The sequence below is a fragment of the Scyliorhinus torazame genome, chromosome 11, assembly GCF_047496885.1.
Source record: "Scyliorhinus torazame isolate Kashiwa2021f chromosome 11, sScyTor2.1, whole genome shotgun sequence".
Classification (NCBI taxonomy): Eukaryota; Metazoa; Chordata; class Chondrichthyes; order Carcharhiniformes; family Scyliorhinidae; genus Scyliorhinus; species Scyliorhinus torazame.
Genome location: NC_092717.1, coordinates 123,800,527 through 123,944,705, shown reverse-complemented (window position 1 = coordinate 123,944,705; position 144,179 = coordinate 123,800,527). Strand labels below are relative to the sequence as shown.

Below are 144,179 nucleotides of genomic sequence, written 5' to 3'. Positions count from 1 at the left end.
TGCGGCTCCCCAGTTGCCACACGTCATGATGTCATGGCATTCGTTGCGCCACCGCGCATGCGCAGTTCAGTCTTGCCTCGAGCGCGCCTGCGCATCACGTCCCTCTGTGTCGATGTCGTTTTGGGCGCGCACAAACACGGGAGGCCTCGAAAAGCGCGCAAAATGGCCTCCCTCGTCCGGGCCGCGGGCCGGGAAGAACTCGATCGCCTGGTCCCGTTTGGCCTCGTAGGACGCCAGCCTTGCCGATCCGGCCGCTTAGGGTAGGACACCTGCCGCGCCAATTTGGCCGCATGAAATTGGGAGTAGCGGCTAGTCGCGTTTTCATGCAGGACACAGGCTTCGATTGCGGAGGCTAGGGCGAGGCCTTTTATTTTTAAGAGCTGCCCGAGGTGACCCCAAAAACAATCTGGTCCCGAATCATTGAATCGGAGGTGGTGTAGTAACCGCAGGACTGCGCGAGGATACGGAGATGCGTAAGGAAGGATTGAAAGGGCTCATCCTTACCCTGCAGGCGCTGCTGGAAGAGATACCTCTCGAAACTCTCGTTGACCTCGACGTTGAAGTGTTGGTCGAGTTTGTGAAGGACCGTCTTGTACTTGGTCTTGTCCTCACCTTCCGCGAACACCAGGGAGTTGTAGACATGGATGGCGTGTTGACCTGCCGTGGAGAGGAGGATGGCGATCTTTCATCCGAAGCGCTCTCCTTTTCGTTGGCTTCCAGGAAGAGCTGGAAGTGCTGTTTGAACAGCTTCCAATTAACGCCGAGGTTTCCAGCGACTTGTAGCAGCTGCGGTGTGCTGACGGTGTCCATGGCGTAGGATGGCAGATTCCGGAGGATCCGTAGGTAGGTCCCACAGTTACTCCTGGTACTATGATGTGTTGGGTACTCTGCTACACAGACGAACCAACATGGTTGCGAATGGTACAACTCAGTTTTATTACTAACATTTATTTACAGTGGTAAACTGGTTACTGAGGTTCGATCATAACCCTAGAATCTGTGGACCTATTCCTAATACTATCTTGTAGTGGCACTCAGCACATGGTGGATGTCTGAGTGGCTTGCTATGAGCTCTGTGCCCTGAGCTGTCTCCTGCTGGAATGCGCAGGAAGTGTCGTGTTCCCTGTTTTGTACTGTGTATGCTCTTGCCTGTGATTGGCTGTGGTGTTGTGTGTGTGTTGATTGGTCCGTTGATCTGTCCATCAGTATGTATGTATGTTTGTACTATGATGTTTACCTGAATATCATGACACCTGGGATTCACAATTGAAGCTGTTGGAGAGAACTTCTCAGGAGAGACTACGGTAGGACAAAGCAGTGCTGGTGTGAGCTGTATCCCGAGCTCCAGCGCCTCTGGTGAACAAATAATTAAGAAACTGAAATCAGGAGCAGTGGAAAGATGATTTCTTGAGGTAAGGCATTAATTATGCCAATGCAAAACCGATATGTGTTACATGCAGGGAAGTACTGGCAAATGAAAGGTTATATCTCTAAAATCTTTAATGGCTTTTGAAGACGAAGTATGGCGGGTTTGAGGACAAGCCTCCTGATTTTTTCAAAGGATGCAGTGAGAACTTAAATCAGCAGCTGAAGTCCTTAGCAAAAATGTAACATTGAATGATGAAGCAAGTGAGATCGTGAGGACCAAGCAGGCCCACCTGCCACATTAAAGGTAAGCAATAATGGTGTGTTGTGAAGGTCGGCCGGCATGGGTCACAAACGTCGGCCAGTGGGGGTCCTGAAGGTCCGCCAGTTTGGTCCCAGGAAAAGAAGTTTGAAAACACAGCTTTAGTGCATGTTTGTTACTGTAAGAATGTTACCCATAGACTGTTACTTGTAAAACAAATTGTTTATTTACAGATTGTTATGCATCTTTCAGTTCTCTACACATGTTTGCACTTCTATTTCCCACCAAATCTCTCACTTAGTCATGCGACATAGCATCATAATCACTTCAGTATCCTGATGCTAACCCTTTAGTCGACATCTCCCCCAAGTCTTTGTCCCAACTATGCACATCTTCCTACACTTTTAGCCATGGGAGTTGGAAACCTCGTATAACTCAGTCTGCGGGAAACAATGTAAAGGATTGTAGTACACTTCAGGAGGGCATAGAGAGAATGGTTGCAATGCCAGACACATAGAAAGCAAAAATTAGTGTAGGGAAGTGTAAAACTTTACACATTGTTAAGAATAGTGAGGAGAGGCAATTGAATGGCTATCACCCTAAAAGCGTCAAAGGCATTTGAAGACAAAGTATGGCGGGTTCCAGGAGCAGAGACTCTTATGAAGATGGCAGGACAAGTTGTGAGGCTGTCAGAAAGCTTTATCAATAGAGACACAAAATACAAAAGCAAGGAAGAAATGTTAAAACTTTCTAAAACACCAGTTGGGCCTCTGTTGGAGTACTGTGTTTAGGGCACCACACTTTAGGAAGCATGTTAAGGCTTTAGCGAGATTGCGGAAGGGATCAATGGAGTGATGCCAGGAATGGAGAATTTCAGTTATGGCAAGACACTGGGGTTGTTCACCTACAAGCACAAAAGGTTAACAGGAGCTTTGATTCAGGAAGATCATGAATGGCTTTGTTATAGTAAATGTTTTAAATTCCCATGGCAGTAGGGTTGGTAACCAGAGAACACAGAGTTAAGGTGATTGACAAAGGTTTTAATTGGCATTAATTCTAATGAGGAAGAATTATTTTTGTAACAGAGTGGCTTGTTGTGATTTGGAATGCACTTTTAGAACTTTCAGAAGGGAATTGGTTATGTACTTGAATGTAAAACAAAATTACAGGACTGAGGGGAAAAGGCTAGCAGATACATGATGGGCGTAATGGCTTCCTCTGCTGTATTATTCTACGTTTCTACATTCCTCTGTTTTCGCTGGTGAGCAATTTCACATTTGCTTATCCAGCACAGGTTACCAATGCGAAAGGTATCTTTAGGTACCTGTCAAACCTCCTCAAGCAGTGTTTCTGCAGAGCTGTCAGTAAAACTATTCAAATCATCTCTTGGCTATTGTACATAAAATTGGACTAATATATACACAGACACGAAGACCAAAGTATTGGTTTGTGAAATGCTGTAGGCTTTTTAAATTAGCCTGTTGGATGGAGTTTCAAATTTCAGCTGTGTAATTAAACCCTTGGGTATTGCTCAATGCGCTCGCCTGCATTATAAAATTCTACATTAATTCAAAGATCACACATGTTCCTGCTGACAGCAAGATTAGTACCAATCTATGTTTTGTAAGGAGATAATTTAGAATCCAGAAACACTTTTCTATTGATCCATTTTTGTCTTTGCATGAAGATGAGCCTGTTTCTATCTGCAGACCACCAAGACTTTGGTGTGATGAACAGGGTATAGGACAAGTGTGATTGATGTAACCTTTAAATACATGGTTAGAATAGAGTACCAGGCTTTGTACACAGATATAATGTAATGGTGCAAAGGAATCTGTGTCAGCCAGATTCTTATTATATGCTACTTGCGTGCTGGCTGGACTGGGCCTGCAATGTAATGGCAATTATTCAATTCTCTAATCTGACAGGATCCTGTTACCAGCCAAACGTTTCAATTTTATTGCTGACTCATTGTATAAAAGAAAAGACATTCACAAACAGACACTAATACTGCTTTATTTCAATATAGTGCCATTAAAACAGATAAATAGTTTTAAATTGTTTTGTGCAATATGTGTGAGTAACATGAGCTAGTGAAGAATGGGACTCTATTGTTATAGTCTTTGGCATTAGTCCCTCTGGTGTTATATAACTATACAAGAAGTCTGTAGTTGCCCTTACACTGACTATCAGGTTTCTAACATCTGTTCTCCTTAGAAAAAACTCTGTCCAAACATTTCCAGTCTGTCAGTGACCCAGATGTGACCCATCTTCCTTCCCACTGTGGCAGGGTTCACTTGCTTTCCTGAACTCGCTTGGAAATATACTGAGAACTTCCCCAGTGACTCAGCTGGTAAAGGCAGTAAATAAATAAGCATTGCAAGTGTCAACTTTTGGCTCAGTTATATCACGTCTGCCTCTGAGTTAAAAAGCAATTCTTTCTTTCCTTCTTTCCTCCCTCTCTTTTGTGGTATATGCACATATGCATATCTGTATATAACTCTACATAGTTGCACCAATGTATATAACAGTACCAATGTATATAGATGATGATTAATACACGTAGTGACAGTTATGACCTCCTGCCAGTAGGTGGAACCAGACTCACATAGAGCCACATATATATAATCGGGGGACAGCCGAGATGCGGAGACTTGGTAGCAGGACAGACAACAAGCCACAACAACTCGCTGTGTACTTGAACAGGTCAAATCTATCTTTGCCTGTCATGGCATACCATCCATTGTCATGTCGGACAATGGTCCTTGCTTCAGCAATCATGAATGGACTGAGTTTGCTCGCCGATATGATTTTAAACACATTACAATGAACCCGCTCTATCCCCAGTTGAATGGGAAGGTGGAAACGGGCGTACACATAGTAAAACAGCTGCTCACGAAGACCCTGGACAGCTGGGAAGACATGTATCTCACCTTGCTCAGCAACCATTCAGCCCCACTGGTAAATGGCCAGACACCAGCACGACTGCTGATGAACAGGCAGCTGTGGACAACCGGGCCCTCCATGGTGGTCCCCACGAATGATCGAAGGCTCCAGACGAAGTTCCTTCTGCAGAAACAAAGAGATCTACGACAGGTCTGCAAGGGCACTCCAGCCTTTAAAAATAAGGAACACAGTCAGAATCGAGGACCCCAATGGTAAAGGGTGGACAAGGCTAGCAACGGTTGTTCAGCAAGCAGGTCCGCACTCATTTATGGTGTTTACTGAGGATGGCTCACTTCAGCGGTGAAACCGACAAGCCCTCCTCAAAGTACACAACCTTTTATCTTACTCCAGCAGACGAGCCTGGGTCTAATCCACAGACACAGGCATAGACTGTCCAGCACATCCTGGCATTGCCGATGCATCTGCAGTGGTGCCAGGGGAAAGCCAGCGATTGATGAAGGTGGGGCACGCTCACCAACCCAGCCGGTCCTCAGACGGTCGACCATAGTCAGGAACAAGCCTGAACCTGTGACTGAATGTTCAGAAAATGTGGTTGTAAATAGAATATCTAAGGCATGTGTTTGTAAACACACCTTTCTCCAAAGGAAGGGGGATGTGGTTTATATCTGTATATAACTGTACAGTTATATACTTGCACAAATGTATATAACTGTATATAACAGTACCAATGTATGTAGCTGACGATTAATACTACATAGTGACAGTTATGACCTCCTGCCAGTAGGTGGAAACTGACACACATGAAGCCATGTATATACATATATTGGGGGTCGGATAAGACACAGGCACTTGATAGCAGGGTGACCTTAGCTCTACAGTAACTTAGATATAATTGTCTGTACAATGGTTTGTTGGTTACCTCCGCACGTGTTCAGAATAAATACTTGTTACAACCATACACTCATGTTCTATGCGTGTCTTCATGATCAAGGGAGCCATAGAACACAACACCTTTATTACTTCCTTTTCCTTGCTGATCAATGCAATGAGCCAAAATCAACTGGGATAGCAGTCGAAGCATTAGATTCGATCCTGGCATCCTTAGATCAAAGAAGAAAAAAAATCAGAGGTCCTATTCCTGATTGGTACCCAGTTACCCTGCTGGAATAAAGTATGGAAATATTTATTGTCTAACAGCAGAATTAGGCTCTTAAATAATGCCTCGCCTCGTTGAATAGCCTGTCAACACCCAGATCTCGGCTGACACAATGAGGAAATTGTAACATTTTGTGATCGCATAAAATATGCGGTATCAGATTGTCTGCCTTTACATCTCTCCCCTTTCCAATGTATAAACCTGACCACCTGAAAGTGTCTAAGAACCAATGTAGCCATATTACTGCACAAGTCAGCGCTTTGGGAAGAAGGAGGTGGAAGGGCGGAACAAAAGAGATAACGTATTCAGGGTGAAAATACAGTTTTCATCACACACTAGGCAATGATTAATTTATGTAAATACCCCGACAGTCCAAGAGGACCATAGGCTGTTCTCCCCTTTGAGAGCTAACTGTTGGTGAGATAATCTGAGGGCCACCACACCTCAGGCATGGGGAAAGGTTGAGAAAGTGGGGCCTTGATGAATACCCTCAGCCTGTACAGGAATTGAACCCATTGGCGCACTCCGCATAATGAAGCAGCTGTCCAGCCAACTGCGATAACCGACTGCAGATTCTCACACATTTGAGGTTATGTAGTTTAGAAGTTTTTTCAAGTTCAGTTTGTGTGCTTTGAGGCTGAACAGCAGCACTGGCTAGATAACACCTCTGCTAACTCGGCCACATTCTGAAGTGTGAGAACCGTACACCCACAGACCATGCGCGGAGAAGGTGACCCAAATTATCTGATTTTCATTCCGGGGGTGGGGGAGCAGGAATTGGGGTGGAGTGGTGCAGAGCAAGTGCCAACTAGAATTAGACCACCAACCCACAGTCCCCCTGGAAAGAGTTTGGAGGCAGCCACAGGGGGCCGTGCAGGTGCCGAGTTCTCAGGTGGGTGAGCTAAAAGCTCTGCCTCAGTGCTCCTGGACTTTCTTCCAGTTGTAAAAAAACAATAAATGATAAACAGCCCTCACCCTTCACACTCCCTCACCCTCCAACCTCCCTCCATGACCCATCCATGCCAACTCATGCCACTTCAAGCCCCCCACCCATTCCCCATAGCCCCTTATCCATTATGTGCCACCTCATGACTGAAAAAGCAATAGAGAAAATGGAGGCCAGCAAATCCTGCACATTCTCAGACCACTGTCTTCCTCTGCAGAAAATGTGACAGAGACTGTCATGTCATAGTAAAGCCCCTGAACCAGGTGATGTTGAACACATAGTTGACCATTCAGCGGAAACCATCATCTCGTACGAACACAGGAATTAGGAACAGGAGTCGGCCACTCGGCCCCCTCGAGATTAAGATCAGGGCTGATCTGATTATAATTCGTTACCACAGGAAGCAGTTGAGTCCAAAACATTGTATGGTTTCAAGAAGCAGTTAGAGATAGCACTGAGGTCGAAGGGCGAAGGGGATCAAAGGATATGGTGGATAGTGCGATTAGGCTATTGAGTTGGATGATCAGCCATAATCATAATGAATGGCGGAGCGGGCTTGAAGGGCCGAATGGCCTCCTCCTGCTCCTATTTTTTTCTATGTTTCTAACCTCAACCCCACATTCCTGCCTACCCCGGTAATTTTTCACCTCCTTGTTAATCAAGAATCTATCTCGCTCTCGCTTAAAAAGATTTTGCTTTCAATGCCTTTTGAGGAAGGGAGTTCCAGAGACTCATGATCCTCTGAGAGAAAAGCTTTTTTCCTCATTTCCATTTTAAATAGGTGATCCCTTATTTTTAAACCGTGACCCCCAATTCTAGATTCTCCAATAAGTGAAAATATCCACATCCACCCTATCAATACCCCTCTGGATCTTAAAGGTTCCAATCAAGTCACCTCTTACTCTTCTAAACACTAGTCTATACAAACCTGACCTCTCCAACCTTTCCTCAGAAGACAACCTGCTAATTCCTGGTATTAGTCTAATAACCTTCTGTGAACCGTTTCAAATGCATTTACATCTTCCCTTACATCAGGCAACCGGTACTGAACATAATACTCCAGTCATGATGCTCTGTACAACTGAAGCATAACTTCCTTACTTTTGTAATCAATTCCCCTCACAATAAATGATAACATTCAATTGGATTTCCTGATTACTTGCTGCACCTGTATACTAGTCTTTTGTGATGCATGCAATAGGACACCCAGATCCCTCTGCACCTCAGAGCTCTGCAATCTCTCACCGTTTAGATAATAAGCTGTTTTTTTATTCAATTAACAATTTCACATTTCCCCACATTATACTTCACTTGTCAGATGTTTGCTCACTCACTTAACCTATCTATGTCACTTTGTAGACTACTTATGTCTTCACAATTTACTTTCCTACTGTCATTCCTTTGTCAGCAAATGTAACAACCATATCTTCAATCAGGTTTTGCTGCAACTTTATAAAACGCTGGTTAGACCACACTGGAATATTGTGTCCAGTTATGGTCGCCTCATTATAGGAAGGATGTGGATGCTTTGGAGAGGGTACAGAGGAGATTTACCAGGATGCTGCCTGGACTGGAGGGCATGTCTTATGAAGAAAGGTTGAGGGAGCTAGGGGTTTTCTCACTGGAGTGAAGAAGGAAGAGAGGTGACTTGATAGAGATGTACAAGGTGATGAGAGGCATGGATAGAGTGGATAGCCAGAGACTTTTCGCCAGGGCGGAAATGACTGTCACAAGGGGACATAATTTTAAGGTAATTGGTGGAAGGTATAGGGGAGATGTCACAGGTAGATTCTTTACACAGAGAGTGGTGGGTGTGTGGAATACACTGCCAGCAGAGGTGGTGGAGTCAGAGTCATTAGGGACATTTAAGCAACTCATGGACAGCAGTAAATTGAAGGCATGTAGGTTAGGTTGATCTTAGATTAGGGTAAATGGTCAGCACAATATCATGGGCCAAAGGGCCTGTACTGTTCTATGTTCTGTATTCTATATTCGAATCCCTTCATCCCAGTCATTTAAATAAATTGTAAAAGGTTGAGGCCCCAGCACTGATCCCTGGGCACACCACTTGTCACATCCTGTCAACCAGAAAAAGACCCAACACTCTGTATTCTGTTAGCTGGACAATCTTCAATCCATGCCAATATACTGCCCCCTACACCATGAGCTTTTATTTTCCACAATAGCCTTTGATGTGGCACCTTATCAAAAGCCTTCTGGAAATCAAAGTACAATAACTTACCGTTTCCCCTTCATCCACAGCATATGCGACCCTTCAAAGAACTCCAATAAATTGGTTACACATAATGAGCGGGATTCTCTGTCGGCTGACACCGGAACTGGGAAACGTGATTGGGCAGAGACTCCAAAATTATGGCGGGCGCCGGTTTCACACCAAATCACAATTCTCCGGTGCCAGGACAGCGGCGTCAATGCGTTCCAGTCCGCACTTACAGTAACCGCACGTACAGTATCAGGGATCTCACAGAGCTCAGTGCACAGGCACATTTGCATCATCACGGAGGCCCCATACGCTCAGTCAGCACAATACATCCATTTCAATGTGGACCGAGCCCACCAGACTGCCCGGGCAACGGGGTTCGCCGCCATCGCCGAGATGCCCCAGGTCCAGGGGGTGATTGACGGGTTGCATGTCATCCTACGAGCACCTGCAGATGACAGGCCGCTCTACACAAACCTAAAGACGTTCCACTCGCTGAACATGCAGCTAGTGTGTGACCATCAGATAGGCATCATGCATCACGCATGGAGGCCACAGACCGACGCGAAGGCTCGCTACAACGACACCACGAAGGCCTGCTACAACGACACCACGAAGGCCTGCTACAACGACACCATGAAGGCTCGCTACAACGACACCACGAAGGCCCGCGACAACGACACCACGAAGGCTCGCTACAACGACACCACGAAGGCTCGCGACAACGACACCACGAAGGCCCGCGACAACGACACCACGAAGGCCCGCGACAACGACACCACGAAGGCTCGCTACAACGACACCACGAAGGCCCGCGACAACGACACCACGAAGGCTCGCTACAACGACACCACGAAGGCCTGCTACAACGACACCACGAAGGCTCGCTACAACGACACCACGAAGGCCCGCGACAACGACACCACGAAGGCTCGCTACAACGACACCACGAAGGCCCGCTACAACGACACCACGAAGGCCCACGACAACGACACCACGAAGGCCCGCGACAACGACACCACGAAGGCCCGCGACAACGACACCACGAAGGCTCGCTACAACGACACCACGAAGGCCCGCGACAACGACACCACGAAGGCTCGCTACAACGACACCACGAAGGCTCACTACAACGACACCACGAAGGCTCGCTACAACGACACCACGAAGGCTCACTACAACGACACCACGAAGGCCCGCGACAACGACACCACGAAGGCCCGCGACAACGACACCACGAAGGCCTGCTACAACGACACCACGAAGGCTCGCTACAACGACACCACGAAGGCCCGTGACAACGACACCACGAAGGCCTGCTACAACGACACCACGAAGGCCCGCGACAACGACACCACGAAGGCTCGCTACAACGACACCACGAAGGCCCGCGACAACGACACCACGAAGGCTCGCTACAACAACACCACGAAGGCTCACTACAACGACACCACGAAGGCTCGCTACAACAACACCACGAAGGCTCACTACAACGACACCACGCAGAGACCAAGAGCATGGTCGAGTGGTGCTTCAGCATCCTGAAGATGCAGTTCAGGTGCCTGGGCCACTCTAGTGGGGGGACCTCCAGTATGGTGCTGGGAGGGTCGCCTGCATCATGGTGGCCTGCTGCGCCCTCCACAGCATGGCGCAGCAGAGGGGCGACGTGCTGGAGGAGGATGAACGCCAGTCCTCATCCGAGCAGGAGAATGCGGTGAGGGCGAGGATGGCCAGTTGGGGTTAAGGTTGTGGTTGGAGGACACCAGAAGGCCTGCCTCATTGCCAGGAGATCCTGCAAGACACAAGACATGAAGCATGATTGGATCGCGGGTTGGTGGTGGAGTGCCATGGGGAATCGCAACTCAGCGGGGTCTCAGTTGCTGCCCGATGTTGACCTCCGCTTCGGCGACTGCCCTCTCTTCCGGCCCACCAACCAGGTCCAGTACCCGCTGCTTCGCTGCGGTGGGAGGACGCAGGTATATGGCATTCCCCCTCCAGTTTTTTCCCTCATCCGGCGGATGTGGACTGCCTTCTCCTGGGATGGGGGAGGCAGAAAACACAGTGTTAGACAATCATAGAACATAGAACATTACAGTGCAGTACAGGCCCTTCGGCCCTGGACGCATGTAGCACAGGGGTAGGTAGCTGGTAGCCTTCGTGGCCAGGGCACTCGGCCATGGCAGCCAGTATGTTTGGATTGGGTTTGCGCACACTGCCGGTGGGTGGGGTCTGGTCGCCCTCCGGGTGGGGGAGGTTTGCAGGTACATGTGACGAGAGTTAGTGCCATGGGCAGACTGCTGCATACTCACTCTGGCCGCCCTGAGGAGGTTATACAGTATTTTACAGCACTGCTGTCCTGTCCCGGGGGTGGAGTCCATACGTTCACGGCATCTGCCACTTGTGCCCAGGCCCTGTGTATGGCAGCAGGTGGCAGCCTCCTTCCCACCACGGGGTACAGGGTAGCTGCCTCTCCTGCAGGGCATCCAGCAGCATCTCCAGCTTTGCATCCGTGAACCGGGGTGCCGATCTCTGTGCTGCCATTTGTTGGTTGGGATGAGTGTGTGTGCGGAGTAGAGTGGTAATATGCAGCTGCAACTTGTCAGCCTCTCGAGTGTCAATCCCGACTCTGACGTATCGGACACCGTTTCTCATTGGAATCGATCATGTTCCACGTGGTGCCGGTGCTAGCCCATTAACTGTTAATGAATTGCTCCAGGAGCATTGCCAATTTTGCTGTCGTAGAAATCCACCGATTCTGTCCCGGCATCAGTGTCTGAAATGGAGAATCCCGCCTAATGCGTTCGAGATTGGAAGACGGGAGCCCACCTTTGTCTCAGAGACTCAGAATAACTCCACAGCCAAGAACCTCTGCACCTCTGACTCTTAGATATTACTTGAACACAGTGCTGGGTCTAAAAACAGAGCAGAGAGAGAGAGAGAGACCAGGGGTGGCACACTGGTAATAAGAAGTATTATATGTTTGTGCACAATAAATCACTTTGTGATACAAAGTATGAAATAAGTCTGTTGATTGTTTTTTGTGTTTTAAAAGATGTTTTGCAGTTTGTACTGGGAGATAAAGTCCTGTTGATGTGTCCTCACCAAACTGTTATCTCCTTAAATTAACCGTTTCTGAGACATAATTGAGACTGCGTTGATTTCTGTGGATTTAGGTGGAGGAGTGCCACCTAGTGGTAGTCCTCCGTTAGTGTAACCGTATCCTCCATGCCTCTGTACTTTCCTCTCCCTTCTGCTGCCTGTACTGTCTGGTAGGGGTAGGGTAGCTAGTGACTGGGCCAGTAATCCAGAGGCCTGGATGAATGATGTGCAGATATGAATTCAAATACCACCATGGTCGCTGGAAACTTTAAATTCAGTCAATTAAACAAAAAGTCTGGACTAACAAAACTAATATCAGTAATGATAACCACGTATTTACTAGATTGTTTACTGGTGCACTAATAAGAAAATGAAAGGAATGGATGGGGGAAAAAAAATTATACGGGATAGACAGGATAACGCCATATGTAGAGATGACAGAAATATTAAATAAACATTTATGGGGGTCACGTCATGGGAGCGGCTGTGTTTTCGCAAGATCTGAAGCTGCTTTAACCCTTTTTCAATGTTTCTGGGGTATATATGTCTTGTGCTATGTCCCTGGAAGATCCGAGTTACATTTTGGTGATGAGGAGCCGAGTTAAGTTCAGAAATCCTCGTTTGATTGAGGCTGTCGGAGGTGACCGGGATGGGACCCAGCTGGCAGTGGTGGTTTTACTGGGGAGCGGGCCTACGCTTGGGCAGTGCTTTCACCATCGGGATGAATACTGCCATTGTGAATGATATTGTTGACAACGGTCTCAATTCCTTGCTGTTGGTTGAATTGCAAAATATCCCTGAGAAAATAGTTGAAGTCACTCGATAGGGCTGTCGCCTTGGTGGGGAATCGCCTTCAGCCCTTGGAAATCCTGTTGCATAACATGTCGTTTATCCTGGTTGATTCAGGGAGGTTGGACGTTTCATGGTTGATAGAGCACATTGTATCCAGTCTTTGAGGCCTGTGGTTAGTTGGAGATCTCACTCTAGTTGCACAGTGGTTAGTACTACTAGCCTCACAGCGCCAGGAACCTGGGTCAATTCCTTGGGTGACTGTCTGTGTGGAGTTTGCATGCTCTCCCATGTTTGAGTAGGTTTCCTTGGGTGCTCCGGTTTCCTCCCACAGTCCATAGATGTGCAGATTAGGTGGATTAGCCATGCAAAATTGCCCCTTAGTGTCTAAAGATGTGCAAGTGAGGTGGGTTGGTGGGGTTACGGGGATAGGGCGGGAGAGTGTACCTAGGTACAGATCTCTTTCGGGTGGTCGGTGCAGGCTCGATGGGCCTAGTGGCCTCCTTCTGCACTGTAGGAATTCTATGATCCTCACTCAGCTGGTATGAGATGCGTTGAGTCCTTTCAAAAGTATAAAGGGAGGAATTTCCTGGAGAGCCAAACATTCCCCTACTTGTGATGGGGTGAAGTGTGGTGGTGGCGTATGTGGGGAGGTGGGCAATGGGGAAGCAGTGGCAGGAAGCATTTTTCACAGAGATGCTCAACTGGAATTTAAATGTCAATGGAAAACAGAAACAAGTGGGCTATAACGTGTACAGCCGCTCCAGAACTGTACTGCTCATTTTCCTCCGCCACTGAAAGTGAAAATCAGGCCAAATATCTTTGTTCTTCTTCGAAACTGAAGCCTCCTTGTATCATATATATTTCTTATCCTCTTTCTGTTCAGTCTTTTACTGGTCAAATATTGAAACAGGTTTATTTTCATGGTGCACCTCAGTTCAAGATGGCGGAGGGCAAGTGCGCATCACTGCCTGCCCAGAGGTCAACAGAGCAACTGGTGGAGTTTTTAAATAATAAGCTCTAACAGCAGAGGAAGGGGGCTTCAGTGGACCTGGTTAAGGTGGTGGAGCCGCTTAGGGCGGTGATTGAGAAAGTGGGGCAGAGGTTGGAGGCTGAGGGCCTGGCGATACAGAAGGTGGAGGAGGCGATGGGGGAACATGAGGAGCGGATGGCCTCGCTGGCGGTGAGTTGGGGATGGTTGTAGGCAGCCCGAAGTGGCTGCGAGAGAAGTTGGAGGATCTGGAGAATCGCTCCAGGCAACAGAATCTGAGGAGAGTCGGGATGCTCGAGGGTATTGAGAGGCAAGTATGTGGCGAGGATGTTGGAGCAGTTGATGGGGAGAGGCCTTTGATTGGCCCCTCGAGCTGGATCGGATGCATAGGGTGCTGAGGAGGAGGTCGCAGGTGGGGGAGCCATCAAGGGCGATGGTGGTGCGGTTGCACCGTTTCTTGGACAAGGAGAAGATTTTGCAGTGGGTGAGACAGACCAGGAGGTGTACCTGGGCAGGGAGTGAGCTGTGGGTCTGCTAGGACCTGGGTGCAGAGCTGGCGAAGAGGAGAGCCGGGTTCAACCGGGTAAAAGCTGCCCAGTTCAAGAAAGGAATGACGTTTGGGGTTCTGTATCCTGCCCGTTTGTGGTGACTCATCAAAAGCAGGAGTTTTATTTTAACTCATCGGAGGAGGTGAAGGATTTTATGAGAGACCATGGACTGAGGGCTGTGAGCACACTGAACTTTGGAGAGGAACTTTGTGTTTATGGTAAAATGTCTGGAATGGGTATTTTGGGGTGGGTTTTGACAGGCAAGCAGCGATGGTGAGTGTGCCTTTTGTTCTTCTTTGTTTGTTGGTGGTTGGGAGGACGGGGGATGGATTAGAGTGGGATAGGGAGGTTACAGGCCTTCGGCAGGGGCCACCACGCTAGCTCAGCAGGCTAGTTAATGGAAGTGAAGTGGGAGGTTGCCAGGAGGAAGGCATTGGGGGGGGGGGTTCTTTGTTTGGGTGTGGGGAGGGAGGGTTGCTGACATGGGTGTGGTTGATGTAGCGCAGTTTGGAAGGGAGAGATGGCGGTGGACATCCGAGGGTGGGCCTGGAGGGGCGCATGCCATGGGTACGACTGATCGGCAGGGGAGAGGCTGGGAGCCCCCCGACCAGGCTGGTCACGTGGAATGTGTGAGGAATGAATGGGCCAGTTAAATGGCCGTGTTCACGCACCTCAGGTGTCTGAAGGCGGATGTGGTGTTGCTGCAGGAGACGCACCTGAAGTTGGGGGATCAGACAAGGCTGAGGAAGGGACGGATGGGGCAGGTGTTCCACTCAGGGCTGGAATGGCAATATTGGTCAATAAAAGGATGGTGTTTGAGGTGGGGAGCATTGTGGCAGATCCGGGGGTAGGTATGTGGTGGTTAGTGGGAAGCTGGTGGGGTACCGGGGTCCTGGTTAATGTTTATGCCCCGAATTGGGATGATGTGGATTTAATGATTTGGGTGTTGGGGAAGATTCTGGATTTAGAATCGCACTGGCTGATTATGGGGGGGCGGCATTTTATGGACCCGAGCCTGCACGGACCACCATTTCCGCAGCCCACAAGGCAGCTGTGCACGTTGCTGACTGCCCACTGTGAACCTAGCGCCGTTGGTCGTATGGGTGCCTCCCAGGCCATCCCCCCAGCCAACCCATCTTCTTGGTTGGAATGAGGGTGTGCGGGGAGTGGAGTGCCTATATGCAGCTCCTGCTTGTCAGGCTCTCCAGTGCCAATCCCGACCCCGGCAAATCACATGCCAGCATTTGTTAAAATTGCATTAGTTCCACATTGCACCTGTGCTGGCCCATTAGGACATCCTGAATCGCTTCAGGACCACCGCTGCTTTCGGGAGCATAAAACTCATACAATTCAGTCCTGACATCAGCACTTAGGGCTGGATTCTCCGATTTGTAGGCTATGTCCAGAGGATCTGTAGCGTTTTACGTGGGAAAAATCGGCGCGGCCAGCAACCCTCCGACCGGTGAGGGGCTAGCAGCCGTGCCACGTAAAATGCACGGCCTTCCCGATATAAACGCATGGAGAATTGCCGGGTCCGTGGCCGCGCATGCACAAGGCGATGACCTGCAGCAGTCGCGCCATACAACATGGCGCCGGCTTTCGCGGAGTCGACCTGCCAAATAGTGCCCCCCTGGACACCCCCTCGCCACTCCCGGGCCTCCCCCCACTAATCCCCGAAGCCCTCGCCGAAGCCCTCCGGCCAGCAGCACGGCTCCCGCCCAACTGTTGGTGGCACCGGACACAGTCCGCAGCCGCCACGCCGGATTCCCGACCGCTGAGACCACACGTCCCCCAAGCGGTTGGGAACTTGGCCCATCGGAGGCGGAGCATTGGGGGAGGGCCTTCAGGTAACATCCTGAGGCTGTCCCAACAGTGTGCAGCGTGCTCCTCGATAACGCGTTTTGGAGGGGGCGGAGCATCCAAAAACAGATGACACCCCCGATTCGGTCGTAAAAAGGGATTCTCCACCCAATCGCCAATTACAAAATTGGCATCAGGGAATGGAGAATCCCGCCCAATGTCTCTGGAATGGTGAGTCCAGCCCCTAATTCTTTGACCAAGCTTTTGGCCATCTGGTCTAATATCTCCTCATGTGTTCAGTGTCAAATTTTGTTTGATAACACTTGTAAAGCTCCATGGGATGTTTTACACATAAAAGGCACTATATAAATTCAAGATGTTAATGTTTGAGTTTTGGGTGATGGACTATTAGGTCAGCCACCATTTCAGTGTTGAATCAGCCCCTGAACTCAATTAAAATTTGGTAAGCAGAGATACAGGTCACTGAGGCAACCAGATTAAGGCTGGGTGCCCCCAGCAAGGCAAGCTGTAAATAGTGGACAGATTATTGGTGAAGGCCCAGCTGAGCACTGCTGCTCCTCCACAGGCCACAAGAATCATGTGGTGGGCCTAATTATTTCCACTGTGCATGGAAGGTCAGAAGATTGTGAACTGCGTGGTCTTGGACCGATTCCTACCTAAAATGACAATCAAAGTCATATTTACATTGTAGGACTCCAATTGCCATTTTAAATGGGGCCTATCATCTGAACGAGGCAGTCACGTTGGACCTCCAGTGGTGGGCCTTTTTGAAAATAAAGCCGGCCACATTGTGAGTGCCATGGGGCGGAGAGGCTACCTATCATGTACTGAAGATGTTACCATCAGGCAATGAAAGTTGACCTTAAATAGTTTCTCATTACCTGGGCAGCATGGTAGCATAGTGGTTAGCACAGTTGCTTCACAGCTCCAGGGTCCCAGGTTCAATTGCCGGATTGGGTCACTGTCCGTGTCGAATCTGCACGTTCTCACCGCATCGGCATGCGTTTCCTCCGGGTGCTCCGGTTTTCTCCCACAGTCCAAAGAATTGCAGGTTAGGTGGATTAGCCATTCTAAATTGCACTTAGTGTCCAAAAAGGTTGGGTTGGGTTACGGGGATAAAGTGGAGGCGTGGGACTTAAGTAGGGTACTTTTTCCAAGGGCTGGTGCAGACTCAATGGGCTGAATGGCCTCCTTCTGCACTGTAAATTCTATGATTATTATTCTTTGCATCTCCCGCTATGCAAAAGTCACTATAAAGTCATTAATCTGCAAAGATGGGGTTAAACCTAATTCTCAGAATCGAGTGAGTTGGGTTGGGTGAGATGTTAAAACATTAAGGGCTAAAATCAGCATTGCTATAGACTGCATAGGTTTCAATACTTGAATCAATGAATGAATGAAATGAAATGAAAATCGCTTATTGTCACAAGTAGGCTTCAAATTAAGTTACTGTGAAAAGCCCCTAGTCGCCACATTCCGGCGCCTGTTCGGGGAGGCAGGTTATATGAATTCCCAGTGACATACTCAAAGAACCGTATGCCAAGGTTTCACAGTTTAGCACTTTTACTGTAACAAACCAACTAAAATAAACTTTGACTAAATGTTAGTTGATAGGCAACTGATACAGAAAAGGTATTCCCCCTTTAACACCTTAACATAATGGTAAACCCCACTCTGCGGCTGGAATTCTCTCATCTGGGGTCTAGGTCCGGTGGCGGGGATGGGAATGTTGAGCATTTCCCACTGTGGAGGCCGGTGAGAAAATGCACTAAATCTTCCAGCCTCAACCTTATTAATTATTCAAATGAGTGTTGTGCACCATATTCCATGGCGGGGAAGGCCTGTTGGAGTGTAGTCGGCCATCCTATGCAGGTGTCATATTGAAAAAGGGGCCAAGATCACTGACCCACTATTAAAGGAGGAAAGTGAACAGTCTCATCCATACAGGCGTCTGGAGCCGTAACATATAAGAGCAGTCATCAGCATATAGAAACACCCTGTGCTCCCTTCTCCTATCGATTTATTCCCCTTCCATCTCCCTGAAGACCTCAGTGCCAGACGTTCTATTGCCAGGTCGAACAAGAGTGGTGACAATAGGCACCTCCATCTCGTACCCCTGCTCAATGGAAAATACTCCAAGCTCAATGCATTATTGTGTACACTAGCCGTTGGGGCCTTATACAAATGCTGCACCCTTGAGATAAACTTCTGCCCGAGTCCAAAACTTCTGAGCACTTCAAAAGGTACTCCCACTCCACCCTGTCGAATGTCCACATCCATAGATATACTCACCTCTGGCTCAGGGGCCGGAGAAGGAGTGTAGCCATCTGGGATGGCCACTTCCCGATTACAAAATGGACACTTTGTAAAGATTGCAGGGAAAATGGACAATACTGAGAAAACAAGTAGGTTCAGGGTTTGTCTGTTGATTCCCAGCTCCCAGACAAGACCAAAACTGTAGGCCCATTAGCATACTAATGGCCCGTCTCCGGGAACAAAAGAGTAGCATTTGAGTAACCGAAACTAAGGCAGACACCCCGGTGCTAGAGGAGACCAGAACAAAGCAGGCTAACGGCCACCTAGGACACGCCCACCCATCAGGGCACCCACCCCTTTATTGGATGAAATCGATAGGAACGATCGAGAAATGGCCCAATTGATTGGGGCCAAGTTCAAGACCCGCCCAAAAGCAGGCGAAGCCCCTTTGGGTATAAGAGGAACCCCCAAGAGAGAATCGTTCTCTTGGCTCCGGTTCTCACCGAGGATGGACCTGCCCAACAGCTGCACCAGAACAAGTAAGTCCAAGGTCAACACCTGCTACCAGACAGACGACCTTAGCTGTTCTCCTTCACCACTTCGACCCCAGCAGCCTCAGAATCGAACAATAGCCATTGTTCCTCTGACTGAGTGGGCGCCCGAAGCTAAGTATAGGCTTTAGCAATAGTGATAGTTAGTCTGTAGTATTTGTGCATGATTATATTTCACTGAGTGTGTAAAGAAATAAGCATTTGACTTTGAACTAACTAACTGGTGTATCAAGTCTTTGTTCAGTATTCGGTTTGAACCTTGTGGCGGTATCAAAAGATACCTGGCGACTCTAGAGCAAACGTAATTAGAATTAAGGAAGGCGACCATATTGACCGCCATATTCAGAGCCAATGAAAGAGCCAAACATTTAGCAACATTTACTGGCGACCACGAAGGGACTCGACCTAGAAGTGGCCTAGTCACTCCGAGAGAACACAATTATGAATTGGAATCCAATTGAAAACAGAAAAACCACAAGTATGAGAACGATACTGATCAAACCTCCGAGATTCAGAAGTGTGTTAATGCATGCGTACTAACAGGGATATAATGTAAACCTGAGAGATTTTGTTGCGTAAAACTGTCGGGAGTTTTGTAGGCCGGAAAATAGCGTAATCCGTACCCGTGTTTACGTCATCACTTTATCACCCTCTGTTCCAGATTCAGTAGAGAACCCAGAGAGAGAGAGAAAATGGCAATGAAGGCAAAGGAACGCCTTATGAACCCCCAGGAATTCGAGGTCGCAACGATCAGTAGAGTAGGACAGTGTCTCGTATGGGAAGAAGAGTTCAGGAAATGTCTCAAAGGGAAAGGATGGGGTTTCCAGAATTCTGCGCCAATGACGAAACAGGTCCCGGGAGTATAGGACATACTTGGTAGGAGAACCTGTCAGAGATCCACAAGAAGAGCTTAGGGAAAGCTCGCAAGTCGATGGCAATCGTGTCCTGCTTGGCACAATTGCGAGGCACAGAGGAGGTCGTTAGGACGCTCCGTAGAGAGATTGAGGAGAGAAACTGAAATAGCGAGGGAGATGTGAGTGAATTTGAGAAGGAGAATAAGGAGTTAAGAGAACAGTTAGCAGCGAGGGACAGAGAGGTGGATGATGCCAAATGGGCACACCAGTCTTGTCTCGCACATTTGAGTAGTTTTCAGACAGTACGATAAGGCCTACCGGGACACGCAATGCGCGGTCTTGGTAAGACAAGAAATTGAGCAACAGGTAGAGCAATTGCAGAAACAGTGCAATGATTTGAAAGCAGCCCTACGAGCACTCCATGCTTCCATGACGGAACAAAGGCAGAGCTCAGTAGATCACGCAAAGTGCCGGAAGCAAATTGCAGAATTGCAATCTCTGCTTTCTGTCCAGAATGGGTTTCAAAGTACGTTTGGACCCCAGTTAGACCAGGAAAATGGCCCCGATTAGCAGGAGTTAAATGAAACTGCCCATAGATACATGCATGGGATATGCACGCAAGAAAAACCCCAAAAGAGAAAAGCACCCCAATCCCTGACTGAACAGGCAGAACACACCCCCATGAACCCTGTAACCACACACCACAGGGCCGCAGCAGAAGGAAACGCAGATTTCCTATATACGACCCTGTTAACCATGATCCAATTACGGGACGCGTGTGGAAAAATTACACCGTTCCTTCCCACACCAGACCCCCACCAGTTTTTCACGAGAGTTAAACAGCAGGCTACCATGTATGGCCTGGACGAAAAGGAGCAAGTGAAGCCCACAGTTTTAAGCCTCAACCCTTCAGTCGTGGCAGCCCTTCCCGACCCACAAAATGTAGGAAGAGGCACACTCCAAGAAATGCACACAGCAATCCTGGATGCGATCGGCTATAACAGAGGAGACCCCGTAGAAGGCCTAAATAAGTGTAGGCAAAAGAAAACAGAGCACCCCACAGCGTTTGCTGGATGCTTGCGGATACATTTCACAGCAGGTTTTGGAGAGTTAGCTCGCGCCTATTTGTCCGCGGATATATGGCCAAATGGACTCAAATCCTAGTCTCTCATGTGACAGAGGCAGGACAGAGAGCTTACGCAAATTACAACAGACGAGGCCCACAACGGGAAATGAGTTTTGAAAAGATTGTCCCGCTATTGGGAACAATCCGTCCAAGGCAAAACCGCATTTGCAAAACCAGAGGAAGAGCAGGCAGACATGAATCCAGTTAGGACGCACCAGAACCCCGCATGGGTAAATGAGGGCAGGAAGAGCCCACTGCAACCCCAATCCCAGCTACAATTGTGGACAATTAGGTCACTATGCACGAGAGTGCAATGCGCCCCAAAAGCAGCGGAAAACCCAACAGGCACCCTAAATAAGAATAGGGTAAAGCCAATCCATAGCGTTAGCGCCCATTCAGAGAATGTAGACATGAACGGCACCGACTGACGGTGTTCGGGCTCCCCAACTTGGGTCTGCGACACCCTTTGGGACAAGTCCGGTAGACTGGTCGTAGCAGGCAAAGTCCGGGGACACCCGGAATTTCTTTGAGACACAGGAGGGTCCCACACCACACTCAATTCCTCCACGATGTTTCAGCGAGACACGTGGCCCACAACAGACACCATCACACTCAGCGGCTTTACAGGTAATTTACAACAAGGACACATCACAGGCCCTGTAGCGATACAAATAGGGAACATTATGACTAAACACCCCGTGGTTTTGGTCGATCTGCTCCAGACAGCTAAACACATCCTAAGAATCAATTTTATGAGCTCCCACAACCTCTCTTTTGATCCGGTAAATAAATGTGTTTGGAGAATGGCAAAGGCAGCACGAGCCCCCGCCACGCTCACAGTTGGAGAGTATGCAAATAGAATCAGCGCAGTAGGAGACTTCTGGTTCGACCCTCGAGCCATTAGTCAGGACAAACAGGTGAGGGAAGTCCTGCAGCAACACAAAGCAGCATTTGCACAGCACAAGCATGACTGTGGCAAGATCGCTGGCTTAGTGAATATTACAGGTCCCGACCCCAGACCCCAAAAGCAGTACGGTTTTCCCCAAGAAGCAGAGGGAGAAATCTCCAAAGTAATAGAGTTTGTTGGATCAAGGCGTACTCAGATCAGTAGCCTCCGCGAACAATGCACCAATTTGGCCCGTCAGGAAACCCAATGGATCATGGCGACTGACCATTGATTACCGGGAATTGAACAAAGTAACCCCAGTAGCAGCCCTTACCGTAGCCACGAATCCCGAGGCCATGCTCAAATGGGGACCACAGTCAAAACATTTTTTCGGTTCTGGTAATTAGCAACGGCTTTTGGTCCATTCCATTGGATAAAGCGTGCCAGTACAAATTCGCCTTTACATTCCAGGGACAATAATATATGGGGATGTGCCGTCCACAAGGCTTCCACAACTCCTCCTCCATTTTCCACCGACAGCTGGCAAATGGACTGGCAAAATTTTCCCGACCCGATTGTCTGGTCCAGTATGTAGATGACTACAGACACAAAGGGAGAGCAAATTTCGCTTCTCGCCGAACTCCTAGGACTCCTAAAACAGATTAGATGTAAAGTCAACCCCAAAAAGGCCCAGATTTTAAAGGAAAAAGTGATTTACTTGGGTACAGTAATCATTCATGGGAAACGTGAGATCGAGCAAAAGAGAATTGACTCGATCGTCAAATTGCCCCTTCCCCATAATGTCTCAGCCCTCTGGTCATTTCTAGGACTGGTTGGCTGCTGCCAAAACCATATCGACGGTTTCGCCACAAAAGCAGCGCCCCTATCCGACCTTCTCAAGAAGCAGGTACCTTGGGAATGGCTTCCACAGCACACAGATGTCGTGGATGCTTGATAGAGAGCCCTCAGCACATTACAGCCCGCATTACAGGTCCCAGATCCACTTTCCCCGTACGCAATTGAAGTTGCAAGCACCGACCGAACCCTTTCGGCCGTGCTCCTCCAGGAACGCCATGACCAAACACGCCTCACGCATGTTAGATCCTGTCGAGCAAAGATTTTCTGCCTGCGAAAGGCACCTGCTCGCAGTTTTCTGGGCAGTACAGTACTTCGCCTACATTACAGGACTCAACCCCATCACCATTCCCACTGAACACACCCCAACACAGCTATTATTAGACCATAAGACATAGGAGCGGAAGTAAGGCCATTCGGCCCATCGACTCCACTCCACCATTCAATCATGGCTGATTTCAACTCCATTTACCGCTCTCTCTCCATAGCCCTTAATTCCTTGAGAAATCAAGAATTTATCAACTTCTGTCTTAAAGACACTCAACGTCCCCGGCCTCCACCGCCCTCTGTGGCAATGAATTCCACAGACCCACCACTCTCTGGCTGAAGAAATTTCTCCTCATCTCTGTTCTAAAGTGACTCCCTTTTATTCTAAGGCTGTGCCCCCGGGTCCTAGTCTCCCCTGCTAATGGAAACAACTTCCCTACGTCCACCCGATCTAAGCCATTCATTATCTTGTAAGTTTCTATTAGATCTCCCCTCAACCTCCTAAACTCCAATGAATATAATCCCAGGATCCTCAGACGTTCATCGTATGTTAGGCCTACCATTCCTGGGATCATCCGTGTGAATCTCCGCTGGACCCGCTCCAGTGCCAGTATGTCCTTCCTGAGGTGTGGGGCCCAAAATTGCTCACAGTATTCTAAATGGGGCCTAACTAGTGCTTTAGAAAGCTTCAGAAGTACATCCATGCTTTTATATTCCAAGCCTCTTGAGATAAATGACAACATTGCATTTGCTTTCTTAATTACGGACTCAACCTGCAAGTTTACCTTTAGAGAATCCTGGACTAGGACTCCCAAGTCCCTTTGCATTTCAGCATTATGAATTTTGTCACCGTTTAGAAAATAGTCCATGCCTCTATTCTTTTTTCCAAAGTGCAAGACCTCGCACTTGCCCACGTTGAATTTCATCAGCCATTTCTTGGACCACTCTCCTAAACTGTCTAAATCTTTCTGCAGCCTCCCCACCTCCTCCATACTACCTGCCCCTCCACCTATCTTTGTATCATCGGCAAACTTAGCCAGAATGCCCCCAGTCCCGTAATCTAGATCGTTAATATATAAAGAGAACAGCTGTGGCCCCAACACTGAACCCTGCGGGACACCACTCGTCACCGGGACACCACTCGTCACCGGTTGCCATTCCAAAAAAGAACCTTTTATCCCAACTCTCTGCCTTCTGCCTGACAGCCAATCGTCAATCCATGTTAGTGCCTTGCCTCGAATACCATGGGCCCCTATTTTACTCAGCAGTCTCCCGTGAGGCACCTTATCAAAGGCCTTTTGGAAGTCAAGATAGATAACATCCATAGGCTCTCCTTGGTCTAACCTATTTGTTATCTCTTCAAAGAACTCTAACAGGTTTGTCAGGCATGACCTCCCCTTACTAAATCCATGCTGACTTTTCCTAATCCGACCCTGCACTTCCAAGAATTTAGAAATCTCATCCTTAACAATGGATTCTAGAATCTTGCCAACAACCGAGGTTAGGCTAATTGGCCTATAATTTTCCATCTTTTTCCTTGTTCCTTTCTTGAACAGGGGGGTTACAACAGTGATTTTCCAATCCTCTGGGACTTTCCCTGACTCCAGTGACTTTTTAAAGATCATAACTAACGCCTCCACTATTTCTTCAGCTATCTCCTTTAGAACTCTAGGATGTAGCCCATCTGGGCCCGGAGATTTATCAATTTTTAGACCTCTTAGTTTCTCTAGCACGTTCTCCTTTGTGATGGCTACCATATTCAACTCTGCCCCCTGACTCTCCGGAATTGTTGGGATATTACTCATGTCTTCTACTGTGAAGACTGACGCAAAGTACTTATTTAGTTCCTCAGCTATTTCCTTGTCTCCCATCACTAGATTACCAGCGTCATTTTAGAGCAGCCCAATGTCTACTTTTGCCTCCCGTTTGTTTTTAATGTATTTAAAGAAACTTTTACTATCATTCCTAATGTTACTGGCTAACCTACCTTCATATTTGATCCTCTCTTTCCTTATTTCTCTCTTTGTTATCCTCTGTTTGTTTTTGTAGCCTTCCAAATCTTCTAACTTCCCACTACTCTTTGCCACATTGTAGGCTTTCTCTTTTGCTTTGATGCATTCCCTAACTTCCTTTGTCAGCCATGGCTGCCTAATCCCCCCTCTGATAACCTTTCTTTTCTTTGGGATGAACCTCTGTACTGTGTCCTCAATTACTCCCAGAAACTCCTGCCATTGCTGTTCTACTGTCTTTCCCACTAGGCTCTGCTCCCAGTCGATTTTCGTCAGTTCCTCCCTCATGCCCCTGTAGTTACCTTTATTTAACTGTAACACCTTTACATCTGATTCTACCTTCTTTCCCTTACTTTAAGATCTTTAATCAAGTCTGGCTCATTACATAACACTAAGTCCAGAATGGCCTGTTCCCTCGTGGGCTCCATCACAAGCTGTTCCAAAAAGCCCTCCTGTAAACATTCAATGAATTCCCTTTCCTTGGGTCCACTGGCAGCATTATTTACCCAGTTCACCCGCATATTGAAGTCCCCCATGATCACTGTGACCTTGCCTTTCTGACATGCACTTTCTATTTCGTGGTGCATTTTGTGCCCCTGGTCCTGACCACTGTTAGGAGGCCTGTACATAACTCCCATTATGGTTTTTTTGCCTTTGTGGTTCTTCAACTCTATCCACACAGACTCCACATCATCTGACTCTATGTCGTTTAGTGCTATTGATTTAATTTCATTCCTAATTAACAAGGCAACCCCGCCACCTCTGCCCATCTCTCTGTCTTTTCAATAGGTTGTGAATCCCTAGATGTTTAAATGCCAGTCCTGAACCCCCTGCAACCACGTCTCTGTGATGCCTACCACATCATACCTGCCAGTCACAATCTGGGCCACAAGCGCATCTACCTTGTTCCGACAGTCGACTTAAAGATGGCTCAGTCAGCCAAATCCGCGTAGCCCATTGGACCCTTCTTTTACAGGGACGGGACATTACAGTAAAAAGAACCAAGACCCACACTTAACTAGCCGACAATTTGCAATATGCAGGTACCCCACATGAGTGTGAGATCATCACCACAAAACACAACACAGGCCCATTTATACCTAAGTCAGCTCCCAGGAAAGCAGGTAATACACCCAAGAGACCCCAGCCCACAGACACGTGCGCACCCCTGAAAATTTATGTGGATGGTTCCTCCACTGTTTTGAATGGAAAGAGAATCACCAGTTGCGGCATTTATGTAGAGGACGCGCAGGGACGCGCCCTAGATGAGATTTCATTAAAGTTGCCAGGACATCTAGGCTCACAGGCAGCAGAACTGGCAGCTATAGCGCATATTGTTGATCACCCTGACCTCGTTTCCGACCCCAGCAGACATATATTCGGACAGTTTGTATGCCTGTCATAGTTTAAAGAAATTCCTACCACTGTGGGAAACTGGAGGATTCGTTTCCGTAGACAGAAAGCCCGTACCCTCAGCCCCATTACTACGACATATCCTAGAGACAGCTAAAGATAGGAAATACGGCATAATTAAGGTTCGCTGTCATCACCGTTCTTCCCCCCCTGGTAACGTTAAAGCAGACACCCTAGCGAAGGCAGGCTCCAGACATGGCTACTTTTGGAACCCCCGGAGAGCACCCCAGTACACGCGGTTCAGGTCTCACAGACCAACATTCAGGATCTAGCGAAAGCCCAAAAGGAAGATGAAAAACTCAGGGAAGTTTTAAAAGGAACCTTCCCAGCCCCGTACGCTAAGTTAAAGAACTCAATCATCGCACATGATGGTGTGATTTTGAAAGAAGGCATTTATGTAGTTCCCAGCCAGGACAGGAACCAGATTATTTGTCAGTTCCATGACAATCATGGACACCAAGGCATTGAACCCACCCTAACCCACCTCAGACCTCTCTGCTGGTGGCCTGATTTAAAAGCTGATGAAACCCATTACATTGAAAATTGCTTGATCTGTGCCCAGAACAATCCGGACAGATATGCAAGACAGGCTCAGCTTAGTCACACCCGCCCCATTAATGGCCCCTGGATGAATTTACAAATAGACTATATAGGACCCCTACCCCCCTGCAGAAATGGTTTGACGTATGTGTTGGTGGTCATCGACACCTTCACAAAATGGGTGCAAGCTTTTCCATCGAGAACGAATATGGCCAAGACAACAGCTAAAATACTAACACAGCACATCTTTACAAGATGGGGCCTCCCACGCAGTATAGAGTCCGATCAAGGCTCCCATTTTACAGGACGAGTAATGAAGAACGTCCTCACAATTTTCGGAATTAGGCAGAAATTTCACATAGCATACCACCTCCAGTCAAGCAGCATTGTAGAGAGGATGAACAGAACTCTAAAAGCCACTCTCAGGAAAATGGTGCAACAGAACAACAGCACCTGGGACTCAGTTTTCCCATTTGCTTTAATGTTCCTACGAAACATGGTATCCAGGTCCACAGGATACACCCCCCACACCCTCATGACCAGACGCCCCATGAAAGGGACAGAGTATTTATTAGGACTGGATTTGGCCAGCCCCGCAGTCACCGCCCTCACGCATGAAAATGCTGTACAGCAGCTTATTAAGAACATAAAGGCAGCCCAGCTCGCAGCAGTGTGAGACTTGGGACCAGGAGGAAAAAAAGCAATTCCTGTTTCGATAAAACAGTACACGCCACCGAGTTTGTAGTAGTGCAGCAAGTGATGCTTTCCCTATACAACCCCAGTTCATTCCTTTCCCCCAAATTTTCCAGACCGTACTACATTTCAGACAAAGTCAGCCCCTCTGTATACAAGATCACATATCCCAAAGGTAAGTCTGCATGGTTTCACATAAACCAGCTTAAGGCTTATGGCTCGCAGAACAACCATGCATACATCTCGCTCGCAGCAGCAGACGAGCACGTCCCGCCCACAGATGATGCATTCCTACCCTCCCCCAGCCAGTCCAGCCCGTCCTCATACACATCTTCATACACCCAGAGGCACGACTCTGCCTCTCCCTTCCTTCAACCAGCAGCGACAGCGACAGCGAAAGCAATGCCAGCAGCACACCACGTTATGATTACAACCCTGCACCAGGCACCACTCCCAACGAATCTGAGCATGATTCCAGTGACCCCTTCAAAATTACGTGCATCAAAGCCCCTGACCCAGACCCACCGCCCGACGATTACGGATTAAAACCTAGCAGCTCCAACCTCAACACACAATTCTGGCACCGAGACAATTCGTTCAGGCTCATCCGGAATGATGAGATGGACCCCAATTCGCCCCAAGCAGCTTTAACCAAACTACGCCAGTCAAGAGTATGGCAGCCGGGAGAAGATGATGACATAGAGTCTGACTCCCACCAAATGAATCCCTTTGCGACCCTGTTCGCTACTGAGCAATGAGGTGTCCACATGATGGTAAAAGGGAACCGATGGAGAGATATGGTGTCCTTTCTGATGGAACCTGCACCATGTTTGTTGTATGTTTGTTCGTTTAATGTACATGTCAAATGTTGTTTGCGAAATTGAAAGTTTTCATGGCCCACGCCACTACCCTTTTGATGCCCAATAGCTGTTAATGGAACAAGTTTGTCGACAGACAACCGTTCAGAGGAACTAGTTTGTCGACAGACACCACTCATAGCTACTCTGCTGATTTGATCATGAGATGCAGCCCCCACGACGACCACATTCTTACCCGTTCTTGCCGGTCGCTCAGGCGGTGGAGAAACGGCACTGGTCCCCGCCCTGCCTGAGGAACCCCCCTCCGGTCAGCTACGCTTGGGTAGAGCACAAACGGCACTGTTCACAGTCCTACCCAGGGATTCCACCCATTTCTTACCCGCCGCGGCCCATACGCACCCCATTTTGGCTCGTTAAGTTTGAAATTCTTTTGTTTGTTTCTGCCAATCCTTAGGTTGCTTCCATATGCTATTTACATCCTCAAACACTAGGATGGTAGATCTCACAGGCTGCGAGACGGCTCGCACTGTGTCAGTATTTTTCTCGGATGTCTTGTCCAAATATTCAACTTTTTTTTAAATGAGGGAGTCACAGATGGTGACCAATTATAATGGATAATTGGCAACAAAGGACAGACAGACAGACATACGAGATCTTAAGCAAGATAATAACAGATATTATGCTTGTGTCCATAGAACTCCGGAACCTCAGGAACCCCAGAGGAAGAAAAAGAAGACCGACAAAAGGAAAGATGAAGACGACTTTCATGCTTTTCACCTGGATCTTAGCGGGATCCCTTCAGTTGCGCACGGACGCTACCCCCCCTGACCCCTACCACACAGGCCATGAACGCTCCCCACCCTGCCATACACTGTACCCGAGATAGTTAACCCCAAGATAGTTAACCCCGAGACAGTTACCGACACCCCGACCTGGTGTGACAAGTTCATAACCTGGTATTCACTATCTTACATAGCAGAATCACTCTTAGTGCTGGCGATACTCTGCAGTGTCGTTCAGACACTTAGACTCAGAAAATGGTGAAGGAGAGCCTCCCGCTCTCGCACCAGGGTATACACGTTTAGGTCCCCTATTTCGGACTTCACCAAACCCCCCAACCCCTTGAGTGAATTAAAGTGCATCCGTTTTTCTTTGTGTGTGTTTTGTTCAATAAAGAAATGTAAACCTCTGTGCTTGACTGCCAAACCAGAGAAACTTGTGTTGCTGCTATTTGTACAGTTTAAAATGTTGTAGATTATTTTTGATTGTTTGAGTGAGGATAGTTTATTGAGGATAGTTAGGGGTTCCAGTTTTTTATTTTGTAATGCATGCCTGAATGTCATAGCGCCCCGTAGAGTTTTATAATGATGTATGTATGTAAAATGATTTTAGGTAAAAATATTGCGATTCATAGGATATGGCAGCGTAGAGCCCGTGAAGTGCTTATAGGGTGCCCCGCTGGGTCAGAGAACAAAGACGACGCGGTAATGTGATCCTTCACGCTTCACATTGAGGATCACAAGGAGGATGTGTAGCCATCTGGGATGGCCACTTCTCGATTACAAAATGGACACTTTGCAAAGATTTCAGGGAAAATGGACAATACTGAGAAAACAAGCAGGCTCAGAGTTTGTCTGTTGATTGGAGCCGCAGCTCCCAGACAAGACCAAAACTGTAGGCCCATTAGCATACTAATGGCCCATCACTGGGAACAAAAGAGTAACATTTAAGTAACCGATACTAAGGCAGACACCCCGGTGCCAGAGGAGACCAGAACAAAGCAGGCCAATGGCCACCTAGGACACGCCCAGCCATCAGGGCACCCACCCCTTTATTGGATGAAATCAATAGGAACAATCGAGAAATGGCCCGATTGATTGGGGCCAAGTTCAAGGCCCACCCAAAGGCGCGCGAAGCCCCTTTGGGTATAAGAAGGAACCCCCAAGAAAGAATCGTTCTCTTGGCTCCGGCTCTCACCGAGGAGAGACCTGCCCAACAGCTGCACCAGAACAAGTAAGTCCAAGGTCAATGCACGCTACCAGACAGATGACCTTAGCCGTTCACCTGTACCAGTTCGACCCCAGCAGCCTCAGAACCGAACAACGGCCATTGTTCCTCTGACTGAGTGGGCGCCCGAAGCTAAATATAGGCTTTAGCAATTGTGATAGTTTAGTATGTGGTATTTGTGCATGAGTATATTTAACTGTGTGTGTAAATAAATAAGCATTTGACTTTGAACTAACTAACTGGTGTATCGAGTCTTTGATCAGTATTCGGTTTAAATCTTGTGGCGGTATCCAAACATACCTGGCGACTCTAGTGCAAACGTAATTAGAATTAAGGAAGGCTACCATATTGACTGCCATATTCAGAGCCAACAAAAGAACCAAACATTTAGCAACAGGAGAAAGGACAACGTCCGGAACTGACAGTTAACCGACAATTGCCGCCTATTTACAAAGCTTGTCTGGTCCTCTGCAACTATATCCGGGACACATGACTCTAATCGCAGAGTCAGCACCTCAGCCAATGACGTAGCATCCACATCCAGCAACGAGATGGGCCTGTATGAACCACGCTCCCTGGGGTCTTTATATTTTTTCAAAATGAGGGAGATGGTGGCCTGTGAAAGTGTGTCAGGCAAGGTACCCCCCGCAAGAGCGTCATTAAACATATCTACCATCAATGGCACCAGCTGGTCTGCAAACATCTCTGAAAACTCAACGGGGTACCCATCGGGACCTGGAGCCTTACCCGATTGCATCAGCCCAATCGCCCTCTGTAGCTCCTCCGAGCCTAATGGGGCATCCTACTCTTCCCTACTCTCCCCCGCTGGCGGCTCTGACTTATAAAGATCTCTTTAGAAAGCTTTAAATGCACAAACGCATTTTTAACCCTTGAAATTTCAAGCCCAACCCTGATCTGCCTATTTACAGGTTTAGCAGGGGCAGAACAGGAGACAGACAACACATTTTTGCATGTTAACCCTGGTCTAGCAGACTTCTCAGGCCCTGCTCCACCAACCATCACTAAGTTAAGCCCGTGATCAGACACTTCCTTTCCTTTCCTAGCCGCTCCACCTCAGAACAACCCCATCCATTCCTGGGATCTGCAATCTGCTCTGGATTCTTCCCAATTTCTAGGCCTATATTCTTGCTGAATTTTTCGAAAACAGGGAATGGACATATCAAAAAAAATGCAACAGCACAACTGCTCCTTATTAATATTATAAATTAAACATGAAACAAAAGTTTTATATAAACGTTAGTGAGGCTTATGAGAGAACCTGATCTGATTCACATCATTTCGTTTTTATGAATTGTTCTCAATTTCACATATAAATTGGAAGTGGATTTAGCCTCAGGATGTGAAGGATGTTTCAGTTTGAGAACTCTATTTTGTTCAGCAATTATACATGTAAGTTATTTGGTTCTTGTCTGCCATCTAGTGTTAGATTCTAATAGCAATTTCACATCCTCCTTCATGATTTCAGAATTCCATGATTTTGACTTTCATACATGAACGTTAAGCATTTGGAAGCAGTTCATTAAGCATTTGGAAACTTTATAAATTTGTACTCTTCTTTCCATTTGTGCAGTAAGTTTTAATGCAAAATCCAATCCATGCTTCTCTTAAGTGGCCAACCTTCATGTGGCAGGCTATAAGTGTTAACAGACAAGTTGACAAGTTGGCCCTGTGGTGTGTGTGTGTAAGGGATGACGGGGTTGGGGGAGCATGGTTTGATGGGCCTTTACATCAGTCAATTTCTGAAATAAATGATATATATCTTCCAAAACTGGAAGTAGACACTATCAAATAAGATGCCCAAATAAATGTATTTTGGCTGGTTTAGCTAGGGGCTGGTTTAGCTCACTGGGCTAAATCGCTGGCTTTTAAAGCAGACCAAGGCAGGCCAGCAGCACAATTCAATTCCCGTACCAGCCTCCCCGAACAGGTGCCAGAATGTGGCGACTAGGGGCTTTTCACAGTAACTTCATTGAAGCCTACTTATGGCAATAAGCAATTTTCATTTCATTTCATTTTATTTTTTCTAATTAACAGGCAATTTAACGTAGCCAATGCACCTACCCTGCACATCTTTGGTTGTGGGGGTGAAACCCACACATACACGGGGAGAATGTGCAAACTGCACACAGACAAACATACATAGAAGGTAGGAGCAGGAGGAGGCCTTTTGGCCCTTCTAGCCTTCTACGCCATTCATCACGATCATGGCTGATCATCCAACAGTGACCCAGAGACGGGATCGAAACTGGGACCTCGACGACATGAGGCAGCAATGCTAACCAATGCGTCACCATGCTGCCCTCCAAATAAATATTTTAAAGTGTGCTCTCTCTATTAATGTTTGTTGGACATTGGGCAGCACGGTGGCGCAGTGCTTAGCACTGCTGCCTCACGGCGCCGAGGACCCGGGTTTGATCCCGGCCCCAGGCCGCTGTCCGTGTGGAGTTTGCACATTCTCCCCATGTCTGTGTGGGTCTCACTCCCACAACCCAGGGTAGATGGATTGGCCATGCTAAATTGCCTTATTTGGGAAACAAATTGGGTACTTTAAATTTATTTTTTAAAAGTTTGTCGCACATATCCTGTGCTTTATTTACCACAGTGTCTCATAAACCTCTTCATGGAGACAATTTTACCAGTTCATACTGCTGGTGGGATCCTCGTCGAACAGTCGCACATTTGATGAATTTGGTTAGAAAATCATGGCAAAGCCAAATTTCATGGCAAAGCCAAATTTTGCAAAATTCATTGATAGAAGCATAGATTTTGTAAAATTGGTTCTATTGGACTGTATTTGATCCGATGAAGTTCAACAACAGGAGCAATGTTCCAGGTTCAGCAAGAAGACCAAGACTGACAATGGAGACAGATGAGATTTGAGGAAAGAGAAAGGGTCAAGTTGTAAATTACATCAAGATCATCACTAACAAAAGCATGCATAGTGCTTTGAATAATGTGTATTATTGAGACCTGAACATCAACTTACCCTCAGTTTGAAAGTTAATGGCAATAGTAGCCTCCTTCCCACCTCCTCCTCGGAGTGTTGGATTGCTGGCTCTCCATCCTCACTGGTGTTACGTTCTTGTCGGATGGCCTTATTTATTACAAGAATGCTTTTAGTTAATGCTATAAACGATTTTTTAATAAACATTTTATTGAGATATTTATGGATTATAAACGATTTATTAACATTCAGTGTGGGTAAACTATATACAAGAGAATAGATGAGAAAACTGTTAAATCATGCACAAGAAGCCTCTCTCTTTGACTTCCTCTAGCCAGTCTGAGGGGTCAGCTGCCTTTAACAGTCACTTATATACTAGTGAGACTCCTAGTGGTCAGTCAGTGAATTACATCACAACCATGATATCACTACGACCCCTTTCCTTTGAAAGAATAAATTAATACATTATCATCAGTATATTTACATGTGATATCATGAGCTTATCAGCATTTATTGCCCATCCCTAATTTCCCTTGGGGAGGCAGTTAAGAGTCAACCACATTGCTGTGGGTCTGGAGTCACATGTAGGCCAGACCGGGTCAGGACAGCAGATTTCCTTCCCGGAAGGACATTAGTGAACCAGATGGGTTTTCACAACAATCGACAATGGTTTCATGGTCATCATTAGACATTTAATTCCAGATTTTTATTGAATTAAAATTTGCAGTGGCGGGATTCGAACCTGGATCCCTGGAGCATTAATCTGGGTCGCTGGTTTACTAGTCCAGTGACAATACGACTCCCCAATGACTTACCTGTCATTCCTCCATGATCCTTCGTCCTTCTTCCTAATATATCGGGAAAATCTGAGTGGCAGTGATGATGATGGAAACAAAAGTAGAATGAACAAATGGTTCAGTAGGACGACTTATGTGTCAGCAGAAAAGGAATATGGTGCAGAAATGATGGAAGTGCATTATTGTGCCTTTAAAGAAATGATAACATCTTGACACATACAAGGGCATAATTAAGATTCAATATCCTGCACATCAAACTGCTGTAAAATGATGTGCAGGGTGTCCCCACCCACAAATTAATGTTGAAATGAAAGACATCCCTGTTAAAGACAGGCATGTCACTCAGCCTTTCCCATTCCTTAGCTGTCAGAAATGATGGAGAAAACAGAACGGGCATTAAAGGAAGCAGAGCTTTGGTGCAGTGGAACTCCAGCCCATTTTCCAACTTGATAGCTTAAACTACAGTGGCAAACTGAGCAGCCCTAATGGAAAAATTGAGATGCTTAGTGCTCAAGAAATGTAATGTATTTATACATCTAAAGCATCCAGTTATCCTGGTGAGCTGGGAGCAGTTATCTGTGATGTGATGTGTTGGGTGCTCTGGATCCGTGGAACACATACAGGACACCAACACTTAAAATAGTTCAACACTATTTTATTAAGTTAGAAACTGTTGAACTGTGGGTTAACACAATGTTAGATTAAACTAAAGACCTATGCCTGCCCTAACCAGTGAATGCACTCAGCACATGGTGAAGATCTGTGCTGCAAGCTGTAAGCTCTGTCCTTTTGAGAGGCTGCATCTCGAATGAGCGTGAACTCTGATGCCCCCTGTCTTTATAGTGAGTGTGCTCTAACTGGTGATTGGCTGCGGTGTTGTGTGTGTTGATTGGTCTTACTGTGTGTCCATCAGTGTGTGTGTCTGCACCATGATATACTGGTGTATATTATGACATCCCCCTTTTATTTAAAAAAATGCATGTGTGTGGCAATAAATAATGTATGGTGAGAATGTTCCTAACTATGTGTGGGGTGCGAAGACATATTTACAGGACTACGTACATGAGAAGTAAGCTATTTACATGGGAAGGTGCCTAGTGCAGAGAAGCAGTATGCAACAAGAGTAACGAGATCAACACTATATACGAATCAGGGAAACGATCAAACAAAGCAACGAAAGTATTCAGAGAGTCCATAAGTTCGAAAAGTTCATAAATTTAGTCTCTGAGGTGGGCGACAAATTCTGGTTGACCGCCTCAAGGGTGGGTCGAGAGCCGCCGGTTCAGGAGCAGGCTGGACTGCGTCAAAGTCAGGGGGAGGCAGAGTGACAGGGAGCTCTGCATAGTCCGTGGCAGGGTCAGCAGGAGGGCGAGGCAACACTGGAGGACCACGTGGCGAGCGTGGAACGAGACGAAGGGCGCGTCGATTGCGGTGTCGAATAGAGCCATCCGGTAGACGAACCAGGAACGAGCGGGGGACCACCTGCCAAAGGACAACAGCGTTTGCAGACCAGCCACCATCCGGAAGATGGCCGCGGACGTTGTCATCTGGAGCCAGAGCAGGGAGATCAGCTGCACGGGAGTCATGAGCCGCCTTGTGCTGTGAACGAGACAGCTGCATCCGGCGAAGGACCGGAACGTGGTCGAGGTCTGGGACATGGATGGACAGCACCGTCGTCCTCAGGGTGTGACTCATGGGTAACTGGGCTGGCGACAGGCCAGTGGACAGTGTGGGGGAGCGATAGGCCAGCAAGGCAAGGTAGAAATCAGACCCAGCATCGGCAGCCTTGCATAGAAGCCGTTTGACGATATGTACTCCCTTCTCCGCTTTGCCGTTGGATTGGGGGTACAGGGGACTGGACGTCACATGGGCACAATTGTACCACCTGGCAAAGTTGGACCATTCTTGGGTGGCGAAGCAGGGGCCATTGTCCGACACAACCGTGAGCGGGATGCCGTGTCGAGCAAAGGTTTCTTTACATGCACGAATTACTGCCGACAAGGTGAGGTTGTGCAACCGTATCACCTCCGGGTAATTCGAAAAGTAGTCCACGATCAGGACATATTTTCTACCCAGCGTGTGGAACAGGTCGATGCCCACCTTGGTCCATGGTGACGTGACCAACTCATGGGGCTGCAAGGTCTCACGTGGTTGGGCCGGCTGGAAGCGCTGACAAGTGGGGCAGTTGAGCACTGTGTTGGCTATGTCCTCATTAATGCCAGGCCAGTACACTGCCTCTCAGGCCCATCGGTGGCACTTTTCCACGCCAAGGTGGCCCTCGTGTAGTTGTTCCAGGACAAGCTGGCGCATGCTATGCGGGATGACAATGCGGTCCAGTTTTAGAAGAACCCCATCTACTACCGCCAGATCATCTCTGACATTATAGAATTGAGGGCATTTGCCCTTGAGCCACCCGTCCGTTAGGTGGCACATGACACGCCATAGCAAGGGGTCAGCCGCCATCTCGCGGCGAATTTGGACGAGGCGTTCATCCGAGGCAAGTAGATTGGAGGCCGCGAATACCACATGGGCGTCAACCTGGCAGACAAATCCCGCTGGGTCACATGGAGTGTTGACTGCCCTGGAGAGAGCGTCAGCAATGAAGAGGTCCTTGACTGGGGTGTATACCAGCTGGAAGCCGTATCGCTGGAGCTTGAGAAGAATACGCTGGAGGCCAGGCGTCATGCCTTTCAAGTCTTTCTGTATTATATTGACCAGCGGGCAATGGTCGGTCTCGACCGTGAATTGAGGAAGTCCGTAGACATAATCGTGAAACTTAACAACACCGGTCAGAAGGCCCAGGCACTCCTTTTCTATCTGCACGTAGCGCTGCTCCGTGGGGGTCATCGCACATGACACATATGCAACGGGGGGCCATGATGAGGCCTCATCACGTTGAAGGAGCACTGCCCCAATGCCGGATTGACTGGCATCGGTCGAAATTTTGGTCTCCTTTGCTGGATCAAAGAAAGCTAAGACCGGGGCCGTGGTCAGTTTTGCCTTGAGTTCCCTCCATTCGCGCTCGTGGGCAGGGAGCCAATGGAAGTCTGTTGTCTTCCTGACTAGGTTCCTGAGAGCCGTGGTATGAGAGGCGAGGTTAGGGATGAATTTCCCTAAAAAATTGACCATGCCCAGAAATCGGAGGACCGCCTTCTTGTCCTCTGGTGTTTTCATAGCTGTGATGGCAGCTACCTTGTCCGCATCCGGCTGCACACCTAATTGGGAGATGTGGTCCCCGAGGAACTTAAGTTCTGTCTGACCAAAAGAGCATTTAGCCCTGTTGAGGCCGAGGCCATGCTCATGTATACGTCTGAATATGCGCTGGAACACATACAGGCCACTAACACTTAAAATAGTACAACACTATTTTATTAAGTTAGATGAACATACTTTCACTGTGGGTTAACACGATGTTAGATTAAACTAAAGACCTATGCCTGTCCTAACCAGTCTATGCACTCAGCACATGGTGAAGATCTGTGTTGTAAGCTGTAAGCTCTGTCCTTCTGAGAGGCTGCATCCCGAATCAGCGGGAACTCTGATGCCCTCTGTCTATATAGTGAGTGTGCTCTAACTGGTGATTGGCTGCGGTGTTGTGTGTGTTGATTGGTCTTGCTGTGTGTCCATCAGTGTGTGTGTCTGCACCATGATATACTGGTGTATATTATGACATGATGTTCAATTAGGGCAGTCTCTCTCATTGATATTCAATTTCCCAGTGCTTGATGGGCTAATCCTCTATACAGATTTATTACAAAGTTCCCAACCTTGATGTTTTACTTCTCTGCTGGTGTAAGGAGTTCAGTGCCTGTAGTTCCTGATTGAGAAACGATCTAGCCATGGCATCCATTTTTTCTGATTCAGGAAGATGAACATTAGGTTACTTCATCCATTACTAAACTAGAAAGATGCATATTTGTATTATCTACATGGGTGTTTTCATTCTAACCATTCATTTTTCCAACAGTCGGAGGAGGCATCCCCACATACCAATGATTTAATTTTAAAAGACGATGGGTGCGATTTTCCTGAAGGTTTCTAAGTGTGGTAGCGAACGGGAACTGTCGTGAGCTTCCCGACGCTCGGACCGGCGAGGCCATCAATGGTATAAAACATTCATTGGTCCACTTAATGAGGCCCCACAGGCTTCACACCGCAAATGATGGTCCCGCCGGTTGATTGGCCGGGACCGCGCTCGCCAGATGCCTGCTAACAAGGGAGAGCAGCACTTAAACCGCTCCTGCACAGCCAACACATGGGGGGGTGGGGGTATGGCCTGGATGACCACATGGGCCTCCTTTTATCGGGTATCCACATCAGTCACCGGCCTCCATACTGGCGTCATTAGCCAGGTCCTCTTATACCCCCCAAGAGCCAACCGGCCAACCTTGGTGGTCCTCGAAGAGGCCATGATTGTCCGACTGCCCAGGATGTAGCTATCGTGCTGAATCCTGGGAACCATGCACACTCATGCATGATCTGCATGTGGTGGTCGCACACGAGCTGAATGTTCAGCGAGTGGAACCTCTTCCTGTTGATGTAGGGCATTCCCAGATGGCCTGGTGAGTGCAAGGCGACATGCGTGCCATCAATTTAGCCCCTGGACCTGGGACATCACGTCGATGGCAGACAATCCTGCTGCCCAGGCATCTTGTTGGGCCTGGTCCATGTCAACGTTTATATAGTTCACTGCCTGGGCACATGGGGCATCTATTATTTCATGGATCATTTGTTGGCTGTAGCTTGTGAGGTGCCACACATGTGCCCGCTTGAACCCTGGAACGATCCAGAGGCATAGACGTTCAGGGCTGCGGTGACCTTGATGTCCACCAGGAGCAGGTATCCGCCTCCTCCATGTGGTGCCAAGTCACAGAATCACAGAATAATACAGTGCAGAAGAGGCCCCTCATCCCATCGAGTCTGCATTGATGCATGAAAGACACCTGACCTGCCTACCTAACCCCATTTGCCAGCACTTGGCCCATAGCCTTGAATGTTATGACTTGTAAAGTGCTCATCCAGGTACTTTTAAAGGATGTGAGGCAACCTGCCTCTACCACCGTCCCAGGCATTGCATTATAGACTGTCATCACCTGCTGGGTAAAAAGATTTTTCCTCTAATCCTCTCTAAACCTCCTGCCCCTCATCTGTAACTTGTGTCCCCTCGTAACTGACCCGTCCACTTAAAGGGAACAGCTGCTCCCTATCCACCCTGTCCATGCCCCTCATAACCTTGTACACCTCGATCAGGCGCCTCTCAGTCTTCCCTGCTCCAGTGAAAACAACCCAAGCCTATCCAACCTCTCTTCATAACTTAAATGTTCCATCCCAGGCCACATCCTGGTGAATCACCTCTGCACACCCGCCAGTGCAATTACATACTTCCTATAATGTGGTGACCAGAACCACATATAATACTCCAGCTGTGGCCTCACCAAAGTTCTATACAACTCCAACATGACCTCCTCGCTTTTGTAACCTATGCCTCAATTGATAAAGACAATCACATATGCCTTTTTCACTACCCTATTAACCTGCCCTTCTGCCTTCAAAGATCTATTGGCAAACACGCCAAGGTCCTCAGAACTTCTCAATGTCATGCCGTTCGTTGAATACCTCCTTATCAAATTACTCCTTCCGAAGTGTATCACCTCACACATTTTAGGGTTAAATTCCATCTGGCTCTTCTCTGCCCATTTAACCATCCCTCTATATCCTCCTGTAACCCAAGGCACTCAACCTCACTGTTAACCACCCAACCAATTGTCATCTGTGTAATGTCACATTGGTCCCTTAGAAGCAGGGCAAACTTACTGATCCTACCCCCCAGCATGGTCCTCTATGTCATTTATATAAATGGCAAACAATAGGGAACCCAGCACAGATCCCTGTGGTGCACCATTGGACACTGGCTCCCAGTCACTGAAGCAACCATCTGTCAGCACCCTCTGTCTCCTACAGCTAAGCCAATGTTGAATCCATCTTATCAAGTTACCTTGCATCCCATGTGCATTTGCCTTCTTTATAAGCCTCCCATGTGGGGACCTTGTCAAAGGATTTGCTAAAATCCATGTAAGCTACATCTACTGCACTACCTCATCTATGCACCTGGTCACTTGCTCAAAAAATTCAATCAAATTTGTTAGGAATAGGGCAGCAAGGTGGTGCAATGGGTAGCACTGCTGTCTCACAGCGCCGTGGTCCCAGGTTCGATCCAGGCTCTGGGTCACTGTCCTTGTGGAGTTTGCACATTCTCCCCGTGTTTGCGTGGGTTTTCACCCCCACAACCCAAGGATGTGCAGGGTAGGTGGATTGGCCATGCTAAATTGCCCATTAATTGGAAAACAAAATGAATTGGGTACTCTTAAAAAAAAGCTTTTTATAAATTTGTTATGCATGACCTCCCTCTGACCTCCATGTTGACTATTTCTAATCATACCTCGCCTCTCCAAGTGGAGATAGATTCTCTCCTTCAGAATTTTCTCCAACAGTTTCCCTACCAATGATGTGAGACTCACTGGCCTATAGTTCCCTGGCTTATCTCTACAACCTTTCTTAAATACTGGAACCACATTCTCCAGTCCTCTGGCATCTTGTCTGTGACCAGAGAGGAATTAAAAATTTGGGTCAGAGCCTTTGCAATATCCTTGCCTGCCTCCCACAGCACCTGAGATGCAATTCATTTGGACCTGGAGACTTGTCCACTTTTAAGCCTGCCAATACATTGTCACTCCCTATGACAATTTGCTCAAGAATCTCACAGTCTCTCTCTCTGAGTTCCATATCTACCTCCTCATTCTCTTGGGTGAAGAGAGAGATGAAGTATTTGTTCAACACCCTACCTATGTCCTCTAGTTCCATCCACATCTCATTTTTGAATGCCCCCCCACTACTCTTCTGTAGAATGCCCCACAAGTAAATCTTTCTAGTCTACCTTAGCCAGATCCTGACCTATTTTACTAAAATCTGCTAAAATCAATTCCAAAACCTTTTTTGTAACTTGTCCTTTTCTATGTCCATAACAACTTAAATTGTACCATGTTGTGGTCGCTATCACCAAAATGCTCCCCCACCAACACATCAACCACCTGTCTGGCTTAATTCGCCAGAATTAGGTCCAGCACTGCACCACCCCTTGTTGGATCCTTTACATATTAATCTAAAACATTCTCCTGCTTACATTTTAAGACCTCCACTCCATCTAAGCCCTTAACACGATGACTATCCCAATTAATGTTGGGAAAGTTGAAATCACCTAATATAATGGATCCAGTAAGGCTAAGAGAAATAAAACACAGTGAGAGTGTACAAAACATGACCAGGCAGATGGTCTGAGAAAGCAGATCAGAGAGCAAGGAAAGTCTAGATTAAACTGCATTTATTTCAATGCAAGAGGCCTGACAGGCAAGGCAGATGAACTCAGGGCATGGATGGGTACATGGGACTGGGATATTATAGCTATTACTGAAACATGGCTAAGGGAGGGGCAGGACTGGAAGCTCAATGTTCCAGGGTACAGAAGCCATAGGGAAGGTAGAATGGGAGATAAGAGAGGAGCGGGAGTTGCGTTTTTGATTACGGAGAATATCACGGCAGTACTGAGATGGGATATATCCAAGGGTTTGCTCACTGAGTCTATATCGGTAGAACTGAAAAATAAGAAGGGAGAGATCACTTTGATAGGATTATACTACAGGTCCCCAAATAGTCACAAACAGATCGGCGCCCAGCATGGTTCTCGATTTTGATCTCTACCTCTAACGCTCTCGACACGCTCTCACTTAAGCACATCACGGCAATTAAATCATGCCCTGTATTTTATTAAAATAAATTTAGTGTACCCAATTAATTTTTTCCAATTAAGGGGCAATTTAGTGTGGCCAATCCACCTACCCTGCACATCTTTGGGTTGTGTGGGGTAACCCACGCAAACATGGGAAGAATGTGCAAACTCCATAAGGATAGTGACCCAGAGCCGGGATCAAATTTGGGACCTCGGCATCGTGAGGCAGCAGTGCTAGCCATTGCGCCACCATGCTGCCATCATCATGCCCTATATTTGCAGGTGCAAATCTGAATTTCACAGGATCCTAATCCAAAATATTAGTGAATTCAAAAGCCCATTTATATCAATATTTCTTCCACTTATATCCTTTAGCTTTAATCATCAATGTTGACATATGTTGTGGCATTTGATAGGAAAGAATATTCTGCAAAGAAGTGCATTCAACTGAGTTTTGCCACCTATGTCAACATGACCACCAGAAGAGCAAAGCCAGCAGGCGGCTTCCATTGTCGCTTGGGGGTCACGAAGATGCAGCACCTGCTGACGTATGTTGAAGGCACCTTAAACATAATAGGGGATTGGCATGGTTGCCAATATTTGAGCTTATTATTTTGAAATTTGTGTTCTATTTGGCAACTTTATATGTTCTTTGTTTGTTTATTTACAATGACATAAACTTAAGGGGCTGAGTTGGCTGAATGGTTGCAATAGGTGCGAGATGCTGCGCAGGTCTGTATCTTTATAGTAACACAGCAACAAAGTCACAATGACAGTGAGAGTGCTTGTGCTCTGGGGGCTTTTTATCTCTGCCTTAGATGAGGATTTAATTAAAAACTTGTTTTTCACTCACCCTTTTCGTCTGTGGGACGAGCTGAAAGTCATATGGGCAGAGTAAAATGAAATGAAATGAAAATGAAAATCGCTTATTGTCACAATTGGGCTTCAAATGAAGTTACTATGAAAAGCCCCTCGTCGCCACATTCCGCCGCCTGTTCGGGGAGGCCGGTATGGGAATTGAACCGTGCTGCTGGCCTTGGTCTGCTTTAAAAGCCACAACATTCTAGTGTTACACCGATGCCACGAGTCGGGCGGGCGGTCTGGTCGTCCTTGTCGATCGCCTCAGCCCCGGTGGTGGTGGTGCTTGTTCCAGTGTTGTCGCCTCTGGGAGCTTTACGGTTTCTGCTTCAGCTTCACTTCTGGTCGGACCAGGGAGGAGGACCGATCCTCCCGGGAAGGGGGCTGTCGCGGGGTGCGCCGGTGGCAGGGAGGGGGTGATTGGTGTCGAGGGGGTGTGTGTGTTGCCGGCGGGCGCCAGATCTCGCAGGGAGACCGTGTCCTTTCGGCCGTCGGGGTACTCCACGTAGGCGTACTGCGGGTTCGCGTGGAGGAGGTGAACCCTCTCGACCAACGGGTCCGACTTGTGCGCCCGCAGATGTTTCCGGAGCAAGATGGGTCCTGGGACCGCCAGCCAGGTCGGCAGCGACGTTCCAGAGGAGGACTTCCTGGGGAAGACCAGGAGGCGCTCATGAGGCGTTTGGTTAGTGGTGGTACACAGTAGCGACCGGATGGAGTGGAGGGCGTCCGGGAGGACCTCCTGCCACCGTGAAACTGGGAGATCCCTGGACTGTAGGGCCAGTAGGACGGTCTTCCAGACCGTCCCGTTCTCCCTCTCTACTTGCCCGTTCCCCCGGGGGTTGTAGCTGGTCGTCCTGCTAGAGGCTATACCCTTGCTGAGCAGGAACTGGCGCAGCTCGTCACTCATGAAGGAGGACCCCCTGTCGCTATGGACGTATGCGGGGCAAGTGAACAGTGTGAATATGGTGCTAAGGGCTTTAATGACTGTGGCCGCTGTCATGTCAGGGCAGGGGATGGCGAAGGGGAAACGGGAGTACTCGTCCACCACGTTCAGGAAGTATGTGTTGCGGTCGGTGGAGGGGAGGGGCCCTTTGAAATCCAGACTGAGGCGTTCAAAGGGACGGGAAGCCTTGATCAGGTGCGCACTATCCGGCCTGTAAAAATGCGGTTTGCACTCTCCGCAGATGTGGCAGTTCCTGGTGACTGTACGGACCTCCTCCACGGAGTAGGGGAGGTTGCGGGACTTTATAAAATGGTAGAACCGAGTGACCCCCGGGTGGCAGAGGTCCTCGTGGAGGGTTTGGAGACGGTTAATTTGTGCGTTGGCACATGTGCCGCGGGATAGGGCATCGGACGGCTGTTCAGCTTTCCGGGACGGTACAAGATCTCATAGTTGAAGGTGGAGAGCTCGATCCTCCACCTTAAGATCTTGTCATTTTTAATTTTGCCCCGCTGTGCATTATCGAACATGAAAGCTACCGACCGTTGGTCAGTGAGGAGAGTGAATCTCCTGCCGGCCAGGTAATGCCTCCAATGTCGCACAGCTTCCACTATGGCTTGGGCTTCCTTTTCCACTGAGGAGTGGCGGATTTCTGAGGCATGGAGGGTTCGGGAGAAAAAGGCCACGGGTCTGCCCGCTTGGTTAAGGGTGGCCGCTAGAGCTACATCGGAGGCGTCGCACTCGACCTGGAGGGGAGGGACTCGTCGATGGCGCGCATCGTGGCCTTTGCGATATCCGCTTTGTTGCGGCTGAAGGCCTGGCAAGCCTCTGTCAACAGAGGGAAGGTCGTGGTCTGTATTAGGGGGCGGGCCTTGTCTGCGTACTGGGGGACCCACTGGGCGTAATATGAAAAGAACCCCAGGCAGCGTTTTAGGGCTTTTGAGCAGTGAGGGAGGGGAAATTCCATGAGGGGGCGCATACGTTCGGGGTCGGGGTCTATTATCCCATTGCGCACTACATATCCCAAGATGGCTAGCCGGTTTGTGCTAAAAACGCACTTGTCCTCGTTGTATGTGAGGTTCAAGGCTTTAGCGGTCTGGAGGAATTTTTGGAGATTGGCGTCGTGGTCCTGCTGATCGTGGCCGCAGATGGTTACGTTGTCGAGATACGGGAACGTGGCCTGCAACCCGTGTTGATCAACCATTCGGTCCATCTCCCGTTGGAAGACCGAGACCCCGTTTGTGATGCCAAATGGGACCCTTAGGAAGTGGTATAATCGCCCGTCTGCCTCGAAGGCTGTGTACTTGCGGTCACTTGGGCGGATGGGGAGCTGATGGGAGGCGGACTTGAGGTCCACGGTGGAGAAGACCTTATATTGGGCAATCCGATTGACCATGTCGGATATGCGGGGGAGAGGGTACGCATCTAGCTGTGTGTACCTGTTGATGGTCTGGCTATAGTCTATGACCATCCTTTGCTTCTCCCCTGTCTTTACTACTACCACCTGTGCTCTCCAGGGGCTATTGCTGGCCTGGATTATGCCTTCCTTCAGGAGCCGCTGGACTTCGGACCGAATAAATGTCCGGTCCTGGGCGCTGTACCGTCTGCTCCTAGTGGCGACGGGTTTGCAATCCGGGGTGAGGTTTGCAAACAAGGATGGGGGCTCAACCTTGAGGGTTGCGAGGCCGCAGATAGTGAGTGGGGGTATTGGGCCGCCGAATTGGAAAGTTAGGCTCTGCAGATTGCACTGGAAGTCTAATCCCAGTAATGTGGGCGCGCAGAGTTGGGGAAGGACGTAGAGCCTGTAGTTTTTAAACTCCCTCCCTTGCACCGTTAGGGTCACTATGCAGAAGCCTTTGATCTGTACGGAGTGGGATCCTGCAGCTAGGGAAATCTTTTGCGCACTGGGACGGATGGTCAAAAAACAGCGTCTTACCGTGTCGGGGTGGATGAAGCTTTCTGTGCTCCTGGAGTCGACCAGGCATGGTGTCTCGTGTCCGTTGATCAGCACCGTTGTTGTCGTCGTCTGGAGCGTCCGGGGCCGTGCTTGGTCCAGCGTCATTGAGGCCAGACGTGGTCGTAGTGCTTCAGCGTCTTCCTCGAACCCCGTGGAGCCGTCGATGCTGGGGTCCATTGTTGCCGTCCAAGATGGCGGCGGGGTGAACAAAATGGCCACCCCATGCATCGCACATGGCTGGGGGGGTCACAAGATGGCGGCGGGGGTGTACCAAATGGCCACCCCCATGCGTCGCGCAGGGCTGGGGGGTCCCAAGATGGCGGCGCCCCTCCTCCCCTCGTGGTGGCCGGGACCCAAAATGGCGGCGCCTGCGGGTCGCACATGGGGCGCTGGGGGGGTTGGGGAGCGTTTGGAACGCGCAGGACTCCTTCTTCTCCAGGGACAGCGGCGACCCCCCGGGACCGGCACACAGCCGCGAAATGGCCCTTTTTCCCGCAGCTCTTGCAAATCGCTGCGCGGGCCGGGCAGCGCTGCCGGGGGTGTTTCGCCTGGCCGCAGAAATAGCAGCGGGCTCCCCCGGGACGACTTGGCGTCTGAATCGCGCAAGCCTGTGGAGGGGGGTTTGTCGCGATGGGGGTCCACGGAGCCCAAGGGGCTGCCGCGCGGTCGAGGCCGTAGGCGCGGGCGTTTCGCGCGGCCACATTTAGTGAGGCTGCAAGGGCCCGTGCCTCTGAGAGTCCTAGCGACTCTTTTTCTAAAAGTCTTTGGCGGATTTGGGGAGAGTTCATACCAGCCACAAACGCATCGCGAATTAACATGTCCGTGTGTTCAATCGCGTTTACCGGCGGGCAGCTGCAGGCCCGTCCCAAAATTAGCAGCGCGGCGTAGAATTCGTCTAGCGATTCTCCGGGACTTTGCCGTCTCGTTGCGAGTTGGTAGCGTGCGTAGATCTGGTTCACTGGGTGAACATAGATGCTCTTTAGTGCTGCGAACGCCGTCTGGAAATCCTCTGCGTCTTCTATGAGAGGGAAAATTTCTGGGCTTACCCTCGAGTGCAGGACCTGTAGTTTCTGGTCTTCTGTGACCCGGCCGGGGGCCGTTCGGAGGTAGGCTTCGAAACAAGTCTGCCAGTGTTTAAAAACTGCTGCTGAGTTCACTGCGTGGGGGCTGATCCTCAGGCATTCCGGGACGATCCTGAGCTCCATAGTCCTTTAAGCACGCTTAATAAATTGTAGCGCACAAAGACTCCCGAGAGACGAATAGAGGTGAAGTCGATGAGGCTTTATTAAGCGTGACTCGTTCCCCGCAGTTCAGCAACAGACTGGAGCTGCGGGGAGAATTCCTGGTTCTTATACTCCGCCTTCAGGGCGGAGCTAGAGATCAACAGCCAACCAGGACCTGGGATCTGTTAGCCAATGACATCACGGCTTCGCAGTCCCACATGACCCCTAATGCATACTACCACAGTGCGTCACTTCGAGTTGGCATGAACCGGTAGCAGGAATGACGTTGCCATTGTAGTCCACTAGTTGGCAGGTCGACGGAAGAATGGTTGGTTTAACCCCAAGGGTCTGAAAGTCTGACCACGCTAGGAGATTAGCCGAAGCACCAGTGTCCAGGTGGAATCGTATCTGGGATCGGTTGACCGTCAGGGTGGCACACCACTCGTCGTCCGGATCAATGCTGTGCACCGACAGCGGCTGGTGGTTTTGATTCGGGGACAGCCTGTTCTTTGTTATAACAGCGACTCAAAAAGGCTCCCTCGGGTCCTCGGTGTCACTGATCTGCGGGAAGTCGGAATCGGACTCGGTGAACGTGGGTTGAATTGCCCGAACGCTCCTGCGAGGCTGGCTGAAGCGATGCGAATTGGCAGGCTGAGCTGCTCGACAGCAGGCAGCATAGTGGCCAAGTCTGCCACATCATAGGCATTGTCGCGATTTTGCAAGACATTGCCGCTTTAAATGGGCGGAGCCACAGTTGCCACACGTCGTGACGTCAGTACGCTCGTTGCGCCACCGCGCATGCGCGGTGCGGTCCTGCGTGGTGCGTGCCTGTGCATCACGTTCCTCCACGTCACCGTCCCCTCGTTTGGCACGTACAAGCGCGGGAGGCCGCGAAAAGCGCGCAAAATGGCCGCCCTCATCCAGGCTGCAGCCTTGGAGGTGTTCAATTGTTTGGACCCGTTCCGCCTCGTGGGGTCCTTGCCGCGCCATTTCAGCCGCCTGTATGTGGGAGTACCGGCTGGTGGCATTTTCATGCAGGACACAGGTCTCGATGGCAGTCGCTAGGGTGAGTTGCTTAATTTTGAGGAGCTGCTGGCGCAGAGGGTCCGACAGAACACTAAATACGATTTGGTCGCGTATCAAGGAGTCGGAGGTGGGCCCGTAGCCGCAGGACTGCGCAACGATGTGGAGGTGTGTTAAAAAGGATTGGAAAGGCTCGTCCTCACCCTGCAAGCGCTGCTGGAACAGGTATCTTTCGAAGCTTTCATTGACCTCTATGCTGAAGTGGGTATCGAATTTGAGGAGAACCGTCTTGTACTTTGTCTTGTCCTCGTCGTCTGCGAATGTGAGTGAGTTGAAGATGTGGATGACGTGTTGCCCGGCCGTGGCGAGGAGCAGAGCAATCTTCCTAGTGTCCGAGGTGTTCTCCCTGTCCGTGGCTTCGAGCAAGAGCTGGAAGCGCTGTTTAAAAATCTTCCAATTGACCCCGAGATTGCCGGCGATGCAGAGCGGCGGCGGCGGGTTGATGTTCTCCATACTTCAGGACACCGGAATGCTGATTTGTTGCAGGTGGGTCTCAGAAGTGCGAGTATGCAACCACTCCTTGTACCATGATGTGTTGGGTGTTCTGGATCACAAACAGGTCACCAACACTGGAAGTGGTGCAACTCTATTTTATTATAAGGTTAACTATATTAACATACTTGAACTGTGGGTAAATGCAATACAGCTTTAACTGTTGACCCTTGTCTAGTCCTAACCAGGTGATGCACTCAGCACATGGTGAATGTCTGTGTTGCAGGCTGTGAGCTCTGTGCTCCGAGCTGGCTGCTACTAGAATGAGCGGGAACTCTCCTGTCCCCTGTCTTTATAGTGCGTGTGCTCTCACTGGTGATTGGCTGCGGTGTTGTGTATGCTGATTGGTCCCACTGCATGTCCATCAGTGCACGTGTGTGGTGTATATTATGACAGGGAGCAGGAGGAAAGTTTAGGTAATCATCAATTTAGGAAGAATGGAGGTTATGGGAGCAGAAGGTAAGTTTCAAGCACATGAGATCAGAGAGGGTAAGAGGGGAGATAAGAGAGAAACTAGAGATTCCTGGACTCATGGACCTTGCATTTAGGCACTACTGGGGCTGGAGCATCGGTTGGGGGGCACTAAAGCAGCACACTTCCTGGTTCCCCAGCTCTATGCTGCCTCCGGGCCATTTTTGCAGAGCCAAGGCTACCTGGCCACAGGCAGTGTGTGATGGATCCAGGTAATGAATGGCTATTTAAGGCCAATTAAAGGAGACCAAACGGGATGTTACAATCAAGCTCGAGGTCGCTGCAAGAGACAGCGACAAGTTTAACTGCTTAGAGGTGTCCTCCCGGCAGCAGGCCAGGCCGGGGATGCAGTGCCTCTAAGCCCTCCCTGCCCGTGTGTCACAGGCTGTCCTGTAGATAAGTCCCCTCCTCATGCACCTTCTATCATCTTCACCAACCCTCCCGCCCCACCTCCCCTCCCCCCCCTCGCAATGGTGTCCTGGCTGAAAAATACATATTTGAGTTTAAGTTTAGAATGCCGGAGGTCGCCTCCATTTTGAAGTGCTCTCTTCCGCACTTACCTTACAATGTAGCCTGCGGATTCTTTCAAATTAGAAAGCTTCTGAATGGCCAGCTTCAAGATCCCACCACTGTCTTTAATTGGATGGCCATCCCACTCTCTGGCCATTAATTGGCTGCTTCAGGGAAAATCACAATGAGTGACTGTTTCTCATGCATGAAAGCTATATTTCAGCATATTGGCAGAGTTCAGAAGCCCCTGAGGAAAGTTCTGCTCCTTCACTCTTTTGTACTAAGATTAAGACCATCACATCACCTGCCTCTGCTGTGTTCCTTCCTTCATTCCATCAGGCCACCAGGTCAAACATCCTCTAACATTCTCCTTTGCCCTAGCTCAGGATTTGCATTTTTTTCCCTACTTTCTCTCCTATTTCCCTCATGCCATTTATGAGTTGATCTTGTCCATGACACCAACCACCTGTTTCCATGATCTTATTCCCACCAAGCTGATGACCATTCAACTTCCCCTCTTGGTCCTTGTGTTAATCGATTTGTGATTTGCATTAGTGATTTGTGCACTGTTGATCAATCTACACAAAGTATGCATAACATACTTCATCAGCTGGGGCTTAGAAAAATCTAAATCACAAACTTGATGCTGTCAGATGTTATCTGAATCTTAGTCAAATTCTGTCATCACTAGAACTCATTCTTTTTCCTCACACACAAGCTTTGATCACTTTTGATGTCAGCCCAATGCATTGAAGTAAATTAAATTATCTCAAATTATGTTTCTTGAGCACTGTTGATATCAAGTAACGATTTCAGGTATCTCTACTTGGGATGTCAAATGATGATTACATGATCGCTTTTGAGTGAAGAGGATGTCAAATGAAGGCTAAATGGCTCCTTTTGAGCGTAGGTAATCACGAATGAATGCAGATGATGCTTGTTGAATGTTGCTCAATGCAAATTATGTCAAATATTCCTGGTGGAAGTGGGCCACTGGATGATAAGGGGCAATGCAATCAGTTGCATAGTGCGCAAAAATCACTGATCTGCAAAAATTAACAGGAGATTCACAAACAGTCTCTGAGTCGCTGTTTCTAATATACGAGACTAACAACATCCCACAGCAAACCACCTGTGAGATGGAATAACTGCCTCCAGTGTGAGATTTTCCTTTAAAATCTAGGATGGTTGGCCACCCTGTCTGAGACAGTGGATAGTGTAATACAAACAGTTTGACAACAGAGGCAATGAAGGGTAGCAAAATGGCGGGAAATTAGGACTGGGATGTCATCAAAGTAAATGTTGAACATTAAAGTTTTGAATGATTTTGCTGAAGGGCAGCATGTGGATCAGAAATAGGAGAATGCCAAGGATAAGTAATGGTGAAGAGGCAGGAAGAGGAGTCATTGTAGGAGATTCTTTGGTTCTTAGCTGGAGCTGTAAGAGTGAAACCAAATGAAGACTGTTCCACTTAATTTCACCATGGAGGAGTAATGTTAGATGTGAAATGTATGGTCACCTGTGCCAATGGTTCTAAATGTATTCAGATGGATGAGAAGGACTTATCACAATCATAGTGATGTGACATTGACCAGTGGTGTGGCAAGGACAGAAATTTTTAAAAAAAATTTAGAGTACCCAATTCATTTCTACTTAAGGAGCAATTTAGTGTGGCCAATCCACCTACCCTGCACATCTTTGGGTTGTGGGGGCAAAACCCACACAAACACGGGGAGAATGTGCAAACTCCACACAGTGACAGTGACCCAGAGCCGGCATTGAACCTGGGACCTCGGCGGCGTGAGACAGCAGTGCTAACCATTGCACCACCGTGCTGTCCTGCAAGGGCAGAAACCCGACTGGTGAGCTTGAAACATAACGTTGCAGGAAAGATGAACACTGATTTGGTAGGTAACTCACATTAAAGGAACTTGGAGATGAAAGGGAAATTGGAGATGCCTCGTTACCTTTTTATGTTCGCCTATCAGGAGCTGCAGTTCTCAAGGGTGCGTTATTTGCCTGAGCGGGGCAGCAGATAGCATATTTCTTCCGGGTGCTCCAGTTTCCTCCCACAAGCCCCAAAAGACGTGTTGTTAGGTATTTTGGGCATTCTGAATTCTCCCTCTGTGTACCCGAACAGGTGCCGGAATGTGGCGACTAGGGACTTTTTGCAGTAACTTTATTGCGGTGTTAATGTAAGCCTACTTGTGACAATAAAGATTATTATTATTTGAAAGATGTTAACAGGGTCCAGGGGAGAAGGTGAATCTCATAACCAAGATATGGGAAAGAATAATGACAACAGAAAATACTGGATGAACTCAGCAGGCCTGGCAGCATCTGAGAGAGAGAGACAGTTAATGTTTTGAGTCCTTCTACATATGGGGTGCTATTCAACTAAATGGGAACAAAGTCCCATAGCGAGTGCATTTAGCCACGTGTTTCACAGCACCAAGAAGCACAAGGCTATAAAACACGACTTGTGTTTGATAAAGGCCCTCAACGGGGAATACATAGCCCTGTTTTGTACACCATTTTTAAATAGCATCCTAATCTCCAAGGTCCCCAATGCACTTCCCCGCCCCCCCCCTGCACCCACACATGGCACCCCAGCCTAATTACACTTGTACAAAAAAAACACCAACCTGATACCCTGGCAGTGCCCCTGCCACCTGGGCAGTGGCAGGCTGGAACCCATGTGGCATTGCTGTTTGCTGCTCTGCCCAATGTGTATGCACCTGGGGGCCTCCAATCCTGCAGGAGACCCTTAGTTTTTTTTTCCAAAATATATACTTTATTCATAAAATCTATCATAAACATTACAGGACATTTCAAATTGTCTTGACTGTACATTTCCATCGGAGTTACACATTACCTTGACTTTCTTCCATTCAATTTTGATAACCTTACACACATGTCGCTCTTTCCATTACAATTCCTTCTTAAACATTTACATTGTCATGTTTCTTTTATGCATTGGAGTGTGTGGAGTGTTAATGACCCAGACCAAGGGGGGTTTACACTGTTACCCGCCCCTCAGTGTATATTTGCTGGTAAGACCTTACACAGTGGTCTTTCCCCATTGCGCCTTGCGGCAGCTGCCCCAAGCTTGAGTGCGTCCCTCAGCACATACTTCTGGACCTTGGAATGTGTCAGTCTGCAACACTCGTTCGAGGGCAGCTCTTTTCACTGGAAGATCAGCACGTTTCGGGCAGACCAAAGAGCATCTTTCACCGAGTTGGGGTCTATACAGATGCGGAGTTCGCCAGAGGGCTTCTTGACACACACCATGGAGCTGACCCATGGCGTGGGCTCCGTGACCCTGGATAGGATCCCTTGGTCCTGGAGATCCTGCAGCTGCTGCTTGAGGCGGTCTTTAAGTGGCGCAGGAACCCTGCGAGGTGCGTGAACGACCGGGATGGCGTCCGGTTTGAGGCAAATTCGGTAGGTGTATGGCAGTGTTCCCATGCCTTCGAATCCTCCTGGTTGTGGACGAGGAGCGATTGGAGCTGTGCGTAGAACTCTGCATCCGGGAAGTCAGACGTGCCGTCTGGAGAGAGAGAGAGAATTCGTTGCACAAGGTGGAGAGCCTTGCATGCCTGTGCGCCCAGCAGGGAGTCCTTCGATGAGCCAACTATCTCGAACGAGAGTGTGGCCGTGTGTGTTTTGTGTGTCACCTGGAGCTGGCAGGATCCCATGGCCGGGATAACGTTCCCGTTGTAGTCGACCATCTTGCACCGGGATGGCTGGATTGGTGGTCTGACCTTCATGGCATAGCGGCTGACCATGCTATGAGGTTGGCGGAGGCGCCAGTGTCTAGGGGGAAAGTGATTGGCGATCGGTTGACCGTTTGGGTGGCACTCCATTCATCGCCCGGATTGATGGTGTTGACCCGGTTCGCATCAATGACCGCAACCCGGAAGGCGTCTTGGTCATCTGTGTCGTCGGTTTGGATGTCGTGATGTGGAGACTGAATGGTCCGCACCTTCCTGCGAGGTTGTCGGAGATGTGGAAGATCAACAGGTTGAGCCGCTCGACAGTAGGCAACGTAGTGGCCCATCTTGCCACAGCGTAGGCATTGTCGGGTTTTTGCAGGACATTGCCCTTTTAAATGTGCAGCTCCACAGTTGCCGCACGTCATGACGTCATGGCGTCCGTTACGCCACTGCGCATGCGCAGTTCGGTCTTGCGTCGGGCGCGCCTGCGCAGCACGTCCCTCAGTGTTGCCGTAGGTTTTGGCTCGCACAAACGCGGGAGGCCTTAAAAAGCGCGCAAAACGGCCGCCCTCGTCCGGGCCGCGGGCCGGGAGAAACTCGATTGCCTGGATGCGTTCGGCCTCGTGGGCGGCCTGGCTTGCCAATTCGATCGCGTGGGACCCCCCCCCGTGCCGATTCGGTCGCCTGAAATTGGGCATAGCGGCTGGTAGCATTTTCATGCAGGACACAGGCTTCAACTGCAGATGCTAAGGTCAGGCCTTTTATTTTTAGAAGCTGCTGGCGTAGGCCACTGAAGGCAACGCCAAAAATGATCTGGTCCCGGATCATGGACTCTGAGGTGGTGTCGTAACCGCAGGACTGCGCGAGTATGCGGAGGTGCGTCAGGAAGGACTGAAAGAGCTCATCCTTACCTTGCAGGCGCTGCTGTAAGACATACCTCTCAAAGCTTTCGTTGACCTCAACGTTGAAGTGCTTGTCGAGCTTGAGGAGGACCGTGTCATACTTAGCTTTGTTCTCGCCTTCCGCGAACACCAAGGAGTTGTATACATGGATGGCGTGCTGACCTGCGGTAGTGAGGAGCATGGCAATCTTTGTTTCGTTCGAGGCGCCCTGTTTTTCATTGGCTTGCATGAAGAGTTCGAATCGCTGCTTGAAGAGCTTCCAATTTGTGCCCAGGTTCCCAGCAACTTGCAACGGCTGTGGTTTGTTGCGGGTGTCCATGGCTCAAGATGGCAGATTTGCCGGTAGGTAGCGATTACTCCTGGTATCATGAGGTGTTGGGTGCTCTGAGGTACAGACGAACCAACACGGTTGCGATTGGTACGACGCAGTTTTATTCCAACCAACTATTTATACATCTGACTTGGTACTCAGCACGTTGTGACTGTGTGAGTGTCTTGCTAATGAGGTTGAGGTCCTGGTCCTGCTCCTGGTCCTGGTCCTGGTCCTGGTCCTGGCCCTGTGCTGTCTCCAGATGGACTGCCCAAGAAGTGTCGTGTTTCTTGTCTTATATTGTGTCTGCTCTTGTCTGTGATTGGCTGTCGTGTTATGTGTGCTAATTGGTCTGTTGGTCTGTCTATCATTATGTATGTGTTATGCTGTATGTTTGAATATCATGACAGAGACCAGTACTGAACACCACTCACCCAAGGTCTCCAAGGCAAATCTGCACATTAAAGTGAGGCGCTTTAATATGCAAATTTGCTAAAAGGTGTTGCTGCCCACAATGAACGTGATTTACATTGCAACGGCTAACGCAAGCTCGTGAGGCGCTGCAAGCCGGGTAGATCCTGGGAGCGGGGTCTCCCGGCTTCTTTTGGCCATGCTACGCCGCGACAAGCTGCTTTTTGGGCACAGCGTGGCCATAAAATTGCGCTTATGGACTCCAAACTTTAACTCTTATTTCTCTCTCCACAGATGCTATGATGTGGAGATGTCGGCGTTGGACTGGGGTGAGCACAGTACGAAGTCTTACAACACCAGGTTAAAGTCCAACAGGTTTGTTTCGATGTCACTAGCTTTTGGAGCGCTGCTCCTTCCTCAGGTGAATGAAGAGGTCTGTTCCAGAAACACATATATAGACAAATTCAAAGATGCCAAACAATGCTAGGAATGCGAGCATTAGCAGGTGATTAAATCGTTACAGATCCAGAGATGGGGTAACCCCAGGTTAAAGAGGTGTGAATTGTACCAAGCCAGGACAGTTGGTAGGATTTCGCAGGCCAAATGGTGGGGGATGAGTGTAATGCGACATGAATCCCTGGTCCCGGTTGAGGCCGCACTCATGTGTGCGGAACTTGGCTATAAGTTTCTGCTCGGCGATTCTGCGTTGTCGCGGGTCCTGAAGGCCACCTTGGAGAACGCTTACCCGGAGATCAGAGGCTGAATGCCCTTGACTGCTGAAGTGTTCCCCGACTGGAAGGGAATATTCCTGCCTGGTGATTGTTGCGCGATGTCCGTTCATTCGTTGTCGCAGCGTCTGCATGGTCTCGCCAATGTACCACGATTGTTTGCAGCAAACTACCCAGTCTTCAGAACAGTGACCATGACACCACACAACCCTGTCATGGCAATCTCTGCAAGACGTGCCAGATCATCGACATGGATACCACTATTACACGTGAGAACACCACCCACCAGGTACGCGGTACATACTCGTGCGACTCGGCCAACGTTGTCTACCTAATACGCTGCAGGAAGGGATGTCCCGAAGCGTGGTACATTGGCGAGACCATGCAGACGCTGCGACAACGAATGAACGGACATCGCGCAACAATCACCAGGCAGGAATGTTCCCTTCCAGTCGGGGAACACTTCAGCAGTCAAGGACATTCAGCCTCTGATCTCCGGGTAAGCGTTCTCCAAGGCGGCCTTCAGGACCCGCGACAACGCAGAATCGCCGAGCAGAAACTTATAGCCAAGTTCCGCACACGAGTGCGGCCTCAACCGGGACCTGGGATTCATGTCGCATTACATTCATCCCCCACCATCTGGCCTGCGAAATCCTACCAACTGTCCTGGCTTGGTACAATTCACACCTCTTTAACCTGGGGTTACCCCATCTCTGGATCTGTAAAGATTTAATCACCTGCTAATGCTCACATTCCTAGCATTGTTTGGCATCTTTGAATTTGTCTATATGTGTTTCTGGAACAGACCTCTTCATTCACCTGAGGAAGGAGCAGCGCTCCGAAAGCTAGTGACATCGAAACAAACCTGTTGGACTTTAACCTGGTGTTGTAAGACTTCGTACTGTCCACAGATGCTGTCAGACCTGCTGAGTTTATCCAGCATTTTCTGTTTCTATTTCAAGATCCCAGCATCCAGCAGTATTTTGCTTTTATTTCAGTGTGAGAGGGGCGGGGACAGGGACAGGGACGGTCAGCTGCCGCTGGCACATCCCTTCCTACAGCCTCTCGCTGCCAACCCACCGAGCCCTGAGCTGGCGGGGGCCGGGGACCGGAAGCGGCGGCCGCGTGAAGATGGCGGACGGCGCGGAGCGGCAGGAAAGGATACGGCAGCTTGTGCGGTTAACGGAGGCGGTGGAGGAAGGGGGCCGGGCTCAGCTGGAGGCGGCCGGATGGGATGTGCAGGTGAAGGGGTGGCTCTCGGGGGTTTATTTGTGTTGCTCGGCTGGCGCCGGGCGGGGGTTCCAGCCGCCAGGCCGCCGCTCCCTGAGGACGGTGCAGTCTCCTGGCGGCCTCCAGCCGGGATGTGGGAGAGGACTTGGCTGTCGGTGCGACAGTGCCGAGGGTCTGAGCTGAATCTATAACCAATCACATCTGATCGACCAAAGGGACTGACTGTGGGTGAAAGACAACCTGTTTATTTAAACAACATTTTGATCCATTACTTCCATAAACATTTTAATTTATTACTTCCTCTCATCAACGCAACAAAGCTGGTGATCTCGGGATTATGGTAATAGTATCAATATTATCAGACATTTACTCACCCATTTTTATGCCGATAAACAAGGTGTTGGATCAAATGCCCGAAAAAGGAACTGTATACTACTGCCATAATACAATTTAATTTACTTTCTTACTGCTCCTGTAAATGCTTCTCTCGGGATTTAATTGAGACAATCCATAGGATTTTCCTTAGTGCATGCAATCCCAGTGCTTTCTCAAAAATCAGAGAGATTTCCTGACAGTGCTCCAGATTTTGCAGTGAAACTAAAGGTGAGACTGTCAGCATTGACTATTGGATGGCAACCGCCGTTCCTTCGCTGTTCACCACAAATACTAAGTTGTCCAAAAGCCACCTGCCAAGAAGGCGCAAGGACAGGAGAGGCCAGTAATTTAGTGGTGCTTATGTTCTACCAGAGAAAGGAATGCACCTTAAACTGCCGATCCACCATTGTTCTCAACATTGTAAAGGAGACAATCGGCTGGATTTTGCTCTGAGCGGTCAACGAGTATTGTTGGATTTTAAACTTAAATACTTTCAAAAAAATCTTTCATTTATTGGTTATGGAAATACAGAATGACTTGCTCTGTTCACACAGGTTTCAGGTGCACTGCCGTTTTGAGTAAACTCCAACAATATTTAAAGTAGTCACAGAAACTTAATTTTCACTGCCCGAAACATTGCTTGACAATATTTAGGACTTAACCACACAACTAAAAAACGCTTTAATTGGGGTGGAGAAGCTCTTTTTTTTTTTCAGATGAATTTAGTTAATATTTGATGTAAATGCATCAACTTCACTCGTTTCAAAGTATGTGAATGGGGAACTAGATGCCATTTCCAGACATCATTTGGAGGAACACATTTCTGGGACAGCATTTTCCAGATCTCGTCATTTAACTGTGCATATGCAGTCACTTGAAGTTGCTGTTAGATATTTCTACAACAGAATCTGTCCCATTATTATTTGAATTCCTGTTAGCTATCCCATTTATAGCCCCTTAGGAAAGACAGTTTAAGTATTATTTCTTTCTCTGGTATAAATCTAGTTCTTTAGATTCCTGATCTCTCTTTTTGCTGGCTGCCCTTGTGTCTTGGGTAAATTGTTTTTGGTTCACGTTGTCGTTTGTTTAAGTAATTGTTTTAAAATGGTGATTTGTTTCTGCATTTCAGACTGTAATGGTGTATTTCAACAATAAAAGTAACCCTATTCTATATTAATACTGAAATTTGTTCAGCTTGCTACATTTTCAAAATCTTTGTACATTGCTCATGTAAAGTAGTCATTATACTAAATATTTAGTTTAAATTTCCCAGGAACTGATCAAAATCATTGGAACATTTCACTTTTTATGAAGATCTCTCTCGCTCTCTCTCTCAGAAGTATAAAGATCATGATTTTTTTTGGTACAGTAGCAGGCTAGCAACACACTCCCGAAGAATACTTAAACCACTCTTAAATATTCTTTAATAATAAAACATTTGAAAACATTGGCATTGCCTGGAATAGTGGTAGAGCACTTGGCACATCATAACATTCAAGTTTATGCGCCAAGTGATGGCAAATGGGATTAGGTAGAAAGGTCAGGTGTTTTTCATGCATCGGTTCAGACCCGATGGGCCGAAGGGCCTCTTCTGCACTATTATTATATGATATATCTATTATTCTATGATATGCTCAGCACATCAGGTTGCATCTGTGGAGAGAGAAGTAGAATATTTCAGGTCAGTGACCTTTTACCAATGCCGCCTGACTGAATGTTTCCAGCACTTTCAGTTTTATTTCATATTTCCAGCATCTTCGATATTTTGCATTTGAACATAAGAACTAGGAGCAGGAGTAGGCAATTCAGCCCCTTGAGCCCGCACCGCCAATCAAAACGATCATGGCTGATCTCTTGGCCTCAACTCCACTTTCCTGCCCGTTCTACATCACCCTTTAACACATTAATTAAAACCTGTCAATCTCCTTAAATTTACTCAAAGTCCCGGCATCCACTGCACTCTGGGTTGTGAATTCCATGGATTCATGACCCTATGAGAGAAGTAATTTCTCCTCATCTCTGTTTTAAATCTGCTACCTCTTATCCTAGAACTATGACCTCTCAATCTAGATTGCCCTACAAGAGGAAGCATCTGCTCTACGTCTACTTTGTCAATACCGTTTATCATCTAGTATACCTCAGTTAAATCTCTTCTCATCCTTCGAAACTGCTAAATCTCTCTTCATAAGACAAACCCCTCATCTCCCTAATCAATTTAGTGAACCTCCTCTGAACTGTCTTGAATGCAACTACATCCTCCTCAAATTTCTATTTGAAATATTTTCAGTGATGTTTTCCAGTTTTTACAGAGTAACAGCTCAAGTGTATCTGATATTTACAAATAAGTTTGTTTCTTGTTTACAACGATTTTTACATGAGGGCCCCCCCCCCCCAATGTCGTTGGGGCAACATCCTGGAAATCCCTCCCTAAAAGCACAGTGGGTGTACCTACACATCAAGGAGTTCAAGAAGGCAACTCACCACCACCTTCTGAAGGACAACTAGGGATGGGCAATAAATGCTGGCCTAACCAGCGACGCCCACATCCCGTAAATGAATTTTAAAAAAGTTTAGTTTACCTCTTAGTGTTGCCATCTGCCCTGGCGCCATGTACTGTGCTCCACTTCTTTCTGTTGGGGCTATTAGTTATTGTTGGGGGGCTAGGGGGGCTGCGTGCCTCCTCCCCTTGTCCCCGTGCTTCATTCTGTGCTACCCTTGGGTTCCCTCCCCCCCCCCCCCCCCACCCTTTTCTCTTGTGTATGCGTTTCCTTGTCTTCCTCCCTCTCCCCCCACACCCCTCTCTTCCTAGTCATTGTTGGCCTTGAACAGGTCTTGGAACAGGCTGATGAATGGCCCCCACGTTTGTGGAAGCCCTCGTCCGATCCTCGAATGGTGTACTTGATCTTCTCCAGGTGGAGAAATTCTGCCAGCCAGTCTGCAGCTGTGGGTGGTACTGCTGATCACCAGCCGAGCAGGATTCTCTGGCGTGCGATTAGGGAAGCAAAAGCTAGGGCATCGGCCCTCTGCCCCATATGAAGATATGGCTGAACCGATACCCTGACGGTTGCCACTCTTGGGCACGGCTCCACCCTCAGCCCTACAACCTTGGACATCTCCTCGAAGAAGGCTGTTCAGAACCTGTCAAGTCTGGGGCAGGCCCAGAACATGTGGGCGTGGTTGGCCGGATCTCGCTCGCACCATTCACATTTGTCCTCCACCTCCGGGAAGAACCTGGTCATTCGGGTTCTAGTTGGGTGGGCTCTGTGCACCAATTTGAACTGCATGAGGCTTAGCCTAGTGCAGGAGAAGGTGGAGTTGGCCCTACTCAGTGCTTCACTCCAGAGTCCCCAATCTACCTCCGTCCCCAATTTGTCCTCCCATTTCCGTCTGGCTTCGTCCAGTGGTAGTCTTGCCCTGTCCAGCAACCGTTCGTGTATGTGTTCCCACAGTCCCCCCCCCCGTCCCCCCCGGCCGCTTTCTGTCCGTGTTGATTAGCTCCTCTAGTAGACTGTCTCTTGGGGCCCTGAGGTATCTTGCCGTCTCCTTGTGGAGAAAGTGATTAATTTGGAGGTGCCCATGTTCCTGTCCTGTCGGCAGGTCCAAGTCCTCCATTAGCCTGTCCAAGGTCGTGAGTCTACATCCTCAAATAAGGGGACCAAAGCCTATGCACAGTGCTCCAGGTGCGGTCTCACCAATGCCTTGTACAGTTGTAACAACACTTCCCTACTTTTATACTCTATTCCTTTAGCTATAACGGCCAAAATTTAGTTTAACTTATTACCTGCTGTACTTGCATACTAGATTTCTGTGATTATTGCGCGAGGACACCCAGATCCCTCTACACTCTGAGATTTCTCTCCATTTAGATAAGTTGCCTTTCCATTTTTCCAACCAAAATGGATAACCTCACACTTATCCTTTAAACTTCATCTGCCAAATTTTGGGCCACTCACCTAACCTATTGAAACCCATTTGTAAATGTCTTATTTTCTCATTACAACTTACTATCCCCCTATTTAGTGTCATGTGCAAATTTGGGTATAGTACTTCTATTCCCTACATCCAAGTCATTAATATATATTCTAAATAATTGGGGCTCAAGGACCAAACCCTGTGGCACCCCACTAATTACATCTTGCCAACTAGAAAAAAAACATTTATCCCGACTCCCTGCCTTCTTTCGGTTAGCCAGTTTTCTATCCAAGCTAATAAAATATCCCTAATCCCATGTGATCTTGCCTTTTGTATTAAACTTTTGTGCGGCACCTTATCACATGCCTTATGGAAGTCCAGACTACATCTACAGGATGTTTGTTATCCACCTGACTTGTTACATCTTCGAAGAACTCTTAACAAATTTCTTCATAAAACCATGCTGACTCTGATGGATTGCATTTTGACTTTCTAAATGTCCTGTTATTACATCCTTAATAGTGGAGTCTAACAATTTCCCGATAACAGATGTTAAACTAACTGGCTATTGTTTCCTACATAATGCTGGATAAGGGTGTTACATTAGCATTTTTCCAAGAGGGTGTAGACCATCAGGTTCTGGGGACTTGTCTGCCTTTAATCCCAATAGTTTGTTTAGTACTATCTGATGAATATTCTAGGTTCCTCCCTTTTTCTTACCTCTGCATCATTTGTTACTATTGGGATGATACTAGTATCCACCACCATGAAAACTGAGGCAAAATATTGATTTAGCGTCTCTGCCATTTCTGTGTTCCCCATTATTGACTCTCCAGTCTCAACCGCCAAGGGACCAACATTCACTTGAGGTACTCTCTTCCCTTTTATATACTTAGAGAAACCTTTGCTATCCTTTTTTATATTTTGCACTAGTTTTCTTTCATAATGAGCCTTTGTTCTTGTTTATTACTTTTTTAGTTACCCTTTGTTAATCTTGAAAAGTTTCCCTATCTTCTAGCCTGCCACTGATCTTTGCAATATGGTATGCCTTAGGTTTTGTCTTTATGTTATCTTTAACTTCCTTGCTTGGCCATGGATGTTTTCCCCCCTCTTCCAATCATTCATCCTGGAATATATTTTATTTAGGATAAATTGAATATCTCCTTAAACAACTGCCACTTTGTGCTGAGTTCTTTCCTTGTTCTGACATATTCATTTTGTCTTTATACACTGAAACTGGACATTAGTCTAGTTTCTCATGATTTACTGTCGCAGTTTGAGTCCTAATAGTACAATACATGTTACATAAGTTGATGTTTGTTTATTAATACAATTAATTGTCACATTTTATGAAATAAAAGAGGTCAATGCCAAAATCCAGGAACGTAAGAAAATTGTATTTTAACAACTTGGGGACTGATTTAACTCATCCAAAAAAACTTTCACTTATGTAGAGTTAAATTGGGCCTTTGATTCTTGTGATGTTGCAAATGAGTAGTCAATACGGTACAGAGTGATCTGGGTGTACTCGTACTTGCAGCATAGCAAGTAATTATGAAGACACTTAGCCTGAAGAATGTTAGGCAAGGGGAATGCAGTATAAAAGTAGGAAAGCCTTGCTACAGCTGTACAGTGCATTGATAAGATCACACCTGAAATACTGCAACAGTTTTAGTCTCCTTATTTAAGGAGGGATATCAAAGCAAAATGGAGAATTGAAATTTTAAAAGTGTTGGAAAAGTTAAGGAGGTCTGGTAGCATTTGCAAAGAGAGAAACAGTGTTCACGTTTTGAATCCAGCATAACTTCTTCAGAACACGAGTTCTGAAGAAGAGTCATGTTGGACTCAAAATATTCACTCTGTTTCTCTCCCACAGGAGGGATAGTTTGCTTTGGCAGCAGTTCAGCAAAGGTTCACTCGATTGATGTTTAGGATGAACGGTTTGCCTTATGTGAAAAGGTTCAGCCTATACTCTTGGAGTGTAGAAGAATGAGAGATGATCATATTGAAACAGGTAAGATTCTGAGGCAAGCAGCTCTGATTTAAACCTAATTTGCAGGTTTAACTGCGACCAGTCTTTGGGAATCCTGGTTATTCAAAGGAGGCAAGCACAATCTCCAGGACGTCTTTATAGTACACCATAAGGGCCAGTGGAGTATCAGTATCTCCCCCCACACACACACACACACACACACACAAAGTTTGTTAATTGCACTAATGCAGCAAAGTATTGGTTTCTACCTTTAGAATGTTATTATTTGGGAACTGGCTTAATACATAGATTTTATATCATACCATGACCCCTCAACTCCAAGTTTTCACCCGCACCTCCTCTCTGAGGTGGTGGCATAGTGGATTGTCGCTGGACTAGTAATCCTTGACTAGTAGACCCAGGGTAATGATTTGGGGACCCGGGTTCAAATCCCATAACAGTAGGTGGAATTTAAACTCAATAAAATAGCCAGAATAGTCTGGAATTAAAAGTCTAATTTACATTGCCGTAAATATCCATTTAGTTCACTAATGTCCTTTAGGGAAGGAAATCTGCCATCCTTACCTGGTCTGGCCTACATGTGACTCCAATCCCACAGCAATGTTAAGTGCCCTCTGAAATGGCCTAGCAGTTGTATTCAACCGCTACAAACACCTGAAAAAGCAATGAAACTGGATGGACCACCTGGATTTGACCCAGGCACCGGAAACGACAACTGCAAACCCAGCCCTATCAATCCTGCAAAATCCTCGTTACTAGGATCTGGGGGCATGTGCCAAAGTTGGAAGAGCTGTGTCACAGACTAGTCAAGCAACAGCCTGATGTACTCACAGAATCATACTTTGCAGACAATGCCCCAGACAGTACTATTACCATTTCTGGGTATGTCCTGTCTCACCGGCAAGACAGACCCAGCAGAGGTGGTGGCACAGTGGCATATAGTCGGGAAGGCGTTGTCCTGGGAGTCCTCAACATCGACTTTGGACCCCATGCAATCGCATGCTTCAGGTTGAACATGGGGAAGGAAACCTCCTGCTGATTACCACGTACTGGCCACCATCAGCTGATGAATCAGTGCTCCTCCATGTTGAACACCACTTGGAGGAAGCATTGAGGGTGGCAAGGGTGCAGGATATACTCTGGGTGGGGGACTTCAATGTCCATCACCAGGAGTGGCTCAGTAGTAGCACCACAGACTGAGCTAGCTGGGTCCTAAAGGACAAAGCTGCTAGACTGAGACTGCAGCAGGTGGTGAGGGAACCAACAAGAGGGAAAAACTACTTTACCTCATCCTCACCAACCTGCCACTGCAGATGCATCTGTCCATGACAGTATCGGTAGAAGTGACCACCCCACAGTCCTTGTGGAGACAAAGTCCCGTCTTCACGTTGAGGATACCCAACATCGTGTTGTGTGGCACTACCACTGTGCTAAATGGGATAGTCTTTGTACAGGTCTAGTAATTTGACTGGGCATCCATGAGGCGTTGTGGGCCATCAGCAGCAGCAGAGTTGTACTCATCCGCAACCTGCAACCTTATGTCCCGGAATATTCCCCACTCTACCATTACTACCAAGCCAGGGGAGCAGTCCTGGTTCAATGAAGAGTGCAGGAGAGCATGCCAGGAGCAACACCAGACATTCCGAAAAATGACATGTCAACCTGGTGAAGCTACAACACAAGACTATATGTGAGCCAAACAGTAGCAAGTAATAGGCAGAGCTAAGCGATTCCACAACAAAAACATCAGATCCAAGCTCTGCAGTCATGCCACATCTAGCCATGAATGGTGGAGGACAATTAACTCACTGGAGGAGGAGGCTCTACAAATATCCCCATCTTCAAAGATGGAGGAGCCCAGCACATCTACAAAAGACCAAGCTTCAGCCAATACGATTCATTCCACGTGATATCAAGAAGCGGCTGAAGGCACTGAATACTGCTAAGTCTATGGGCCCTGACAATATTACTGAAGATTCTTAGTTCTGTGCTCCAGAAATTGCTGCATTCCTAGCCAAGCTATTCCAGTACAGCTACAACACTGGCATCTACCTGGAAATGTGGAAAATAGTGTTAATAGTACGCCTACTTGTGACAGTAATAAAGATTATTATTATTATTATTGTAACTTTTTGAATCCCTTTAACTCTGCATTGTTCACTGCATTGGGGCTGTCTTGGTAAAAGTAATCAATTACATCATCTGTGTCTGTAGGGAAGGCGGTGGCATAATGGTATTGTCGCAGGACTAGTAATCCAAACACCCAGGGTAATGCTCTGGTTCGAATCCCGCCACGGCAGAAGATGAAATTTGAATTAAATAAAAAATCTGGAATTAAAAGTCTAATGATGACCCTGAAACCAATCTGATTCGCGAATGTCCATTCCATTGGAGAAGGAAATCTGCCATCCTTATCTGGTCTTGCCTACATGTGACTCATTGCTATGTGGTTGACTCTTAAAATGGCATTCAGTTCGAGGGTAATTAGGGATGGGCAACAAATGCTTGCCTTGCCCGCGACACCCATATCCTGTGAAAGAATAAAGCAAAAAAAATTCATCATTATTTCTTGTTCTTTCCCTTTTGGTGGAATTGGACTCATTGTCTCTCTATGATCAACATCTGTGAGACTTCCCATGCTTCAACCCACTCCATTTTGTTGCAATACGTCTCCAGCATTGACTTCTTTCGTTACTGCATTGCCACATTTGGTGTTTCCTATAGATCAGATTCTTCCTCATATCTTTTAATTGCTTATTTGTTGACATGAAGTTACCTCTCACAAGTACGCTGATAATTCCCAACTCGGATTCTCCCAAATTCCTTTGATGCTATAGTCATCTGCATACTGTCAAGACTTGCTGGCTGACATTGTTATGGATGAGTCAGAAATTCTCAACCAAACTTTTGGTCACCTCTCCTAACCCTTCTGGAAAGGTTTGTTGCCTACTCTTCCTCATCTTGAAGCTCTTAGGACAATTTTAATGTTAAAACTAACAACCTAAATTGTAATGCCGAACTACCCCCTCTCATAGAATAGTTATAGGACTCAATTCAGTAAATTATTAAAACACCTAAAATTTGTAAAATATTGTTTCATGGTTGGACCTGGGTTTGGTGAAGATAAATTAATAATAGCTAGATAATTCATAATCTGTGTTACAAGGCTTTCTTTCATCTACTCTCCACGGAAAATACTTCAATGGCTACAGGATTTCTCAGGAAAGTTTATCTAAGATATTGTACTACTGTAAATAATGGTAAAAATAAGAAAACCTATTATCAGGCAGGTGGTGGAGTAGTGGTATTATCATTGGCCTGGGAACCCAGAGACCCAGGGAAATACTCTGGGGACCTGGGTTCGAATCCCACCATGGCAAATGGTGGAAATTGAATCCATTAAACATCTGGAATTAAAAGTCTAATGATGACCATGAAACCATTGTCAATTGTAGTAAAGGAAAACCCAGGTGGTTCACTAATGTCCTTTTGGGAAGGAAATCTGCAGCCTACATGTGACTCCAGATCAACAGCAATATGTTTAACTCATAAATGCCCTCTGAAATGGCCTAGCAAGCCATTCAGTTGTCTCAAACCGCTACAAAGTTTATGATAGACCACCGGGTATTGACCTAAGCACTGGAAATGTCGACGACAAACCCAGTCGACCCTGCAAAGTCCTCCTTACTAATGTCTGTGGGCTTATCCCAAAATTGGGAGAGCTGTCTCACAGACTAGTCACAGTCTTGGAATCAGTCCTCACAGATAACATCCAAGACGTCACTATCACAGAGGTATAGGGAGGTAGTTGCCCTGGGAGTCCTCAACATTGACTCCGGACCCCATAAGGTCTCATGGCTTCAGGCCAAACATGGGCAAAGAAACCTGCTGATCACCACCGTCGGCTGATGAATCAGAACTCCTCTATGTTGAAGAAGCATGAAGGGTGGCAAGGGCACAGAAGGGGGACTTCAATGTAGTACGAGTACTGACCAAGCTGGCCGAGTCCTAAAGGACATAGTGGCTAGACTGGTATGTGACAGGTGGTGAGAGAACCAATAAGAGCGAAAAACATACTAGACTCCAGTCCTCACCAAACTGCCTGCCACAGGTGCATCTGTCCATGACAGTATCGGTCGGAGTCACCTTGTGGAGACCCTCCATCGTGTTGTGTGGCACTACCATTGTGCTAAATTGGAAAGATTCCGAACACATCTAGCCAGTCAAGACTGGGCATCCAGCAGGGGCTGTGGGCCATCAACAGCAACAGAATTGTACTCAGCCGCACCTGTTACCTTATGGCCCAGCATATCCCCCACCAAGCCTGGGGATCAACCATGGGTCAGTGGAGAGCACAGGAGAGCATGCCAGGAGCAGCACAAAGCATACCGAAAAACCTGGTGAAGCTACAACACAGGACTACTTGCATGCCAAACATCATAAGTAGCAAGTGATAGACAGCTAAGCGATCCCACAACCAATGGATTAGATGGAATCATAGAATTTACAGTGCAGAAAGCGGCCATTCGGCCCATCGAGTCTGCACCGGTCCTTGGAAAGAGCACCTTACTTAAGCCCATGCCTCCACCCTATCCCTGTAATCCAGCAACCCGACCTAACCTTTTGGACACAAAGGGGCAATTTAGCATGGCCAATCCATCTAACCTGCACATCTTTGGACTGTGGGAGGAAAACGGAGCACCCGGAGGAAACTCACGCAGACACAGGGAGAAAGTGCAAACTCCACAGAGACAGTCACCCGAGGCCGGAATTAAATCCGGAACCCTGGAGCGGTGTGTCGGCAGTGCTAACCACCGTGCCATCATGCTGCCCATCGAAGCTCTGCAAAAATCTTTAGCCAGAAGTGGATGATCCATCTCGGTCTCCTCCAGAGGTCCCCAGCATGATAGAAGCCAGTCTTCAGGCAATTCGATTCACTCCATGTGATATCAAGAAACTGAAAAGGTTATGGGCCTTGACAATATTCTGCCAATAGTACTGAAGACCTGTGCTCCAGAACGTGCCACACCTCTAGTCAAGGTGTTCCAGTACAACTACAACACTGGCATTACTCACCAATGTAGAAAATTGCCCAGGTATGTCTTGTAAAGCAGGACAAATCCAACCTGGCCAATTATTGCCATATTAGTCTACTCTGAATCATCAGTAAAGATGTCATCGCCTGTGTCATTAAGCGCCACTTACTTCGCAATAACCTCCTCCCTGACATTCAGTTTGGGTTCCACCAGTTTGACTCCTGACCTCATTGCAGCCTTGGTTCAAAATTGGAAAAAGGAGCTGAACTCTTTTACCCACAGCACATGGACTTCAGTGGTTCAAGAAGGCAGCTCACCACCACCTTAGCAAGGAAAATTAGGGATCGGCAACAAATGCTGGCCTAACCAGTGAATCCCACACCCCGTAAAAATGAATTTTTAAAAAACTTAGCAAAGTTAATATTTATCGTGGATGAGCTGACTGGAGATTTTTTTTCTTGCCCTTAATGTTTTTGTTATTTCACTGTTAAATTAATTTTTCGAATATGAATTTAAATTGTGAGGGAAATATACACAATTATGTACAACAAATAGTTATTCCACTTCAAATTTGTTCCTTACAAAGCATTTTGAAATGAAATGAAATGAAATGAAAATCGCTTATCATCACAAGTAGGCTTCAAATGAAGTTACTGTGAAAAGCCCCGAGTCGCCACATTCCGGCACCTGTTCGGGGAGGCTGGTACGGGAATTGAACCCGCGCTGCTGACCTTGGTCTGCTTTACAAGCCAGCTATTTAGCCCACTGTGCTACACCAGCCCCTAAAACATTTTCAAACATTTTTGGCAGATGTAAGGTAATATAAATACACAGAAGTGTGTGGTATTTTACAGAAGGTGAAGGCATTCTTTGATTAGCATTAAAAGAGGCGCTTTCGTGGTAACGCTTAAGTGTTTACCTCAATGTTTCCGTGACTGCATCTGGCATTTGTCAAAAATTAGAGGAACTGACTATAAGACTGGCTTCCTAAACTTGGCATATTTTTTAAAGTTTGTTGTCATTTAGCTCAATATAGTGTCTTGCAATATCTCATCTTGTGTTTTAAAAAATCCATGGGCACTTCCCTGGTTAACATGACCTGCTGTAGAGCCTCTGCATATACTATTGCATAATTGAATTATACAGGAGTACAGCAACTCCGTTACCTCCTTGTTCCTCCCTCCCCTCTCCATCATCTCTAGAGAACCTGAGCAAATTGTAAATATGCTATGTAGGAAAATTTAAACATCAACTAAGGTGACAGGCTTTTGATATTCAAACTGGAATGAGAAATGGAAACGAGAGTGGGAAGTTTCAAAAAGTTTACCATTCCATAAGTGATTTGAAGCAACTTTAGGTAGAGGATTTACTGAAGTTTTTGTCTTTAGCATTTTTCAGTAGCATTTTTTTATCAACTTCAAATATAACGCCCAAAATATTTTGAAACAGATTATGCAAGCAGCATTGAATGGTAAACATATCAATGATATTAATTCCAACTATTTTTAAGGCGTGGTTAGAATTAGTTTTTTTAAAGGAACCATACTCGTCGGAATTAAGTTATTGCTGCTTATCCTTCACTGCAATTGAGATCTCGGCAAAATCTATTTGCAGCATGTTGTTTAGAAGCTGACCGATTATGAAGTAACTTTCTAGATAATTTTTATCTTGTATTTTTATCTAGCTAGCAACAGCTAATTTTTACAAAAATGAAGATGAGGATCAACTGGTTCATCATGAGGCACCAATGTTTAGTAATACTACTAATTGCAAACCTGCGGTTCGTAGGTAAGAAATATCAGAAGTATTTTAAGATATACCCAATTTTCTTTAAAACTTCTGTTTTGTAAATTTCAGGTGGACCAAACAACAAATTTTTCATTTTGAAAAAAGGTATCCAGATTTGAATACAACCAAGCTGTAACTAATGATCTTTTGGTGATTCTGGAGAAGAAATTGGCCTAAACACCAATTTGCTATTAGTCCTTACAATTACTGTACAACTAAATAGGCTTCTAGCACTTGAGAACACTTATTTCATTGTGTTTCATAAAGTGGCTGTCTGTCTATTCAATCCTATCAATTTTGTGAGACATTTATATTCACAGTTAAGTTTTTTTTTAAATGCTCTGTCATTTGATGAATATTCTTGCAGACACAGAATTGCATTTTGCATTGGAATTTTTTTTTTTTTAAACCCCCCTATCATTAAATAATAATCAATTAAATGTTGATCATATGCATGGATGAATGTGTGACCTGTACAATCTTTGATTGAGACGAATAAAGATGCTTACAGATGAGCAATATAAAATAGAGGATTAAAAATAGGCAGTGGTAACGCAGCACGGTGACGCAGTGGATAGCACTGCTGCCTCACGGCACCAAGGTCCCAGATTCGATCCCGGCTCTGGGTCATTGCCCTTGTGGAGTTTGCACATTCTCCCCGTGTTTGCGTGGGTTTCGCCCCCACAACCCAAAGATGTGCAGGCTAGGTGGATTGGCCATGCTAAATTGCCCCTTAATTGGAAAAAATGAATTGGACACTCTAAATTAAAAAAATAATGGTCATGTAGCGAAAGTGTATTTTTCATGCATGTTCACTAATATTGGGCACGATTCAAGGGACTTGAGTTAAGTCTATTGAACGGCGCATTTGGCGCCCGTCCCTGCTACCAGGGCCACCTTTTCATGGCACTGCCCTCACTGTGGGCTGCCCTGGTGGTCTCCCCGGTGGGTGTCGCCGGTTGAGTGGGGTGGCCGGGGAGGGGAGGGGCACCCACCCATACGGCCGTTTTCTCGGCGTCCAGCCAGGGGCCGGGGTACAATATGGCTGCTGAGATGGGGCTCGGTGCGTGGGCACCGCTCTGCCATGTCGGGGGCTCCCCGGCCGCTCAGCCTGTCTTCCCCTTCCCCCCCCCCCTCTCATTCCGCAGGAAGCATGGCCGTTGTCCGATGCGGGAGCCCGCAGTCCCCCCACGACAACTCCTACCTCCTCTCGCAGCCAGCACACCAGCTTCGCGATTTTTTTATAGGTGGTTAGAAACACTTCATCGAGAAACCGGCCCATCTGGGGTGCAGAATCGCTGAGGCCCCAGAGAATCAGTCATAAGGCAGATAACGAGATGCATACTGTACTTCCGGGCCGCGCGGCGGGTGCCGCAATTTCGTCGAGTTGGGGGGTCTGGAGAATTCTAAATTGGCGCAAAACCGGCGTCAAGCCCGATTTCCGCGTCGGAGCCGATTCTCTGGTCGAACGCATTTTGCGATTTCAGCGCGATGTCTCGGAGGATCCAGCCCAAGATATATTTTGTAACTTGTGTTACAATCCTTATAAATCTGTATATACCTATAAAAGTATAGCTGGGGTGAAAGAGTAGTTTAGTATACTTAATCTTTTCTTGTTTAAAGTAAATGTTTTATTCTTCTGTTAAATGTTAATAGACAGTGCTGCGACTCTGTTCATCCACACCTCTAAACAAAAAACAAAAGTTACAATCTACTGAGCTGGGATCATGACATTTATGTATGAGTATTTGGAAGCAAATCTATTTGCACAGTTTAGTTCCTGTAACCACAACTTCAGATTCTTGTATAGCCTGTTTAACAGTGGTTTGTCAGTCCTATCATGAATATCTGCTCTTGCACATTTTCTCCATGGTTACAGTTTACTGGTTTTGCCTGCTGCCTTTCTTGTCCCAATGAGGGATCATTGTGTTGTTATGGGCGAGGCGTTTTCAGAACACCAAAATGTATCATGGAGTTCAACCAACCTCACCCTTTTATGTATTTGTTGCTTTTCCTAGCATACGGCTTTTCCCCTAGGTGTGGGATTACAATTATGGACACGTGGGTTTTTAAACACAAAACACTGTTTATTCCATGAACTCAACTTAACATCTTAAATAAACATTGGATCTCTTAACACCCCTTACTTCAAAGATAACTCAGAAAATATTGCAACAGTAAATAATTCCTTAAAATATTCCTTCAAACTTCCAAGAGACTTAACACCTTTAAACAGTATCACATCAGGTTAAAGGATATATATATTTTCTATAGAATGGCAGAGATATATTAGCTTGGTTGCCTTCAGCTCCAGCATCTTGCTTTCTTCCTGCAGCTCTCTGGACACCCACAGACACACACAAACTGCTTTTTCCAACTGGCTTTCTCCTTTTAATCAGCTCACAGCAAAACAGCCAGGCACTTTTAAACTGCTCTCAGCAAAACCAGCCAGGCATTTTTCAAACTGCAAAACCAAACTGTAAAATGGCTGAACTGAGCTGGGCCCCACCACTCTCTGACATCACTGTTTTCTTATAGGTACATTGCTTAAACATTCATGTCTTAAAGGTGCCCTCTCATGACACCTCCCCCCCCCCCCCCCCCCCCCAAGAAAAAAAAAAACCCATCAACTTCAAGATGGTTTCATTTTTCACTTTTGCACCATCCACTAAGGAATGTACACAGTAAATATACTTTTACGTTTCACAAAAAAAAACACACGCAAACCGGCATAATAATATCATCCATTTTTCTTTGCTCTTCTTCCTCCAACCAAAATCCTTCTCGATTGACAGCCTCTTTGAACAAAGTCTCTGCACGATCCATCCATTCCTCTACTCCTCGGCATTTCTCTTTAGAATCAGATACTTTAGTTCAATCTGACCACAGAGTCCCTTGCAATTCTCCAATACAGGAACATTGGTTACCACAGTTTTCAGGCAGTCAAATGCCTGTTGAAAGTCCGCGGTCCAATGACATTTTTTACGTTTCTTCAGCAATTCCATCAGTGGAGTAATCACGCCACAAAACTTTTGCACAACTGTTCGATCAAATTGATGCATGTTAAGAGATCGCATTGCCTCCCTTCGTCTTGAGGGTATCGGAAACTCCTCAAGGAAAGTGATTCGGCCTTCTCCAAATTCACTTTCGGCTAGGTTCATCACCAAACCCGCCTCCTGAAGTCGATCGAAGAACTCCATACGATGGTTTAAATGTTCATTCCATGTCTGGAAGTTGGAAATAAAAGCAGATTGTCCCACTTTCTCAATGCAATCCTTCAAACATGGGACAGGGTAAGAGTCCGTTCTTGTAAATACATTCACCTTTCGATAGTCCACACACAACCGTTGGGTACCGTCTGGTTTAGGTACCATCACTATGGGTGAGCTCCATTGGCTGCAACCCACTTCAATTATGCCTTTTGTAAGCATACTCTCAATCTCTTTCTTAACCTGTGCCAATTTTAAAGGATTAAGTCCATATGGATGTTCTTTGATAGGAACAGCATTTCCCACATCTACATCATGTATAGCCATTTTAGTACTTCCCAATTTATCTCCACAAACTTGCCCATGTGATATCAATAACTCAGGTCAGTTCGTTTTCCTCTGGAAGGTAGCTTAACAATTCATCCCAATTTTTAAGAACATCCTCATTTTCCAATTTAATTTGAGGTATGTCAAATTCTCAGTCACCTGGATTTGGTTCGTCACTTTGAGTTAGAATCATTAAAACCTCCTTTTCCTCTCCCCTTTCAAAGTACCTTTTAAGCATATTCACATGACACACTCGGTGAGTTTTCCTTCTATCTGGTGTTTTTACCACATATTTCACCTTACTTAATTTCCTTTCAATCTGATACGGTCCACAAAACCTAGCTTTTAAAGGCTCCCCTACCACTGGTAACAACACTAAAACTTTATCCCCACTGGCAAAACTACGAATTTTGGATTTCTTGTCCGCTACCCGTTTCATCACATTTTGTGCAACTTTCAAATGTTGTCTAGCCAATTCACCTGCTCTATTTAATCGTTCCCTAAATTTTGACACGTAATCCAATAGTGTAATTTCTGATTTCTCACCCACCAATTTTTCCTTAATCAATTTAAGTGGTCCTCTTAGCTCATGACCAAAAATTAGTTCAAAAGGACTAAATTTGGTAGACTCATTAGGTGCATCCCTAATTGCAAACAATACGAATGGGATTCCTTTATCCCAATCCTCTGGATAATCTTGACAATACGCCCTCAACATTGTCTTTAATGTCTGATGTCACCTTTCTAACGCTCCCTGCGATTCTGGATGGTACGCAGTTGATTTAAATTATTTTATTCCTAAACTATCCATAACTTCTTTGAATAACTTTGAAGTAAAATTTGTTCCTTGATCCAATTGAATTTCTGTGGGTAGTCCATATCTAGTAAAGAATTTAAGTAACTCCTTCACAATCCTTTTAGCTGTAATATTACATACTGGAATGGCCTCTGGAAACCGAGTAGACACATCCATTACAGTCAAAAGATATTGATTCCCACTTTTTGTTTTAGGAAGCGGCCCTACACAATCGATTAGGACCTTTGTAAAAGGTACCTCAAATGCTGGAATGGGTATTAAGGGCGCTGGTTCTATCACTGCTTGAGGTTTCCCTATCACTTGACATGTGTGACATGATTGACAAAATTTAACTACACCTTTTATGTAGTCCAGGCCAATAAAAATGTTTCTGGATTTTAGCATGAGTTTTCCTTATCCCCAAATGACCTCCCACTGATACCTTGTGTGCAACTCGCAACACCTTCTTTCTATATCCTACCGGCAATACTACTTGATGAACTTCTGCCCACTTTTCATCTGCCTGCATATGTACAGGTCTCCATTTTCTCATCAAGACATTTTTACTGTAATAACACTCTGGTATACTCTCAGATTCCTCTTCCGTCTATGCTTTCTTTTTAAAAAAAATATATTTTATTGGAATTTTTCAAACAAAAATGTTTCCGTTTTTACAACTCAACAAGGGATTATACATTAAACATTATTTAAATAATATAGCGAGCTTACAACAAAAACTAGAAGAGAAAAACAAATAGCAAAAACACAAAATAGTGCTCGATCTTGGATCCCCTGCGTCGGGAGCTGCGGAAATTCCCTCGCCTGTTGCCTCGTAGATGCCCTCACTTGCATATATCGGAAGGCGTTCCCTGGGGGCAACTTTCTTCTAGCACTCCCAGACTTGCAAACGTCCCGTCTATAAACAGGTCCCTCAGCTTCCTAATTCCTGCTCGCTGCCAACACTGGAACCCCCCATTCATCCTCCCTGGGACAAACCTGTGTTTATTCCTTATCGGGGACCACACCGAGGCACCCGTCACTCCCCTGTGTCGCCTCCACTGCCCCCAGATCCTCAAGGTTGCCACCACCACTGGGTTTGTGGTGTACCTTTTCGGGGAGAACGGCAGCGGTGCCGTCGCCAGCGATTTTAGGCTCGTTCCCTTACAGAACGCCATCTCCAGCCTCTTCCACGCTGCTCCCTCTTCCTCCCTCATCCACTTACAGACCATCGACACATTGGCGGCCCAATAGTAGTCGCTCAGACTCGGCAGCGCCAGTCCCCCTCTGTCCCTACTGCGCTGCAGGAACCCCCTCTTTACTCTCGGGGTCTTTCCCACCCACACGAAGCTCATAATGCTCCTATCTATTTTTTTAAAAAAGGCCTTTGTGATCAGAATGGGGAGGCACTGAAACACGAAAGGAAACCTCGGGAGGACCTCCATTTTAACTGCCTGCACTCTGCCCGCCAGCGACAGCGGCACCATATCCCACCTCTTAAAGTCCTCCTCCATCTGCTCCACCAGTCGCGTCAGGTTAAGTCTATGCAGGGCTCCCCAGTTCCTGGCCACCTGGATCCCCAGGTATCGGAAGTTCCTTACCACTCTCCTCAGCGGCAGAGCATCTATCCCCCTGCCCTGTTCCCCGGGGTGCATTACAAAAAGCTCGCTCTTCCCCATATTTAGTTTGTATCCCGAGAACTCCCCAAACTCCCTAAGTATCTGCATTACCTCTGGCATCCCCTCTACCGGGTCCGCAACATACAGCAGTAGATCATCTACGTAGAGCGACACTCGGTGCTCCTCTCCCCCTCTAAGCACCCCCCTCCACTTCTTAGAACCCCTCAGCGCTATGGCCAGTGGTTCAATTGCCAACGCGGACAGTAACGGGGATGGGGGACACCCTTGTCTTGTACCCCTATGTAGCCGAAAATATCCCGATCTTTGCCGGTTTGTAACTACGCTTGCCATCGGGGCCCCATATAAGAGTCTGACCCAACTAATAAACCCCTCACCGAACCCAAACCTCTTCAGCACCTCCCACAGATAGTCCCCCTCCACCCTATCGAATGCCTTCTCTGCATTCATCGCCGCCACTATCTCTGCCTCCCCCTCCGGTGGGGGCGCCATCATCACCCCCAACAACCTTCGTACATTAACATTCAGTTGTCTCCCCTTTACAAACCCTGTCTGATCGTCATGCACCACCCCTGGGACACAATCCTCTATCCTTGTCGCCATCACTTTGGCCAGCAGTTTGGCATCTACATTTAGGAGTGAGATAGGCCTGTATGACCCACATTGCAGCGGGTCTTTATCTCGTTTCAGGATTAGCGATATCGTCGCCTCCGACATTGTCGGGGGTAGCATCCCCCTTTCCTTAGCCTCATTAAAGGTTCTCGCCAAAAGCGGGGCCAACAGATCCATATACTTCCTGTAGAATTCCACCGGAAACCCGTCTGATCCCGGGGCCTTCCCTGCCTGCATGTTCCCCAGTCCTTTAATCACCTCATCCACCTCGATTGACGCCCCCAGACCTGCCACCTCCTGCCCCTTCACCTTCGGGAACCTTAGCTGGTCCAGAAAGTGTAGCATTCCTTCTTTTCCCCCCGGGGGTTGGGACTTGTATAGCCTCTCATAAAAGGTCTTGAACACCTCGTTCACTTTCCCTGCTCTCTGCTCCAAATTTCCCTTTCGTCCCTAACTCCCCCGATCTCTCTCGCCGCCATCCTCTTCCGAAGTTGTTGGGCTAGCTGCTGGCTCTCCTTTTCCCCATACTCATATTGCATCCCCTGTGCCTTCCTCCAGTGTGCCTCTGCCTTTCCCGTGGTCAGCAGGTCAAACTCCGTCTGTAGTCTTCGTCTTACTCTGTATAGCCCTTTGTCTGGGGCCTCCGCATATTTTTTATCCACCCTCAAAATTTCCCCCACTAATCTCTCTCTTTCTTTGCCCTCTTGTTTCCCCTTGTGGGCTCTAATGGAGGTCAGCTCTCCTCTAACCACCGCTTTCAGCGCTTCCCATACTACCCCCACCTGAACCTCCCCATCGTCGTTGACCTCCAGGTATCGCTCAATACACCCCCTCACCCTTCTGCAGACCCCCTCGTCCGCCAGTAGTCCCATATCTAATCGCCAGAGTGGGCGCTGCTCCCTTTCCTCTCCTAGTTCCAGATCCACCCAATGCGGGGCGTGGTCTGAAACGGCTATGGCCGAGTACTCCGTTCCTGCCATTTTCGGGATCAGTGCCCTTCCCAAAACGAAAAAGTCTATCCGGGAGTATACCTTATGGACGTGAGAGAAGAAAGAGAACTCTTTAGCCATTGGCCTGGCGAATCTCCATGGATCCACTCCCCCCATTTGTTCCATAAATCCCTTAAGCACCTTGGCCGCTGCCGGCCTTCTCCCGGTCCTGGATCTGGACCGGTCTAGCCCTGGATCCAGCACTGTGTTAAAGTCCCCCCCCCATTATCAAATTTCCCACCTCCAGGTCCGGGGTGTGTCCCAGCATTCGCTTCATGAATCCCACGTCAACCCAATTCGGGGCATATACATTCACCAGCACAACCGCCTCGCCCTGCAGTCTGCCACTCGCCATCACATATCTGCCCCCACTGTCCACCGCTATGTTCTTAGCCTCGAATGGTACACGTTTCCCCACCAATATTGCCACCCCTCTGTTTTTTGCGTCCAACTCTGAGTGGAATACCTGTCCCACCCATCCTTTTCTTAGTCTAACCTGATCCGCCAACTTCAGGTGCGTCCCCTGGAGCATGACTACGTCCGCCTTCAGTCTCTTTAAGTGCACAAACACCCGTGCCCTCTTAATCGGCCCATTTAAGCCTCTCATATTCCACGTGATCAGCCGGATTGGGGGGGCCATTCACCCCCCCCCCCCCCTCGTCGACGAGCCATCCCCTTTTTTAGGCCATCTCCTTATCCAGGTCCCGCGCACCCGTCTGTCCATTTCCATAGCGTGGGAAAATACCCGCGCTTTCCTCTCGGCCCCGCCCCCTATGGCGCAGTTCCCTCATTCCCCTTCCCTGTCCCTTTTCCCACCGGCGCCCACGTTTCTTCATGTCCCCCCCATCGGGGGGAGAGAAATTCCCCGTCCAACATTGCTGTACAGTAGCCCTCCCCTTTCCCCACTTTACATTTCTGTACCACCACCTCGCTGCTTCTCTCCAAACATCAAACTCTCAAATCTAGTCCAGTTTCTCTTCTTGGATAAATGTCCATGCCTCCTCCGCCGTCTCGAAGTAGTGGTGCTTGCCCTGATGCGTGACCCACAGTCGCGCCGGCTGCAGCATCCCAAATTTAATTTTCTTCCTATGGAGCACCGCCTTGGCCCGGTTAAAACTCGCCCTCCTTCTCGCCACCTCCGCACTCCAGTCCTGATACACACGAATCACCGCATTCTCCCATTTGCTACTCCGTGCCTTCTTGGCCCAGCTCAGGACCATCTCTCTGTCCCTGTAGAGATGGAACTTCACCACTATTGCTCTTGGTGTTTCACCTGCCTTTGGTCTTCTCACGAGGACCCGGTACGCTCCCTCCACTTCCAGGGGGCCCGTTGGGGCCTCAGCTCCCATTAGTGTATGGAGCATCATGCTCACATAAGCCCCAGCGTCAGCTCCCTCTGCTCCTTTGGGGAGACCTAGAATCCGTAGGTTTTTCCTCCTCGAGCTGTTCTCCAGGGCTTCCAGCCTTTATGCACCTCTTGTGTAGTGCCTCGTGTGTCTCCGTTTTTACCACCAGGCACCTGTATCTCATCTTCATTCTCGGCTGCCTTTGCCTTCACTCCACGGAGCTCCATCGCCTGGACCTTTTGTGTTTCCTTCAGTCCCTCGATTGCCAGTAGCATCGGCGCCAACACCTCTTTCTTGAGCTCCTCCACACATCGTCGGAGAAACTCCTGCTGGTCCGGGCCCCATACCATCTGGGCTCCATCCGCCGCCATCTTGCTTCTCCCTTCTCTTCTCTGCCGCTGCTCCAAAGGATCCTTCGCAATCTGGCCACTACCGCCGCTGCTTTCCATACACACCCGGGGGGGACTCCTTCCTTCGTCACCCCACACTGGGTTAGGTCGAAAAAAAATTCTGTTGGGGCTCCCGATAAGAGCCCAAAAGTCCGTTGGAACGGGAGGTGCCGAAACGTGCGGCTTAGCAGTGCATCACCGCACCCGGAAGTGCCGTCTATGTTTTCTGATATATCCGTTTTATTTCTACATCTTTCTGTTGTAGCTCCGCCAATTTTCCTGAACTAAAAATATCCGCCTCATCCTCCACCTGTTCTTGTTCTTCTTTTTCAACCATCTGATCAAAAATCGTTTCTGATAATTGCACTTCAACTTCATCGTCACTCTTTGATTTCTCCTCTTGTCTTAACCTGTGACTTTGTGACCTTGTTACTGCACAATCCGGAAAAGTCCCAGGATATTCGTCCTTCAACACTTCAGTTGACTGATTTTCCAATGGCTTATCAACCACAGTAGGCATCACTCCCACCTGCGATCCAGCTATATCATTACCCGAGATAAACTGTATTCCTGGACGAGATAGTTTCTCTATTACTCCTACTACCACTTCACCACTCTTCACTGGGCTTTCCAACCTTACCTTGTATAATGGAACGCGACTCCTCTCACCCTGAATTCCACATATCACCACCTTTCCTGGCAACATTCTTCCCAAACTACATAATTCCTCATCTCTTACCATTAAAGATTGACTAGCCCCTGTATCTCTTAGAATTGTGACTCCTTTACCCGCTCCTCCTGATACACATGAGTAAACTTTACCCACACAAGTAAATTCTTTAAAGATATCTGGCACCTTCTTGACAATTACTTCTTGAACAGGCTATACAATCGTTTGCACCTCCTTCGCTTCCCTTGGGCTTTCCTTTACTTTTAACAAATCCCACTGTCTTATCCTGTTTTACCACATCAGCCTTCCCAGTGCTTTTCTTCAACCACCAACACTGTGACTTTACATGGCCTAGTTTATTACAGTGAAAACATTTGAAATCTTTCATTTCTTTTCCACCCTCCTGGATTTCTTTTTTAATCTGAGGTACACTCTCTTTATTGTCTCCCATCAGATCACCTTTACCACTTGAGTATTTCTCATGTCCTCAGTTTCTATCCCTCACCGGCTGAAACTGATGTCGGAAACCAATCTTTGATTTATGAACTAATTCATAATCATCTGCCATTTCCGCTGCTAATCTCGCAGTTTTAACCCTCTGTTCTTCCACGTGAGTTCTCACTACATCAGGAATTAAACTCCTCCAAAAGTATAATTTCTCTGAGAGCTTCATACGTTTGGTCTATTTTCAAAGCCCTTATCCACTTATCAAAATTACTCTGTTTGAGCCTTTCAAACTCAATGGATGTTTGACCAAATTCTTTCCTTAAATTTCTAAACCTTTGTCTGTAAGCTTCAGGCACTAGCTCATATGCACTTAAGATGGATTTCTTCACCTCCTCGTACGTTTCAGATACCTCCTCCGGTAGTGATGCAAACACTTCACTAGCTCTACCTACCAGCTTTGTTTGAATCAGTAACACCCACATGTCCTGTGGCCATTTTATTTGTTTAGCTACCTTCTCAAGTGAAATGAAAGAGGCGTCGACCTCCTTCTCGTCAAACCTTGGCAATGCTTGGACATATTTAAATAGATTCCCACCAAGCCTTCGACTATGATGCTCTTTCTCACTATCCTCATCACTATCATCATCACTGTCATCCAACTGTACGTTTCCCTTTACGTCTGCCAATTTTAACTGATTTCATGTTTCATGGCCATTTTCTGAAGTTCAAACTCCCTCTCTTTATCTTTTTCCCTGATCTGTATCTCCCTTTCTTTTTCTTTTTGTTCTGCTAGGGCTATTCTTTCTTTTCTCCTTTCTTCTCTCTCCTTTTCTTTTTTCTCTCTCTCTCTCTCTTTCTCTTTCTTTTTCCTCTCTCTCTCTTTCTTTTTCCTCTCTCTCTCTTTCTTTTTCTTTTTCCTCTCTCTCACTCTCGTATGCCAGCCGCTTTAATTCTTTCTCATGTTCCATTTGTTTAATTTGCAACTGAATTTTTGCCATTTCCAATGAGTCGAACAATATCTCAGGCAACTTTAAATGCTTAACCACCGCCATAATTACCTCATCTTTTCGCATTTTGTCAGGTAATGTTAACTGCAATGTTCTTGCCAAATCTAGTATGGCAGGGGGGTGGGCACGGGAGCAATAGGTCAGAAGGTGAGAGCATTGAGGGAGAACTAGGGAATAGGGACAGTGTGGCTCTGAGGCAGAGCAGACGGGGAGAAGTTGCTGAACACAGCGGGTCTGGTGACCTGAAGTGCATATGTTTTAATGCAAGGAGCATTACGGGTAAGGCAGATGAACTTAGAGCTTGGATTACTACTTGGAACTATGATGTTGTTGCCATTACAGAGACCTGGTTGAGGGAAGGGCAGGATTGGCAGCTAAACGTTCCAGGATTTAGATGTTTCAGGCGGGATAGAGGGGGATGTAAAAGGGGAGGCGGAGTTGCGCTACTTGTTCGGGAGAATATCACAGCTATACTGCGAGAGGACACCTCAGAGGACAGTGAGGCTATATGGGTAGAGATCAGGAGTAAGAAGGGTGCAGTCACAATGTTGGGGGTATACTACAGGCCTCCCAACAGCCAGCGGGAGATAGAGGAGCAGATAGGTAGACAGATTTTGGAAAAGAGTAAAAACAACAGGGTTGTGGTGATGGGAGACTTCAACTTCCCCAATATTGACTGGGACTCACTTAGTGCCAGGGGCTTAGACGGGGCGGAGTTTGTAAGGAGCATCCAGGAGGGCTTCTTAAAACAATATGTAAACAGTCCAACTAGGGAAGGGGCGGTACTGGACCTGGTATTGGGGAATGAGCCCGGCCAGGTGGTAGATGTTTCAGTAGGGGAGCATTTTGGTAACAGTGACCACAATTCAGTAAGTTTTAAAGTACTGGTGGACAAGGATAAGAGTGGTCCGAGGATGAATGTGCTAAATTGGGGGAAGGCTAATTATAACAATATTAGGCGGGAACTGAAGAACATAGATTGGGGGCGGATGTTTGAGGGCAAATCAACATCTGACATGTGGGAGGCTTTCAAGTGTCAGTTGAAAGGAATACAGGACAGGCATGTTCCTGTGAGGAAGAAAGATAAATACGGCAATTTTCGGGAACCTTGGATGACGAGTGATATTGTAGGCCTCGTCAAAAAGAAAAAGGAGGCATTTGTCAGGGCTAAAAGGCTGGGAACAGACGAAGCCTGTGTGGCATATAAGGAAAGTAGGAAGGAACTTAAGCAAGGAGTCAGGAGGGCTAGAAGGGGTCATGAAAAGTCATTGGCAAATAGGGTTAAGGAAAATCCCAAGGCTTTTTACACGTACATAAAAAGCAAGAGGGTAGCCAGGGAAAGGGTTGGCCCACTGAAGGATAGGCAAGGGAATCTATGTGCGGAGCCAGAGGAAATGGGCGAGGTACTAAATGAATACTTTGCATCAGTATTCACCAAAGAGAAGGAATTGGTAGATGTTGAGTCTGGAGAAGGGGGTGTAGATAGCCTGGGTCACATTGTGATCCAAAAAGACGAGGTGTTGGGTGTCTTAAAAAATATTAAGGTAGATAAGTCCCCAGGGCCTGATGGGATCTACCCCAGAATACTGAAGGAGGCTGGAGAGGAAATTGCTGAGGCCTTGACAGAAATCTTTGGATCCTCGCTGTCTTCAGGGGATGTCCCGGAGGACTGGAGAATAGCCAATGTTGTTCCTCTGTTTAAGAAGGGTAGCAAGGATAATCCCGGGAACTACAGGCCGGTGAGCCTTACTTCAGTGGTAGGGAAATTACTGGAGAGAATTCTTCGAGACAGGATCTACTCCCATTTGGAAGCAAATGGACGTATTAGTGAGAGGCAGCACGGTTTTGTGAAGGGGAGGTCGTGTCTCACTAACTTGATAGAGTTTTTCGAGGAGGTCACTAAGATGATTGATGCAGGTAGGGCAGTAGATGTTGTCTATATGGACTTCAGTAAGGCCTTTGACAAGGTCCCTCATGGTAGACTAGTACAAAAGGTGAAGTCACACGGGATCAGGGGTGAACTGGCAAGGTGGATACAGAACTGGCTAGGCCATAGAAGGCAGAGGGTAGCAATGGAGGGATGCTTTTCTAATTGGAGGGCTGTGACCAGTGGTGTTCCACAGGGATCAGTGTTGGGACCTTTGCTGTTTGTAGTATATATAAATGATTTGGAGGAAAATGTAACTGGTCTGATTAGTAAGTTTGCAGACGACACAAAGGTTGGTGGAATTGCGGATAGCGATGAGGACTGTCTGAGGATACAGCAGGATTTAGATTGTCTGGAGACTTGGGCGGAGAGATGGCAGATGGAGTTTAATCCGGACAAATGTGAGGTAATGCATTTTGGAAGGGCTAATGCAGGTAGGGAATATACAGTGAATGGTAGAACCCTCAAGAGTATTGAAAGTCAAAGAGATCTAGGAGTACAGGTCCACAGGTCATTGAAAGGGGCAACACAGGTGGAGAAGGTAGTCAAGAAGGCATACGGCATGCTTGCCTTCATTGGCCGGGGCATTGAGTATAAGAATTGGCAAGTCATGTTGCAGCTGTATAGAACCTTAGTTAGGCCACACTTGGAGTATAGTGTTCAATTCTGGTCGCCACACTACCAGAAGGATGTGGAGGCTTTAGAGAGGGTGCAGAAGAGATTTACCAGAATGTTGCCTGGTATGGAGGGCATAAGCTATGAGGAGCGATTGAATAAACTCGGTTTGTTCTCACTGGAACGAAGGAGGTTGAGGGGCGACCTGATAGAGGTATACAAAATTATGAGGGGCATAGACAGAGTGGATAGTCAGAGGCTTTTCCCCAGGGTAGAGGGGTCAATTACTAGGGGGCATAGGTTTAAGGTGAGAGGGGCAAGGTTTAGAGTAGATGTACGAGGCAAGTTTTTTACGCAGAGGGTAGTGGGTGCCTGGAACTCGCTACCGGAGGAGGTAGTGGAAGCAGGGACGATAGGGACATTTAAGGGGCATCTTGACAAATATATGAATAGGATGGGAATAGGAGGATACGGACCCAGGAAGTGTAGAAGATTGTAGTTTAGTCGGGCAGTATGGTCGGCACGGGCTTGGAGGGCCGAAGGGCCTGTTCCTGTGCTGTACATTTCTTTGTTCTTCTTTGTTTGTTCTAACCGTCTGCTTTTTGTTTCTGTCCATAAAGTACTACGTGCGACATTCTCCACCCCAAAAAAATTCTGAGCCTCTGAAAGAGCCATTGTTCACAACACTCTCCCCACTTAAACTAAAATACCACACCGGAAAAGCAACAATCCTTCACTGTCTTTAAGTTCACAAAAGCCAATCCAACAGATAGACTTTTATCCCCCTTGAGCCCCCAATTGTTATGTGGCAGGCGTTTTCAGCACCCCAAAATGTATCATGGAGTTCAACCAACCTCTCCCTTTAATGGATTTGTTGCTTTCCCGAGCACGCCGCTTTTTCCCGAGATGTGGGATTACAATTATGGACACGTGGGTTTTTAAACACAAAACACTGTTTATTCCATGAACTCAACTTAACATCTTGAATAAACTGCAAAACCAAACTGCAAAATGGCTGAACTGAGCTGAGACCCACCCACTCTCTGACATCACTGTTTTCTTAAAGGTACATTGCTTAAACATCCATGTCTTAAAGGTACCCTCACATGACAGTGTTCAAGAGGAGATTTGGAAAACATTGGTGAAATGCAAAAGTTGCCGGCAAGTGAGATCATTGTTAATTAAAGTTAGTCACTGAGCTTGAATTAATCAATTTGCCAACATCTTGTATATCATATATACATTCAGCAGTTTTTCGAAACCGTCAGCAAATATCCAGGGGCGGGATTCTACGTTAGCCGACGCCAAAATCGGGGTGAGCGATCGGGTGGAGAATAGCTTCCACCGCCAAAATCGCGGCAGGCGCTGGTTTGATGCCAAATTGCGATGCTCCGTCACCTCAAATGGCGTTAATGCGACGCTCGCCACGCGTACTTTAATCACCGTTTGCATATCATTAGCGGGCCTACCTGTGATTCTCTGCCTCCGATGGGCCGAGTTCCCGACGGCGTGGTCCAAGTGTGCTCTCAAACATCATGCACCTGGCATGGTGGCTGCCGATAGAGAGAAGGCGCACGGACACTGTCCAGCACCGCCATACTTCGCCGACAGTCATGCCGCTGGCCGACGGGTGTAGTGGCCAGGAGGTGGGCTGTGGGGTCAGAGTGGACGGGTATGCAATACTATTACCGCAGCCGACATGGCAGCCTTGCAGTTGCGCATGCTGCTGTCAGATCGCTTTAAACCTGGGTCGTTTAGGTGACCGGCAGCCCCATGGGTGTCCTCTGGCCTCAGCTGACCCATCAACTGTATGGACACTCTAGCATAAACTGTCCCACCTTTTCGGCCTCGATCAGAGTGTGTGGGGAGTGTATTGTTTATGCGCGGACTGCCACTTGTCAGCCCTGCGAGTGTCGATCATGGACCTGCCAAATCCCGCACTGTTTTTCATGGGAATCGATGGTGTTCCACGCGGTGCTGGTGCTAGCCCCTCACCCGTAGAGGAATCGGTGCAGGTTCGGCACCCATTTTCCTGTCCTAGAAGTTCATGGATTCTCCGTTGACGTCAACACTTAGCCGCAGAAACGGAGAATCCGGCCCCATGCTTTGTGAGGGAGCTTTAACTTGGAGAAAACCTACAAGGCACGTCACAAAAAGTTTAATCAGACAAAAATTGACACGAGGGCAAAGAAGGAGATAGCAGGAGAAGTGACTGAGCTTGGTCTAAGATGTGAATTCTAAGGATGATTATCGGCGGAGGATTGGTAGGATAAGCACAAACGTTTAGGGTAAGAATTTCGCAGCTCAGGACCAGATGGATGAAGCCATGGCCGATATGGAGAAAAAGGATTTGGGGATGCACTTCTGTCAACATTTATTAGTTCATGAATTCATTTAGAGAGTTTATAATTTATATTATGCTGTTTAATAAGTGGGCATTAGTTTAACTGCAAACTGTAAAATTACATCAGTGATTTTTAAAATCTTTTATCCTAGTAATCCATACCATAGATATTGTTCTCATCTTCTAGCACAGGTACTTCCAGAATATCATCCTTAAAAGACCTGAAGAAGAATGAACAAAGTGATGGTGATGCTGATGAGGGGCAACGGTAAGGACTTTTGACACTTCTGGAAGATTGGAACCTGTTCCACTTGGTAACTGCACCACGATAATCTTCAGTGTCAAATAAATAATACTTCTGTGGGTAATATGACTTAATCATAAAATAGAGATGTTTCATTTTCCATCAGGCCAATCAACTGTTGGATTTCTAGAATCATATTGAGACAGTTTGTAGGCTGATCACTAGAGAGCAAACTTAATATAATTGAATAGAGTATAATTCTAATTGATTTGTATTCAAAACCTTTGCTTGCAAAAGGCCGCACTAAGTATCAGTACTCTTTCATAGACAAGACAGAGTTTTGACCAAAACTGTTCACACCATGTCTAGGTTCCAGCAGATGGCTGGCACTGTTGCAAATAATACCAGACGTAGCAAAACATGACTTATCTCTTGCTAAAATATCTTTCTCCATTGCATGACAGCAAACAAGGTCTTTACTGGCTGCACCAACTATCAGCTCTCCACCCTGCCAATTAAGAACATAAGAACTAGGAGCAGGAGTAGGCCATCTGGCCCCTCGAGCCTGCTCCGCCATTCAATGAGATCATGGCTGATCTTTTGTGGCTGTACTTTCATTATCCATGAAGTATCACCTAGAATAGCCAGAATAACAATATATGAGTAGCCATTCATTACTTTCCCTTCAGCCAAAGTTAGAGAACCCACAGCAGACAATGTGTCACAAAGCAAAATCAGCTGTGGGCCTACTCCATCAGTACAGAGCTTTATTTTGATGCAAAAAAAATAAATCTACAGGTTAATATAAAAGCTCATGGCAATGCTGAAGAGGGGAGGCATTCTCTCAGGACCCTGACCATCGTCCCTCCCTCGGCCAACACTACCTAATCAGATTAACCAATCATTTATTCATTTGCTGCTTGTGAGACCTTGCTGGGTGAAAGTTGTTTGTTTCATTAGCCTATATTTTAACAATGTCTACATTTCAGAATTAAAAGTTATAAAATACTTTATGGAACCCTCAGGCCATAGTTTGGTTTTTTTTATGTATCTTTCTCTTTCTTTATTACTTGTATGGCTCAGTTGAATAGCAGGCAATGCATTCACCTATTGAAGCATTATTAGAGCTGGTTAATTACATTTTTGTTTGTACTTTGTAGAATACATCAAATTCTTAGTTAGCAATGTGCTGTGAAACATCTATTTTTCTCTGATGAAATGTTTCATGGAAGGAGTACTCTGTGTGCCAAAGAGATGTGCACATCCTCGCTGCTTGGAGAACAAGAGTAAATGTGGTAATAAAAATACTTATATGTTAATGTACCTTTGTTTTATTTATATAGTAAAGCACTGGTTTCACTCACTACATTAATTTTTTAAGCTTTTACGCAGGTGGCTCTGAACACAGTGGCCAGCAGATAGTTGGACCTCCAAAGAGCAAGAACCTAAATGAAATTGTGGATGATCTATTTAAGGGAGCTAAGGAACATGGAGCAGTTCCAGTGGATCACTGGATAGGAGGTGGCGGAGAGGCAAACAGTGCTGTGGTAAGAGAATGGGGGAATGCTGATAGAAACGCTGATTTCAGTGTCGCAAAATATCTGTTCTTGCTTTTTGCTCTTATGGAAAGTCACAGTGCTGCCTTTTTTTAAAGTAGGAAAATTAAAATTTTAATACAATGTTTTTGTAAGGGCCCCGAAGAATCCAGCACGAGTTTTAAGGATACAAAATAATAAAGTTTATTTACTATAACAATATATACATAGTAGTAGCAGTAACTTCCCTTGCTACCTTCTCCTTCCTCCTGGTTCCTGGACTGGCCAGCTTATTTATAGTAGGAGTTTCTCCGCCCCCCTCATTGGGGAAGTTCATACTCCCATAGGATTGTGGGATAATCATTAGTCCCCAGCCAATCGTCAGTAGGCAGGTTATAACAAATGTAAAGCTATTGGAACCACCATGTCTTGCCATAAGTGTAGGCACCTTTCTTGGTGGATAATAGATACCGGCTCATAGCCAAGTCTCTAGGCATTAAATCTATGTAACAGTAATATTCATACAATAAGTCAAGTACAGTACAGATGAGGAAAGAAACATCAAATAGTTTTATGCAACAAAAAACAGATGAAATACAAAACAAAATTGGGGTGCACAACAGGGTGGTGATGTATTGCGCAAGGAATTATCTCAGTAAGAATTTGGACATATTTGTCCAAACTTTGGACATGAAGGGTCCATTGTCATTTTCTTGGAAATATATGTAAAACCAAATTAACAAGTGTGTAGTACATTAAAATGAATTTTTGATTTTTATTGTTCTTACCCTCTATTGAAGGTATCTAGGTAACATTAACGGGGTGTCTGGGGTACAGTGCCTGAGCTCAGGTGCCTGGAAGCACCTGCTGCGGCTGAGGGTGCATGTGCAAGGGTTACAGGATGCACCCTGAGGGATGGTGGGATGTGGGGGGGGGGGGGGGGGTAGTCATGGGGGACCAGAGGGTACCAGGCTAGAAGCCATCACTGATTGACTCTCCCTCACCATCGTTAATACCTTATAGATATTGCCCGAAATGGATGATATCTTGGACCCCACTGATTAGGGGGCCAGATGATGGAGAAGGTGGCGACAGTAGCGTTGACAGAAGCTCGAGGCAATGGCCCATGTGCAGTGCCCCACCCCACACCCTGAGGGCCCAGCCGCAGATCAGGCCAGGGAGAGTCCCAGAGGGGCAGGCCAGCAATGGTCATTCGCTGGTCATTTGATCAAATGCTGGGCAGCGTATGCCGCAGGGGGCTCCTCAACAAGGGGACAGTGCAGCAGCTGTGCCATGTCCTTGCGGACTTGGCACCACGTGGAGGAGGAGGAGGATACCTGCTCCCGGTGGCCATCAAGGTCACCACATCGCTGACCTTTTATACTTCGGGTTCATTCCAGGGCTCATGCGAGGACTTGTGCGTCATTTCACAACCAACAGTCGACAAGTGCACCCATGAAGTCACGGATATCGTGTTTACCCGGGAAGCTAACTTTGACCTGGACCAAGACTAACAGGATGCGTGGGCAGCAGGATTTTCCGGGATAAACCAGGTCCAGGTGGTAATAGATGGCACGCATGTTTCTTTGCGCGCACTGGGGCGCCAGGGAGTGCCCTACGTCAAAAAGAAAGAGTTCCACTCCCTGAACTTCCCGCTTGTGTGTGACCATCACATGAAGATCATGCATGTATGTGCATGCATTCCAGGGAGTGTGCACGACAGCTACATCCTGGGTCAGTTGGAGGTCCCCGACTACTTTGAGACACACCCTGGGCTTGCAGGGTGGCACTTTGGGGGTGGTGGGGTAGGGGGTGGTGGGGTAGGGTGGAGATAAGGGGCACCCGCTTAGGACTTGGCCAATTATGCCTTACGATGCCGTAATCTGAGCGGTGACCCGCTACAACGAGGCCCATGTGGCCACCTGGGCTGTCATTGAGCAGTGTATCAGACTGTTCAAAATGCGGTTTTGATGCATTGGCCGCTCCAGAGGTGCACTGCAGTACACCCCTCGAGGTTCGCCCGCTTTGTGGTGGTCTGCTGTGCCCTCCACAACCTGGCAAGAAGCATGTTGGTTTGCTGGAGGAGGAGGGCGAGAAGACATCGGACCAGGAGAGTTTGGAGGATGGGCCAGAAAGGACCCGCAAGACCAGGCGGAGGATGGAAGACAGGCAGCAGTGCCGAGGGTCAGGGTGGTCCTCACCCTCGCCTGCTTTACATAGGACGTGGCTAGGTCCGTCATTCTCCCCACCCCCCCCATTTACTGCCCAACGTCCAGTCATACCCGTGCTCCCATACCCATCCCCCCACCCGGCCCGCCTCACCTCTCTCCCCCCCCCCCCCCCCCCCCCCCAATCGCCCTCTTCCACCCTCCTGGGTCTGTATTACATCACTCCAGGGTGATGGGCCTGTGTCGGCACTGTCAGCAGGTCCACGTCGAAGGCAGGAGAGTGGCGATAACCTACTGTGTGAACTGAGCACTGGTGCTCCTCACTATGTATGCTGCAGCCTGACTCACACCCATCACCTGTACGTGGTCTGCTCTGGGTGATGGAGAGGGGGGGTGGGTGCAAATCCAGGACGACTGTGCCCAGGGGGCAGGGGTAAGAGGTCAGCCTGTAGTGTGGAGTAATGTGCCAGAAGCTTTCCATGTCTCGGGTGTAATGTGTTTTATTATTGTACAGTAGTGACCCCAACTGCCCCAAACCCCCACCCACCCCTTCCTCCAGTCCAGTGCTCTTTCAGTGATCCTCTATCTGGTTAGCCCTCTGTGCTCTGCCACTGCGTCTAGGTGTTTTACCAAGATGCACATCAGTGGTGGTGGCAGTCTGCTTCTTACTATGTCCCTGCCCTTTGATGTCCCTGGCGGGCATCCTCTTGGGGCTCTGGGGTCGGGGGGCCCTGGCACACCTGCTGGCGGAATATGTCCTGCCGTGCCACCATGTTCTGGATGCTGAATCCAAGAAGCACAGTTGTCAGGCTTGGGGACCTGGGGGTGCTGGTGACCGCCCTCGCCACCCTGTAGGGAGGTTCCAGGTTGACCCCATAGGTCCTCCCGGTTGGTGCCTTTAGGGCCCTTGGGTCACCAAAGAACAGAGGGGCTGCTGGACTGAACTCCAGATGTCCCTACATCATCTGGCTCTGCCAGCCCTGGTGGCTCCCCAATGTCTGCGCCAAGTTGTCAATGCCTTCAGTGATGCTCCTCTGTGAGCGGGCCAGTGTTTGGGGCATGCTGCCGAGGCACTCAGTCATGCCCGTCACGAATTGGGCAACGCTTTGGACACCACCACCTATGGTGCTGACGTCCTGTTCAGACTTTTCACTGCGGTCGCCACCCTAGCAGTGTTGGCGTTGGAGCCACACATTGTTGGCGCTATCCCCTGCACCTTCCTGTGCCAGGTCGTTGGACCCGGGGGGCGGAGGGTCAGAACCGGTGCTGGGGGCCAATGCCAACTCACCCGTACGGCCCAGTGGAAGTCATTAGCTTTTTGTGGCACTGTGTGGCGGTCCACCCGGTCACATCCCCGCGCTAACAGCCGCTGACACTTCCTCCCAGGAGGCACTGGCTGCCCTGTGGCTGACCCGCCGAGCATCTGAGGGGAACAGGGTGTCCCAGCTTGACTCCACCGCATCCAACAGTCGGGCTAGGGGGGTCCTTAATAGGCATTTTGAGCAAGGAAGCATGTAGCAAGTTGGAAGAGTTTAGCAAAGGAATTCTGAAGTGCAGAGGCACGGTGACTGAAGTTCCGTCACCAATGGCAGATTTGGAGGGAGTGCAGATTCACAGCAGAGTCAATTAGCAGAATAGGAGTGCAAGGCTGGAGATCACTTTACAGAGGTGAGGCTATGGAAGATGTTGAAACAGATCTGTCACGATGCAGAACCAGTGGGGATCGTAGGAAGAGGACAACAATCTTAGTTAACTAGGACACGTGGAGGTTTGTGTGATTTTCTTACAAAGCCAGCTCTCAGCTGATCTGATAAAATATTTTTTTAAGTCTGTGTGTGACATTGCAACTTCTTGCATATGACCTTTCGATTGAGAGATCTGCCCTGTATAGGTCTATAATAATTGCTGGATTTTATGGTGGTAATGATAGCAATCACGTCATTACTACCCTGAAACTGCCTACAACTTTGGGGGTCCACACAAAGTGATGCGAAAATCCAGTTGTTGGGCGCAATCTATCAGCCGCCTCGCGCCGGGCGCGAATTGGAGCGAGCTGGTTAGATCGTGGGTGAGTCCAAAATCAGGAACCGTGCCAAGCGGCAATCGGTTTCCAATCCAAACCGCCTCTCCCGTTGGTAAGATTTGGATTCCACAGTGGCATGGCGAGAAAGCAGTTACCACTAGTTAAGGCCAATCTCCATCTCATTGGCAGGAACGTCCCCCTATCTAACAGCATCCCATCATCTAACCAGCTCCTCAGCGAGCTGTCACGAGGGCGCCTATTAGTACTGGTCCAAACAAACGTTGGCCAGGCACCACAGCACCTGGAGGATCTCTAGGGACATCAGAGCCACCTGGGTGGTCAGGGATAGGGCAGGATGGACTCCTGGCCCTCCACCCTGGAATGTGAGCACCGTGGCGTTGACAGGCTGGCAGTTTGGCACTGCTGCCCAGGTATTGCCAAGATGCCCATGAGGCACTGCAAAACTGGTAGGAGCACTGCGTGGCAGTGTCAGAGTGGCACTGCCAAGGGTCAGGGCCTCGGGGGGGGGGGGGGTGGGGGGGTCTGTGCCCATGAAAGGAAGAGGGGGGTATGAAGGGGTCTCTGAAAGGTTGGCGTGTGAAGGGTGAGTGTCCTGGAATGGGGGCCCGAATGGGGGCATGGGAAGGTCTGAAAAAGGGGGACACTCAGTGGCATCATTGGAGGTGCCATTACTTGGGGGGGGGGGGGGGAGGGGGGGCGCAATACCCATGTGTGTCATGGTGACATTGCCCATGGGTTGAGGGTGTGAGGGACTCAGACCCTACTTAGAGATCAGGGCACCCTTTCAAAATGGTGGCCCGATCTCTGAGGAGCCGGTCTGGCCAGTGAGTTCCGCTCCCCAATACTGAAAATAATTCTAAGTGTGGGCTTGACCGGGGAGAAACTCCCCATGGCCCAAAAAAGTGACTAAGTGTGGTTAGATAGCAGTGGGGAACCCGCCAACAGAGCCAGCAAATCTCGCCACAAATTACACTTAGAAACGCTTTTGTTAGATTTCACCCGTGTCACCAATTCTAGGCTTCTTCCTAAGGTGTGCTCAGGTCTCTTCCCCACACTCCCAAGAATAATCTGAAAGCAATTAGTAAATTTAATGAAAACTTCCACTGTTACGCTGTTAGCCTTGCTGAAAAAACTCTTGGAAAGAGATACCCCTTGCTGAATAATATGTGACTGGGTTGTTAATAACATTCTAAGTTCATAATTGCTGCTAAATACCCTTATTAGCCCTGAAAGTCTAATTTTATATTGTGGCATGTTAAATTTCTCCATATGATAAAATTCTACACTTTTTATAAGTTTGTTTATAATGTTTAAGTTTCAATCTTATTCAAACCTAATTATTTACTTGTCTGAAAATGTATATTAAAAGTGGAGGGAAAAGTGCTTTGAACTCTGTGAGAATACTTCAATGTGATTAGCTACTTATCCTGCTTACACTGGTGCTTGGGGCCTGGAGATCCCTTGACTTGATGCCAGATTTAAACTGCTGTTGAGTATGGTGGAATCAATGCCACATAGATTATTAGATCTTTGTGGACAAATTTCTTTGTGACAATTGCGTTTGCTATTGCTTCACCACTAACCACAATTTCCCAGCCCACTGTAGTGGGAAATAAGGTGATGGATGCACTTAACGTTTGGGCAAAGTTTTTAAATGTTCAAATACTTGTACGAATGCACAACAATTCTGAAAAATATGGTAGTATTTGTTGTACGGTTTCTGATTTATTTTATAGCCATTTGCTGGTGGTGGATACCGACTGGGAGCATCATCACAAGAACAATCTGAATATGTATCACAAGATGAAAACCAAGATTCTAACCAGGATGTAAGTTTTGAGTGTTAATATTCCAGAAAGCACGTTAGTGAAGTATAGAACTACAGCCAATATATACATACTTTTATAAGTATTTATATTACAGGCACACACCAACTACAGTTTTAATCTGTGTCTATTTATAGAGACACGAGTGAATCCCCAGGATTTTGTCTGCATCATTTGTGTCTGCATTCACTGAAGAATTTTACATTTGCCCACACAAACCCCGAGATCAACCCATTCACACTCCTGAAAAATGACTTGGGGACATAGATAGGGAGGTTCTGAAACACAAACAGAAACCTAGGCAGTACTGTCATTTTCACTGTCTGCACCTGCCCAGCCTAAGACAACAGCAAAGTATCCCTCCTCTTAAAATCCACCTTCATCCCTCCACCATTCGGGCCAAGCTCAATCTATGCAGCATATCGAAAGTTCATCCCCACGAGCCTAACCTCCTTTCCTGCCCTCTGGCATTGATCGGGAAATTTCCCATGTTTAATTTATACTCCCAAACCGTCCGACTTCCCATGAATTCTCCATAATTCCCCCAATGCAGCCCAATGGGTCTGAAACATATATAACAGGTCATCCGCATACAACAAAACCCTATGATCGGATCTACCCCCGCTCAATCCTTCTCCAATCCATCGACGCCTTTAGTGCCATTGCCAATGGCTCCATCGCCAAGGCAAAAAGCAATAGGGAGAGCGGGCACCCCTGTCTCATCCCACGGTGTAGTCCAAAGTACCCCAAATTCACTCGGTTCGTCCGCACACTGCCTTATACAGCAGCCAGACCCAATCTACAAACCCTTGTCTGAAACTAAACAGCCAAGCTCCTCAAACAAATACTCCCACTTCACCTGATCAAAAGCCTTCTCTGTGTCCATCACTACCCCTACTTCAACCTCCTGCCTCCCTGAGGGCATCATAATCACATTAAGTAACCTCCGCACATTCGCCGACAACTGTCTTCCTTTCACAAAACCCGTCTGATCCTCCCCAATCAACCCCGGCACCCAGTCTTCAATCCGCGATGCAAGCACCTTCGCTAATAGCTTGGCCTCGCCGGTCAACAACGATATCGGGCAGTATGACCCGCACTGCTCCGGGTCCTTTCCCTTTTTTAGAATCAGGGAGATGGAAGCCTTCAATAAATGTCGGGACTCCGCCCCAAACATTTTATAAAACTCAACTGGGAACCTGTCCGGTCCCGGGGCCATCCCAGCCTGTATCGCCCACATGCTGTCCATCACGTCCCACAGCCCAATCAGGGCCTCCAGACCTGAACCCACCTCTCCTCCACCTTGGGAAACTCCAACCCATCCAGGAATCACCTCATTCCCTCTTCCCTCGTCGATGGCTCCGACTCACAGAGCTTCATATAGAAGGGCCCAAATACCTCATTCACCCCCTCTAGGTCCATCACCACATTATCCCTTTCATCCCTCACTCTACCAAACTCCCTTGTAGAACCCGGCTCTCCACTTCGCCAACTCCACGCCCAGGTCTTGGTAGACCCTCAGCTCACTCTCTTCCCAGGGCCAGCTCCTCGTCTGCTCGCCCATTTCAAAATATTTTCCTTGCCCAAGAAACGGTGCAGCCGCACCACCATGGCCCTCGACGGCTCCCCAACCTGCAGCCTTCTCCTCGGTGCCCTGTGCACCTTATCCACCTCCAGGGTCTAGTCAAAGGCTTCCTCCCCAATCAACTGCTCCAACATCCTCTCCACATGCTGGGCCGCCTCTAGTATGTTAGAATTTAGGTAACAGATATACATAAAATATATAGCATAATACATTCATACAATACATGTTCAGAACAAATAAAAGTCAAGAGAACTACATAGTTACAAAAACTGATTACTGAATCTAATTCTCACGGTGACAGGACCAAAGTAGTACATGGGTCTGTTATATACTTTGAAGGAAATATACTTTTAAGTTAAAAGGCTATGCTAGCTTAAGACATAAGACTGAAGATTTGAAAATCACAGCTGTTTTCTTTAGACAATAAGGCCTTCTAACTCGAGTATAACTGATCAGTGCTAATGGCAAGGAAGTACAATGGTTCCATGTTCTGATCCACTCAACCATAACTGACTTCACAGCATGTGCTCTGTAATTAAACATAGTTGTGTACTTTGCATAGGGATAGGGTCTTGTGGGATATTTCATTTCTCAAATAAGGATGCAGCTGCAGACAATGACTCCGAAACTAGTGTCTTGCATTGACTATAATTGAGCAGAATATCACATTGGGTTAATTGATTACCTCACTTCAATTACTTGACCATGACAAATAACTAAACCACAATTATTAAAAATGATCTTTCCTACAATGGTGGTGGATGGAGTGAATATTCAAGATGGTGGATGGAGTGCTGGTCAAGCAGGCTGCCTTGTCCTGGATGGTGTTGAGCCTCTGGTGATGTAGGTGCTACACCATGGGCAAATGGAAAGTATTCTATCTCACTTCATATTTGTTCTTTTTAGGCAGTGGAAAGGCTTTAGGGCGTCAGGAGGTGAATCATCCATTGCAGAGTATTTAACCTCTGACTTTTTCTTGTAGCCATAATATCAATGTGGCTGATCCAGTTAAGTTTCTGGTTAATGATATCACCCAGAATGTTCGTGCTGGGAAATTCAGTGATGGTAATGCTGTTGAATGTTGAAGGAAGATGGTTAGACTCGCTTGAATGGAGATGGTCATTGCCCAACACTTGTGCTGCGCAGATGTTATTTGCCATTTCTAAACCCAAGTGTAGGATATTCCCAAGTCAGGTGCTGCTGCCCTCTGCTGGCGGCAACTGAAAAACAGGCAAATCAGTCCTCACAACTAAATGATGTAATACAACTTTTATTTTCTCACTAAGTTTATTTGAACAGTTATGTGCTTATTTAAGCAGTTATATAAGTTTCAAGACTCACAATTTGAACAAAAATACTACCCGCTAGAGAGAGCTTGGCCAGGTCTGCTCTGGAGGGAGTGCGCTGTGAGCTTCCAAACTCAGGGTCCTGTCTTGCGAATGTTGATTCCAGGGTTATCACCGTTGCAACTCAGAAATCCATGCTATTTTATAATGTTTAAGCTTGTAGTTTATAATTCATTCATATAATCTATCCTCCGGCCCACAGGCCTTATTCGTCCTTGAGAGAGCCTTTTTCTCACTGTTCCAAAACAGTGTTATCAGCAAAATGGACAGTTGCAAACGGTCGTTCCGTCTGTTCCCACAAAATTCATCCTGCAGAGTTGCAGTTTTCACAAAAGAAATCTGTTGGCCTCTTTTACCATCATGCCTCACGGCACAATGTTAGCATTTTCCCCAAGCCTTGCTGCGTGGGAGCATTGTCTGCTTCACTGACTGAAGAATTGTGAATGAAACTGAACATTGCTATCAATCAGCCAACATCTCGGGTGTCTAATCAAATGATGATTCAAAGATCATTGATGAAGCAGCTGCATGATGGTCAGAGGGCATTGCTGTGAGGGGCTCTTGCAGCTGCATTCTGGAACTGAGGTGTTTGGCCTCCCAACAACCACAACCATCTGCTTTTGTACTAAGTATGACCTCAGCCAGTGGAGAGCAAAGTACTCATTTTTTTTCATCCTGTCCAGCCTGTTTATTTAAATGCCTCATCCTTCCGAATTTACCTTTACGGCCACGCACACAAGATAACTTAAAGGGACCAACTTGTATGTAACCTCATAGCTTAAAAGATTTTATGATCTAGGCTCCTTGGTGCCACACCCATAGGTAAACTTTCTCGTGTGGAATTCAGCTTTCTCCATATTTGATAAAGGCTGCAATAATTTCGGGAACCCAAACTGAGCATCAGTTAGCAATTTATTGTTAAGTGCCACCTAATGGCATTACCAATGATGCCTTCTGTCACTTTAATGATTGTTAGTAGGCCAATGGTACCATAATTCACTGGATTGGATTTGTCCTGCTTTTCATGAAGAGGATGTACAAATTAATGTTCAAAACTCAACTTTTTTTTTTCTTGTCTCTTATCTCTCCTTAATACCAACTGTATTTCACAATCTTTATTTTGTTTTCTTTACATGATTTAACTCTAATTTGTATTTCTTACTTTGCTCTTGCTGGTTTGGAGTCTGTGGCTGGGATTATGCAGGCCAAAGGAGGCCTCATCCACAGGTCAAGAACCAGCAAGAGCCCCTATCAGTTTGGTGGCAAATATCTGACAGAATCAAGTACTCTTCAGGCACTTGTTGGCCACCGTCAGGTCTTCCCTGCAATTGAAGTCTACAGTGGCAGAAATACCACCCGCCGAGAGCTGCTAGCCAACCAGGTCGTCAGCTCCTCACAGCACAAATGGAAGCAATGATTGCTGGCAGCAATGCACCCATCAGAGAACCATGATCACCGTGGACTCCTGGCAAAAGGACTATGATGGTGGTTGTGTGGCAATGGGAAAAGTAGGGTTGGATACAAGAGCAGTGTTTGGCTTTCAGCACCCACCGCCCACACAATGCCATGTCCCTTGATTGTGCAGAGTGCCTGACTACACGGAGGTCAATGGCAATTGCTGTAAGGTTTCATAGCAGAGCACTTAGAAAATAGTGACAGGATCAGACAGTCAGCATGGATTTATGAAGGGGAAATCATGCTTGTCAAATCTACTGGAAGTTTCGAGAATGTAACTAGTAGAGTTGGCGAGGGGGAGCAGTGGATATGGTTTATTTTGGACTTTCAGAAGGCTTTTGAAAATTCCTGCATAAGAGATTAGTGTGTAAAATTGAAGCACATGGGCTAGTGTATTGAGGTGGATGGAAGACTAGTTGGCAGACGGGAAACAAAGAGTAGGAACTAACCGGTCTTTTTCAAATTGGCAGGCAGTGACTAATGGGGTACCGCAGGGATCGTGCTGGACCCCAGCTGTTCATAATTTATATTAATGATTTAGATGAGGGAACAAAATGTAATATCTCCAATTGACATCAAGTTGGGTAGGTGGGTGAGATGCGAGGAGGATGCAGAGTTCTTTCAGTGTGATTTGAACAAAGTTGACTGAGTGGACAAATGAATGGCAGATGCAATATAATTCGGAGAATAGCAAGGTTACCCACTATGGTAGCAAAATCGAGAAGGCAGACTATAACTGAATGGCCATAAATTAGGAGGGGACTGTGTAACAAGACCTGGGTGTCCTTGTACTCCAGTCATTGAAGGTAAGCATCCAGGTACAGCTGGCGGTAAAGTAGAAAATTTGTATGTTGGCCTTCATAGCGAGAGGATTAGAGTAGAGGGGCAGGGATGTCATGCTCCAGTTATACAGGGCCTTGTTGAGGCCACACCTGGAATATTGTGTGCAGTTTTGGTCTCCTTATCTGAGGAAGGATGTTCTTGCTCTAGAGGGAGTGCAGCAAGGGTTTACCAAACTGATTCCTGGGATGGTGGGACTGATGTATGAAGAGTGATTTGAATCGGTTAAGATTGTATTCATTTGAGTTCAGACGAATGAGGAGTGATCTCATAGAAACCTATAAAATTCGAACAGGACTAGACAGGGTAGATGCAGGAAGGATGTTCCTGATGGTGGGCGTGTCCAAAACCAGGGTCACAGTCTGAGGATACAGGATAGACCATTTCGGACAAAGTTGAGGGGAAGTTTCTTCATCCAGAGAGTGGTCGGCCTGTGGAATTTGTTACTACAGGAAGTAGTTGAGGGCAAAACATTGTATGTTTTCAAGAAGCAGTTAGATATAGTACTTAGTGTGAAGAGGATCAAAGGATATGGGGGTAAAGCGGGATTAGACTTGAGTTGGATGATCAACCATGATCATAATGAATGGCGGAGCATGTTCGAAGGGCTGAATGACCTCTTGCTCCTATTTTCTATATTTGCTGGCGGCCTTCCATGCATGTGCGTCAGCCTTTCTATACCACCACTAAATTGCAGTGAGCTCAGAGGTAATGGATGCCAATTGGCTAAATGATGAGCCTAATTGACATCCAGAAGCCAGGAATCCCATGTCAGCCTCTTGCTCCTCCCACATAATCAGGGGAGGTTTTACCTCCACCTGAAGACTGAAGCGGTCCCTCTTACACGATTAAGTGAGCCCAGCCACCATATCTCCAGCTGCCATGGGCTGCATTAAACCCAGCCTTGTATCTCGCTGGATTCTGTTTGAAGAGCCCCTCTGTCCATTGCTCAGCCCGAAGTGTCACAGATCCCCTGTAGAGGATAGCATGCTGGAACAGACAACTGGAGCTGGAATTTCCTTCTTGAAACCAGAAAATAAATTTGAATTTTCCTGGAGCCTTCCTTAATTGGCATGAAGAACAGGCTCTGTGCACTGGGAAAGCTCTTGAAGCAGGAAGGACAAATCAGTTTGAGAGGTGCAGCAGACTGTAATGGAAGGCAAGTTACAGACAGGAAAGTTCGATAAGGAGACGCTGTCTGCGGCCGGGCAGGCATTGAGGCCTTCCGGAGCTGGCACCTTGGTCTGCCATTGGGTACCCACCTCCAGGCATCTAACCTGGCCACTCCCTACCACAATTGTGCGAGAAACTGAATGTTGGCTGTAAAGTCTGATTCCTGGAAGTCTCTGTTCAAAAGCTTTTGTGGCAGCTGCCAGCAGGGTGAATGACAAATGCTGTTCCTTTGTCACTGACAGCAAAACCTGGGCCAATGTGTTTTGTCTTTTCTTAATATTTGATCCATCGTTAAGGAATCTGCAACCTTTTCTTATTAGAGGAAATATTTTCTCTTCCCTTTGGTGTTTCAGAAATGATGGGCCACCTTGTTGAGCCTCTAACAGGATAATTGCAAAAGTGACCTGATATAACTGTAGGGTCTGTGTAGGTTCATTTATGCATAAGGAATTATAAGACAATATAATAATCTTTATAGTCACAAGTAGGCTTACATTAACACTGCAATGAAGTGTGGAAAGGAAATTAATGAGTTGCCCACTTAGAAGCATGCTGGGAAATGCTTGACTATAGTTTAACACTGCTTTTGAACGAAAATAAGTAGGTCAGGTAACGTAAACAAAATACTGCTTAATATTTTGGACTCTGCCTTATTATGATAAGTTCGTCTTACGGACAACAAAATGCATAGTTGAGTTGTTTTTAAACCAAGGACAAAACATTCGCATTTCTTCTTGCGTATGTTCTAAGTTTTTGTCTCTTTAAAGTTGTTTATTTCACACTATAAGTATAATGGATTTTTTTCCAGTTATAGTCATTGTGTCACTTTCTGTTAGAACTCATTTGATGAGCTTGATGCATCTGAGATCACTGCACTCTGCTTCAGATTTTATTCCATCTCCATCAAGCACATGCTGTGCTACGGGAGAAGTAGTCTTTCAAAAGTTGCATCACAACCTTTGGATGAATTTAAATGTCTCTTCACTGTAATTTTGTGTGTATTTCCCAAAGTATTCTATTTTGCTGCTTTTAAGCCGTGGAGTACAGAAAGCTACACTCTCCTACGGTGTTTTTATCTTGCACTCAAAAACTGTACATAGTATGTTGCAATATAAAATCAAACCTGTTCAGGCCATAGCTGAGATGTTTAGCACTAAAAGAACTTTAGAAATATGATCTATAGACCATTGGAAGGAAATCTCACAATTATATTTGCCAGTTTTAACCTGGTATGTCAGTTTCTATAGGTTGAAAATTAAGCTTAAATGTACCAGCATTTGTTTTCTTAAGACTGAGTTTCCTGTGCCCAGGCATTAAACGCACCTGAAGTGTACTACACCTTTCCAACCTCCACTCGCCCGACTTCTTGTCCAGATCATTAATGGCCTGGGAGTGCTGTAGCACCAGCAGTAGGGGAAAGGAAATCAAGAGCAGTTGCAGGCTTCCCAATTTTGTAGCTGCCTCTGGCATCAGTGATTCTGGCTGCTGATCGAGATTTTTAACCTAATGGGGAGGAAAATAATTTTTTTAAATGCTGGGGTCCAACTTCAGGTCTTTGACCTGCTCCAGAACCTTCCAGGATTCAGTGGAAAGCCACAATGTGAGCCTTTTTTACTGACATGAAATAAGGCCAAAGACTGAGTGCGCACCTTCCTGGCCCATTTAAATGGTACTCTCTGGCCTTCTGAAGGTGCAGGCCAGTGACTCCGCTGCTCTCTCTCTCTCTCTCTCTCTTCCCCCCCCCCACAAGGAAAACTCTGAAAATGCCAAAGCAGTATTTACAGGGGTACAGGACCCAGGGTCTGGGTTGCTGCCACTCTTTTCTGACCTGAATGTTGGTTCCAAACCTGAGAGTAGCCTTTTTACTCTCAAATAACTGTATTTGTCAAAGTTACCCTGTTGTTTGCCAGTTCCAGGTGTTAAGATTAAAGCATAAATACATTTTAGATATTGTACGTAAGTGTAGTTTTACAGCATACCAAGATAGTGGCAATGAGCAAACTGTGTCCGTGCCCATTTTTGGAGGTTTGCATTCCTAAATTGAGAATGTGGAAATGCTGAACACCATATCCTTCAGTCACCTGATTTCGCAGTGCTAAATTGATGGGTTTCCCTCAACTAAAATCTTACTGCCTTCTCAATCGACAGCATCACTGTCACTAACATTTCAGTACAGTTAGTTTCCCGTGCCAAACTTTGATCCCTGGAAAGAACATTTTGAGTTGCATAATGTGAGGATGAAGTACCAGAGCTTACCAGCGTGTCACCATTTCAGCTGTTGAAGTAGTGTATTGTACAACTGTTGCTCTTATTAGCCTTAGTTTATTTAGTTCTGATTAAGTCACCTTTGCTCATGAGTCGCCAGGTATCTTTCTGATACCGCCACGTTGTTCAAGCTCAAGTTATGATTAATGAGTCACACACCGCTTAGTAAGATTGAAATCAACGGCCATTTATTATATACAACAAGTAATGCTTACACAATAATCCTACTATCTATACAGAAACCTATCACTACTGGCCAATACTTAACTTTAGGAAGAGCCCACCAGGTCAGGGAAACGAATGGCTTATCGAATCGGATCTGGCCCGCGGGATTCAAAAGGCTGATACAGGTCGATGGCTAGGAGTCTTTATCGGATAGCGATCGCTGGATTCAAACTTACAGTTGCTGGTTGATCATAGATCATAGAATTTACAGTGCAGAAGGAGGCCATTTGGCCCATCGAGTCTGCACCGGCTCATGGAAAGAGCACCCTACCCAAGTTCAGCACCTCCACCCTATCCCCATAACCCAGTAACCCCACCCAACACTAAGGGCAATTTTGAACACTAAGGGCAATTTATCATGACCAATCCACCTAACCCGCACATCTTTGGACTGTAGGAGGAAACCGGAGCACCCGGAGGAAACCCACGCACACACGGGGAGGATGTGCAGACTCCGCACAGACAGTGAACCAAGCCGGAATCGAACCTGGGACCTTGGAGCTGTGAAGCAATTGTGCTATCCACAATGCTACCGTGCTGCCCTTGATGTTCTTGCGAAGGTCTCAACCAGGCGAAGAAGGGAGAGAGAGAGAGATCTGAACTTGGCCCCTCACTTTATAGGGCCCAGGGGCTTCCCGCCTCTCGGGGCGGCCCTTGACCATGAGTCCCAAGTGATTGGACTTGTTTCCAATCACTGGGTTCGATACGTCCAATTGTGAGGCGATTCCCCGATCGGAGGGTGGTCGTTCATCTGCCTTTGTTTCGGCCACTGCAGGCGCCGACAGGTCTGGCCCGGTATTCAATTGCTAATATGTTGCAATTGTTCCCGGGGATAGCCGATTAAACTGCAGATGCCTGGGTTGATGGGTTGCTAATAGTCCTGAGTATAACTGCAGATGTCTGGGTTGATGGGCTGTTAATAGTCCTGAGTATCGATCTGGGCTGACTTCCCCAGAGCCGAATATGATATTCTGCCTGCAGCTGTCAGTTTGTGTCCTGTTGCCTGCTTTTCCCATCAGCCTTTTCGGTTAGCCATTTTAAATCGGGTTTTGGCCAAATTAATAGGGAAGCAGTCATTTTACGTGGCTACATACCCGCCTTGTGATCCTAACGAGAAGCGTGAAGGATCACATAAATTTGTTTCTTCCATTCCCTGACCGGGGGGGGGGGCACTTCCTACATGGCCACTACTCTGACCCTAGCTATGCACAAAAATTTACCTAAACAATTCTTGAGGGCGCTATGTCAGGCAGGGGCATGTATCTAAAAAAATAAAACTGGGAACCTCTAACTTTACCTAAACAACTCATCAAACATTGCATAATCCTATCTCTCTAAACATACAACAACAATCACAACATTTAATATACTCTTTCCTGGCTTGGCAGTCAAGCTCAGGATCATACTTTTTTTTTCATGAAACGTTTTGTACATCTCTTTATTTACAGGAAAACGCAAGTGCATGTTTCATTATTCATAGGTCGCTGGGGTCTGGTCATAACCGAATATCGGGGATCGGATCCGATATACCGGGGTTCGAGCGCGGTACGCTCTCCTTTTCCACTTGCGGAGGCGCATGGTCTGTACTGCACAGCAGAGTATGGCCAATGCTAACAGTGCCTCAATGACGTACGATAAGGAGTACCAAGTTATGAACTTGGCACACCAGGATAATGCAGCGTGGCTGGTGACTGGGCCCTCGGTACTGCGGGGCAGTGAAACATTAACGGCAGGGGGGTTTGGAGTAATGGGGTCCGCGTTCCCGCGCAACCAAATGTTCATAAAAAAGATGTTGAGCACGATGAAAGGAGTCCTCATGGCTGTCCTCTTTCTTTTCTTTCTCTGTGTTCTCTGTTTTTCTCCGGTCCTGGAGCTTCTGAAGTTCTGTAAAACAAGCATAGTATCTGTAACTACCTAGGTTTAATATCCGGTGTGTTAGTGTGTCTGTCCTTCTTGGGGCCAATTAAACCCTTATAATTGGTCACAATATGTGACTTCTCCCCCATTTTTTTTTTTTTCAAAACAAATGTTAGGACACGGCACACTTCCCGATGGTGGACCAGTGGTAAGTTTATCATCCAAATGTTCTAGGATGTAAATAGCATTTGGCAGCAAGCCAAAGGTTGCCTAAATAAATAAAACTGTTTTTGAAAGGAAAAGGTTGGATGAGGTGCGTATGGGCCGCGACGGGTAAGATTTGGATGGAGTCCCCGGGTAGGACGGCTACCAATACCGTATGTCCCCTACCCGAGCGTTTTTGACCAACTGGGGGGTCCCCAGGCAGGGCGGGTGTCACCCCGTTTCTCCACTGCCTGAGCAACCGACAAGAACGGACAAAAGTGTAGTCATCATGGTGGGGTTACTGTTCTGAATCTCCCGTCAAATCAGAAGAGCAGTTACGATCGGGCGTCTGATACCCGAACAAGTATCAGCTGAAAAGCTAGTTCCTCTGAACAAGCGTCTGGTGTCGGTGGGTGTCTGAGGCAAGTCCTCAGAGGTGTCAGCAGAATGGGCGTGTTGCCGCGGTGGGTGTCAGTGGGAAAAAGTTAAAAAGTTCAGGTGAATGGGTGTGCGGCGGTGAGAACATTCTCCTGTTGGACGAACACCATTAAACAAACAACGGAAAACATCCTGCAGGTTCCATCAGGAAGGACAACACTTTTCACCAAGTGTCTCCTTTAAATCATCATGTGGACACCTCAGTTCTCTGTTGCGAACAGGGTCGCAAAGGGGTTGGCGGCTTGGGAGTCAGACCCAAGGTCGTCACCTTCTCCCGGGTGCCAAACTCGAGTGAATTAGGGCAGAAAGGGCTGCGTGGTGTGAGTTGGGGTCGCTCTCGTTGCGGACGAGTCTGCAGGAGTTGTCGCGGTGCAAATGAGTTGAGTCGAGTTGGGTGGGAACAAGGTCGGGGTCGTCCGTGTGGTTCGGTGGTGTGGTTTATTTAAGTAAGTGATGAGGAAGGGGTCACTGGAGTCGAAGTCGGAGTTGCTGGGTGTGGGACCAGGATAGTAGGGAGGCGTGCTGTGACTGTCGTCAGAGTCACAGTCACTGTCTGTGCTGCTGCAGTCTGTGGGCGTGGCGGGGCGTAAAGTTTGTGGGTGGAGTCAGGGGCGAGTCCATGTCTGGGCTGGACGTGGAAGGGGTGGGTGTGGTTATGTTGGCTGTGGGCGGGGTTTGGTCTGCTGCATCAAACATGACATGGTGGGCGTGGTTTGACTGCTCCATAAACCTTTAGCTGGTTTATGTGAAACCATGCGGTCTTACCATTTTGGTATTTGATTTTATATACCGATGGGCTTACTTTATCCGTAATGGAGTACGGACCCGAGTATTTCGGAGACAGAAATGTGCTGGGGTTATACACAGACAACATCACTTGTTGTCCTATATTATACTCCGTCGCATGCGCACTGCCTTATCAAAACAGGCTTTGCTCTTTTTTTCTTTTAGTGCCCAGTTTAACAGCGGCTGCTAACTGAGCCGTTTTTACATTTGCGAGTAACTGTTCAACGGCTTTCTCATGGGTGAGGGCCGTAACTTCAGGGCTGGTCGGGTCTAAACTCAACAAGTACTCTGTCCCTTTCATGGGGCGTCCGGTCATGAGGGTGTGTGGGGTAAAACCTGTGGAGGTGGAAACAGTGTTACGCAAAAACATCAGCGCAAAGGGGAGGACCGAATCCCAGATGGTGTTATTCTGCTGGACAATTTTCCTAAGGGTGGTTTTTAGGGTCCGATTCATGCGCTCCACTATAGCACTCGACTGTGGGTGGTACGCAATGTGAAATTTTTGGGTTATGCCAAGTATCGTGAGGACGTTCTGCATGACCCACCCTGTAAAGTGAGAACCTTGGTCCGACTCAATACTGCGGGGGAGTCCCCATCTTGTAAAAATGTGGTGGGTTAGGATTTTGGCTGTGGTTTTCGCGGTGTTGGTGCGGGCTGGAAATGCTTCCACCCATTTTGTAAAAGTGTCTATGACCACCAGAACATATTTATAGCCATTCCTGCAAGGGGGCAATGGACCCATAAAATCGAACTGGAGGTTAGTCCAGGGGCCGTTAACGGGTTGGGTGTGGCTGAGATGTGCCTTTTTGGCATATCTATCTGGGTTCTGAGCGCAGATGAGGCAATTCTCAATGTAATGGGATACATCCTCTGAGACTAGGCCACCAACAAAGCTGTTTGAGGTGGGCTGCGGTGGGTTCGATTCTCTGGTGTCCATGACCATCATGGAATAAACAGATCATTTGATTCCTATCCTGCTCAGGAACTACGTAAAGGGTGTCCTTTAGCACCACACCGTCATGTGTGGTTATTGTATTTCTGTACCTCTCGTATGAGGCTGAAAACTTCCCTTTCACGATTTCAGTGAGAGCGCTATCCTGCTTCTGGGCCTCTACTAGATCTTCGATCCTAGTCTGCGCGACCTGAACTGCACTCACTGGGGCGCTCTCGGGGGGGCTTCCAAAAATACCCATGCCTGGATCCTGCCTTAGCCAGTGCGTCGGCTTTTACATTTCCAGGGGGGGAGGAACGATGGTGGCTGCGGACTTTTATAATGCCAAAAGTCCTGTTCTTGGCTTTTTCCAGAATATGGCGGAGTAATGGGGCTGAGGGGAGGGGTTTCCCATCTGCGGAAACAAATCCTCTTGTTTCCCAGAGGGACAGAAATTCAGTGAGGCTGTTGCAGACGTATAGACTGCCTGAATATATGTCTGCTGGGCTGGGGAAGGAATCTGGGTGCTCTACAATGTAAGCGATGGCCGCAAGCTCTGCTGCCTGCGCGCCTAAGTGTCCGGGTAATTTTAATGCGATTTCCTCGAGGCCGCGTCCTCCACATAAATCCCACAACCTGTTATGCGTTGCCCGTCCAGAATTGTGGAAGATAAATCCACATAAATCCGAATGGGGGTCACACGTGTCCGGGTGAGGGGGGTTCTGAGATGGAGTGGCTAGTTTTCTGGGGGGTGTTTTGGCTATAAAGGGGCCTGTATTATGGTGGGGCGAGATGTTTTCACACTCATGGGGGGTTCCGGGGTACTGTAGATTGTCCGCTAAGTATGTGTGTGTTTTGGTCCGTTTGACTGTGATGTCCCGTCCTTGTAAGAGAAGGGTCCACCTAGCAGCGCGGATTTGGCTGACGGTACCGTCTTTAAGTCGTCCGTCTAGTAAAAGTTGGGTGGGGGTGTGCTCGGTCAAAATGGTGATGGGGTTCAGTCCGGTAATGTATGAGAAGTACTGGACTGCCCAGAAAACTGCAAGCAGGTGCCTCTCACAGGCTGAGAATCCCTGCTCCACAGCATCTAAAATCCGGGAGGCATAAGCTACGGGTCTTAGCTGGTCGTGCCGTTCCTGCAGGAGCACGGCTGAAAGGGTGCGGTCTGTGGTCGCTACCTCTATGGCATAAGGGGAAAGCGGGTCGGGAACTTGTAGTGCGGGGGCGGCTATGAGCGCCTGTTTTAATGATTCCACAGCATCCGTATGCTGCGGAAGCCATTCCCAGGGGGTTCCTTTCTTTAGAAGGTCTGAGAGGGGCGCTGCCTTGCTGGCAAAACCGTCAATGTGGTTTCGGCAGTAGCCAACCAGTCCTAAAAACGACCGGAGGGCTGAAACGTGTTGGGGAAGGGGCAATTTAGCGATCGAGTCAATTCTTTTGTTCAAATATACCACTTTTTCTTCCAATATCTGGGCCTTTTTGGGGTTTACTTTACAGCCAATGGAATGTAGTAATTCCAGGAGTTCGGACAGAAGCTCAATGTGCTCTTCCTTTGTGTCTGTCTGCAGTAGTATATCGTCTACATATTGTACCAGACATTCGGGGCGAGAAAATGTTGCTAGTCCATTTGCCAGCTGTCGGTGGAAAATGGAGGGGAAGTTGTGGAAGCCTTGTGGCAGGCATGTCCACGTGTACTGCTGCGCTCTGAAAGTGAAGGCAAATTTATACTGGCAGGCCTTTGCCAATGGAATGGACCAGAACCCATTACCTACGTCCAAAACCGTGAAATATCGGGCATGGAGTCCCTGTTTGAGCATGGTCTCGGGACTTGTTGCAACGGTGGGGGCTGCTGCGGGGGTGACTTTATTGAGTTCCCGATAATCAATGGTCAAGCGCCATGATCCGTTGGGTTTCCTTACTGGCCAAATCGGGGCATTATTAGTTGAGGCTACCGATCTTAGGACGCCCTGCTCTAATAAGCTTTCTATGACCTTTAGGATTTCTCCCTCTGCTTCTAGGGGAAATCCGTACTGTTTCTGGGGTCTAGGGTCCGGTCCGGTTATTTGTACGGAATCGGTCAACCGCCCACAGTCGTGTTTGTGGGTGGCGAATGCTGCCCTGTTCTTTTGCAGGACTGCCCTAACCTGGCGGTCCGTGCTGAGTGTGGTGGGGTTGAACCAAAACTCGCCTACTGCGCTAATTTTGTTCATATAATCCCCTATATTGAGCGTAGCGGGGGCTCTAGCGGATTTCGCCATCTTCCAGACACACTGGTTGACTGGATCGAAAGAGAGGTGATGAGAATTCATGAAGTCGATCCCTAAAATGTGCTCTGCTGTTGGGGGCAGGTCGACTAACACTACGGGGGGCTTTGTATTAATGTTTCCGAACTGGATGGGTACAGGGGTTGTGATATGTCCCTGCTGTGAGTGGCCTGTGAAGCCGCTGAGGGTGATAGTGGCTGTGGTGGGCCACGTGTCCTTACCAAGAATGGAGGAATTTAAGGTTGTGCGGGACCCTCCTGTGTCCCAGAGAAGCTCGATCGGCTGTCCCCTAACCTTTGCTTCGACTACGGGTCATCCTGACCTATCCCAAAGGGTATCGCAGACCCAGCTGGGGGAGCCTGTACACCGTCAGTCCGTCCCGGTCAAGTCTGTCTGATTGGACTGGGTGCTAACGCTATGTATGGGCTCTGCCTTTTTCTTATTGAGAGTGCCGGTCTGATGGGCTCTCTGTGGTTTTTTAGGGGCCTTGCATTCTTTGGCAAAATGTCCCAAGTGTCCGCAATTGTAGCATTCTTGCAGTTTTGCTGGGGGGCTGCTCTTTCCCTCATTTACCCAGGCGGGGTTGTGGAGAGTGGTTCTTACTGCCTGCACGTCTGCGGAGGCTTGGTTTTCTTCAGGGGTTCTAGCTGCAGATTTACCGTGAGCCGCTTGTTCCCAAACGCGGGACAATCTTTTGACCACCCACTTCTCATTATGAGCCTCCTCCGAGGGGTCATAATTACTACAGGCATTCTGTCCTGCTTCTGTGGCATGGGAGATAAGGGTGCGGGTCCATTTGGCCATATTGTCTGCGGACAAATGGGCACGGTCTACGTTGCTGAAAACGGCTTCAAAGTGAATCCACAAGCGTCCTGCGAACGCTGTGGGGTGTTCAGACTTTTTCTGTCTGCATTTATTTAGACCGTCTACGGGGTCGCCCCGGTTGTACCCGATCGCATCCAGGATCGCGGTATGCATTTCTGCAAGGATGCCTCCTACATTCTGTGGGTCGGGAAGGGCTGCTGCGACCGATGGGTCTAAGCTGAGGACCGTGAGCTTTACCTGCTCTTTCTCATCCAGGCCGTACACGGTCGCCTGGTGTTTGACGGTGGCAAAGAAATGGTGTGGGTCTGAAGCGGGGAGGAACGGTGCGATTTTAGCACACGCGTCCCGTAATTGGGTCACTGTGAGGGGGGTGGAATATAAGACTTCCGCCTCGTCTGCTGTGGCGGTGCGGTGGGTTGTTACAGGGTTCATGGGAGCCTGTATTACCTGCTGGGTGGGGGTGCTCTCCTCCTTTGGGGTTTTCCCTGCGCACATGCTCCCTGAACATATCTCTGCGCTGTCTCTTGCAGTTCTTCCCAATCAGGGCCGTCTTCCTGGTCTAAACTTTCCCCAAAGGTGTCTTGGAATCCCTTTAGGACAGAAAGCATTGCTTGCAGGTCTGCAATTTGCTTTCGGCACTTTGCATGGTCTTAGGTACTCTGCCCTTGTTCCGTGGTTGCAGCGTGGAGCGCTCTCAAGGCTGCCTTGAGATCACTACATTGCTTCTGTAGTGTCTCCACCTGCTTCTCCGTCTCTTTCTTAACCAGGATGGCACGCTGCGTGTCCTGATAAGCCTTCTCATACTGGGATTGAAAACTGCTTAAATGCGCCAGACAAGACTGGTGACCCCGTTGGGCGTCAGCCACCTCTTTGTCCTTGGCTTCTAACTGCCTTTTCAATTCCAGGTTTTCCTTTTCCATCTCGCATACATCGATTTTACTCGTACGATGTATGCCCTCTATTTCTTTTCGGAGCGTCCTGACGATTGCCATCGGCTTGCGCGCTTTTGCTAAGCTCTTTTTATGGATCTCACTCAGGTTCTCCCACAAAGTATGCCCTATACTTCCAGGACCTGAGTCGTCGTTATTACAGAAACCGCTCCACACGGGCCATCCTTTGCCCTGCAGAAATTTGCGAATTAATAGGGAAGCAGCCATTTTACGTGGCTACACAACATTAAAACATATGGGCATAAAAGTGAATTTCATTTCCCTGTAGTATGTGCTAATAAACAGTATAAGCCTAATCACAGCATTGGGTGCTCCTTTTAGATTTTGTATCAGCTGAAAAGGATAAGAATGCACTATATGGTTAAAGAAAGTCATTGTATCTGGATTGGAGACCCAACAATTAAGGGACAATATGAAGGTCATCATTATCCTGATTATAAAGTGCAAGGTCATTTTTAAGCCTCACTTTTTTATTCCCAGGAACTGGTCCGTACCAGAGTATGGTGCACAAGTTCTGTTTTATGAAGCTTGTCTGGAAAGATCGCTGGGACAGAAGATTGTGTTCTGGATTATAATCACCATTGTAATCTCAATTGTATGGTTACTGTTTAAATTGTGGACAGGGTATTGTACAAACATGGGAACAGCCTTAGCAGCATTGCCTCCTTGGTACCAGCCTCATAACATGCAGGGAACTGTCATATGTCCGTTCCCCTTACATTATAAACCACCCTTTCTGTGGAGGATACGATAATGTACTAAAAGGTGTTGATTAAAAGAGCAACAAGGGGTCCCCGGTGGGGGGTGAGGCCCGGACGGGGGTCCCGGGCGGTCACAAAGGTGTTGGGGCTGAGCCGCCTCACAATTGCCGCCCACCGGGGACCGGCACAAACCACCCAGATGCCCGCGGCCGGGATAGAATCATAGAAGTTTACAGCATGGAAACAGGCCCTTCGGCCCAACCAGTCCATGCCGCCCAGTTTTTACCATTAAGCTAGTCCCAGTTGCCCGCACTTGGCCCATAACCCTCTATACCCATCTTACCCATGTAACTATCTAAATGTTTTTTAAAAGACACAATTGTACCCGCCTCTATTACTACCTCTGGCAGCCCATTCCAGACACTCACTACCCTCTGAGTGAAGAAATTGCCCCTCTGGGCCCTTCTGAATCTCTCCCCCCTCACCTCAAACCTATGCCCCCTAGTTTTAAACTCCCCTACCTTTGGGAAAAGATGTTGACTATCTACCTTATCTATGCCCCTCATTATTTTATAGACCTCTATAAGATCACCCCTAAGCCTCCTACGCTCCAAGGAAAAAAGTCCCAGTCTCTCCTTATAACTCAAACCATCAAGTCCCGGCAACATCCTAGTAAATCTTTTCTGCACTCTTTCCAGTTTAATAATATCCTTTCTATAATAAGGTGACCAGAACTGCACACAGTATTCCAAGTGTGGCCGTACCAATGTCTTGTACAACTTCAACAAGACGTCCCAACTCCTGTATTCAATGTTCTGACCAATGAAACCAAGCATGCCGAATGCCTTCTTCACCACCCTGTCCACCTGCGACTCCACCTTCAAGGAGCTATGAACCTGCACTCCTAGATCTCTTTGTTCTATAACTCTCCCCAACGCCATACCATTAACTGAGTAGGTCCTGGCCTGATTCGATCTGCCAAAATGCATCACCTCACATTTATCTAAATTAAACTCCATCTGCCATTCGTCGGCCCACTGGCCTAATTGATCAAGATCCCGTTGCAATCCTAGATAACCTTCTTCACTATCCACTGTGCCACCAATCTTGGTGTCATCTGCAAACTTACTAACCATGCCTCCTAAATTCTCATCCAAATCATTAATATAAATCACAAATAACAGTGGACCCAGCACCGATCCCTGAGGCACACCACTGGTCACAGGCCTCCAGTTTGAAAAACAACCCTCTACAACCACCCTCTGCCTTCTGTCGTCCAGCCAATTTTGAATCCAATTGGCAACCTCACCCTGGATCCCGTGAGCTTTAACCTTCTGCAACAACCTACCATGCGGTACCTTGTCAAAGGCTTTGCTAAAGTCCATGTAGACAACGTCTACTGCACTGCCCTCATCTACCTTCTTGGTCACCCACTCAAAAAAACTCAATCAAATTTGTGAGACATGATTTTCCACGCACAAAGCCATGCTGACTGCCCCGAATCAGTCCTTGCCTCTCTAAACGCTTGTAGATCCTGTCTCTCAGAATACCTTCTAGCAACTTACCTACTACAGACGTTAGGCTCACCGGTCTGTAGTTCCCAGGCTTTTCCCTGCTGCCCTTCTTAAACAAGGGCACAACATTCGCCACTCTCCAATCTTCAGGCACCTCACCTGTGGCTGCCGATGATTCAAATATCTCTGTTAGGGGACCCGCAATTTCCTCCCTAGCCTCCCACAACATCCTGGGATACATTTCATCAGGTCCCGGGGATTTATCTACCTTGATGCGCTTTAAGACTTCCAGCACCTCCTCCTCTGTAATATGCACACTTCTCAAGACATCACTATTTATTTCCCTTAGTTTCCTAACATCCATGCCTTTCTCCACCGTGAATACCGATGAGAAATATTCATTCAGGATCTCACCCAACTCTTGTGGCTCTGCACATAGATGCCCTTGTTGATCCTTAAGAGGCCCTACTCTGTCCCTAGTTACTCTTTTCCCCTTTATGTATTTGTAGAATCTCTTTGGATTCTCCCTTGCATTATTTGCCAAAGCAATTTCATGTCCCCTTTTTGCCCTCCTGATTTCCCTCTTAACTCTATTTCGACAATCTCTATACTCTTCAAGGGATCCACTTGATCCCAGTTGCTTATGTACGTCATATGCCTCCTTCTTCTTTTTGACCAGAGTCTCAATATCTCGAGTCATCCAGGGTTCCCTACTTCTACCAGCCTTGCCCTTCACTCTAAAGGGAATGTGCTTACCCTGCACCCTGGTTAACACATTTTTAAAAGCCTCCCATTTACCAGCCGTCCCTTTGCCTGCCAACAGTCTCCCCCAATCTACCTCTGCAAGTTCCTGTCTGATACCATCAAAATTGGCCTTGCCCCAATTAAGAATTTTAACTCTTGGGCCAGACCTATCATTCTCCATAGCTATCTTAAAACTAATGGAGTTATGGCCACTTGTCCCAAAGTGATCTCTCACTAGCACTTCTGTCACTTGCCCTTCCTTATTTCCCAAGACGAGGTCAAGTTTTGCCCCCTCTCTAGTCGGTCCATCCACATACTGAATGAGAAATTCCTCCTGAATACACTCAACAAATTTCCCTCCATCCAAGCCCCTAATGCTATGGCTGTCCCAGTCAATGTTGGGAAAGTTAAAGTCCCCTACTACTACCACCCTATTATTCTTGCAGCTATCTGTAATCTCCTTACATATTTGCTCCTCAATTTCCCGCTGACTATTTGGGGGCCTGTAGTACAGTCCTACAAAGGTGATCTCTCCCTTCTTATTTTTCAGTTCCACCCATATAGACTCAGTGGGCGAACCCTCGGATATATCCCCTCTAAGTACTGCCGTGATGTTCTCCCTAATCAAAAACGCCACTCCCCCTCCTCTCTTACCTCCTGTTCTATCCTTTCTATAGCATCTGTACCCCGGAACATTGAGCTGCCAGTCCTGCCCCTCCCTTAGCCATGTTTCAGTCATAGCTATAATATCCCAGTCCCATGTGCCTGTCCATGCCCTGAGTTCATCCGCTTTGCCCGTCAGGCCCCTTGCATTGAAATAAATGCAGTTTAAATGGATAGTCAGAGGCTTTTCCCCAGGGTAGAGGGGTCAATTACTAGGGGACATAGGTTTAAGGTGAGAGGGGCAAGGTTTAGAGTAGATGTACGAGGCAAGTTTTTTACGCAGAGGGTAGTGGGTGCCTGGAACTCGCTACCGGAGGAGGTAGTGGAAGCAGGGACGATAGGGACATTTAAGGGGCATCTTGACAAATATATGAATAGGATGGGAATAGAAGGATACGGACCCAGGAAGTGTAGAAGATTGTAGTTTAGTCAGGCAGCATGGTCGGCACGGGCTTGGAGGGCCGAAGGGCCTGTTCCTGTGCTGTACATTTCTTTGTTCTTTTGTTCTTAATGTAGACCTTCCTTGCTCTCTGCCCTGCTTTCTCAGGTCATGCTTTACGCACTCTCCCTTCCTGCCTTTTGTTTCTGTCCCCACTGACTTCCTACATCCGTTCCCATCCCCCTGCCACATTAGTTTAAACCCTCCCCAACTGCACTAGCAAACACCCCCCCCGAGAACATTGGTTCCGGTCCCACCCAGATGCAGACCGTCCGATTTGTACAGGTCCCACCTCCCCCAGAACCGGTCCCAATATCCCAGGAATTTGAAACCCTCCCTCTTGCACCATCTCTCAAGCCACGTATTCATCCTAGCTATCCTGTCATTCCTACTCTGACTATCACGTGGCACTGGTAGCAATCCTGAGATTACTACCTTTGAGGTCCTACTTTTTAGTTTAGGGATGAAGCAGATGGCAGAATTCCAGAAAAAAAATGTCCACATTAAGGACCCTGAGAGAGTGGAAGAAATCATATGTGGTCTTATCAAACAAAGGAGGAGCTTCCAAACGTCAGATAATCACAGATTTTGATATGACACTAAGCAAGTTCTTCCACAATGGGAAAAGATGTCCCACCTGTCACAATATCATTGACAACTGCAAGTTAATCTCTGAGGACTGTAGGAAAAAGTTGTTCCAGATTAGGAATAAGTATTATCCAATTGAAATTGATCCAGCCATTAGTGCTGAGGAGAAGTACCCCTTCATGGTTGAATGGTGGACAAAAGCTCACAATTTACTGATTAAACAAGGTATTGAGAAAGGGAAATTGGCCGAGGCGGTGAGGGAATCTGACGTGATGCTGAGAGATGGCTATGAGCTGTTCTTCGATAAGCTGAATGAACACAACATCCCAGTATTCATATTTTCTGCTGGGATTGGTGACGTACTGGAGGAGATTATTTCTCAGGCCGGTGTATTTCACTCGAATGTGAAAGTAGTTTCCAACTTCATGGATTTTGATGAGAAGGGTGTTGTAAAAGGCTTTAAAGGTGAACTCATCCATGTTTACAATAAACATGACAGAGCCTTAAGGAGCTCTGAGTACTTCAACCAACTGAAGGAGAATTGTAACATCATTCTTCTGGGTGATTCGTTGGGAGATTTGAATATGGCACATGACGTTCAAAATGTCGACAATATTCTCAAGATTGGATTCTTAAATGATAAAGTGGAAGAATGTTTGGAAAAGTACATTGATTCCTATGATATAGTATTGGTGAAAGAAGAGACATTAGATCGACCAATGCTATTCTCCAGAAGATTCTGTGATGAGAAACTGAAGACGTCCAGGCCTGTGGAAGCTTGAAGCTGAAATACTCTTCTACCCTCTTGTGTAAATGAACAACTCCATTTATTGAAAATACTGCACATTCTTCAATACCTGATGCTGAAGAAAATATGTATTCTTAAAACTTGCACAAAAGTAACAATGATGTGTCCTCAGTGAATAACGGAAACTTTGCTGGTTCTTTATGAAAATAGGCAGTTAGATAACTAGATTTAAACTACCTCTAGATGTAATAGTTTAAATTCTGGCTTTAAAGTTTCAAAGCGTTTCCATGTGTGTTGGTGCCGTATATGCTGTTTAATAGGATTTTGAATATTGTACGCTTGGTGTGTTGAGTGGGCAGATTGCCAATATATAACCAGTTCTATCCGAGAAATGAGCACTGAGGCAGATTTTTAATCTTTCGCAAACCTTCTGTGGTTATAGATAATTCTGAGGATACTTTTGGTGTATCTGGATACAGCTTGTGTTGCCTGTTGAACATTGTCATCTGTATATTTTAAAATGAATAATGTACATGAAAGAAATAGTTGAACAGTGCATTAAATTGGTGGAGAGTTTTTTAACATTGGGTCTTCTTAAAGCCCTCAATTTACCGCAATAAACTCTCCCACTCTATTTAATGAGGGGGAAAAAAAAAAGGAGCAACAAGGAGGGAACTGTGGAAAGGAAATTAATGAGTTGCCCACTTAGAAGCATGCTGGGTAATGCTTGACTATATTTTAACACTGCTTTTGAACGAAAATAAGTAGGTCAGGTAACGTAAACAAAATACTGCTTAATATTTTGGATTTGGCCTTATTATAAGAAGTTGTTCTTCTGAAGGACAGCAAAATGCATACTCGAGTTTTTAAACCAAGGGCAATGCATTCGTATTTCTTCTTGCGTATGTTCCAAGGTTTTATCTCTTTAAAGTTGTTTATTTCACACTGTAAATATAATGGTTTTCAACTGTATAATTCAGAGTGCTGTGGAATGGCTATGCAGACAGACCACTCCCCTCCGCAAATATTTGTGTAAATAAATTTCTTTAAATCGAACCTCGAAGAATTTGTCTTTATTATAATTTTCATGAGATGAAGTTACTGTGAAAAGCCCCTAGTCACCACACTCCAGCGCCTGTTCGGGTACACAGAGGCAGAATTCGGAATGTCCAAATTACCTAACAGCACGTCGTTCGGGACTTGTGGGAGGAAACCGGAGCACACAAACAGTGACCCAAGCCAGGAATCGAACCTGGGACCCTGGAGCTGTGCTAACCACTGTGCTACCAAATATATCTAGGTGCTCATGACATGTTTCACATTAATCTAATTCATGGATTTCTTTTAAATGTTGTCCACCCCATACCCTTTTAATACAGTATAGTGGAATGTATTCAGTGAATTAGGTCTGAATTATTTAAATGGATGAACCATTTAAAAGTTTAGCAGCTAAGCATTTAATTTATAAAGGAATGATTCGGAAAATGCTTTGGTACAGTACGATTTAATTTAGCTGTTGAATTCCTATGTGCTATCTGGGTTGGTTTTACTATGGAAGAAACCAAAGCTAAGGCAAGTTGTTTTTATCCTGATTTTATTAAATAAAAATGAGATCTTGATGAAGAGACTTTTGTTAATTGGGCACCTCATGAGCTGAATGTTATTTTCTAATTAACTTGTGTGAAATATATATGTCATTTTTGATAGGTTCAAATTTTGTTGAAATTGTGGAAAAATGGCTTCAGTTTGGATGATGGAGAACTCCGAACCTATACAGACCCTACAAATGCTGAGTTTTTGGAATCCATTGGCAAAGGGTAAGATGCTATTAATGCTGAAGTGTTCACAGTGGTTAACACTGCTGCCTATGGCGCTGAGGACCCGGGTTTGATCCCGGTCACTGTCTGTGTGGAGTTTGCACATTCTCCCCGTGTCTGCGTGGGTTTCACCCCCACAACCCATGTTAGGTGGATTTGCAATGCTAAATTGCCCCTCAATGCAAAAAAATAATGAGTACTCTAAATTTATTTATTTGTTTAATTTAAATACTGAAGTGTTGATTTTTTTTTTGTAGGATAATGTAAAATACTTTTTTGCAAATAAATTTACTGGCGTGTTTTCAATGATGAGTTACTTTGAGACACGTAGCTCGAACATGGGACAGAGCTTTACTCAGAACAGAAATGTGATCTGTGAAATTTGACAGTGTCTGCCTTGCATGTGTTATTTTTTTGTATGTTTGTATCTTGTGTATGCTCTTTGCCAAGTCCACCTCTCTCCATTATTGCATGCCATTTGTCTCTCTGTACACACTAATTCTCATTAACTGAACTGCTCCTCCATTATCTCGCATCTTCATTTTTTTTCTCTCCTATCCACCTCCTTGCCCTCTTTCTTCCTCTTTAATCATACATTCTAATCTTCGCATGTATATATCTGATCCAAGCCCGTTGCTTAAATGAAATTCCAGTTATGTTATGTTTTTGTGTGCTTTGCTCCATCCAGGGAGATTCCCGTTGAACTACAAAAGCTGGTTCATGGAAATCAAGTAAGTTTGGATATGGAGGATCACAGAAGTGAAGAATATTTGAAGCACAAATTGAAGTTCAAGGCTTTTTCCGGAGATGGACAAAAACTGGGAAGGTAGGGGGTTATAGTAGTTGGGTTGTTGGTCCATATATTAGATTTGCCGCTTAGAAATGTCATCAAAGCTTAAATAGCCCACCCACACTTTGGCAAATCTGACACAAAGCTGTGCTCCTGCTCCCGACTTATAAGCAAAAACTGAAGCGGGAGAATCCGTCAAAGAAAGTCGTGCATTGTTGTTGTGAGGAATTGGATGATCTCCTAAGGGACTGCTTAGAGTCAGTGGACTGGTCAATATTTAAAAACTCTGCAACCAGCTGAACGAGTACGCCATTACAGTAACTGACTTCATTAGTAAGTGTGTACAAGACTGTGCCAAAGAAGCAAATTCGCGGGTTTCCCAACCGGAAACCCTGGATGAACAGGGATATCCACTGCTTGCTGAAGTCTAGGTCTGAGGCGTTCAAGTCAGGTGACCCTGACCTCTACAAGAAAGCCAGATATGATCTAAAGAAATCCATCAAAGATGCCAAAAGACAGTACTGGACCAAGCTCGAGTCCCAGGCTAGCCACACGGACCCCTGCCGTTTATGGCAAGGTCTGCAAGACATAACAGGCTACAAGATGAAGGCATGTAAAATCGTCTACGACTGGATCCAGAACTTTCTAACCCACAGGCCACAATCAGTAAAGATAGGCAACAACACCTCCTCCTGTAGCCACCTGAGTTGGCCAAGTCCCGATTTAAAATGGTGAACGGCAAAGGCTGAAGGGAAATTCAGCCAACACAGGCAGAAACCAGCAGGTGCAAGTTTGCTGTGTATTTAACTCTGCAAAGGCCCAGACAGCATCGATACTAGCAGCCATCTGCATAATAATGTAGCAACCATTTACATACTAATAAGCAATCCTCGGGAACAATAGCAACATTTGGGACAAACTATATTAAGCTAGACTCCCCGGCGCCAGCAGGAGCCAACACAAGAGAGGTTAATGGACACCTCAAGACCGCCCATCGATCAGGGAACCGCTCTAGTATTGGAGAAATCGAACCAAGCGATTGGAACGAAGTCCAATCACCTAGAACCAGGTACAGGGTCCGCCCCGAAAGGCGGGAAGCCCCTGGGGACTATAAAGTTAAGCCCCCAAGTTCAAATCGTTCTTCTTGACCGGGTCACCCAGCAACGCGAACCAACATTGACCGTGACCGGTTCAACTGCCGCCGAGAGATCGTAAGTCTTAAGTCAACGCTCGCTACGAGATAGGCGCTCCTAGCTATCAATCTATACCAACTTTGAATCCCGCAGACTCCAAACCCGAACAAAAGGCCATTTGTTCCCCTGACCTGGTGGGCCAGTCCGAAGTTAAGTACAGGCCTGTTAGTCGTAGAAATAGCTCAGATGTAGAATTTATGCATGAGTAGCGATTACTGTGTATAATAAATGTGCTTTGATTTAAATCTTACTCATCGGTGTATTGAGTTATTGGTCATTACTCGAACTTGAACCTCGTGGCGGTATAAAGATACCTGGCTACTCGAGAGCAAAGGTTATAAAACAGAGCCAAGTGAACCAATCAAAAGTTAGCAACATATTACTGGCAGCTTTCTGACAGGACCCGAACTAGAAGTGGCTTCACCACTCCGGGAGAACCAATTGGGAACAGAAAACCACAAGTGTTCAAGCAGTTCTGACCAATCCTCATAATTCGGAAGTGTGTGTATGCATGCGTAACCAACAGGGCGATAAGGTAAACTGATAGATTTTTTTGTTGCGACAAAACTGTCGGGAGTTTGTACTTCGGAAATTAGCGAAAGCCGTACCCGTATTTACAGCACCGCCTTAGCTCACCTGTTCCAAATTTAAAAGAAGCATTCGGACAAGAAAGATGGCAGTGCAGGCAATGCAGCGCCTCATGAACCCAGAAGAATTTGCGATCGCAGCGACCAGCAGCAGTAGAGTAGGACAGTGTCCCGTATGCGAGGAACAAATCAGGAAGTACCTCAAAGGGAAAGGATGGCCCCTTTGGAGCGAATTCTGTAACAACGAGGAAACGGGTCCCGGGAGTATAGGACATACTTAGTGGGAGAACCTGAGCGAGATCTACAAGAAGAGCTTGGGGAAAGCTCGCAAGCCAATGGCAATCGTGCCCTGCTTGGCACAGTTGCGAGGCACAGAGAAGGTCGTTAGGACGCTCGGAAAGAGGTAGAAGTCATACATCGAATGAGCAAGGTCGATGTCAGTGAGGTAGAAAGAGAGAACTTAGAGTTAAGTAGGAAGTTGGCAGCAAAAGACGGAGAGGTGGATGATGCCAAGAGGGGACACCAGTCTTGTCTGGCGCACTTAAGCAGCTTCCAGTCCCAGTATGAAAAGGCCTATCAGGATACGCAACGTGCAGTCCTGGTACGAGAAGAAACCGAGAAGCAGGTAGAGGCATTGCAGAGGCAGTGTAGTGACCTGAAGGCAGTGTTAAGAGCACTCCATGCTGCCACCACGGAGCAAAGACAAAGCTCACTAGACCACGCAAAGTGCCGGAAGCAGATTGCAGAGCTGCAATCTCTGCTTTCAGTCCAAAAAGGATTCCAGGAAACCTTTGGAGCAAAATTAGATGAGGAAGCCGGCCCTGATTGGGAAGAGTTAAATGAGACAGCGCAGAGATATGTTCAGGGAACATGTGCACAGGGGAAGCCCCAAAAGAGGATGGATTTCCCCAAGAGGCAGAGGGAGAAATCGCAAAAGTAATCGAAAGTTTATTAGAGCAGGGCGTACTTGGATCAGTAGCCTCCACTAATAATGCCCCGATTTGGCCAGTGAGAAAGCCCGATGGATCATGGCGACTGACAATCTATTACCGGGAACTCAACAAAATCACCCCCGCAGCAGCCCCCACAGTAGCCTCAAGTCCCGAGACCATGCTCAGGCAGGGACTCAATTCCCGATTCTTTACGGTTTTAGACATCAGTAATGGGTTCTGGTCCATTCCATTGGCAGAGGCGTGCCAGTACAAATTTGCCTTCACCTTTAAAAACCAACAGTACACGTGGACATATCTTCCACAAGGATTCCACAGCTCCTCTTCCATTTTCCACCGACAGCTGGCAAATGGTTTAGCCAAATGTTCTCGCCCCGAATGTCTGGTCCAGTACGTAGACGACCTACTACTGCAGACACACCAAGGAAGGGCACATTGAGCTTCTGTCCGAACTCCTGGAACTCTTACACTCAATTGGTTGTAAAGTTAACCCAAAAAAGGTCCAGATTTTGGAAGATAAGGTGATATATTTGGGTACAATTATCACACATGGTAAACGCGAGATCGAGCATAAAATGATTGACTCGATTGCTAAATTGCCCCTTCCCGAGAGCGTTTCAGCCCTCCGGTCGTTTTTAGGACTGGTTGGCTACTGCCGAAACCACATTGACGGTTTCGCCAGTAAGGCAGCACCCCTCTCAGACCTCCTAAAGAAAGGAGCTCCCTGGGAATGGCTTCCGCAGCATACGGATGCTGTGGATGCGTTGAAGCAAGCATTCATAGCAGCCTCCGCACTACAAGTTCCAGACCCGCTTTCCCCCTACGTGATAGAGGTAGCAAGCACAGACCGCACCAAGGTTCCCATTTTACGGGACGGGTCATGAAGAACGTCCTCACGATATTTGGCATTACCCAAAAATTCCACATTGCATACCACCCCCAGTCAAGTGGTATCGTGGAGCGCATGAATCGGACCCTAAAATCCACCCTCAGAAAAATGGTCCAGCAAAACAACACCACTTGGGACTCAGTCCTCCCTTTTGCGCTGATGTTTTTGCGAAATACAGTTTCAACTTCTACAGGTTACACCCCACACGCTCTCATGATCGGACGCCCCATGAAAGGCACAGAATTTTTATTAGGCTTAGATTTGACCAGCCCCGAAGTGACGGCCCTCCCACACTAGAAAGCAGTAGAATAATTAGTGGCGAAACGGTTCAGCTAGCAGCCGCAGTGAAATTGGGCACAAGAAAGAAACAGAGCAAGACTTGTTTCGATAAGTCAGTGCATGCGACTGAGTTCAGTATAGAACAGCAAGTCATGCTCTCCGTATACAACCCCAGCACATTCCTGTCACCAAAGTACTCGGGTCCGTACTCCATTGCAGACAAAGTAAGCCCTTCCGTCTCCAAAATAAAGTACCCCAATGGAAAGACTGCGTGGTTCCATATCAACCAGATGAAGGCATATGGAACACAGTCTAACCACGCACACCACGTCATGCTCGAAGCAGCACACCACATCCCGCCCACAGCCAGCGTAACCCTACCATCCCCCAACACGTCCAGCCCAGCCACGGACTCAACCTCGACTCCACCCCCGAAATATACACTCCGCCCCGGAACGCCCACAGACAGCAGCAGCATCGACTGTGACTCGGACAATAGCCACAGCACACCTCCCTACTATCCCCATGCAACAGGACCCACACCCAGCTGTTCTGTGCACGATTCGAGTGATCCCTTCACGATCACTTTCCCAAACAAACCCCACCACCGACCTACAATGACGAGCCCGATTCCGTCCCCACAGAACTAGACACCACCTACTGGCACAGAGATAATTCGTACAGACTAGTCCGGAATGACGAGAGCGATCCAAAATCACACCGTGCAGCCCTATCAGCCCTGATACACTCGAGAGTTTGGCATCCGGGAGAAGATGACGATCTTGAGTCTGACTCCCAAAACGAGAACCCCTCTGCGACCATGTTCGCAACCGATAACTGAGGTGTCCAGATGATGTTTTAAAAGGAACCGCTTGGGAGAAACGGTGTCCTTTCTGATGGAACCTGCAGCATGTTTTATGTTGTTTGTAGTGTTTTGTTAAATGTTGTATGTCAGACCGGGATAAAAAGAAAATTTCCACGGCCCCACGCCTTTTCGGCCGAAACCTCCTGAGAATTTGTCCACAAAGACTTGTTAATGTCCCAGACGCCAGTTCAGCGGAACTCGTCTGTCGACAGATACACAGACCCCCGTTCATTACTGCCCTTCTGGTTCGAGGAAGGAACCAATACGGCAACCCCCCACAATGACTATTTCTTGCCCGTTCTTGTCGGTTGCTCAGGCAGTGGAGAAACAGCTTGGGACCCGCCCTGCCTGGGAACCCCCCTCTGGTCAGCTACGCTCGGGTAGGGCACACACCCGGGGACTCCATCCAACTCTTACCCGTTGCGGCCCATACGCACCTCATTTCGGAAAATTTGGTTCAAAAAGTTTTGTTTTGTTTCAGGTAACCCTTAGGTTGCCAACCCTCTGCTATTTACATCCTGAAACATTGGGATGGTAAACCGCACAGTCTGCGAAACGGCTCGCACTTGTTCATTATCTGTAAGTGCGTCTTGTCCTGAAATTCGGTTTTTGGGGAAAAAATGAGGGAGTCACACATAGCGACCAATTATAAAGGGAGTAATTGGCACTAAAGGACAGACAGGATATCATACGAGATATTAAACCAAGATAGTAACAGACACTATGCTTGATCCCACAGAACTCCAGAAGCTCCAGGACCGGAGAAGAGAAGAGAAGTGAAAGAAGAAGAACCATGAGGACATCCTCTGCGTGGCTCATCGTTATAATGGACATTTGGTTGCGCGCGAACGCGTCCCCTGACCTCTCCTCCCCCAGCCGTTAATGATTCACTTCCCCACAGTACCCAGAGCCCAGTCATCAGCGACACCACACCATCTTGGTGTGACAGGTTTATAACCTGGTACTCCCTGTCCTACGTGATCGAATCCCTATTGGTATTGGCGATACTCTGCTGCATCATGCAGACTATTCGTCTGAGGAAATGGAGAAGGAGAGTCTACCGCGCTCGCACCCCGGTATAGAACATAGAACAATACAGCGCAGTACAGGCCCTTCGGCCCACGATGTTGCACCGAAACAAGCCATCTAACCTACACTATGCCCTTATCATCCATATGTTTATCCAATAAACTTTTAAATGCCCTCAATGTTGGCGAGTTCACTACTGTAGCAGGTAGGGCATTCCACGGCCTCACTACTCTTTGCGTAAAGAACCTACCTCTGACCTCTGTCCTATATCTATTACCCCTCAGTTTAAAGTTATGTCCCCTCGTGCCAGCCATATCCATCCGCGGGAGAAGGCTCTCACTGTCCACCCTATCCAACCCCCTGATCATTTTGTATGCCTCTATTAAGTCTCCTCTTAACCTTCTTCTCTCCAACGAAAACAACCTCAAGTCCATCAGCCTTTCCTCATAAGATTTTCCCTCCATACCAGGCAACATCCTGGTAAATCTCCTCTGCACCCGCTCCAAAGCCTCCACGTCCTTCCTATAATGCGGTGACCAGAACTGTACGCAATACTCCAAATGCGGCCGTACCAGAGTTCTGTACAGCTGCAACATGACCTCCCGAGTCCAGAACTCAATCCCTCTACCAATAAAGGCCAACACTCCATAGGCCTTCTTCACAACCCTATCAACCTGGGTGGCAACTTTCAGGGATCTATGTACATGGACACCTAGATCCCTCTGCTCATCCACACTTTCAAGAACTTTACCATTAGCCAAATATTCCGCATTCCTGTTATTCCTTCCAAAGTGAATCACCTCACACTTCTCTACATTAAACTCCATTTGCCACCTCTCAGCCCAGCTCTGCAGCTTATCTATATCCCTCTGTAACCTGCTACATCCTTCCACACTATCGACAACACCACCTACTTTAGTATCGTCTGCAAATTTACTCACCCACCCTTCTGCGCCTTCCTCTAGGTCATTGATAAAAATGACAAACAGCAACGGCCCCAGAACAGATCCTTGTGGTACTCCACTTGTGACTGTACTCCATTCTGAACATTTCCCATCAACCACCACCCTCTGTCTTCTTTCAGCTAGCCAATTTCTGATCCACATCTCTAAATCACCCTCAATCCCCAGCCTCCATATTTTTTGCAATAGCCTACCGTGGGGAACCTTATCAAACGCTTTGCTGAAATCCATATACACCATATCAACTGCTCTACCCTCGTCTACCTGTTCAGTCACCTTCTCAAAGAACTCAATGAGGTTTGTGAGGCATGACCTACCCTTCACAAAGCCATGCTGACTATCCCTGATCATATTATTCCTATCTAGATGATTATAAATCTTGTCTCTTATAATCCCCTCCAAGACTTTACCCACTACAGACGTGAGGCTCACCGGTCTATAGTTGCCGGGGTTGTCTCTGCTCCCCTTTTTGAACAAAGGGACCACATTTGCTGTCCTCCAGTCCTCTGGCACTATTCCTGTAGCCAATGATGACATAAAAATCAAAGCCAAAGGTCCAGCAATCTCTCCCCTGGCCTCCCAGAGAATCCTAGGATAAATCCCATCAGGTCCCGGGGACTTATCTATTTTCAGCCTGTCCAGAATTGCCAACACCTCTTCCCTACGTACCTCAATGCCATCTATTCTATTAGCCTGGGGCTCCGCATTCTCCTCCACAGCATTATCTTTTTCCTGAGTGAATACTGACGAAAAATATTCATTTAGTATCTCGCCTATCTCTTCAGACTCCACACACAATTTCCCATCCCTGTCCTTGACTGGTCCTACTCTTTCCCTAGTCATTCGCTTATTCCTGACATACCTATAGAAAGCTTTTGGGTTTTCCTTGATCCTTCCTGCCAAATACTTCTCATGTCCCCTCCTTGCTCGTCTTAGCTCTCTCTTTAGATCCTTCCTCGCTACCTTGTAACTATCCATCGCCCCAACCGAAACTTCACACCTCATCTTCACATAGGCCTCCTTCTTCCTCTTAACAAGAGATTCCACTTCTTTGGTAAACCACGGTTCCCTCGCTCGGCACCTTCCTCCCTGCCTGACCGGTACATACTTATCAAGAACACGCAGTAGCTGATCGTTGAACAAGCTCCACTTATCCAGTGTGTCCAACACTTGCAGCCTACTTCTCCACCTTATCCCCCCCAAGTCACGTCTAATGGCATCATAATTGCCCTTCCCCCAGCTATAACTCTTGCCCTGCGGTGTATACTTATCCCTTTCCATCATTAACGTAAACGTCACCGAATTGTGGTCACTGTCCCCAAAGTGCTCTCCTACCTCCAAATCCAACACCTGGCCTGGTTCATTACCCAAAACCAAATCCAACGTGGCCTCGCCTCTTGTTGGCCTGTCAACATATTGTTTCAGGAAACCCTCCTGCGCACACTGTACAAAGAACGACCCATCTATTGTACTCGAACTATATCTTTTCCAGTCAATATTTGGAAAGTTAAAGTCTCCCATAATAACTACCCTGTTACTTTCGCTCTTATCCAGAATCATCTTCGCTATCCTTTCCTCTATATCCCTAGAACTATCAGGAGGCCTATAACAAACTCCCAACAGGGTGACCTCTCCTTTCCTGTTTCTAACTTCAGCCCATACTACCTCGGAAGAAGAGTCCCCATCTAGCATCCTCTCCGCCACCGTAATACTGCTCTTGACTTGCAGCGCCACACCTCCCCCTCTTTTGCCTCCTTCTCTGAGCTTACTAAAACACCTAAACCCCGGAACCTGCAACATCCATTCCTGTCCCTGCTCTATCCATGTCTCCAAAATGGCCACAACATCGAAGTCCCAGGTACCAACCCATGCTGCCAGTTCCCCTACCTTGTTTTGTATACTCCTGGCATTGAAGTAGACACACTTCAAACCACCTACCTGAACACTGGCCCCCTCCTGCGACGTCAAATCTGTGCTCCTGACCTCTATACTCTCATTCTCCCTTACCCTAAAACTACAATCCAGGTTCCCATGCCCCTGCTGCATTAGTTTAAACCCCCCCAAAGAGCACTAACAAATCTCCCCCCCAGGATATTTGTGCCCCTCAGGTTCAGATGTAGACCATCCTGTCTGTAGAGGTCCCACCTTCCCCAGAAAGAGCCCCAGTTATCCAGAAATCTGAATCCCTCCCGCCTGCACCATCCCTGTAGCCACGTGTTTAAATGCTCTCTCTCCCTATTCCTCATCTCACTATCACGTGGCACGGGCAACAACCCAGAGATAACAACTCTGTTTGTTCTAGTTCTGAGCTTCCATCCTAGCTCCCTGAAAGCCTGCCTGACATCCTTGTCCCCTTTCCTACCTATGTCGTTAGTGCCAATGTGGACCACGACTTGGGGCTGCTCCCCCTCCCCCCTAAGGACCCGGAAAACACGATCCGCGACATCACGTACCCTTGCACCTGGGAGGCAACATACCAAACGTGAGTCTCTCACGCTCCCACAAAATCTCCTATCTGTGCCCCTGACTATAGAGTCCCCAATTACTAATGCTCTGCTCCTCTCCCCCCTTCCCTTCTGAGCAACAGGGACAGACTCCGTGCCAGAGGCCCGTACCCCATGGCTTACCCCTGGTAAGTCGTCCCCCCCACAAGTATCCAAAGCGGTATACTTGTTTCTCAGGGGAACGACCGCAGGGGATCCCTGCACTGACTGCTTTTTCCCAGTCCCTCTTACAGTTACCCACCTATCTCCAATCTTTGGTGTAACTAATTCCCTGAAGCTGCTATCTATGACCCCTTCTGCCTCCCGAATGATCCGAAGTTCTTCCAACTCCTGCTCCAGTTCCCTAACTCAGTCTTGGAGGAGCTGGAGATGGCAGCACTTCCTGCAGGTAAAATCAGCAGGGACACTAACTGCATCCCTCACCTCAAACATCCTGCAGGAGGAACATTGCACTCCCTTCCCTGCCATTCCTCCAACTTTCTACCAAGATCTGGCTAACAACTAAATTAAATTTTTTATAAAAAATAATAATAATATAATAAAATAAAATATGGTACCTACCTCAGACCAATGGGTTTTATTATTAGGTTAGAGGAGGAGGGCGGGTGGGAGACACTACACGTGTAGTGTCTCGGGTTTCCTCTCCACCAGAATTTATTGGTGAGGGTCTTCCCAGACGTCCGCGGGTCGACTTCCTGTTCCCGCCTAAAACACTAATTTTAAAAAAAAAATTCTCAGCTCCTGCTGAAATTGACTAACCAGCCAGCTCCACTCCCGCCAAAATCGACTGGCCTGCCCCTGCAAATACAAGTGCTTTTAAAGGACAGACTTACCTCCCAGCAACCACTTCCGCACTGCTCCCGCTGAAACTGACTCACCAGCTGTTCTCATGCCGAAATCGACTGGCCTGCCCCTGCAGAGACAAGTGCTTTTAAAGGACAGACTTACCTCCCAGCAACCACTTCCGCACTGCTCCCGCTGAAACTGACTCACCAGCTGTTCTCCCGCCGAAATCGACTGGCCTGCCCCTGCAAAGACAAGTGCTTTTAAAGGACAGACTTACCTCCCAGCAACCACTTCCGCACTGCTCCCGCTGAAACTGACTCACCAGCTGTTCTCACGCCGAAATCGACTGGTATATAGAATAAGATCCCTATTTTTGGATACGACCAGACCCGCGATCTATAATAAAGAACATTCATTTGCGTTTTGTTGTAAATAAAGAAATGTTCATGAGCAATTGTACAATCCTGACCTTGACTGCCAAGCCAGGAAAATGTGTATAAAACTGCTATGATTTTGTTTGTATGGATTAGGAAGTTAGTGTGATGAAATATTTGAGTGAGTGTAGTTTATTAAGGATAGTTAGAGGTTCCCATTTTCTAATTTTGTAATGCATGTCCCTGTTTGACATAGCGCCCCTCAGAATGTCAGTTAAAATTTTCTTGCATAGTTATGGTCAGTGTAGAGGCCACAGAAGAGTGCTCGCCGGGTCAGGGAATGGAAAGCAATGCAGTTATGTGATCCTTCACGCTTCGCGTTAGGATCACAAGGAGGGATTGTAGCCACCTGAGTTGGTCAAGTCCCGATTTAAAATGGCGAATGGCAAAGGCTGAAGGGAAATTCAGCCAACACAGGCAGAAACCAGCAGGTGCAAGTTTGCTGTATATTTAACTCTGCAAAGGCCCAGACAGCATCGATACTAGCAGCCATCTGCATAATAATGTAGCAACCATCTACATACTAATAAGCAATCCCCGGGAACAATGGCAACATTTGGGACAAACAAAACTAAGCCAGACTCCCTGGCGCCAGCAGGAGCCAACACAAAAGAGATTAACGGACACCTCAAGACCGCTCATTGATCAGGGAACCGCTCCAGTATTGGAGAAATCGAACCAAGCGATTGGAACGAAGTCCAATCACCTAGAACCAGGTACCGGGTCCGCCCCGAAAGGCGGGAAGCCCCTGGGGACTATAAAGTTAAGCCCCCAAGTGCAAATCGTTCTTCTTGACCGGGTCACCCAGCAACGCGAACCGACATTGACCGTGACCGGTTCAACTGCCGCCAAGAGATCGTAAGTCTTAAGTCAACGCTCGCTACGAGATAGGCACTCCTAGCTATCAATCCGTACCAACTTCGAATCCCGCAGACTCCAAACCCGAACGAAAGGCCATTTGTTCCCCTGACCTAGTGGGCCAGTCCGAAGTTAAGTACAGGCCTGTTGTAGAAGTAGCTTAGACGTAGAATTTGTGCATGAGTAGCAATTACTGTGTATCATAAATGTGCTTTGATTTAAATCTTACTAATCGGTGTATTGAGTTATTGGTCATTACTCGAACTTGAACCTCATGGCGGTATAAAGATACCTGGTGACTCGAGAGCAAAGGTTATAAAACAGAGCCAAGTGAACCAACCAAAAGTTAGCAACACTCCACGATCATCCTCAATACCGGTGCCCCACAAGGCTGTGTCCTCTGCCCCCTACTAATACACCTATGACTGTATGGCCAAATTCCCCTCCAACTCGATTTTCAAATTTGCTGATGACACCACCTTAGTGGGTCGGATTTCAAACAATGACAAGACAGAGTACAGGAATGAGATAGAGACTGGTGAACTGGTGCGATGACAATAATATCTCCCTCAATGTCAACAAAATGAAGGAGATTGTCATCGACTTCAGAAAGCGTAGTGGAGAACATGCTCCTGTCTACATCAATGGGAACGAAGTAGAAAGGGTCGAGAGTTTCAAGTTTTTAGGTGTACAGATCACCAACAGCCTGTCCTGGTCCCCCCATGTCGACACTATAGTTAAGATAGCCCACCAACGACTCTACTTTCTCAGAAGACTAAGAAAATTTGTCATGTCAGCTACGACCCTCACCAACTTCAACAGCTGCACCATACAAAGCATTCTTTCTGGTTGTATCACAGCTTGGTATGGAGTCTGCTCTGCCCAAGACCGTAGGAATCTACAAAGGGTTGTGAATGTAGCCCAGTCCATCATGCAAACCAGCCTCCCATCCATTGACTCTATCTATAATTCCCGCTGCCTCAGAAAGGCAGCCAGCATAATTAAGGACCCCACGCACCCCGGACATACTCTCTTCTACCTTCTTCTGTCAGGAAAAAGATACCAAAGTTTGAAGTCACGTACCAACCGACTCAAGAACAGCTTCTTCCCTACTGCCATCAGACTTTTGAATGGACCTACCTCATATTAAGTTGATCTTTTCTCAACACCTTACTATAACTGTAACATTATATTCTGCAGTCTCCTTCCTTCCCTATGTACGGTATGCATTGTTTGTGTGGTATGCATTGTTTGTGCAGCATGCAAGAAACAAAACTTTTCACAGTATGACCATGCATCAACACATCAGAACAGGAATAGCCCCTCCTCCCACACCAATATGGAATAACAGTCCCCCCCCATCCATCTTCACTATTTAAGTATTTCCCTGGCGTCATACTCTATATTACATATTTTCAGGGTTTTAATCATTTACATGCGTCAATCCCAACAAAAAGAAAAGACGGGAGAAGGAGGCGTTACATCTGGGGTACCTCGCCTCCGTCCCCCCTTTGGGCGTGCAATGGCATGGCTCGTTTGCCGGTTTTATTTACAGGCTTTGCCGGGGGGGGGGGCGGTGGGGGGAGGTTGCTTCTCCCCATACAGGGTTAATTCGGCCTGTGCTTGCCCCCGCTCTGACCTAGGACCTTTTGACCCTGCTGTTGGGTCCTTCCTCTGCAGCCTTGTTTTTCAGCACCCCGTCATTTGCCCTGGCTGTTTCCATTTCCCTCCCCCTTTATTTCTTGGCACTTTACTGGCCCTTCTGCGGGGCCCCCTCCCCTTTGCTCTATTGGGTGTTGGCGTCAAACAGGTCCTGGAACAAATTGGTGAATGGCTTCCACATCTTGTAGAAGTACTCTTTCAACCCCCGGATGGTGAATTTGACTTTCTCCAGGTGGAGAAATTTCGACAGGTCAGCCAGCCAGTCTGCAGCTTTGGGTCACGCCGCTCCTCGCCAGCCGAGTAGGATTCTTCAGCGGGTGATTTGGGAGGCAAGGGCATTGGCTTCCCTACCGGTTTGATACCTTGAAGACTGCAACTTTCGGGCATGGCTCCAACCTCACCCCTACAACCTTGCACATTGCTTCAGAGAAGTCTATCCAGAACCCAACAGGTCTGGGGCATGCCCAGAACATGTGGGTGTAGTTGGCCGGGCCTCCCTGGCGCTGTTCACATTTGTGATTGCTGGTTCTCAGCATGCCTACAACTACTCTTCTGACAACAGACCTACTTAAGTTTCTTGTCCTTGAAAGATATGTAAGATTGACATTTGTAAATAAAGAGTCAAATCTGGATTACAAGTTAATTTGGATAATGAAGGCCCTTTTAAAATTACTGATGTGATCAGCCTTGATAGCTTGTTGGGCAGTAATTTCTAAACACTTTTTGCATGGAATAATTCCACCTGATGTACCTTTCACATTGCCTTTTCTGAGTTTGATCCAATGGTCAACCCTTTGTTATCATTCTTGGTGCCATAGTAGACCGGTTTTAACCTTTGCAGAAAAAGGTAAACTACCAACCAGAGTGTTCTACTTGTTGATATCTCATAGCTTCTACCATCGAGCAAAAAGGAACATTGGTGGATGTGATAGCAGACACTATCCTGAACAGTAGTTATTTAATCGATTCATCCATGGAATGTTGGTGTTGTCAGCAAGGCCAACATTTATTGACCATCCCTAATCACTATTGCTTGAACTGGCATGGGGCCGGTTTGGCACAGTGAGCTAAACAGCTGACTTGTGATGCAGAACAAGGCCAGCAGCGCAGGTTCAGTTCCCGTACCAGCCTCCCCGAACAGGCGCCGGAATGTGGTGACTAGGGGCTTTTCACAGTAACTTCATTGAAGCCTACTTGTGATAATAAGCGATTATTATTATTATATTATTGAACTGTTGCAGTCCATGTGGTAAAGGTACGGCCACAAAGGTGTCAGATAGTTCCAGAATTTTGTCAATATATTTCCAAGTCAGGACAGTGTAACTTGGAAGTGCTGATGTTTCAATCTGTCTGCTTCCCTTGTCCTTCTGGGTGGTAGGAATTTGGGAGATGCGTTTGAAGAAGTCTTGGTGAGTTTCTTCAGTGTATTTTATTGATGGAATCCTGCAGATATGGTACATTAGTAGTGTAGAGAGTGAATGTAAGCTGGTGGATGGGATCCCAATTTGAAATAAGATTGACCTCGACTTGGGTATCTAAAGAATAATCTTTTCTGCATTTGAAGCACTTTAAATGAATGAAAGATGTACCGTTTTTTTAGTGTATTGTTTCCCAAATTGTAACTCAATGAGAAAGTGCCTACTGTTGGCTATCATCGTTTTCTTTTTGCTTTTATCCTTTGTATAGCCCAACTCCAACCATAGTTAGCACACCATCTTCTCCTGAGGAAGAATTCAAATATTTTGTTAATTTTGTGGATGTAAATGATTCTGAGCCAACAACCAATGTTCAAATTCGTCTAGCAGATGGAAGTCGTTTGGTACAGAAATTCAATCAAACTCATCGGTAAGATTTGATATGTTTCTCACTTTATGATGTGACCACAGTGCCCCTTTTCATGTGTTCACGTACATCCACAACCATACTGATAGCTGTGATAGCTAAGCCTGGATTTTCACTCGCAGACTGGGAACATGGAGTTGGGACATTTCCTGGCTATGCGAATCAGACCAGGGAGAAAGTGGGCCAGAAGGTTGGACTTTCATTGTGGGAGGCGCATGCATTAAAGTGGGGCCCGCCAACCTCAGAAAAAGTGCAGAGTCTGCTCGGTGTTCCGGCCAGCGTCCGTGTGCTGGGCCTTTGTTATTTTACTTATTTTTTTATAAATGTAAGTGTACCCAATTATTTTTTTTTCCAATTATGGGACAATTTAGCGTGTCCAATCCATCGAACCGGCACATCTTTGGGTTGTAGGGGTGAAACCCACGCAAACACGGGGAGAATGTGCAAACTCCACAGGGCCGGGATTCAAACCCGGGTCCTCAGTGCAGTAGTCCCAGTGCTAACCACTATGTCACATGCTGCCCTTGCCCTTTGTTATTTTAAAGGTTAACAAAGCATAAAACATCCCTTCAGCTCTCACGCCCACACACTCTCCATGCCATCTCAAAACTCCCCACCCACCCCCGTGGTCCCTCATTCGCAAAGCTACCCACCCCCTCATCTTTCTACCCCCAATGCCACCTATGCCCCTACCCACTTCCATATATCCCAAATACCAGCCTACATAGCTCTAGTCACACCCTCATGCACCTCATAGACCCAGTGCCACCCTATGCTCACCTACCCATAACCCTTGTCCCTTGGCTCATTCCCTCCACTCATCTCCATGGCCCTTTAAGCCATTTTGTCAACTCATACCAACCCATACCCACCCACCACCCTTTGACCTTAAGCATGCTAACTGGCCTTGTATCAACATTGGGCAAACCTGAGGAGCCATGATGAATCACTTTTTTTTTAAACTCCACAAATATCAACTAATCTGTTATGCAAACATCTCTATTTGATAACCACATGGAGCTGCCAATCAAACTGCATACCTAACAGGCACCCCACTGCGTTAATATCAGGTTGTAAAATCAGTCGTGTCGCATAAATCGTATAACGATAGCCCATAGACGGTGAAATATCATGCACTGTTTTTTTTAAAGGCCACACTTTTTAAAGAAGAATGAAAGCCCCAAAGCATTAAACACCTTGACAGCTCCAATGAGTTAGTTCTTTGACAGCTTTGATAGTTCTTCAATACTAAGTTTCTGCGCATTTTACATAGAATTATGTATGCTTTTAATAATCTCAAAGATGCCTTGCCTCTTCCAAAGGGCACCTGACCTATTCCAAATGTATTCTGGGACCATATCCAAAGGGGTACTCTACTTCTCCCAAAGGGTACCCATGTTCCGACCTGGTCTAATCTGCACACTTCAGATTTCAGGCACCTGCATCATCAAACTCGCGCGAGTGGCGGCAGCTGCTGATTTATATAAGCATCCGCCTCTGTGACCCAGAAATGTGTTATTTAGAACCCACACCCTGCAAACATGGTGGTAGCAGCTGTCTGTGAATAATTTTAAACGGATTTAATGTTGAATTTGATTGAGAAAAATGAACACAAATTAGTGCCAGGAAGAAAAAACAACCTGAACACATTGTGCAAAATCGAAATGACTGCTGCCACAACAATGATGCTTAACTGCAGCTCATAATTAATTGGGAAGTTGATTATTCATGGAGGAATTTGAGACATTAAAACAAAATGCAGAAAGCCATTCAAATAGCTTTTTGAAAGGCATCAGCAAAAGAAACAGTCGGCTACATCATTTCGTGGGCAGGAAAGGAAGGGTTAAATTTGATTAGTAGCTAGAAGATGAGAGGATGACAGTTTTAAAATCCAAAGTCAATTTCAAAGCCTGAGGCAGGTTAATTTGACATTCTGCACACCCAAACACACAAAGGATTTGACTGGAAAGGATAAGCTCACAATATCGCAGGCCTTAGATCCTGTGAGAACAAATAAAGTCGCATGTAGATAGATGAAGACATTGACTGTCCAAATGGCTAGCCATCAGTTAACTCAAAAAAAAAAGGCAGCAGGATTGATGCAATGAAACAGAAACAAAAAATGTGCAGCAAAGAGAAAGATGTGCAGGAGCTGTGGACAACCACATGAGTTCACAGACAGATGGAAATGTCCTGTATTCTGATCAAACCACAGTGTGTAAAAGCCAAATCACTGGGAAAAGATGCACAGAACAAAGGATGAAGACAGTAAATGAGTGGCAGAGCAACAAGGCGAAGGAGAAGAAACCAAAACATCCATATCCTGGGAGAATCAGATCAATGTCTTGGAGTTGAACAGAGACTATGCATAATCCCTATTCCAGATGCTTTGCCCTCAATGTCAAACATCTGTGGTATAATGGATATTTAAGCCAAAGATACATTTGTTTTCTTTCAATCTTCTTGAGTTTCTGAATCACAGTCAGGAGGCTTTAATGTGCATTCATCAGAAATTTTTGTTTTATTTACAGAATTAGTGATATTCGTCAATTTATCATTCAACATCGTCCTACCTTTGCTACTTCCTCTTTTGTATTGATGACTACTTTCCCAAATAAAGAACTGTCGGATGAAGAGCAGACTTTGCAAGAGGCCAAATTACTTAATGCGGTCATTGTTCAGCGTCTGAAGTAACTTCATCTTTCTGGGGCCTTAACATCTTTCAGTATGCTGAATCTGAACTGCGTGTCAAAAGGTGGTAAAATTGCTATGACTTTCACCCCAAACTATCTTCGCACTCGAAGGAGGAATAAAGGTGTTGTGGACCTGCAGGAGGAGGCTAACCTCTCCCTCTTATGAAGGCTTACCAGAACACTTACCTGTACATTAAATATTAACTGTTAATATGTACAAGTCTACTACTTCTCAATTAGGAAATCCTGTGTAATATCAGTAACTGGAAACATGCTCCAAAAGTAAGTAGAGATTTTGGATGACTGTTATAATCTTGAAACTTGGTTTAAAGAACCACTACTTTATTTGGGCTAGACTCACTTGAACTTTTTCAAAACTTATTTTAAGCTGTCCATCCGGAAATGAAAAATGCACTTTGTAATAAGGGCAGGTGTTGTATTTATGCATGATAGTAGTTGAATGCCAGTATTGCATATATTATTGACATTTTATGGGATCTGTAAAAAAGTAATGAAAATGTATATACTGTTGGTAACCTCAATTGTGGAATAAAATGTCCTTGAAATGTATTCCATAAAAGTATGCTATAGTGAATGTTGCTTCAGTTGCCACTTCCAGCTGTTTCCTTGAGATGAATATTACCAGCCATGTCTGAAATGTCTTGAATTAAAAGATTCTTTGAGAGTGGCTGCAGCAGAAAGTGCATGTTTTATAGCTGTTTGTGAAACTAGTTAAAAAGTTTACTTTGATATCTCAAAAAATTGGAATGCACTTATTCTTAAAAAAATATATTCCATGGATAAAGTTTGAGTTATGAGGTGGTTATCACTGATAGTATAAAGATTGTTATTGATTATTTTGTTTTATTTTTATATTGAGAGCTGGTTATGTAGGCAATGAATTATGGCATGTAGGAAAATAAGCTACAGTTCTGGACTATGCTGATTACATATAAGGGAGGGAGGAACCGTTGAACAATTATCATAAAATGATTTCTACCAAGAATCATTCTGTTTGTTCAAAACAGCAACCAAGTTTTGTGAAATGGCTGTCACATCAATGCAAGTGAGACAAATATGTTCCATTCTGCTTCATCAGGGAAGAGTTATCATTTTAGTCTCTATTATCATTTTAGTCTCTGCTACTATTCATTGGATTGAATGTACACGGGACAACATGCTGCTTTCTTTTTGTACAGAACTTCTGTTTACTTCTATACCATGTCAGAAAAATCTTTTTTTTTAATATTCTGTGCTTTTCTTCCACAAATGTTCTCAGAAAACTATTTAAAATGTTGAGTTGAATCTTTGCCATCATTTTGAACACTATAATTTTAAACTATGAAAAATGAATATTATTCAGCGTTGATTGAGTAGCCTGGTCTGAATCTCATGTTACTGCTGGTTGGCTGTGTGGATGACAGAAGTTTTACAACTATATCTAAGCATTCAAGATCTTTTTAGTTGGTAGAAATGTGTCTTGTCCTTTCTTGGTAATGTTTGAAATGGGTGAGTTCTCACTAAATTGAAAAGTATAGGAAAACTTTACAATGTTTGGCTATTATACGTAAACTTAAGCCTGTAGATAAGAGACTTTGACTTTTATTAAATCTTTTGTATTTTCATCCAAAACCTTTCCTTTAAGTTTCAGGAAGGACGTACAAAATTAGTGTTTTATAACTTGTTAATGAAACTCCAAACTTCATAATAATAATAATAAAAATAATAAATTTTATTGTCACAAGTAGGCTTACATTAACAGTGCAATGAAGTTACTGTGAAAAGCCTGTAGTCACTTCATTCCGGCGCCTGTTCAGGTACACAGAGAGAGAATTCAGAATGTCCAATTCACATCACAGCACGTCTTTCGGACTTGTGGGAGGAAACCGGAGCATCTGGCGGAAACCCACGCAGACAAAGGGAGAACGTGCAGACTCCGCACAGGCAGTGGCCCAAGCTGGGAATCGAACCTGGGACCCTGGCACTGTGAAGCAACAGTGCTATCCACTGTATTGACACATATTGACATGATCCAATTTTTGCTAGGAGATTTGCATTTTTGTGGGTTTAAAAGAGACATCATCAATGGTATTTATTGTTAATTACATTAAATCTTCAAAAATTTGGATGAAAATTAATATTGCAACTCTGAATATAACTAGATCCAACTGGACCAGTCATTTTAGTAACCTCATGGAATGTTCTTTTGCACTACAATTAAATTTGTTCCTGTAAACAGGCATTTTGGACAATTATCTATTTTTGTATTCCTTGTACCTCTTGGCTTACATCAGCACACAACTGGATTTTTAAATACTCAATTTCTGGTGAATTGATCTAAATGTGTATGTTTTAAGTCCTAGATCTTTGTCTTCAAAATCCATTAGAAATTGAACACCAAGTCAAATGCAACCAAATTCCGCCTGCAACCAAAATCCTTTTATTTCATAATATGAACAATTTCACTATACCGCCAATGATAGCATAGTGTTGCAATTTCATTGAGTGGCTTTGCAACCATAATCCCGTCACAGTTTCCTGCCCCAATTTCATCCTTATTCCAACATCAGGAGGAAAAGCAGAAATGCCATTCTTTGGCAGCTCTGGAACATATCCAAGTTGCTGGTTCCAAACAAATATCAGTAGAAATCTCAGAGCGGTCCTATTATCCTCTGCTGGTGCATTACCCATGGAAATTAAAAAGAATAAAACTATGCTAAGCTTCATTTAAAATTCACATTTTTTAAAATAGCAGTTTTTAATCTGAGGAAGTATTAGGAGAAAGTGATGATTAAACCATATCTAATACTCTAACTTCTCATTTTTAGACCTATCATTGATTAGATGCTATGCAATGCTTGAATGCAAAACAATGTCGACAAAATTCATCTGCCCCTGCCTAAACTGAAAACCTGAACCTAGGCTTGGGTAAGAAAAGGCCGGCTCCCTAATTCAACTGCGACAGTGATCATTGGAGTCTACTATTCCATGCCGACATAGTTCCTTTGTGTTTCCCTCACCCACCCCTTCTAAGGATGAATGAAATCCCCAAACAGTTCATACTGGTATGCAAAGTGGGGAAGAGTAGCAGTGATTAAACAATACGATGGAACTGTTCATGGGGACGCTTGGGATATTTCCTGTTGGCCAATCTGCCCCTGCCTTCCTCTCCTTATCCTTTATATAATTGAGAGAGGAAGGTGGAAACTTTTAATGAGTGAACAGGATCTTTCCATATTTTACATTGTTCTCTTGATTTAGATCTGTAGAAATTTGCACCAGCATTTACCACATTCTCTCGCGAAATTCATGCTGAATACATTGTATTATTTATACATTATACAAATTGGAACTCATTGATGGTATTTCATAGTAGTCTCTTGGGCAGTTTATAACAAAAGGTCATTATTTTTGTAGTGGTATCTGATTGACTGATTTCAGGGTTGTTACTGAGAATACCTTAAAAGCTTCACATACCTCTGGCAGTTCAAGGAGGTGGATAGGTCACATTCGAAGCACTGCTTTCTCAATTGACCATTTATACTTGGATGGCTGCTTATTTAAGTCCTGCCACTTCCAGATACTTCTTTGGTAAAGAGATTTTTTTCCACACTTATGTTTTGCCCAAGGATATTTCTAATCTGTTCACATTTACAAATCTTTCTTAGTTCAGCAAGTAAGTTCAGGAGGAGGAACCTAAGAATGCTGCTGGCAATGGGGTTTTGTTGGTCTATTTTACAATCTATTCCTTGTTATGAAGCATCAGTTGGGAATAGTAAGAACTAATGGTAGCTGTTCACTACAAGGTGAAAACGGATTTCCAAATGATTCAGATTACTTAAACTGCACAAAATATATTCCATTCTATAGAATTAGAAGACTTTCTTCTGCCAGTGCAAAATATTATTCAATATATCATCGAAGGGATATAGTTCAGTAATCTGAGTAGAAAGATCTGAACACAGAGTGAGAAGCATTGGAGCCCTCGGGTGTCTCTGTGCAATACAACTTTTAAATAGCCAAAGGGCAAAGACTGAATAGTATTGTATCTGTGTTTTCTTGATCAGTCGAAGGCTCTGCTGATTGCTGCTTCTCACGACAATATATGTTCAATATTTACTATGCACACAACTTTATTATGATACTTAAGTACCTCAGAAAATTCCAAGAAAGAATAGGATAGGTAAGTCAAAAAAGTAAGTTAAAATTGAAGTCAATAGAAAAGACTGAAGAATCATATAAGATTACCGATTCACTATGAGCCCATTATACAGTCCTAGCTTGCTCACTACAAACTTCCATCAGCAACAAAATAAACAACTTCAGCCATAATTTCACTTTCTGCTCACAAGATAACTGCCCAGCTTATTTCATCATCCAGAATGACCTTTAATGTCCCATCATCACCCCATCTAATTGACTGAAATTTGTACGATTTCATTTATCGACCAGGTTTTCAACCAAAGCACTCTTGTGATAGATGCTGCCTGTAAGAACTGTGCTGCTGACCCTCGAGCAGCTTTGTGGGTTTCTGGAAGGATTTAAACATTAACTTATGAAATAGGAGCAGAAGTAGGTGTTTGGCCACATAAGCCTGCTCCACTGTTTGATAAGATCATGGCTAATCTGAGTTTCAAGTTCCATATTCCCATGTACCTCGATAACCTTTGATTCTCTTGTCTAAGAAGAATATCTACCTCTGCCTTAAAAATATTCAATAACCCTGCTTTCTCCACCTTCTGAGGCAGAGTTCATTGTGAGCGAAAACTGTTCTCATCTCTGTCCTGAAAGGGTGACTCTTAATCTTAACATAGTACCCCTTGTTCAAGACTCGCCCACAAGAGGAAACATCCTTTCCACATCCACCCTGTCAAGACCACTCAGGATCTTGTATACTTCAATCAAATCACCCCTCATTCCTGTAACCCCCAGTGGAAGCCAGCCCAGTCAGTCTAAACATTTCTTATAAGACAACCTGCTCATTCCAGTTATCAATCTCAATCTTCCTCTGAACTGCCTCCGATGCATTTACACCCTTCCTTTAATAAGGTGACCAAAATGCTCAGAATATTTGGATATGGGGCATGATTCTCTGGAAAGATTTCTAACTGTGGTAGCGAGCGGGAACTGCCATGAGCCTCCTGACACCCAGTCTGGTAAGGCAGGCAATGCAATACAGCGTCAATTGGTCCACTTAATAGGACCCCATGGGCTTCTCGCTGCAAATGAATACTCACCAGCTGATGCGGCAGGTTCGTGCTCGCCAGCCCCCCCGCTAACAAGATAGAGAAGCACTTAAACAGTACTTGCACAGCCAACCCCCTCAGCTCGCGGCTATGGCACCAAGATGACCGGATCCAAGGTATGGAGACGGTTCTGGGCAGGCTCCTAGATGCAGTCAAGGCCAGGAGGTTTCTCCCATCCCCCAAGGGTCCCGGAGGGTGAGACAGGGCAGCAGCCAGTACCACTGGGGATGTGGTGGCAGGGGCTGTCAACTCAGGCAGCATGACCAGGAGGACTGGCCTCCAGTGCCGCAAGAAGGTCAATAACCTACACTGTCCACATGTGTGAGTTAACACCCCCCTGCCCGAAAATCTTCCCACCCCCATGAGACTAGCCCCACAACCCTCCATTTGCCCCAATCCACCCTTAACCCCCCCCAAACCTGCCTTCACACCACCTCCCCCCCCCCCCCCCCCCCCCCCCACCACCACCAATGTGAACCGCCCATGCAGCTAACAATACCCCCTCTGTTTCCGCAGAAAAGGTTACTGGGGTGGCCGAGGACAGAGCGGTCACCAATGCGGATCTCGCCGCACGCCGCAGAGATCTCTTTCCGGAGAATCATGCCCCATATCCCACTGGGTCCCATCCGGAGGACGTGTCAGACATGAGTTGTTAATGGCAAACACACTGACCCATCTCTCCTACTGACCACGTATTCACTCTCCCGCAGGGCCTCCAGACGATGACATCGGGGTGGTCCCTTCCCATGGGACCACTACAGAGGAGAGCTCCAAGGATGCCACAATCGACGCATCACAGCTGTCATCCCAACCCTTCAACAGAGCGGAGATATGCACCTTGGTGGGCAACGTTAGTGGACTGGCTTCTGGAGCACAATCTGGTGAACACCATAAAGCCGCTGATGTACATCAGGTGGAGGCAGGGATGCCCTGGCGAGACAGCAGTCGGAAAGCTACTGATTTGAGGTTCCTGGCAGATGCTGAGCCTATGGAACATGCTATCCCAGAGCTGATGGAGATGTTAGGGAGTGGCTGGCACATTCAGGGCTGGCAGAGTCAGATGACACAGGGGCAGCTGGGCTTAATCCAGCTGTCCCTCCATCCCGAGGTGAATCCCAGGGCCCTATGGGCACCGAGCAGGAGAAGGAGGTGCAGGGTGGCAACCCAGACCCATCCTATGGACTGGCAATGATGGCCACAAGCTCCTCCAAGTTCCAGCCCTCTGACGACACCGCATCTCGCAGCCAGTATAATAGCGCTATATGCTGCCATCAAGTGTACCAGGATCCTCCTGCCCCAGAGTCCTGCCAGGGGCATTGAAGGCCATGGACCATGGTAAGCATCTGGCTGACTCCACCTCTGATGTGCATCCTGGAGACACATCTAGAAATAGCGGTAGAGCAAGGAAGGTCAAGCACGTCGATCACTGCAAGGGCACTGGGGGTGGGTGCGCAGGGGCAGGTAGGAGTAAGGAGGAGAGTGTGCTTGGGGGAGGGTGGGTATAATGGGTCGGCATCAGGGGGAGAGTAGAGCAGTGGGTACACTTGTACAAAGAACATTATTTTATTTATTTTTTTAAACTTATTTTATTTCAAATTTGTATCAAAGCAAGTTACAGGAAGTAAAAACATCAGGAAACATACTTCCCAACAATCAACTATACAGTCTGCACAGATTTTCCCCCTTTTTCAACCCCTCTCCCCATCACCCACGCCCCCACCTCACTGTGATGAATAGCTCTTCAAACATGGTCACAAACATCCCCCACCTTTTCTCAAACACCCCCGCTGAGCCCCTTAACTCATATTTTATCTTCTCTAATCGCAGGAAGTTGTACAGGTCACCCAACCAAGCTGCTACCCCCAGTGGCGATACCAACTGCACACCGGCAAAATTCGCCACCGTGCAATCAGAGAGGCGAAGGCCAAGACATCAACCTACCTGCTCTCCATGAGCTCCAGCTTTTCTGAAACCCCAAATATCGCCACCAAGGGGTCCACCTCCTCCTCCACTATCCTGGCTAAGACCGCAAACACTCCCGCCCAGAGTCTTCCTAATTTTTTGCAACCCCAAAACATGTGCGCGTGATTCGCTGGCCTCCAACTGTATTAGGCTCATCCTTGCACAAGAGGATGTCCCGTTTACCCAACGCAGTGCCTCACTCCATACTCCCCAATTGATCTCCATTCCTCCACTTCCCATTTCTCCTTGATCTTCACCACCCGCTCACCTCCCTACTCCCCCAGTCACTTATAATTATCCC

At 46.9% G+C, this 144,179-nt stretch overlaps 1 protein-coding gene and 1 pseudogene across 2 annotated transcripts; both read left to right on the top strand.

Moving 5' to 3' along the window:
* The first annotated feature begins 56,538 nt into the window (after positions 1-56,538).
* Positions 56,539-138,039, top strand: LOC140385506 (NSFL1 cofactor p47-like). 2 transcript variants are annotated; one of them, XM_072467729.1, is made up of 9 exons: positions 56,539-56,768; positions 69,757-69,860; positions 86,360-86,440; positions 87,798-87,963; positions 93,900-93,992; positions 118,238-118,347; positions 119,036-119,173; positions 133,822-133,980; positions 136,509-138,039. In XM_072467729.1, the coding sequence occupies exons 1-9, from the start codon at positions 56,658-56,660 to the stop codon at positions 136,669-136,671; spliced, it is 1,125 nt and encodes a 374-aa protein (XP_072323830.1). In that variant the 5' UTR covers positions 56,539-56,657; the 3' UTR covers positions 136,672-138,039. The 2 variants fall into 2 exon arrangements, with proteins under 2 accessions (XP_072323830.1, XP_072323831.1); XM_072467730.1 differs by having other exon boundaries at positions 56,603-56,768; positions 86,365-86,440.
* LOC140385505 (cytosolic 5'-nucleotidase 3A pseudogene) lies at positions 115,643-117,112 on the top strand (annotated as a pseudogene).
* Positions 138,040-144,179: the final 6,140 nt, after the last annotated feature.

Bases quoted from the DNA above. Each gene is read 5' to 3' on its own strand.
- LOC140385506 (XM_072467729.1), top strand. From the start codon at position 56,658: ATGGCGGACGGCGCGGAGCGGCAGGAAAGGATACGGCAGCTTGTGCGG. The intron at 87,964-93,899 runs GTAAGAGAATGG...TTTATTTTATAG, and splicing joins GAGAGGCAAACAGTGCTGTG to CCATTTGCTGGTGGTGGATA. The intron at 133,981-136,508 runs GTAAGATTTGAT...TTTTATTTACAG, and splicing joins AAATTCAATCAAACTCATCG to AATTAGTGATATTCGTCAAT.